General features: G+C 39.7%; 5 protein-coding genes and 1 long non-coding RNA gene across 10 annotated transcripts; 4 read left to right on the top strand and 2 right to left on the bottom strand.

The window, feature by feature from the left end:
- Positions 1-4,413: 4,413 nt before the first annotated feature.
- Positions 4,414-5,967, top strand: LOC143875938 (protein FAR1-RELATED SEQUENCE 5-like). Its single transcript, XM_077377520.1, has one exon. The coding sequence runs from the start codon at positions 4,414-4,416 to the stop codon at positions 5,965-5,967; it is 1,554 nt and encodes a 517-aa protein (XP_077233635.1).
- Positions 5,968-14,525: 8,558 nt separating this feature from the next.
- On the top strand, positions 14,526-18,460 carry LOC143875743 (exocyst complex component EXO70I-like). The gene is made up of 3 exons (XM_077377346.1): positions 14,526-15,337; positions 16,041-16,949; positions 17,839-18,460. Exons 1-3 carry the CDS (start codon positions 14,567-14,569, stop codon positions 18,199-18,201), a joined length of 2,043 nt encoding a protein of 680 aa, XP_077233461.1. The 5' UTR covers positions 14,526-14,566; the 3' UTR covers positions 18,202-18,460.
- A 5,021-nt stretch (positions 18,461-23,481) lies between these two features.
- MEE13 (myosin heavy chain-like protein) lies at positions 23,482-74,197 on the top strand. Of its 4 annotated transcripts, XM_077377719.1 has the most exons (19): positions 23,482-23,745; positions 24,973-25,137; positions 25,385-25,447; positions 26,751-26,844; positions 26,955-27,063; positions 27,153-27,191; positions 30,388-30,471; positions 30,582-30,643; positions 37,615-37,717; positions 44,283-44,432; positions 56,070-56,162; positions 56,271-56,327; positions 56,424-56,687; positions 61,659-61,742; positions 61,882-61,992; positions 64,219-64,289; positions 69,282-69,509; positions 70,870-70,963; positions 73,657-74,197. In XM_077377719.1, exons 3-19 carry the CDS (start codon positions 25,387-25,389, stop codon positions 73,966-73,968), a joined length of 2,016 nt encoding a protein of 671 aa, XP_077233834.1. In that variant the 5' UTR covers positions 23,482-23,745; positions 24,973-25,137; positions 25,385-25,386; the 3' UTR covers positions 73,969-74,197. The 4 variants fall into 4 exon arrangements, with proteins under 4 accessions (XP_077233834.1, XP_077233836.1, XP_077233835.1 ...); XM_077377721.1 differs by lacking the exon at positions 24,973-25,137 and having other exon boundaries at positions 23,483-23,745; positions 26,795-26,844; XM_077377720.1 differs by lacking the exon at positions 24,973-25,137 and having other exon boundaries at positions 23,483-23,745; positions 56,094-56,162.
- On the bottom strand, positions 31,417-35,324 carry LOC143875742 (uncharacterized). The gene is made up of 4 exons (XR_013250182.1): positions 35,031-35,324; positions 34,480-34,584; positions 34,220-34,276; positions 31,417-31,685 (listed from the first exon to the last, which is right to left on the bottom strand). It is a non-coding gene; the product is annotated as an uncharacterized LOC143875742 (long non-coding RNA).
- A 1,410-nt stretch (positions 74,198-75,607) lies between the features above and the next one.
- LOC143876091 (F-box family protein) lies at positions 75,608-80,599 on the top strand. Of its 2 annotated transcripts, XM_077377723.1 has the most exons (3): positions 75,608-76,637; positions 78,951-79,098; positions 79,987-80,130. In XM_077377723.1, the coding sequence occupies exons 1-3, from the start codon at positions 75,798-75,800 to the stop codon at positions 79,995-79,997; spliced, it is 999 nt and encodes a 332-aa protein (XP_077233838.1). In that variant the 5' UTR covers positions 75,608-75,797; the 3' UTR covers positions 79,998-80,130. The 2 variants fall into 2 exon arrangements, with proteins under 2 accessions (XP_077233838.1, XP_077233837.1); XM_077377722.1 differs by lacking the exon at positions 78,951-79,098 and having other exon boundaries at positions 75,620-76,637; positions 79,987-80,599.
- Positions 80,600-84,287: 3,688 nt separating this feature from the next.
- LOC143876089 (LIM domain-containing protein WLIM1-like) lies at positions 84,288-87,953 on the bottom strand. Its single transcript, XM_077377717.1, has 5 exons — positions 87,651-87,953; positions 85,647-85,743; positions 85,494-85,537; positions 84,962-85,051; positions 84,288-84,762 (listed from the first exon to the last, which is right to left on the bottom strand). The coding sequence occupies exons 1-5, from the start codon at positions 87,783-87,785 to the stop codon at positions 84,547-84,549; spliced, it is 582 nt and encodes a 193-aa protein (XP_077233832.1). The 5' UTR covers positions 87,786-87,953; the 3' UTR covers positions 84,288-84,546.
- Positions 87,954-103,172: the final 15,219 nt, after the last annotated feature.

Here is a 103,172-nt window from a genome sequence, read left to right as displayed (position 1 = left end):
TTGGGGCGGGGATTCCCCGATTTGATAGGGGAAGGGGAATTTAAAAATTCCCTGGTGCGGGGAGGGGAAGGGGAAGGGGATGTAGTTGTCCCCTCCCCTCCCCTCCCCGCCCCGCCCCGCTCGCCCCATTAATCAATACCGTTTTTTTGTATATTTTTAAGTGTTTTTTTTTTAGGAAAACTACTAGAAACTCTGTGGATCGGCTACAAGATTCCCCCAAACATAAACTTAGCTTGTCTTTTCCTTTTAATTAGCTTCTGAGAGCATTTTGGGAACTATAATAACCTTTTGACAGATGTTGAAATAATAAAGACAAGCTGAGTGTATGCCATTATCAAAAAATCGTAATGCCAACATCGGTGGCGAAAATAAAATAATAAAATAATAAATTGCATTTTTATTTTGGTTAGGGACTTAGGGTTTCCTTAATTCCTTCCCACGAAAGAAACATTGCTCAGGTTAGGGACACAGTTCACTTTTTGCATTTTGGTGATTCCCAAGCCTCTGAACATTGCTCAAGCATCTATTTGGGTTTATAACGCCTGTTGGTGCGACTGCTGCGAGGGCACTCAAGAGTCAAGTCAGTACTTCAAGGGATTTTGCTATCTTCTGAAGAGTAAGAAATATATCTCCTTCGTCTACAAGTATGTTAGTTTATAATATTTTTATATATTGAAATTGTATCAAGTTGATTAGGGACACCCATCATCAGTGTATCAATGACTAAAGAGGGGGTGATGTTGGAGCGGGGCGAGGCGGGGTGGGGATTTTGTCCCCGAAGGATGCGAGGAGGGGAAGGGGATTAGATATTCCCCGCGGGGAGGGGAGGGGGATTCCCCACCATCCCCGCAGAGGGGAGGGGAAGGGGAGGGGGGAAATTCCCCGCAAAGGGGAAGGGGTAGGGGACCCCAACATCCGGCCCCGACCCGCCCCGTTGCCAGCCCTATTCACAGGGCCAAACTTGCACCCGTAGTAGATATTATTAAAAATACGGGCCATCTATAGTAAGGTGGGACCAACTATGGCTATAATGTAATTCTTTCATTTGATATAGAAGACTAGTTGCATACCCGTGCGTTATAGGGAAACGAAAAACCAAGAATCAAATGAAGCAAACGAAAAATATATCTTCAAACCAAAAGCATTATAAATTTACTACATATAAAACCTTCCAAAAGCCAAAAATTAAGAAGGAAATACATCAAAGCAAGAATTTCTCACTTTGAGAGAGAGAGAGGCGAACGAATTATGATGAAGCCAAAAGGTTAAGGTGATTAAGATGAAATCCCTTTTTTATCCGCTGGGGAATCCATTGACCACCTTTTCATACACTGTAAGGTTGCTCGCCATATTTGAGGTCTTATTTTTTCTCGTTTTGGAATCAGTTGGGTCCCCTCCAACTCTATGGCTGAATTCATTCAGAGTTGGGCCTGGACTCCTTGAAAAAGGAAAGGCAGAACGCTGTGGAAGATGTGTCTCCTGGCCTCATGGTGGTTCTTGTGGAAAGAGAGGAATGCTCGTATCTTTGAAGGGAAGGCTAGATCTCCCTATTGGATTTATATTCAGTTGATAGCTGCGGTCATATCCTGGGCTCGAAGCCTTCCTCTGTTTCGTTTTGTTTCAGCTTTCGACCTCTGGGAAGGATGGTCAATCATATGCTTGGAATCGGCTACCAAAGTGAAAATCCTCCCCTCCTGGATTCCTCCTCCTCCGGGGTCCCTGAAACTTAACTTTGACGGATCGTCTATCGGCAATTTAGGAATGGCAGGAGTAGGGGGGTTATGTAGAAACCACAAAGGGGAAGTCCTCTGGGCCTACTCGGGGCCTATCGAAGTGGCAGACTCAAACGAGGCAGAGGTCCGAGCCGTTCATAGCGGGCTTCTCTCGATGCCTCGTCTAGAGTGCGACAAAATTATCGTCGAAGGGGATTCCTTAAATGTTATTCGCTGGCTTTCGGGTAACTCTTCTCCCCCTTGGCGATTTTTGCCTCTCTTAGAGGAAATAGAGGACAGAGCTAAGGGCTCCTCAATAGTTTTCGCCATGTCAGGAGATCAGCCAATACGGAAGCAGACACCCTTGCCAAGAAAGGAGTCTTTCGGGCCGCGTTTGAGTGCTTTGACTATCTACCTCCTTGAATTATTGTACTGCTATCTTTGTATTATCTTTGTTCCTTCAGGACCACCTCGGTTCTGTTTTTACATATATATATATATATATATATATATATAGAGGAAAAAGATTATACGCTTGAAGCGCATTTTGTTAGGTACGCTTGAGGAAAGAGAAGCCTTCTGATTGGTTGAAATGGTGGGCCAAATGCGCATTTTGAAAACAAATGCTGCGGCGTTACGGAGGGTGCGTCTTCGACGTACCCTCGAAAACCCAATTATCTTCTCGTTCTCTCTCACTCTCCCTGTGTTTTTTTTTAAACAAGAAAAACCCGAACCCATCGGCGATCTGTGAACAGATTCTCCATCTCCATCTCTCTCACTCGTTCTCTCTCTCTCTCTCACTGTGTTTTTAAAAAAAAGCAAAAACCCAAACCCACGAAAGACCCAAAACCCAAACCATCGGCGATTTGGGTTTTGGCTCTCCATCTTCATCTCTCTCACACGGTGATCTGTGAAAACAGATTCATCTCTCTCTCTTTCTCACGGTTTGGATGATCCAAAACCCCCAAATCGCTTACACAGGTACGCTCTCCTCTCTCTCTCTCTCTCTCTCTCTCTCTCTCTCTCTCTCTCACGGTTTGGATCACCCAAACCCAAACCCATCGGCTCTCCATCTTCATCTCTCTCACTCGTACTGTGTTTGGGTTTTAAACAAAAACCCAAACCCATCGGTGGAAAAAACAAGCAGATTTCAGCTGTGTTTTCTTTTTTCAAAAAAACCCAAACCGTGAGAGAGAGAGAGATCAATCTGTTTTCAGCTGTGTTTTCTTTTTTCAACAAAAACCCAAACCCCCATTAACGTACGTACGTTCTCTCTCTCTCTCTCTCTCTCTCTCTCTCTCTATGTGTGTTTTTTTTTTTTCAAAAAAACCCAAACCCATTGGTGGAAACAAGCAGATTTCAGCTGTGTTTGGGTTTGGGTTTGGGTGATCCAAACCGTTAATTTACGTTCTCTCTCTCTCTCTCTCTCTCTCTCTCTCTCTCTCACTGTGTTTGGGTTTTTTTCAAAAAAAACCCAAACCCATCGGTGGAAAATCTTCATCTCTCTCACTCGTACTGTGTTTGTATGAAATCTGGTTTTCCCATAACTATTGCAGGTTGATCAATCTGTGTATTGGGGGATGAATCTGTTTTTGTATGAAATTGGTTTTTTGGTGGGATGGGTTCCAGATCTGTGGCTATTTGGAATTGTGTAGATTTCTTTTTCTTTTTTAGATAATAAAATTAGACAATTGGGCATGATCTGGGAGTAACATTTGGTGAGAATACTCCCTTTTCTTTTAAATTACTTTTCTGGGATATTTTATATATTTTTATCTTGGAATATTGGCTGTTGGATTGTAGACTTCTCATGGCCATAGTTTCTGTCAGGTACATGTTTTACAGGATTACGCTGTCTTTAGACTTTTATCCATTTGTTCTCATGGGGATACATATTTTGAGTCTTATAACAATTGCCCTGTTCAGAGTTTCTTGAAAAATATGTAATCTTATTCTTTTGTGTCATGTCAATAGATGGATCCATTTTTTAGGTTCTATTGTTGGCAATGTGAAAAAAAAATGTCATTATCTTTATCATCTATTCTTGTCTCTGATTTTCTTAGCTGTAAATTTAACCATTTCTAATTATGATGATGGGCCATGTCTATGTTGTATTTTTTAGGTATAAAAAATGGATCCATCTATTGACGAAGTAGATGCAAATGGTTTAATTGAGTTTGGCGATGGATTTGATCTCTGTGATGATAATTTAGTGTGGGAAGGGACTACGGTTGAGGTTAATGATGGGGTGAATCTCAATGATGATGAGCTAGTATCGGAGGCTAATGATGGGAAAGACGGAGATGAGGGTTGTAGTCACGAAGTTAGTAGTCCCAACGAGGGTGGCAGTCAGAAAAGTGTTATGAATAAGCCGTTTGTGGATCAAGTTTTTGAAACTTGGGAAGCTGCATATGAGTTCTACAATAATTATGCGTACGCTACTGGTTTTGGAGTACGAATATCTAGTACAATGAAGTCAAATATAACGAAGGAGGTGATATCGAGACAATACGTATGTGACAAAGAGGGACAGAAAAGAATTAAGGAGAAGAGAGATGATGTGAAGGAGTTGAGGGAGCGTCGCCTTACCAGAATGAATTGTAAAGCGAAGATAACCATCAAGTTGAGAGATAATCAGTGAAAAATTACAACTTTCGACGACATTCATTCTCATGAGCTTACTTCTCCAGTTAAAAGGCAAATGCATCATTCACATAGTCAGTTCCGTAATAACAAAAGTTGTAAGAATTTGATTGAACAGCTCGGTGGAAGTAATTTCAAGCCTGCTCAGATAAAAAACGCCATTAACTCTACTTCCAATGCTCCCGTGGTCTCAACAAATCAAGTTATTGCCCATTTGAGAGCACTTAGGGAGAACAATATGAGTAAAGAAGCGGTGACAGTGGCAAACCATTTCCAAAAGAGAAAGTCTGAAGACCCGAACTTCTATTTCGAGTTGGAGTTAGACACGAATGGGACTTTGCGTTCGATGTTCTGGGCCGATTCAAGGGCAAGAGAAGCATACCTTACCTTTACTGACGTGATCATATTTGATGTCACTTACAAAACGAACAGGTTTAAAATGCCGTTCGCACCGTTCACTGGAGTTAACCATCATAGGCAGTCGACTCTATTTGGATGTGCACTTCTTGCAGACGAAAGAGAGGAGACTTTCACCTGGTTATTTGAGCAGTGGCTCACGTGTATGTTTGGTAAGGCTCCAGGTGCTATAATAACTGATATGGACGGAGCTATGCGAAATGCAATTAGGAAAGTGTTTCTACAGACCAGACATCGGTTTTGTTCATGGCACATAAAGAAGCATCTCCTTGAGCATGTTGCAGACATGAGAGATGCCGACAGTAATTTCTACAAGGATTACAATCATTGGTTTTTTAGGAGAAAAATAGAGGATTCTGAGACAGAATGGAAAACTATGGTTGATAAATATGGTATTGATGAAAGTCATTGGTTAGGGAAAATGTGGGATCTCCGTGAGCATTGGGTCCCCGCCTATTGGAGAGACACATTCACAGCAGGAATGACATCTAGTCAACGGAGTGAAAGTATAAATTCATTCTTTGATGGTTATGTTAACCAGAACACCTCTTTAGTTGAATTCTTGAGTCAATACGATAAGGCACTGGTTGAACGGCGTAAAGCTGAATCCGAAGAAGATTTTAAGTCTAAAAATACAATTGCCAAATTGAACACAACCAGCCCATTGGAACGAAAGGCTGGGGAATTCTATACGAAGAAGATGTTCAACATATTCCAAGATGAGACGATGGGTACTTTTGCCTTATGGAAAGATAAGTTGGGAAAGAACGGTAATGTTGTGGAATACAGTGTAGGAATTAGGACAGATGACAAGAAGAAATACGTCAGGGTTCTGTTTGACAGTTCTAACGATGCAACTGCGACATGTGAATGTGCTAAGTTTGAGAGGGAAGGAATATTATGCAGACATGTCATTCACGTTATGGATAGAAAGCAAGTACCTACTATCCCCAAACGCTATTTATTAAAGAGATGGTCAATTGATGCAAGGTATCGAGCTGGGGGTACAACATCTGTAACCCAAGAAGATACTAGTGGCGTGAATGGACTGAAGAGGTGGTGTCTAATGTCAACATGGCAGCAATTGATTGAAAAGGTTGGTAATGACGAGATTCTCTTCAAGAAGATGACTGATTTTTGTACAGAGCTTGCTGTAGAAGTTGAAAAGAAGGAGAAGGAGATTGTCGCTCCGTAGAGTGACTTGGTAACAGTTGGTAGCCAAGTGCAGTCAAACATTGGTCCAAGTCAAATACCTCAGTCAAACATTGGTCCCAGTCAAATACCTCTGTCAAACATTGATTCCAGTCAAATACTTGGGTTTACAATTCGTGACCCCGAAGTTGTAAGGACGAAGGGCAGGCCAAAGCGTGCAACGCGTCATGTATCTGGCATAGAGGCCACTCAAGCAAAAAAACAGCAACGCCAGTGCAAAAACTGTGGGGAATATGGACATTACAGAACAAGCTGTCAAAAGAGGGCTAAGGTGAAACAAAATATGGTTATTACTCGTCATTTTTATTATGCCCCGCATTTTTTTCTTTTTTGTTTAAATATCTACTATTGTGCTTGCTAATAGGTGGCTGCAAATGAGAAGAAAAAGGATGAAAAGGGAGAAGAAGCTGACGGGGACGAAAATGTTGAAAGCATTGCCATGTTTGTGCTCTCATATACTTTGATATTAAGTTCAAAAAATTGTTCTTGACCTTCTTTTCAGCCATCATAAGTATATTATGCGTTGTAAGTGTAAAAGAAGTGCCTTTATTTTTCAGGTGAAAAGGAGCATTTTCAATGGAGAAAATAAAGGTGGAGAAGCATCACATTTGAGGTAAGTGTTAATATTCTTCAAATTACTGTCAATTCTTTGGGTGACATATTTGATGATGTTGTGTTTACCAGAGATTTAAAGCTCAATTTTCCCTTTCTCATATATGTATAATTTCTTAAAGCATTTTATGAGCATTTCTGCACTTCGAGGTTATGAAACACAGCCCAAAAGTTCTTATTTGTGGTTTTTATATCCTCAAGGCCTTTGCAGAAAATTTTATGGTTTTAAGGGTAGTTAAGTTAAAATTTTGCTTGATCAAACGGGGGTATGGTATTTGGTACTTACTGGTTTGATGACCAACTCAACTCAACTAAGCCTTTGTCCCAAACTAGTTTGTGACCCAAGGTCAAAAATGTTCAGGGTAGTTTACACAGTCTGAAACTCTTGTCACCAGGGAAGTGTTTTTAACTCCAAAATCCCTTTATTTTTTGAAATCTAGGACCAGTTGCTGGTCTAAGTGTCACTTGAACTTGTAGGCTGTGCTTACCAAGGTTCAACATGGGTGTGTCATTTGTTAAATTATGTGTGGAACATAGAAGAAATTGCAATTTTCCCAAGTTCTGTTTTACTCCAATGAATTGTTGGACACAGTATTGAACTGATTTCCAGGTGGACATTGATATAATGCCCGGTTGGGGTCGATATTCTGCAATGGTATCAAGATACATATAGAAGAGGATTTAAGAAAAAAGTAAGCTTCACTGATGACACTGAATTCCTTATTGTGTAAGCTTTTTAGTACAGCAGCCACTGCATTCCAACATGGAAAAAATTTTCCATCCAATATAAGCAACTTTTTTTCATTGTTTGCCTATAGTTGCTCATATTTTTCGGAACTTTATTCTGAACCATCCATTTGCGTTCTGGTGATCTGATGGTTGAGATACTATTCTCATAGCTTTTGGGATATGGCCCCTCCACTAGATAGCTTGCCAGATCAATTGCCCTGATCATAATTCTGATTTTATTTTAATCAAAGTTGCAAACATCAAAATCAACCAATGATCATCCCACCATGTTTTGAATGCTGTCACATATGGTATCTTTAAAGCTTTGTTATTTAAGTTTATCGTAAATGTTATTATTTGTAGGTGGTGGGCATAGTTGCTTTAGAGACAGTGATGAAGCTAGGATAAGGATGAAAAGGAACAAATTCTGGGAGAAGGCAGTGGACATAGAGGAACTATGTGGGAAGGGGGAAGCATGGTGGGGGGTTAGAGGGGAGATGCGGGATGATTTCAACCACAGCAACAAAGTTATTTCTTATGCAGAACATTTTCAGAATAGCAGGTTTGTGGAGTCAGTGTTAGATGTCTATTGGGAGCTGAAAGCATTGGCAGGTCCTTCCCTTACTCATCAAACAAGATATGATCCTGCCCGTGCACCAAATCTTGAATGTCTATTTTTGTTAGCAGGGAACGAACGGTCTATTTTTGTTAAGACACATGGTTGACTGTCTAGTCTGGGTTCTGTGGTATTGAAATTTCTCCTAATCCTTGATCTAGACTCCATTTGAGCTATTTTTCTATTTTATTTCTATTTAATTGAATGACGATAGTTCGTTAAAATCATACACCAAATCTTGTTGTATAAATCATCTGTACCATCTGATCAGTACATACCAGGTCCTACAATACTACTTCCGATTGGTGAAGATTACGGGGCGAATCAGTGTATATAGGTCCAATGTGGCAGGTCTCCTTCAATACTACTTCCGATTAGTGTGATCAATGTGACCTGTAAAAAACAAAGGCGTGGCTCACAATGAACTATAATATCGGAAGGTGGTACACAAAATGAATTAGCCTCTCATGTAAACAAAGAGACTTGTGAGGACTACATAAATGAAGGGGACCTTTGTGATGTGCGGCAATTATTTTTAGACCATATCTCAAAGTTTATAATTTGCATGTACGGCTCTCGTGGGCATCAAGATTCGCTTTAGCACCTCGGTTTGTCTGTATTAGTGTGTCTGGCTTGGTGGGTATGCAAAGTTCTCTAATTCCAAAGAGCCAAGCCACCATTCAAGCATAGTATTGTTTCTTCCATGGAATAAGATCCAAAGCCGGGATCTTGTTTCTTGGAGTAGGTACCTAACTAAAAAGCCAAAAGCCCTAAAGTTGATGGAATGCGTTAGTTTAAGCCCTTTAAACCTATCCCATACCAGGCTGGGTCCCACCTTCCTATACCTCTCGGCAGGCCCCCATGTAGAAAGTAGCTCCTAAGCTTAAACTTTCTACATTCTGAACTACATTCTGAACTAATTAAGGAGTTTTTGTTTGCCCAGGCATGAGAGGTAGGTGCAAAACAGGGATAGGAAAGAGGGGGTGAAAAGCAGTTTTTTTTTTTTATTTCTCTTTTTCCTTATTGCATACTAGCCTTCATGATACAGAGACTGTTATGAACAGTTAATGGGAAGAACCTTTCATAGTGCCTTACAAGAAAAGACCCAAAACCAAAACAAACAGTAATAAAGAAAAAAAAGTCCAAACTCCCAAATAAGTACATGTAATAAGAGGCTCGAAAGCAACCACTTAGCAAGAAGAAATGGAGAATACATAGAGAAAATACCGTTAGAGTGGAGCTCCCCATGGCTATAGCAATGACAAAGTGGGCCCTTCACGAAGTAAGGACTACAATGCTTTGAGAAGAGTTTTAAAGAGCAGCAGAGGCACATGGTGCCAAAGAATAGAGCATAAGTTGGGAGGTGGGACCAATGGTGATGGATTATTCTGTGTTTGCTCCTAAGCGGCAAGACGGGTTTTACCAAGATGACTAGAACCAAAAACATGGAATTTTGAGGCACAAGATACTAATTTTGGAATTTCAAAGTATCTCCTTTTCACAATAGCTTCGGCCGACCCTACTTACTAATATTTGTCTTAGAAATGTCTCGGGAAGGGTGAATCTCAAGATATTATAGTTTATTTTTTGTTGGTGTCTGATTTAAATCGGAAACACTCAAAATTTGGGCATATGTTGAGCAAATCTACCGGGCGAATCCGATCCAATCGTGCACAAATTAAATTGAAAGTAGAAAATAATAAAACAAGCCACAATATGAACACCAAGATTTTTTCATTTGTCGTGAACCATAAGTAATACAATCAGAGTTCGATGTCACTTCATACAATTACTTAATACTACTACTACTTACCTAACGGTAGAACCATACAAAAGGATACTACTACTACTACCTAAAGGTAAAAAGACACACGAAAAACACAAACATAAACCCCATAATTACAAACATAAACCCCATAATTACAAACCCTTTAAACATGTTAAATTCATTCTTCCGCATGATATTCTCATTCTCGAGTGCTGTTATGCGGTCTTCGATCCCTTTATTTTCGCCAATACTTTCTCGTCGATTGTGAATCCTTGGGTAAGTGGGTGACTCAATACCGTCGAAATCAAGGTCAGCCCATTCAAAATACTCACACCTGTAGCCCTGCATGTCGTTTCCAACATTATAATTTATACATGTTAAGAATTAAATAGATAAAAACTACCAAATAAAATACTCACTTTGATTCCAGCGCATTTGTAATATGGCCGGCCTCTATTGTTGTTTGTGTTACTGCGAGTAATTTTGCGAACTGCCATCTCTTTACAATCACATTCGGGTGGTCGCATGCCCCGTGAATTAGCACTGTAGTTGCTTGAGGATGCCATTTAATATGCTTCTCTGAAGATTAAAAATCCCAGATTAAAAATCCCAGATTTCACCCTATTTTTTCATGAAGATGAAAAAAGAAAAAAAAAGATGGATAGCAGAAAGAGTAAGAAACGCACCTGGCAGAAGAGGTGAGAGCTTCAGCGACGAGAGCTTTTGGGGGTTTTTTTTCACCCAAAAAATCCAACAGAGAGAGAGAGAGAGAGAGAGAGAGAGAGAGAGAGAGGAGCGTACGAAGAGAGAGGGTTTGCTGGAAGAAGAAGCAAACCCAAATCTGGAAGAGTGCGATTTGGGTTTTTTTGAAAAAATAAAACACACCGCTGAAATCTGCTTGTTTCCACCGATGGGTTTCGGTATTTTTGAAAAAAAAAACACAGTGAGACAGAGAGAGAGAACGTACGTTAATGGGGGGTTTGGGTTTTTTTGAAAAAATTAAACACACAGCTGAAATCTGCTTGTTCCCACCGATGGGTTTCGGTTTTTCTGAAAAAAAATAAACACAGTGAGAGAGAGAGAGAGAGAGAGAGAGAGAGAGAGAGAGAGAGAGAGAGAGAGAGAGAGAGGGAATGTTACTCCCAGATCATGCCCAATTGTCTAATTTTATTATCTAAAACTACACAATTCCAAATAGCCACAGATCTGGAACCCATCCCATCAAAAAACCAATTTCATACAAAAACAGATTCATCCCCCAATACACAGATTGATCAACCTGCAATAGTTATGGGAAAAACAGATTTCATACAAACACAGTACGAGTGAGAGAGATGAAGATTTTCCACCGATGGGTTTGGGTTTTTTTTAAAAACCCAAACACAGTGAGAGAGAGAGAGAGAGAGAGAGAGAGAGAACGTAAATTAACGGTTTGGATCACCCAAACCCAAACCCAAACCCAAACACAGCTGAAATCTGCTTGTTTCCACCGATGGGTTTGGGTTTTTTTGAAAAAAAAAAAAACACACATAGAGAGAGAGAGAGAGAGAGAGAGAGAGAGAGCGTACGTACGTTAATGGGGGTTTGGGTTTTTGTTGAAAAAAGAAAACACAGCTGAAAACAGATTGATCTCTCTCTCTCTCACGGTTTGGGTTTTTTTGAAAAAAGAAAACACAGCTGAAATCTGCTTGTTTTTTCCACCGATGGGTTTGGGTTTTTGTTTAAAACCCAAACACAGTACGAGTGAGAGAGATGAAGATGGAGAGCCGATGGGTTTGGGTTTGGGTTTGGGTGATCCAAACCGTGAGAGAGAGAGAGAGAGAGAGAGGAGAGCGTACCTGTGCAAGCGATTTGGGGGTTTTGGATCATCCAAACCGTGAGAAAGAGAGAGAGATGAATCTGTTTTCACAGATCACCGTGTGAGAGAGATGAAGATGGAGAGCCAAAACCCAAATCGCCGATGGTTTGGGTTTTGGGTCTTTCGAGGGTTTGGGTTTTTGCTTTTTTTTAAAAACACAATGAGAGAGAGAGAGAGAGAGAGAGAGAACGAGTGAGAGAGATGGAGATGGAGAATCTGTTCACAGATCGCCGATGGGTTCGGGTTTTTCTTGTTTAAAAAAAACACAGGGAGAGTGAGAGAGAACGAGAAGATAATTGGGTTTTCGAGGGTACGTCGAAGACGCACCCTCCGTAACGCCGCAGGTTTTTGTTTTAATTTTTTTTTGAGGGTACGTCGAAGACGCACCCTCCGTAACGCCGCAGCATTTGTTTTCAAAATGCGCATTTGGCCCACCATTTCAACCAATCAGAAGGTTTCTCTTTCCTCAAGCGTACCTAACGAAATGCGCTTCAAGCGTATAATCTTTTTCCTCATATATATATATATATATATATATATATATATATATATATATATATATATATATATATATATATATATATATTCTGTTGCCCTTTTCAAAAAAAAAGATGAAATCGCTTTTTTGCAATTTGTTTTATTGACCTCAAACCCATAGAAGATTCATAACACTCAGCCAAAAGTTCTATCTTGTGGCAATTAATCAAAGGGAGAGGATGAGAAGGGAAGATGAGAAGGCAGGAGATGAACTGTATTGTCGTTTTAAAAGAAAGAATGTAAAAAGGGGAAGAAATGGGAAAAATATAAAAAGGGAATATAGAGGGGATTGCCACTTGGTGCAAATATTATATTATTGAAGTGCAAGAAATATAGTAGTTATTATGTTCTTTCCTGACAACCATTTTCTGAGCCCCACGACCCCCACCTATGCGTCGTTGATGCATTTGGGTTAGTTGATCCGGTCGGCAAACATAAATACAATCCATTTCTCTTTACCTTATCTTGATTAGATGATTCTAGCTTCTTGATCCATCATGCCTTGTTTACAATTCATCAAGAAAAAGCTAAACATTGTTAATTTTCGGCATGTGAGATCAGGATGACGTGAGTTGTCTTGCGATGGTCTACAAGATCAATGCTCTCAATTGATTCCACATATCTCTCTCTAGGACCCAAAATATTGATCAGTTTTTAAAAGCACATATGTGCTACGGAACACGACCAAAAAAATCCTTGCCAACCCGGACGGATGCGGCTGCGGTCATAACTAAAGAGAGTCAAAGCAATTTTCATTGAACGGGCAAAATGCGGATGTGATGCAACGCAAAACGCGGCTAAGAAAAATCATGGTCAACTCGGGCAAGTTCCTTGTCATGTCAACGAGTTCTGAAACGCTGATATTGACTGCTAGGATTGATCCTTACTGTCCACGTAGCCTCACGGTCATGACAGTGGGAAGGATGACGCCTTGGAACCAAGCTTAGAATCCGTCTTTGGTGGAAAAAGGCAACCGGCCTTGTGTTATTCGTATTTTCTTTCGTGCTTTTGCCAGCAAAGGACACCCCGCTTAGTTGTCATTCTTCCTCTCACTTGGGATTCATCGGCTTCGTGGTTTTGGAATATTTTCTCTTCTTATAGCCATTTGTCATCTTCTCTCTTATAGCTATTTGTCATCTATGCATTGGGTTTCATCGGCTTCTGATTTTGGAATCTTCTCTCTTATAGCCATTTGTCATCTATGCATTGGGTTTCTCGTCCCTCTCTATCTCCCTCTTCACAACGAGATGAAATCTAGAGAGGATTTGCTAGGGACTAGAGCAAAAGGCATCTCACGGAGTGTATGTTGCATGAGAGAGCAGCCACACAGGCTTAGATTTTTGTTTCATTCAATTCACCTAAGGTGGGCTGCTCTCTCACCCAACAGATTACCCGCGAAATGCCTTCTACGATGGTCTCTAGCAAATCCTATAATTTTTTTTCGGGTTTCAAAAAAAATAAAAAAATGCGCATGCTTCTTGAAGTCCAGTATTTTCACAAGTTGTGTTCATCCTATACAAATACAAATGATCACATGGTATAGCCTTTTTTATGCTAAGGCCCAACAAATGAACGGTTCAGATCATCCTCTGATGCGGGCCGATCTGTAGAGGTTTACATCATATGCAGTCCCTCTACAGATCGGAGGGTTAGGAGCCTTCGATTTGTATCTGAGAATACAAAACATTCCTTTTTTCCCCTTAGCGTCCATTTAAAAGACAGAAATTAGAGGCTTACAATTGTCGATAGGAATGGATTTTGATGGTTGGATCATCCATAGCAAGGCCTAAAAGATAAACGGTTTGGATTGTTTAGAAATGGATGCATCCATCATATAAGAACCCATATATTTTCTACCAAAATTATTAATAAATAAGACTGATAATTTAGGGAAATGTTATCAGCATTACTGGCTTTTGATGAGGGCACTCCTCACTTTATTAAAAGTACTGTATGGACCGCACCATAGGATGATCCAAACCGTCCATTAGTCCTCACTTTATTAAAAGTATTGTATGGACCGCACCATAGGATGATCCAAACCGTCCATTAGGTTGGCCACAGCCTAAATAGGTTGTGCCCCAAAAATCATTTCCATAGGTTGATCGTAACCCTCTGATCTGTAGAGGATTAGGATCAACCCTCTAGCATTCATTTAATTCATTGGCTGATCTCTCCTGCATAAGTGCGCCTCCAATTGGCTTTCCGCCAAACCGCCTCCATATTTTAAAAATAGCGGTAATCTAATCATCTCGGCTGCCGAATGTAATCTAATTCTATTGCCGTCTCTTTCCTTCATGTGTCTTCTTCAAGGGCAATTCCGTCATTTAAAAAACAAAACCACTGTCTTTGAAAAGTCTATTTGCTAATAATAAGCCAATGTGCAAAGCTCTCTCTCTCTCTCTCTCTACAAGGAAAAAAAAAAGATTGATTCAAACGAAGAAGAAACCGTAGGAAAAAAGATGGATTCAAATGAAGAAGAATCCATGCTTTCAAAGCTCCAACAAGCCTCATCAAATCTAAACAACCTCCTTCTAACCTCATTCAACATGGAAATTAGCCTAGACAACATGGACAAGAGATTTGACCTCATGTTAGAAACTCTCTCTACAACTTCAAAATCAGTAGCTCCATTACAAACTCTTTCCATGTCCACAAAAGCTCTCGACACCCGAATCAATAGAGCGGTTTCTCCTGCCCTCAAACTACTCGAAAGCTTCAAGCTCTCCGAATCTCTCCAACGCAAACTCCTCGATCTCTCCGAAAAATTACCCACTAAGAAAAACCCACAAAAAAGGCTCAAACACCTTCTCAAATATGTAGATTGTGTGGATAGGCTTAACGCGGCTATGGATCCGATTACACTTGAATGTGATCCTGTGTTTCAGAAGATCCAAGAAGCTGTGGAATTTTTGAGCAGGACTAAGGCAGCCGATCGGTATAAAACTAATCGTTTGAGGGAGATTTTGGTTACTTTGAAGAATATTTATGAGACTGAGGTGGATGCTATGAGGTATGAGGGATTGTTAGATGAAGCTTTGCTTACTTTGCAGGATGAGTATGATATTATATTGCAACAGTTGATGCATAAGAATATTACTCAAGATAAGGTGGAAGATATGGAGGCTTGTTTTAATCTTGGGTCTGATCTTGAGGTTGAAGTTTTGAGAAGAATTTCAGAGACTCTGGCTCGAAATGATTGTTTGGATATTTGTATTGACATCTTCGTAAAGGTAACATTTTTTTGCACAAAATTATGGTATTAATTTTGTTTGTTTGAAAACTCGTACTTTTTTTTGTTTTTTGTTGAGAAATGGTTTGAGAATTATAGTTAGGCTGGGAACTCTGACCTTATTGTTATATAAAAATGGAGTTTATGAGAATTTCATTAGTATTATCACGAAGAGTTTTTTTTATTGTCCAGTATTTCTCAAAAAGTATTGAACAGCCTTCACCAAAGGATGATTCAACCTGTCCATTTGATGGGCCACAAAGTAATAGGTTGTGCCAGGGCAATCATTTCCATAGGGTGATCCTAGCCCTCCGATCTATACATGAAATGCATATTATGGAAATCTTTATAGATTGGAGGGTTGATTCAATATAAATGATTTTTTGGGCACAACCTATTTACTTTGTGGCCCATCAAATAAACGGTTTGGATCATCCTATGGCGTAGGCGTACAATATTTTTTGAAAAATACTGAACTATATGGGCCATATAAAATCTCTTATCATGAATTGTTCAACTTCCATGTTTATGGAACTGAGATAATGAGTATGCTGTCGCTGCCCCTTGGCTGGTGCTGCCGGGTTCGAGCATGACAATTTTTCTGATATTAAAGGAATTAATCTGATCCACATGAACATTTGGATCCAATTGAAAAAAAGAAAGAAAAGAAGAAGCTAAAAGTTGTATTTTTTGTTTTCTTGTAGGTGAGGTATAAAAGAGCAGCGAAAGGGTTGATGAGATTGAATCCTGATTATCTGAAGACATTTGCGCCCGAAGAAATCGACGAAATGGAATGGGAGAGCTTGGAATCGTCCATATCACTATGGATCCAACACTTTGAATTGGCAATTAAAAGGGTTTTATCATCAGAAAAGAAGCTCTGCAACCAAGTTTTATCCGGATTTATGGATGGTTTGATCTGGGTTGAATGCTTTGTGAAGATTGCCGACAAAATCATGGCGGTTTTCTTTCGATTTGGCGAAGGGGTAGCTAGAAGCAGCAAAGAGCCCCAGAAGCTGTTCAAACTATTGGACATGTTTGATTTGACAGAGAAATTAAAGAGTGAAATCTCTGAGATCTTCGAAGGCGAAGCTGGGGCCGATGTCTGTTCGAGATTTAGAGAGCTGGAGAAGCTTCTTGTTCATGCTTCATCCAAAGTTTTTTGGGAATTTGGCCTACAAATTGAAGGTATCCAAGATGGACTTCCTCCCCCACAAGATGGGTCTGTTCCAAAGCTAGTGAGATATGCTATAAACTATCTCAAATACCTCGCAACGGATAATTACAATTCGTCTATGGCAGAAGTTCTAAGGATTGAACAGATTTGGAAAGCTGGGTTTCTTTCGAGACCCGAATCGGATGAGAATTTAATGAAAGAAGCTGTTACTAATGTCATGGAGGCTCTGCAAAGGAACATTGAAGCCAAGAAATCGCGTTATAGAGACAAAGTTCTTCCTCATGTCTTCTCCATGAATACTTACTGGTATATTTACATAAGAACGAGGAATTCAGAACTTGCAAAGCTTCTAGGCGATCAATGGCTGAAAAGTAGGTACAAGACGGTTGCAGAGGAATCAGCCTATCTATATCAAAAGCAAGCTTGGGTTCCACTGGTAATGTGAAACTAACCAATTACTCCAAAAGCTTAAGCTGTTAGAGTTGGTGTCATTTAATCATTTATACTTCAAACACTCCCCTCCGCATGTAGCCACTGTTTCTTAGTTTAGCTCTAGTGCTCTACAGTCTAGGGGTGCAACTCGGGTTGATTTTTGGGAATTCGGGTCGTGCTTTTACCTTAAAATCGGGTCGGGTTCGTGTTGATTCCTATTCATGTTTTAGCAAAAGCTCAACCCAACCCGACCCAAGTTGCACCCTAGTCTAGACATGGCACATGTGGCTCCTCTTTTGAGTTGGCCATACATGGGGATTTTTAATATGGAGGAGTTGTTGAGTTTTGAACGTAGAACATGCCATGAGGTCTTATACAAGTATATTGATTGTGGCCATATAGTCCGGTATTTTTTAAGTTTTGAACCTGGGACTTACCATGAGGCAATAGCTCTTATACAAGATTTTATATGCTGTGTGGCTGTACGTATAGTCCAGTATTTTTTAGAAGGTAGAGGGCACTCCAAATGATGATCCAAACCATCCATTTATTAGACAACAACGTAAACAGATTGTGCCCCAAAAATCATTTCCATACGATGCTCCTAACCCAATGATCTGTAGATCGAGGTTCCCATAATGTGCATTCCCTCTATAGATCAGAGGGTTAGGATCATCATATATAAATGATTTCTAAAGCACAACCTATTTACGTTGTGGATCAACAAATGGACGCTTTGGACCATTCCATGGGGGGCGTACCTTACTTTTTGAAAAATACTAGACTATCCACGCCATATAAATCTCGCTTTGATAATGTGAAACAACCAATTATATATTCCAAAAGCTTAAGCTATTAGGGTTGTTGTTATCTAATCATTTATACTTGAACAGGCAAGACTCTTGGAAAGGGAAGAGACTGAAAATCAAGAGATGGACGAGGAAGCTATGGGGGTTATGGTAAGAGGCAAGCTCGAAGCTTTCATGAAAGGCATTGATGAGAATTTACACAGGCATAGGAGCCGTTATAATATTCCTGATGACGATTTGAGGCAGCAGATTAAGGAAGCAACTGTGAAATTAGTGGTGCCGGCCTACGCGAGTTTTCTGCATTCGTATTCCTCCATATTGCAGGTCAAATCATTCCTTGCTCCGGATTCGATCCATGGCTTGTTGGGGCAGCTTTTTGATGACCAGGTTTCGAACGGAAAATCGACTGTTAAACGGAGGGATTTTAAAATCCGAGCAGCGGAGTGAGTGAGTTCCAAAGCATTGGTGGTTTATAATGAACAGGAGGATTTACAGCTGTTTAATACTGATGATCGGTAAAAGATGTCGAATTTAGCTTTATTTTTAGACAGTTGTTTTTATAGTTGTTCCCGTTTCTTGTTAGGGAAATGTTGGCACTCGTTTCTTTGTTTAGACTTCCCTAATTGGCTGTCAAGAGGCTGATTTAAAGTCCTAAAAAGCTATCATGATCGAGCTGATCAGAAAATTTCTAATAAAGTGAGGAGTTTAGTTATCAAAAGGATGGAGTGCGGATATATATAATGTTCATACCTCCAATCGTATACCACAATGCTGTTCAATTGGTCTCGAATGGACACGAGCTCTATGCCCGGATTCTTAAAATTCCACACCATGGATAAAGGTGAGGTCCTTTATCTCCATAGGTGGGGCCCATCATTTTACAACACATATGGTAGCTAGGGCTCACCATTTTCACCCGAACTCATTCATATGGTAGGGTCCACCATTTTACACCAATGAGTGGGCCCACCATCTCCGCCCAAATCCATGCATAAGGTGGGGCTCATCATTTTACACCAATGTTGTGATAGGTGGGTGCTGCCAAAACTCCACTCAAATCCCTGCATCGGGCGAGGCCTACGACTTTACCTCATGTCTTGATGGGTCTCCACCCGAGCTAAGCATAGGTTGGGGCCCACTATTTTACACCAGGGGTCTGGGCCCATTATTTAACACGCATGCATAGCGTGGGCCAAGAATGCTATTTTGAAATAATGTTTCTTCATCTTCGGATACCAACATGCCAAAAGCTCCAGAGCTGATGGCATGCGTTCGGCAAGGCCCTTTAAACCTGTCCCATATCAGGCGGCGTGGGGACCCAATCCCATACCCAGACGGGCCCCCTACTCAGGATTGTAACATACCACCACCTTCCGCATCCGTTGTCCTCGGCAGCCCACTCTGTGGCAACTTCACTCTGGCAGCTTTCACTCCGACTTTTTACCAGGCATCCCTTTTTAGGTAGTCCACTCCACAGGTCACCCCTTCCGTGACTTGACCACGGGACATGGTGGCTGCTTTGATACCAAATGTTAGGTAGCCAAAAGCTCCAAAGTTGATGACAAGGCCCTTTAAACCTGTCCCATACTAGGCAGCTGGGTCGTCCCACCCAGTACCATACCTAAGCGGGCCCCCACTTAGGACCGTTACATATTGAATACCCCCAAAAAAATCCAATATACAAAAAAGTAGATTCATAGGTTCAAATACATTTATCCTAACAGAAAACTTCTCTTATAAGAACCCAAATTTCTCTGTGGATGACATCTACAACTTTAGTTATTATATCGTAATTGAGTGGGTGAAGGAAGGCTTATTTTTTAATATTCATTAGGCAGAAAGGACATGCTTGCATTGTTCTTGACATTACAAAGGAACTTTTTGTCTTTCTAATATCAACTTTAGTTGTCTACTTCTTCGTCACTTTTTCTACATAGAGGAATGCTAAATTGAAGGCCGCCCTTGCTAAAATCAGCCCCCAAAGATGCTCCTATTGGATCCACACCATCAAGGTGCATTTATAATAGCATCGTAAACTGTAAAAGCAAAGGAATAATAAACACGGAAGATGTGGATTGAATTGGAGAGCCCTTGTTGCTAGTTTTTGTAAGGGCACCCTTCAATTTTTGTAAGAGTAATGAGAGGGGGTGACATTACCAATATATATATATATATATATATATATATATATATATATATATATAGAGAGAGAGAGAGAGAGAGAGTAAGAGTAATGAGAGGGGGTGACATTACCAATATATATATATATATATATATATATATATATATATATATATATATATATATATAGAGAGAGAGAGAGAGAGAGAGAGAGATTAGCAAAATTCTAAGTGACAAATTCTTCCTTTTTTGAGGAGGATGGCACAGAGAGTATAAGTAGGGAACATGGGTACCAAGTCACCAGACAAGAAATAATTACTTTTGAATCTTGTCTAGTAGTCTCTAGGGATTGTAATGCTAAATTGGCTACCAAACACCATAAAGTAACCCAAAAAACATTTTCTACTTGGGACATCCTTTAGATGCCAGGCATGTGTGGTTGCCACATACCTAGCATTGAAATACTAGTTGGGCAACCAAGAGGGGGGTGAATTGGTTGGATATTAAAAAATTTATCATTTTAAAAACTTGTGCAAGATTAGCTTTCAAAAGCTTAAATGAATATCGTCTCTTAGACCTCTTGATAAACACTTATTAGATGACTTTTGAAAACTCTAGTTGGTTATTTTCTTTAATCTTTTTATCAAAACACTTGGTGGATGATTTAAGATTAAAAATGAAACACAAGTCGCACAATAAGATAAGGAATAAGAGGAATGGTTTCTTTTAGGCCTTTTATCAAACACTTAGTGGAACTCTAGTTGATTTACTCTCTTTCGTTCTTTTAACTCACACTTTGTGGATGATCCATGTAAGTAAAAAGATAAAGAACAAACACCACAACAAGATAGAGTAAAGAGTGAGAGAGAGAGAGAGAGATGTACCAAGAGATAAATGCACACAAGGTTTATAGTGGTTCGGTCTAAAACAAGACCTACTCCACTCTTCTCAAGTTTTGCGCCTTGAGGGATTCCACTATATGAAGTTTGATTCTTGATACAACGAAGAAGGCTCCGCGTCTTTAACACTCGCCCACAAAGATGGCTCCGCGTCTCCGAGCACTCGCCAATTCCAAGGGATTTAATATTGGCGCCCTTTCCACCTTTACAATGTATACGAGGGGTTTAAATACGGTGCCCTCTCCACTAACTCTCCACCAAGAGTTTTTTGAAGAATATAAGTGTGTGTGCCTTCTTCAAAGGCTAATACACTTAAGTTTGAGTACAAAGCTTCTTCTTTACAAAAAGATATGCAAATAAGCTTGTGAATGCTTCTTGAAGATGATTGCATGATGAGACTTGATGAAGCTTGGCTTGTTGTTGATGTTTTGCAAGTTGAGCTTCAAGTTTGACCTTGTTGATGACTATGGCAAGTTGAGCTTCAAGCTTGACCTTGTTGATGACTATGGCAAGTTGATCTTGAGTGATTCCTGTTCAAATAGATTGCAAGTAAGCTTAAGAAGATCTTCTTCAAAGTAGATTGCAAGATTTAGAGCAAAGAGGAAGAGCTTTTATAAAAATGCTTGAAAAACTTAAATCATAGGTAGGGTTCTTTTTTCAAGCTTGCAAAAGTCATGAAATGATGAAAATAAACTCATATATATAGCCCTTTAGAAGATATAACCGTTGGAGGACATATTGGGCATTTTTGGGTTTTGAAAAATTAAAAAAGAACTAGTCGCAACTCCTAACGATCATATTTTCCCGACGCCAGACGTCTGGTTGCCTCCAGGGATCAACCAGATGATCGGGCAAACCTCTGCCGCAAGGCCTGGTTTGCAAGTTCACTTATCAAATGTATGAATTTTTCTCTAATTTTTTGTATACATATGAATTGATATTATGGAAGATTATGGACCAAAATTTAGCTCATTTTGAAAACGTTTGGGTCCCTTTTTTTATAGAAAAGCACATGATCTTAGTTATGGTTTTCAAAGTATATTTGGATTTTGTTTTAAAAACATTTTGAAAACTCTTTGAAAACACTTACAAACTTATTTTGAAGTTGATCTCCATTCAACCTAATCTTGAATAATCCTCTTGAGTCCTGTGATTGAATGAGCATGCTTAGCCTTCCTTGTTCATGCGTGTTCTTTGGTCTTTAACTTGACGTAGCTCTCAATAACTCCATCTTGATGTTGATTGCTCTTCTCTTAGGTTCAACATGGTCTCCAATCTAGGTTTGAAGCCTTGGTCTTGATCTTTGAGAGATTAACTTGAGTTGTCTTTGTCCTTCTTGGTTGATGGATCTTCACTCTGCCTTTAATTGCCATGTTTTATCTTGAACCGATCTTGGTACTCTAAATTTCCTGTGTAAGCTTATCATGGTAAAACCACTAGTACCAACCTACTTCGATCAATGTGGGTTTGTTGTCATCAAAACAATGAGTAGCAATTTTTGAATTGCCATGTTTTTTTTTTTTTTTTTGAATCCATGTATAAGATGGTCTCCATTTGTTTGACCCACTTTTTGAATCCATAGAGGGCTTTGTGCTATCGCTCAGGCAGAATCGCTCCGGTACAATCTCCTGGATGTCTTGCCGTTCGGAGGTACTATAATTTTAGCAATTTTTTATATAATCTTTTAGCCAGTCAGTTGTATCAACTGTATTAAAAGGAATTTCTTAATCACAAGGCACATTTCATTAACATCATATTAAGGTCAAATTCCAATATAATTATATGCAACAGATGGATGGTTTGATGAGTGATCTCAAGTTTGGTAAAATAATACGGTGCATGCAATTTATATGATGGAATTGGTAGCTTTTCTTCCAAAATTTATGTTTTGATGATATATTTGTAGTTTAGTTCTCTCCAATTTCACACGGCGCAATGAACACGATTGATGTTAATACCTTTGTCCACATATTGTATTGGTTATCTACAAGGATAATGAAAATAAAAAATGATCTACGAAAAACTATGTGAATACGACGATTCAAATTCCTATAAGTTTTCGTTTTAAGGGTATATGTTAAAAATCGTGAATAAAGTTTTAACTTAAGATCGTCTCTAAGCAGCACTATGACAAATCAATGACAATGACAGCAATGCCAATTTTCTCCTTTAATTTTTCTCATGTTCTCTATTACTTTTAATTTTTCTCATGTGTCTTGCATGAAAATTGAAGTTGGTAGCTGAGCTCCCATGCCTCTCCATTTCCCAGCTGTTTCGGAAAAGTAAATAACTAAGGTTTGGAATGGCGGTTTATCCATAAGCAAAGGTAAGCTCTTTTGTTTTTCTTTATTGATGTTCGTATGAGTTGCTTCATTAACTTTTCAACATGCTTCCCACATATTTTTATGAATCATTTTTTGTTTTGGCCGCCCCGTGCAACACACGGGTCTGCAACTAGTATACCACTAATCTACAAGGTATCTATCTGCATCCGTAGATCTTTAAGCTGGGTGATGAGAGCTTTGTAGGAATTGTAGTAGCTTTTGACAGTTGGTCTAATAATAAAAGATGGGAAGAGTTCGCCTCGCAATAAAAGACAAGGCGAGTTCGCATCGTTATTAAAGAGCAGGCACTTAGAAACTTAGAATATCAATTGCCGTTTTTTGTCCCTTCAATGCACGGCCTTTAAGAATATAAAAACTAAGAATGCCCCTTAACAGTGGCTAATAAAGAAATATCGGCACAAAGAAGCCCTCGTTTCGGGGTTGGGCTCTTTGACCTTCCCCGCAGGAATTGTAGGTGGCGCAACGAGGTGAGAGAGTGCGAAACCTTTGCGCCATGTCTCTTTCGCCTATAAAAACCTTCTTCCCTCTCGCTTTTACCAGACTTTCTCCCAACACCACCAAACATGGATTTCTCTCTTTCTTCTACTAAAACTTACGCCTTTCAAGGATCTTCATATCCATATCAGGTCTGATTTCTTTACTTTCTCGAATAATTTCCTTCTTGAAAATTCGACCTTTGGATATATCTGAGAATCACGAAACTCACTTTCCTTTCTTTAATTTAATCTGAATCATTGGATTTTTTTGCTAATTTGTGGTGAGTTCTTAGGGTTTCTATATTCAGATTAGCACAATTTTGTTGTGAATTCCTTTCAAAGCTGTTTTTTCCTCCTCCTTGGCATAAGAATTTGGCCTAATTTATTGTTGAATTCAGTTAATAATTGAAATCTGTTTTCGGTGAAATTATATATATATATATATATATATATATATATATATATATTTTTTTTTTTTTTTTTTTTAACTTTTTTTTCTTATGAACTTTTCTTTGTATTTGTGAATTATGTGTTATTTACTTCTTCATTCGTTCACGAATGCGAATTCTACTGATTTTGTGTACTCTCTTTATCCTTCTCAACTGGATGTATTGTGATACTTTTTTATATTTTCTGTTTAAACATTTTTTGTTGAGAGGGGAAGCGAAAGTGTTGGAACTCTTTTTGGATGTTCAGTTGTCACCTGTAAGACACAATGTATTACTTTGAACATTACATGGCTTAGATTTTCGGTTTTGATTTAACTGTCAATTGACTTAATAATTTCTTTCAGAAAGTATTTTGAGAATGGGTAGCATGAAGCAGCTTGAATTTATGTGTGTTAAGAACAAATGAGAAGATGAAAAAAAATTACAAATAAGAATGAGAAGTCCAAATCTTAGTAAAAGAAACTGAACTAGTGAAACCCATTTATTTCTAATTTATTATGACAATTCAAAGTGAACGAGTATTTGCATAGAGAGCGGTTATCTCTCTCAACTGGATGAATGTTCACATGGTTTTTTTACCAGGGAGATTGCTCTACCAAGTTACTAACTTTGAAATCAAGCTCATGGTTTCTTGGCAGAGAACATTCTTTTCACACTACATTTCATCTATCTCTTTTTGAACTAAACATGCTCAATTGTCATCCAAGAAATATATACAAGTAGAAATAAGTTTAAGGTGACTGCATCGGGTTACTGCTTTATGTGGCATATGCTTAGCTGCAAGTGCATTGAATTCTCAAACCTGATGATATTTAAGGCGAAATTTATTTAAATCAAATGTATTGCAAATCTGCAAGCCTTGGATTCACATTGGTGTCTATGCTTCTTAATCGGATGAACAAACTAAATCTTCGTTGTCATTATCTAGGTATTAGACGTAATTGTTAGTGTTTGGTGATGTGCCAACCCCGTGAACGAGGTTCAATTACTTGTTGAGGACAAAGACAGGGGTTTCTGGTTTAAAGAGGATTTATCATTTATCTGGACAGCGTAAAGCTTCTGTGTTTCTAGATTTATTGGTTCTCTTCATCAGGTTTATGAAAAAAAATTCATCTTCTTATTATGTTTGTTTATGCTGCTGTTTGAACTCCAAATGTGTAGCTCCGTATGCTTTCCTACTTGAGAGCACAATTTTACATTGCTACTTGGCGGTGTAAAGTTTTACATTGGGTGCAAGGATAAGTTCTGTTTAAGTATCATTACTATGTGTTGAAACTTTATACTTAGTATTTGTTGTAAAGGACTGGACTTTTAACCCAAAATTTTATATTCTCCTCCAGATATGGATGAAGGTGTAAACAATCGTGAATCCTCGATTGATCGTATTGAACAGCTTGAACGTGGTATGAACTCTTGTATCCTTCTCATGATCATACCTGGCTTGTATTTTTTTCCCCGTACTGTCGTTGTGGTGATTGATATGATTGGTTCTTGTTAATTTGCTATACCGTTTGCCATTTTTTTGGTTTTATGTATCGACTATTCGTGAATAAAAATGGGATAGGTGCTTAGGTCTTTCTTCTTGATAATGAATTTATAGCGTATTGATGTCATGTTGATATTATCGTTTATCATGTAAGGGATTGTTATAAAAAGACTGATTTACAATGATTGTACCAAATCCCATGTACCACAAATCTAATGAGCAATTGGCTCATAAATTTTAGGCTTATCTTTTGTAGAACATGTGTGATGCGACTGTCAAAATTTTATTCTCTGTGGTTTGATAAGTTGCTCCCTTTTTAACAAGTTGAATGCATTGGTTCCGTTGCCGATAATGTTAAAATGCAGAGCACATTGGCAGGCGTAGAACGATTTAACAAGTTAGATTCTTAGGACCAGCATCGGTGTCATGGAATCAGATCCATGATGAGAAGTTGCTTTTTTAAGCAACAGGTTATGTCTCCTTTGCCCGAAAAGAAAAGAAAAGTTCTGGAATATGGTAGAAGATGAGTCCCCTTGTGTGAACCAATCTTGTGAAATAAATAAGTAAATAGCTTAATTTTGATATAGAATGTGATAGGACCAACTTCTCATCACATTGCTTCTTGGAGGAGAGGCCCATTGGAAGTAGAGACACTCTCGTGAGGAATTTTTGGCTTGACCTCTTTTTTGCAACACATTTTCTTCTTGGAGACTTCAATTTTCAAGTATTCTTCTCTCCTGTATTCAGTTTCTAATTTTTTGTAGGAATGTGCTGTGTTTCTTCAAAAAGCATCTTCTTTCTTTTTCTTGGATGGTTCTTGGTAGTTGACTGCTTTCACCTCCTCTTTCTGGGACACTTGTACGATCATGAAAGGTCTATTTTCACCAACCTATTCAACGGCTCATTTTTTGGAGAAGGCAGGATATAAACATGGCTAGTTACATTTCAACCACATATTCGCATTTTATTGGCTCTTAGTAGAAGGTAGGAAAATATGGCTTAGTTAGCAAGAATAGCACATTTATATATATTGCATACATGCACATTTGATAGGTTGCATTTACATCTATTATTGTTTGGTTGCCTTTGCATCTACTTCACAGTTGCACATGTACGACTAATGCTTCCTAGGTTGTGCGCAATATATTTTGCCAATGTAACTCATTATTGGTATCTAAAATTACCATATTCATTCTTCATTATCCGCACTTGTTCTATAGAGCGTGACGAACTCCGAAAAGATATTGAACAATTGTGCATGCAGCAAGCAGGCCCGAGCTATCTTCTTGTGGCAACTCGAATGCATTTTCAGAGGTTTGTAATTGGTCTGTTCATCAGTTTTAATCTGCTACCCGTTTTCCTTATGCATTTTTTCCTATGCTACCAATAGAGTTTTCCTCATTGTTAAATTAAATCCCTACTAGGACGGCTAGTTTGGAGCAAGATATTGAGAATTTTAAAAAGAAGTTAGCTGGATGCATGAGGGATAATCAGAATCTTCAAGAGGAGCTTTCAGAGGTTTATCATATCAAAGTGAGGCCTTACTTTCTTTATTCACTTATCTCAGTGTTTGTTTCCCTTTTAGTTTTGAATTCTCATGTGTCGACTTTGATTGTCCGCAGAGCAAGCTGGCAGACTTACATAGTGCAGAGGTCTCAAAGGTAACATTTTTTTTTTGGGTTTTAATGTCTTTATATTGGTTAGTCATTGGGGACTTTCATTTAAGTCTTGGGGTTAAATCTTTGTCCTTGACTCGTTTTTAAGCAATGAAAGCAGCTCTAAAAACTATCTCCTCTTTTATCATTAATTCTTATTCTATTATTAGCTCTTCTTTTAACTCTTTAAATAATATTTGTTGTTATCCTTGCCTCCTCTAAACCTAAAACACTAAACAAACACCCTTTTCATATTATATTTAATCCTATTGGTCTCTCTTGCTGGATGCATGTTAGAGACTGAAGATAACTAGATTAGATTGATGAACTGTTGTTTGATTATCTGATGTTTCTTTGGGATTTATCGTTGCTTAACCCTAAGATTTAGTATTTTGTTTAATGAATATCATATTTATTTTGTAGTTAACCCAAGGATCAGCTCTAAGCCCTTATCTTTTTACTCTAGTTATGGATGAACTTACGGAGGGTATCCAGGATGAGGTGCCGTGATGTATGTTATTTGCAGATGACATAGTATTAATTGATGAAACCAAAGCAGGAGTGAATGCTAAGTTAGAGTTATGGAGAACTGCTTTGGAATCCAAAGGTTTTAGACTGAGCAGGGCTAAGACTGAGTATATGGAGTGCAACTTTAGTAATGTAAGGAGGTGGGGCAAGGATGTAGTAAATATGTCTGGACAAGAGGTACCTAAGAGGGATATCTTTCGATATTGTGGTTCAATCCTACATAAAGAAGGAGAGATTGAAAAGGATGTTAACCACAAAATAAGAGTAGGTTGGTTGAAGTGGAAGCATGCTTTAGGAGTTTTGTACGACCGTAAAATACCTACCAAGTTGGAGGGAAAGTTGTATAAGACAACTGTGAGGCCAACCATGCTCTACGGCTCAGAATGTTGGGCCACCAAGAAGCAACATGTGCATAAGATGAGTGTAGCGGAGATGCGAATGCCTAGATGGATGTGCGGCCACACAAGGTTAGATCGAATTAAAAATGAAGACACCCGTAAAATGGTGGGGGTGGCACCAATTGAGGAGAAGATGAGAGAGCACTGCTTAAGATGGTTTGGGCATATCCAACGTAGGTCTTTGGATGCTCCAGTGAGAAGAAGTGACTCTTGCCAAGTTGATGGAGTAAAAAGAGGTAGAGGCAGACCGAAAACAACTTGGGTACTTGGCTAGAGACAGTGAAGAAAGACCTAAGGGCTAGAAACATAACAAAAAAACATGACCATGGATAGGAGATAATGGAATAAAATGATCCATGTAGACGAACCCAACTAGTGTCGGGATTAGACTTAGTCAATTTGAGCCGGGTAGATCCTTTCACCTTCTTCATAAAATTTTTCTAAAGGGTTCATTAGCCGACCACAACTAGTTTGGGACAAAGGTTTAGTTGAGTTGAGTTGAGTAATGATTATTAATCAATAATTTTATATGTAACTACACGTATGGGCATGTCCTCATTTCTAGATTTTTAGGGGTTGCCATGTCGGACACCTCGTATCGGTGTCGACATTCGATACACGAATCTGTGTCCACAGATCATAACTAAAAAGTTTCTTACTACATTTCTTTATTTTGGTAATCATGATTCTTTATCTTTTGCTTGAGCATGGATTCATATTAATAGTTGACCATATAAAATAAATTAAAATAAGTGCCACAAAATAGAGGCAATCATATGTCTTATGCACAAGAAAAGATGTTTCACATGTTCGGTAAAAAACTCTATACAGGTCAACCAAATGACTCCATGTTGATCCAGGTATGAGCCTGCTGGAGAGAGTACAAGAAAGGTGTTCAAAGAGATGAGAAATGGTGAGGGAAGATCGAGTAGAGGAGCTTAAACAAAAAGAAGGATTAGATTTAGGGATTTAGGTTTGTGAGGTGGCAAAGTGGTGGAGTTGGCTTTACAAGGTAATGAAGGAAAGAAATGTATTTTTTTGGGATTTTAGGTTTTGAGATCTACGAAGGTAAGAAGTAGATTTGGAAACCAGTGAAGGAGATCTTTGAGTTTTGAGCCACTAGGGAATAGGGTTTGGGTTTTTGGATTGGCAAAGGTGAGGTTTAGTGTTTTGGGATTGGTGAAGAGTAGGTTTGAGGTACAGGATTCTTGTGGGATAGGAATGAAGCTTGGAGGGAGATACAATTAGGGTTGATTTGGAGAATAAGAAAAATGAGGAGTTTCAAAGGGAAGAAAGACAAGTATGATTTTGTGTAGAAAAGCTTACTTCCTGAATGAAGAGCAATAGAATCACTTGGAGACAAAACCTTGATTTGGTACCTTGTAGAGAAGATGACGTCAATGATGATGGATCAAGTTAAGAAGTAGAGAGAAGAGAAGAAGAGTGATTAAGAGAGAGACCCTACAGTGGGTGGTTTTCTTTTCATTGATAAGACATGTACATTACCACACATACATCAATTATATGTAAAATACTTATATGCTCTTGTGGGACCCGATCCCGCTAGGGGGGTTGGGCTCGCCTCCCTCTCTTGGTCTCTCGTACCCACGCGAATGGCGTGTGCCTTTTTATTATTAGTATAAGTCATTTTTCAACGAACTTGGGATCGCTAAAGCAATCCGAATTTCACGCAAAATAGAATAATCAGAGTCGCCACCTAGGTAAGAGACCTAGGACCCATAAGTGATACTGCAATGATCTGCGATCCCAGAAGTCTAGATTTGTTACCTGATTACGAGAATAGAAGGTATGGCGGAATACCACCATATGCACCATTCTTGCCCGATAATTCGGTCTTCAATTCCAAAGATTAACTTATTTAAATTTCTTTTAAAAGGCTCATTTAAACTCTCTTAATGTGATCTATGTGACATGCATCATAACATCTAATCTCGATGTGGTTCCTAGATGCGTCTTTTGATTCTCTTAAATTGGTTAGATTCGATCTATGTGAAAGTTCTCATAAAATCTAATTTCATGGAAAATCCTAAGTGATTTAATCAATTTAATTTAGAGTTTGAAAAAGTTCTCATAAAATCCTAAGGTATGGCTTCTTTCAGTTATCTCTTTGTATTTTAGTTGATTTCATGCAAGTTTGTAAATACTGGGGAAACAATTTTTTTAGTAGTTCTAAATTTTAATCAATGCTTGCTCTAGCCTCCAGCAGAATAGTCTATCATTAGTTTTTTGGGTTCTCACTTGTAGTGTTGTTGCAGAACATGGAAGCTGAAAAGCAGCTTAAATTCTTTCAAGGATGTGTAGCTTCTGCATTTGCTGAACGGGATCACTCGTTAATGGAGGTTAACATGAGTCCTAATAACTGAGTCACATTGTTCATGCATGAATCTTTATATTTACTTGTGTTCATTTGTTTGCTGAAAGGTTTTAGCTGCTGCATGGCTTGTAACAGGCAGAGAAGGCTAAGGAACAAGAGGAATGTATGTCAAACAAAGTAAATGATTTTCAAAATAGGTACTGTCAACTTTAAACTCTTTTATAATCATTATCTCTCTCCCTTATGTTGTTCAAAAAGCATAGATAGACTTACTAACTTTAAACTCTTTTAAATTTCGGTTTTGTTAGCCATGGAAACAGAAGCATTTCGGTTTGGGTAAGAAAACCTGTAAAATCATGGGCACCTATGATAACAAGCAAATGATAGAATCTTAAGATGAAACTTCAGGAAGCGCCAGAATAAGCACAAATACATAGAAACCATCACATAAGTCAGACAACCATCCGTAATGGTTTGACAACATCAAACACTTAGTGACATGCATGCGTTGTCGCACATTTCTGATAATTCTGTACATACCATATTTCACATGCAATTCATATAAATATTTACTAGTAAAAAACTCCGTGCGATGCACGGGCCGACAAAAACTGTACGGACTACGTCATAGGTTGATCCAAACCGTCCATGTGATGGGACACAACATAAATAGGTTGTGCCCCAAAAATCATTTCCATAGGCTGATCCTAGCCCTCCAATCTATAGCAATTTTCATACTTCCTCTTAAATCGGATGGTTAAGATCACCCTATAGATTTTTTATTAAAAAACCATAAAGCAGGAGGGTAAGATTGAAATTATGTGGCTTTAATGGGTGCCTTTGCTAAAAAGCATAAAGGAGAGGGTAGGATTGAAAATATGTGAGTTGAATGGGTGCATTTGTTAAAAGTGATGTGTAATTCTCATAGAATTTGTAGAAAGTGATATTTAATATGGGCCAATTGGGAATATCTTGTAAAACGAAAGAATATATCTCTGGGCACCATCTTTAGAATCTATATAAAGGCGGCATACAAAACATAAGCACTGAACAAGATGATACCGGTATGCAGCTGCATGCAGGAAGATACGGAGGGTAGCCCATAGTGTATCTTTCGACTGTGACAACATTTTTGTGCTACATTCACTGCCTAGAATGAATTCTCTTCTAGGATGATGTGCATCAGATACATCAAATCATTTGCTTTCTTCCCAAATTCAGTTAATCCCAAAACCCATTCTGCATAAGACAACAATATGCCATATGAGTTAGAGCAAACCACCAAATTTTCAGGGACAAAAAGAAACTCAGCATTAGTTTTCAATTACTACAGGGCTTACTTCATATGGTCCTTAAGGGGCTGTTTGGATAAGTGGTATGTAGAATCTACATTTTAGTTTGAAAGACGTGTAAAATTCTGGATTTTATCTATATGCCAAGATGAAAAATCCGGATTTTATGATAGCCCTCCCTAGGCCATAGCAAATGAATAATGTTACAATGTATCATAAAATTGTCCATTTGAGTTTTATGAAGTTACGAAGCTTAGTGAGCTAGATGGCGATTATTCATATCAACCAAAGTATTGATACAGTTGAGTGAGCATAAACCATACAACATATGAGGAAAATAGATAATTTGTGGGGTGCATTGTGAATAGAAAAAGTAGAAAAGTGGCCCGAGGGAAGGAAAATCACAATCCCGTAGACTAAATCCAAGAGAAAGAGCTCTCCAGAAACTTGTAACTTGCAAATATTGGTCTCTATTTTCTTGGTATCTTATGCTTTTTTTGATAGGTATGCTAGGATCGAACCTGTAACCTCGAGGTTGAGATACAAAGCTTCAACCATTGAGCTACAGGCCCACCCCCCTTGCTATCTTAAATGCTACGGTTGAAACAATTCAAAACCTCGATCCACTTACTTGGTAGTTAGCCTAGAGTTCCAAAAAACACATAATTCAAAATGTAAAATAAAACATATTGAATCAGGGAAAAAAAACAACAGCCTCCCTCTCTAAAACTGACTCAAAGAGATAAGACATGATGGCTATACAAAACAGATATCAGAAGGGGTTAGTGGGTTTATCTTCTCTTTGCCTAAGGAAGATGGAAGGTTACACAAAGATTACATGATAGTGTTTACATTAGTGAAGGGCAGACATAGACCTCAAACTTGATGGGTCAATTTCATCACATCCATGCCCCAATGTGCAGTTGCAAACAAAGTAGGTCTCGTGAAAGAAAAATCAAAAAGCTTTCTTGGAAGAAAGAAATTACAAAAGAAAAGCCTCGCAAATTTAAAGCCATACTCAACTCAACTCAACTCAACTTTAAAGCCATATTTATCTATAAAAAAGGAGGAATATTTTTTTTTTTAGCATTTCCAAGATGTTGACTACTTTTTGAAAAAGATCAAGGTATTGTAGAAAGAACTTGAAGAATATCTTAAAGCTAAAGTACATGTAATTTTCCAAGATAATGCCCAAGCAGCACTTTTAGTGGTTGGACTGCAGTACACGACTAAAACACCAATATTTCAATCCATATATACTAAGAAAATATAACTGGAAACCGTAATTCAGCAGGGTTACAAAAATGATGCAATTGGAACTTGTAATTTAGCAAGGATTGTGTTAAAGATAGTGATCTAATGGGAAGTACCTTCAATGTGAGAAGATGCCCATTGGCCTGTAACTCTGAGCAGAATATGCATCCCGTGCCAAACATCCCCATTAGGTTAAACATGGGATTGCTATCCTTGTGCCGAGCATCCCCATTAGGGTAAACATGGGATTGCTATCCTTGTGCCGAGCATCACCATTAGGGTGGTCCCCGCCATGTCTCCCGTATGATATTGAACCATGGCAAGATACCTGAAAATTGAGTACACCATGGAGAAACATAAGTTTCAGCCAACCAAAAAAAAACATAAGTTTCGATGTCAAGATAGTATAAACAGTTTGTTCAATCGATAAAATCCTTTCCCGCTCTAGAATTTGTCCTGATCAAGTGAGGCATCCAAATAACTAATTGCAGTCCATATAAGAGAAACCCAGTACTGTTACGTAGCATAAAAGCATTGAAAAAAGGCATCCAAATGAATGATGGAAAGATAAGAAGTTACAAATAAGAAGAGAATAGAAGCTTTGGCTCCATGGCATAGCTACTGTATAGCGAAAATGAGTTTTTTCCCAAGGTAAATAATGATACACAATAAAAATTTCCATAACAATAGTAATGTAATTTGGAATATAAGATTCTTTGCCCACAAAATAGGTGTATTTGAAGCCATTTGATTAACTAACATAGCAACCATGTAGCTCAAAAATTCCACACCAACAGTAATGTAATTTCGAATATAAGATTCTTTGCCCACAAAATAGGTGTATTTGAAGCCATTTGATTAACTAACATAGCAACCATGTAGCTCAAAAATTCCACACCAACAGTAATGTAATTTCGAATATAAGATTCTTTGCCCACAAAATAGGTGTATTTGAAGCCATTTGATTAACTAACATAGCAACCATGTAGCTCAAAAATTCCACACCAACAGTAATGTAATTTCGAATATAAGATTCTTTGCCCACAAAATAGGTGTATTTGAAGCCATTTGATTAAAAAACCTAGAAGCCCTTGACGAACATAAAACAGGAACTCCAAAAATTTGACATTGAAAGGTTTCATGAATACTGCTCTCAAGAGATGCAACCTGTGAAAAAGAAAGTATAAATTATAATGTTTTGGTATTGCTATCTGGTTTTGACCTTACTTGATTCCATGGATTGACAGCCTTGTCTCAGATGGTTATAAATAAGAGGCAGTGAACCTATGGAAAAGAAAAAGTAAGACATACTTCTTAGCACTTTAATTGACAACCAATTCTAAGCTAAATAGAGTAAAACCCACAATTCTCAACTCAATGGCATTTTTTCAACATTCACTAAAGCATGGACCATTTACCACTTTGTTGCATAGTGGAAGGAAATAAAGTTGCTTAAATTCAATGGGAATGGAAGTAGAGCCTCAAACCTGTGAGCAATGTCTTGCGGCCAGCAGAGCATGGAAAGGAAGGTGTTTAATTTTCTGCATCTCTTTTCTTGCAGGCCACTTTTACTAAGAGAAATTTGTTCACTTCTGTTGCATGTGAAGAAGCTGGATACATTAGTTTATTTTGTCTGACTGGAAAAAAGAACAGAGTAAAAAAAGAGATAATTCTCTTATAGACACGGTAAAAAAAACAAAGGAACAGATCCATACAGAGCTTAGAACATTGACGTAGACATAAAGAACTTATATTGGGAAACTTCAACTAAAAAAGGCTATGCTGATGTAGAACAAAATAAAAAATCAAAACCAAATAGCAGTCTAAAAAGATAGAAAGAATATAAATTGTTCTATCAAACATGAAACATGTAACAAAAATATAAGATAATTCTAACAGACACCGGAAAAAAAAAGGTAACTTGGATTCAACAAACTCCAGTGACATAAAAGTAATTGGATTTGCCATAGGCATTCACTAACAACAGATTATGATAAAATAAAAGGTACAAAAGGATGGGCAGAAGAAATTTCACTACCTGAAGATATTTTTTGATGTTTTTCCCCTTTGCCTAGAAAGGCAAGGAAATCAAGTAAATCAAGCAAAAGATTTGTAGGGGTAAGAGGCTTTGAGAGCCCTGAAGCAGATACGGGCTAATCTCCGTTCGGTAAATCCAACGAAAATCCTAAAACTAAATCACAGGAAAACCCTAAAACCTGCACTTACGGCCAGACCCAAGCGAGGGTTGACATCGACGATGATTATGAAGGCCTTGAACTGGCTTTAGAGAAAGAGAGAGGGAAACGTTAGATTCCGGAGAGAGAGAGAGGATAAGGATGCGATTTGGTAACTTCAACCTGGTGAAAATTTGGTCGACACAATGCCAAAAAAAAATCTCCAAAAAAATCTCTGACATAAGACACGCGACAGGGAGGGAGGGAGGGAGGGAGAGAGAGAGAGAGAGGGAGGGAGGAACGTATTGCCCTTTCATATTAGAAAGAGATAGTAACAGCGATGCATAAAAATATCTCTGACCATGCAGAGAGAGAGGACACGTATCAGCTGGATAGATAAGAGTAACAGGAATGCATTAAAATATCTGACCATGGAGAGACAGAGAGGGAGAGAGAGGATTAGACGATATTACCCTTGTATATCAAGAGAAACATGGATGAGATATGTATAACATTAAGGGGCTAAAAAGTAAAAAAATCAAACGTGGGCGTGTAAATCTGATAGATTTTACAAACAAATCAAAAAATTCTCTAATTTCTCTTCTGCTATAATATATATAGATACATAATATATGCATTATATTTCACATGCGATTCATATAGATATAATTATGCGTTACATATAGTATATCACTAAAACACTTACGATTTTGGTTTCAGTATGCGTTTCAGTGGGGATGGAAACAGAAATATTTCGGTCGTTTCATCTTGGTTTCGGTGGAAATTAAAACCATGGTAGAAATTATGGTTTCAAATTGGAGAACTTACTACTTCTAGATCTCAAGCAAAATCCAAAATGGCTCTGATACCATTTTAAACTTCATGATAGATCGCCTACACACTTAATTCACATGGGAATATAATTTATGGAGGACTTGTTACTCTAACCCTGCATCCTATATCTTTTTATATAAGTGAATTTTCAAAAGTACATAAAGTGTCACTATTTCCATCCTAAGGTGGCCCTATATCTTACTAATGTAAATAAACTTAAGAATTAACTAAAAGTGTTGCACCAAATTATTAATATGAATATACTACAGTAACTTAACTCTTTAAGAAGGGCCTAATGTATGAAATGGCTACTTCTGTGCATTCCAAAATCAACTTTAATACCCCGCTGAATGAAATATACAAATCAAACAAATAAGTGAAATTATAGCGGGAAATGACCTAAATATATTTACACACACATAGGCTTTGTATTCCTTTCCCTTCATTCTCGATGACCTTTTGTATCAGATGACTGTAATGGGATGGACTACACCAGATTGTCATTCTTATCTCTTTAATAAATCTGGTTGGGGTCCTACCAAACCCTAGCTTGCCCTCCTAAAAAAGTTAAATTACGTACCTGATTGTAGATTGCACCCACTGTACCTGATCTACACAAGTTTTGAGCAAAATATCTGAGTAATAAAATTTTGGATCTGTGAACCTATGGGCATAAACTTTGCACTAATTAACATATTAGCACCGACTTTGGACTATTGTGATTATTTCAAAGTTTGATGAAACTGTCTAGGCATGAACATGTATGTGTCATGGTAATCTTGAGTTACCCAAGCTTTAGGTCCCAGGACATGGTTTTGCGAATTCGCCTAATTCTGGTTCGAGATTAATGCCCATTTGGAGGAGTCTAATTTTATCTTGTTTGGAGAGATGTTTCTGTTTTTTCTGTTTGTTCGTTTAGTTTGTACTCAACTCAACTCAACTCAACTAAGCCTTTGTCCCAAACTAGTTGGAGTCGGCTAATGAATCCTTTTGGTTATATACCTGGTTTTAAATTTCGACCGAAATCCGAAATTTCGGATTTCGGTCAACACCGACACCGAAAAGTTCCGAAACCGAAATAGCACAAAATTTCGGTCGAAATTTTGTTAATTTAGGCAATTTCAGCGAAATTTGTTAAAAAATATTAATTTTTTATTCTTTTACAAAGTTTCGATCTAAACCACCCTCGAAATTTCGGTAATTTCGGTCGAAATTTCAACCCAAAAAAACGGTGTGTCGAGCGCGTGTACCAAATTTCGACAGAAATTTCTGGATTTCGGCTGAAATTTCGGTTTCGGATAAGTCCGAAATTTTAGCCGAAACCGAAATTTAAAACCATGGTTATATATTAGTTTTATTTCTTGTTGGATATTTTTCATATTTTTTGCCTGTTAAAAAGTTAAGCCAGTGATAAACAATCTTGTGAGTTTGGTTCAATGCACTGAATACTGATAGATATTCGTCTAAAAAAGTGTTTAACATCGTGGTCAACTTTCTGATTTGGTTAGTCATCTACCTTTGAATGACATACTGAATTTGTTTCATTTTATCATTAGACGATGCTGTTTTTTTTATTTTTTATTTTTGACATGCAATTGTCTTGGTTTATATCAGGGTAGCGGAGCTTACATCAGAGTGCCTTGAAGAAAAGGAGCTCAGGACAGCTCTGCAGATTGAAGTAATGAAATTAAAAGAACAACAGGAAATCTATGAGAAGGTAAATTCCTAAACCATTATTTTCATCATTTAGAATCCAAGGATTAGGGATCCCTTCCAATTTAGTTGCCATTATGCTCCTTCCTTCAGACTATTGGAGGTTCCGGCTTTTTTCTTCTTCCATTACTTCACCAATATTTAATTGTTTGATTGTTACAAACTTTTAGACTTCTGCTGGATCATAGTGCATTGTTGAAGAACAGTCTACTAAGAATACATTACCTGAATGTCTAGTCTAATAATAGTACGTTACCTGAATGAATAAGTAAATATTCCGATAACATACAAAATCTTGTTCAATTTTTTGATGCACTAAGAAACAAATTTGTTGCAAGTTGATTATGTCAATATATGAGCAAATAAGATTGCCCTTTGAGGGAAAGGTCTCATATAAAGCTGTCAATGGGCCAGGCTGCCTGTCGTCAGGGTTTCATCCCCAACCCTTTTCAGACAGGCTTTGTTTGTAAGAATAGATCTGATGTCTTACCCTGTTCTATTTTCACGCTCATCCAATTGAAGGGCTGGGCCTCAGCCTAAGTCTTTAAGCCCAATGGTTCATATTATTGTCAATGTGTAGAAGTTATGAAGATGGAAAGGAGAAGAGAAAAAAACTCACCACACCTGAGCTAGGGCTTGATGGTTGAATCTCCTATTCCTCACGAAGTGATATCTCATGAAGTGCCTTTTCCTCGTCACAAAGCATCAATAAGAATCCTTGTAACTGCTGAACCAAGCTCTGATTCCTTGCCAATTTGCAGAACTTATAAAATGTATAAGAGGGAAAAGAAAAGAAGAGAGGAAGAACAAAGTAAAACTCACAAACTTGGGGAGTATTTGGAGTACGGCCCCATGAAAAGTTAATGTAATATGAAGGGTTTTTTTGGTGTGTGTGTGCGTGCGCGTGTATCTGTGTCTGTGTCTTTTTGTGTGCCTGTCTGTGTCAGTTCAGTGTGTGTGTGTGTGTGTGTGTGTGTGTGTGTGTGTGAAATAAGTAATATGAACATACATATTGCGCTTTCGGTATATACATATTACAAGTATATTGAAAATATCACTCGAATGGATAGGAAAGTTTAAAGAATGGTTTTCTTGAACAAGTATCTAGTTGATTATGAGGGCTTAGTCTTGCAAAGCTATCATGGGACAGGCCGGGCTTAGGCTTGCAAAATGGTTCAAAGTAAGTTCTTTCCTAAGTATTTCTTACTCATCATTGAGCAGAGCTTGTGCCTAAGAAACCTCTTGTGGACCAAGTTCAATGAGACCATTACCTACCCTTTGACCATGGTATCTAACGTTGGTTGACGTATGTCTGTTTTAGCAACGTATGTCAACATCGGTCCTCGCTGACACGAAATCCTCAAGAAGTGATTTTGTTACAATATGTCGATTGATATGCTGGTCATGTCTGTAGCATGCCAGTGTTATTTCAGTCATGTTGACCAAAACAATATGATGGCAGTATATATTTTACAATTTACATGATTTCAGTTGACACATTGGCATTTTGGTTGAGGTACCTAAAAAACATGGTTCTTCAGACTTCAGATATTCATTTTGTTTCGGTTTTCTTTTATTCTTTCTACAATTAACATGCATTAATGTTACATTTCATGGATTTAATCCTTTAAAAATAGGGGAGATTATGTTTTAAAAAAAAATTACCATTTCAAAATAAAAAATTATGTTTTCAAAAAAAAAAAGTTATGAAATATGCAAGTTAGGACCTACTTTTTTTATATGCGAGTTATTCTTGCCCGATCTACCAATTGACGGAGTCATTTTTTTCGTTTCAAAAATTATTTATTTTATTTAAAAAATCTTTTAAAATAGACTGAATAATTATTTTTATGAAAATATTATAAAATAATAAATAATATTTAAAATAAAAAACAATGTATGAGGAAATTTTATAAATAGTGTAATTCATACTACTGTAATATTATTTACTATGTTTTATGATGTTATAACTGTTTTTTTTTATATTTTTTACTATTCCAGATACACGAGACAACACTTGTCACTTGATGTTTGATGTTGTTAAAGTGTTAAACCATTATGTATGGTTGTATTGCTTATGTGATGCTTTCTAAGTGCGTATTTGTGCTTATTCTAGCATTTTCTAAAGTTTCATCTTAAATTTCCATCATTTTCATATGTTTCTAATGCAGGAGCATCCCCTTAGAGTGTTTACATCGGTCTTTCATTGCTCTTTAGTTTAGGAATTTTCTTATTTGATTAGTGGTTAATATCTTTTTGTGCTCTTTCGTCCTTGTTAGTCCTTCACTAATAGCTCAGGGGTAGTTTAGGAAAGATGAATTTTAATGGCCTCTATAAAAGCCAATCGGCTCATTTGCAGCGGGACTTTTTTTTGGGAAAAATTGGAGAACAGTTAGATCTGAGTTTTTCTACCGGGAGTTCCTGCATCCTAGCTGAGGGAGAAGGAAGCTTCGACCAAGCAATTACAGTGTGTAGGAGTGTCCGATCCATTCATCTCCTTGCTTGTAGTTTGTTTGAATCCTTGTTGCAAACAAGGAATTTATGAATATTGCAGAAATTTGGTAAGCTCTTTTTGTCCCCACGAATGGAGCATAACTACTGGATTTCTACTCTACCTCTGAATGCTGTTGGAATTTCTTACATATAGTGATCAATAAAGCATGGCCTTATTAGGTTTTGTGATCGTTCTTCTTTTGACTGTAATTTCTTTGAGGTAAATGCATTAAAAAAGAAGTTAGGGCTTCTGATATGATTTCTTTAAAAAAAAAAAAAACATTTTCACATTTCTTTTGAAACTGATCCGGGTCAAGCTGAATATCGGCACCGAGAAAGAAGAGTGGGGTGGAGGAGTCTCCTAATAGCCCATCGTAGTCACTTCAGGGGCTGATTTTGGAGAATACCAAATGACCTTACTGTAGGATTAATGGAAGTTGCATGCTCAAGTGGACCCCATTTATAGTACTGGATCGTATTTGGTTAAGCAATTAAATCCCACATGAAAGAGAGACCAGTAGAAGCTTGTTTGAAAGGCCTTTGATCAAATTTCCTACTTGTCCTCTAGACCGAGTTTCAGCCCTCCATCTATTTGATGAATTTCCTCAATGAGCTAAGAGTCTATTAACAGACTCAACAGAGAACAAACTGTTCCCTATACCATTGTTGGGAAGTAGAGCTGATATAGCCTACATCAGTTTCCATATACTTTTGCAATTTTACAGGATTTCCACCAAAATATCCGATTGAAATTGACATGTTCCCATTTCCGTGGAAACCAACATCCATATTGGAACTGACGTTTAAAACCTTGAGAAGTGTTGTTTGCTGCTGTGTGATCATTTTACATCTTTGTTTTGGTAAAAGTTGCTCCTGTTTTGGGATTTTTATTTTTTTTTGGAATTTGTGCGTGTTTTCTTAGAGTTCCAACTTTCTAATTTCTTGCCTGATATTGGAGGATACTCCCCAACTAGTTTGGGACAAAGGATTAGTTGAGTTGAGTATATTGGAGGATACTCCCAAAAAAGGCTTTAGAGGTTTATTTTTGGACGATTGTAGTTGGGGGAACACAAGTCTGACTAGCTATGGGGAGTCTTTAATAAGAGTGATGGTTGACTAGCTTTGGAGATTGGTCTGCATTGTTTGGTTCTTCACTTCTTCTACAGTTACATATGATGATCGTTAGTGGTGATTCTCTCAATTTTAGCATTATGATTTAGATTTGTTTTGATGCTTCACAGCAGTTTCCAAAGCTTTTGCAATTTTTTTCTAACATCCGTTCGTATGTTTCTTGGATCTAAGGCTGTTCATGTTCATCGGGAAATAAGGGGAGGGAGGGATGAGTGGGATATTCGCAAGTTATGTTTGTGGCTCTGGAGCTTGGAAGTCCAACTTTCCCACCGTTGAGAGTTTTAACTAAGGCATTAGATTTAGGACAAGGGGGATGGTGGAGGGTGAGGTTTTGACATGATTGTTAGTTGGGTGCCTGCTTGTTGTCCATATCCTTCGTGAGCCTTTATTGGATTGGAAGTGACAAAAAAACAAGAATGTCTGGCCCCTATGAGGAGAGGGGGGGGGGGGGGGGGGGTGTAGTGTGTTAGTTTGGGACTTTGGGGTCAGTATTATTTATAAACCTCAAAGATTCAAAGTTTGATTGCTTGATTAACCTTCTTTGCTTTCTTGCAATTTGCTTTCCCTCAGCTTTTAGTGGACCCTGATTGTGGAGGAGTGTTCTCTGTTAGATCCTTCTTCAGGTGGTTTTTTGATTCCAGGCCTCTTTTCTCTTGAAGGAAGGTTTGGTTGGCCCCTGTACTAGCTAAAATTCAAGTTTTTTGTTTGACTGTCATGCTACCAAAATAAAAATAAAAATCAATTGTTGATAAGCTAAAGAGGTGTCACTTCCATATGGCAAACGGTTGCACCATGTGAAAGGAAGAGGAGTTGGTCGACCACTTTTTCATTCACTGCCCCGTCCATCATTTGGGACCAGGTATTTGGCTGGTTTGATGTCATCTGGATGAAACCGGTGATGGTTAGGGGCCTTATGGAGTGTTGTAGTATTGGCCACCCTGGGACCTTGGGTAATATTTTATGGGCTTTTTCCGTGATGTGGGAAATTTGGCTTTTTCCGTGATGTGGGAAATTTGGATGCAAAGGAATGCTGACACATTCGAGTACATGTTTGGAAGATCAAGTTTGTTGTGGCGAGTTGGGCCGTGAATAGGAAGGAATTTTGGGGCTATTCATTGGATATGGTCCTTAGGAATTGGCATGACATTTTGGTGGGGAGGGTGCATAAGATGAGACCAAGGCTAAAGGAGTTCCTTCTCCCTTTAACTTTACCAAGTTCAACTTTGATGATTTCTCTCTAGCGTACCTTGGACCAGCTACAATTGGTGGAGATTTGTTCAATGGCAAAAAGGCAACATTCTGTAATCATCCTCTGGTCTGATTGGTCATGCTGATTCCTCAGAGGTGGAGGATTGGACCCCTTCTGTATTTTTGTTGGATGGATGGATATTCGAGGTGGATGGAGATTCATCAAAGTGATCTCGTAGACCCAAGAGGGCAACCCAAGACCGTGAGGTTTGCCATATTCATTTGATGAGGTTTTTGACTTTTGTTGGGGGAGGGAGATTGTTTTTTCACATGTGGAGAAGTGGCAATGACATCTGTTCAAAAAACAAAAAAAGAGTGGCAATGACTCTTTTTTCCTCACTTTTCGAGCAGTGCTAATGACCTTGGTGACAAGCTTTCCACTTCTGGCTTGTCTAGGCTGCAATTATATACCGGGTATTTACTGCCCAATGATATTTCTTTGTAATCTGTTTTTGTCTGTTACCCTAAAAAAACATTCATTTGGAAGATAAATTTCTTTTGTGGTGTAGTTATGTTTCATAGGTTGATTTGGAGGTGTGCCCATTGTAATTAATGTGGTTCTAAGAAATTCTACATTGGGGTGAGAAAAAATATTGAAACTCTCACTATTAACAAGTGTTTCACTTCAAAGTTCTATGCATTTGGTAATTAAAGTTCTATCCTTTTTCTAATGCTTTGTCATGGATTCTTCCTAGACTCCACTGATTCCTAGGTTTTGTTAATTTTGGCTTCTTCCAATCGAGATATTGTTAGAACTTATAACTGATTCTTACTGGCATCGGGATTCTTCTCTTGGCTGTTTTGCATGCACGATTATTACAAGTCAATGTTAGGATTTTTATATTTATTAGAAAGACGTGGTTTCTTTGAGTAGTGGTGGTCAATTGAGGTTAAATTTTGATGGATCCATTATGGGAAATCCAGGCCCATTGCATTGGTGGGATACCTAGGGATGAATTTGGTGAAGTTATATGGGCGTTTACGAGTCTGATTGGAGTAGCGGATGCAAGTGAAGCAGAAGTACGCGCTGTTCAACAAGGAATCAAGTTATTATGGCATGAAGATCTAAATAGAGTAGCGGTGGAAGGGGACTCACTAAATGTAATAAGATGGCTTATCAGCTCCACTCTTATCCGTGGAGGTTTGCCCCATATTTTGACGAACAAGATAGGAGAATTGTCAATCTCCTTCCAACATGTTAGGCGATCGGCTAATGAGGTGGCTGACAAATTAGCAAGAGATGGGGTTTATAGGGCATCCATAGACTTATTTGACTTTCTTCCACCCTAAAGCTTCTTTTTTTGGCCTAGATGCAGGCTTCCTATTGTATTTTCTCTGTTGTTCTTCCTTCTTGTCTTCATAGATCTCCTCGGTCTCTTCTCTTTTAATAAAATTTCTTACCATTCAAAAAAAAAAAATCGTCTATTCTTTGAGTCATTTTTTTTGTCATTGAACTCAGTCTGATACTTGACTGTGCTTCTTATTTCTAATTTGGTAGTTACTTCAACTGTGTTTTCCCTTCCGTTCATATTATTTCCTCATCTCTGTCTCATATGTGCTGCAGTCATGCTAATATTTATGCCAAGTTGAATTGATTAGAACGGTTTTTATAATCTCTTAAAAACATGCACTATATTTTGTAGAAACTTCCGCTTATATGGTCTTTTTTTGTTTAATGCACTAATTTACATGTTCAGATTATTGATAAGTTCTATGAGATTAGACAAAGTGGTATTGGACGCTTGGACGATGGAAATAGGGAAGATAAATGCACGTGTCTTTTACAAGATCCTGCAGAAATGTGGAGTTTTGATGATCACAGTAAAACTTCCACCTCTAAATACATTGTAAGTATGAGAAACATAGTTTACACTTATTCGGTTATGATCCACTTAATTTTTATTAGTTTCATTTTATTTCGCTACAAGTAGGATCCAAAATGGTGTAGATAAATGCTTTTTCTGTTTTCCTGTTTTGAATTTGGATAGGATCCAGAATGGTGTAGATAAATGCTTTTTCTGTTTTCCTGTTTTGAATTTGGATTGGATCCAAAATGATGTAGATAAATGCTTTTTCTGATGTTTCAAAAGCTTATTTGTACTTATTCTTTTAGTTCTACAACCTTATTATCAACTTTTGTCATGAATGGTTTAAACCACCGTCTTTTTATATTTCATTCTAAGCAAACTTCTGCAGTAAAATAAACAAATTATCTGAGACTTGTCATTAACTTGCAAGCTACTAGACATTTTGTAAAAGTTTCTACAATATGACATATAAAGATATAAGAGGAGATGACAAAGAGAAGGGAAGAAAGAGGACCTCAAGCAGTTCGTTGGGTTTAGTATAATGTATACCTCAATAGATCAGACACAGTAAGATACAACCATAATTACTAGCCTTGTAAGAAACAAGTTACAAAATTTTCAAGACTGCCATTATTCAGGGAACAATTCACACGTCTTGTGTTTGCACGGTACTCAAAATGTGGATGTTACTTGTTATTTATAACACACCCCCTCAAGTTGTACTATGTCTATGAACATTTCCAGCTTGTCAGATAGATGAATATGAAGATCACTTGTGACCTTTTAGTGAAAATATCTGCTACCTGGTCTTTACTTGGAACAAAAAATGGATCTATCTTACTCCTTTTTATTCTCTCTTTGACAAAGTAGAAGTCAATTTTGCTTTGTTTTGTTCTGGTATGAATCACTGGATTTTGTGATAGTTTATTTGCACTTTGATCATTGCAGTGCAACTTTACATTTCCTCTTGAGCATGTTTTTAAATTTCTGTTGAAATATTTCGATTTCGGCTGCTATCGCAACAAAATCTACTTGGATTCGAAAAAATACCAGATTTCGCCCTAAATTTCGGAATTTTGTTACTGATTCGGTCGAAATATGCGAAACATGCAACTTTTCACATAAAAAAGCAAAGTTAGTGTCGAAATGCCAACATTTGACATTTCGACAGAAACCTTGACAAAAATCAAATCCACTCGCAGAAAAGAGAAGAATAATGGGATTCTTTTAAGATATTTCTATAAAAAAGATAAAAAATAAAAAAAACCAGTGGTGAAGAATCTTACCTAGATTTCGTACCAAAATCTGTCCATGGTTTTACAAGATTTCGACCGAAATTTAGAACCAAAATGTTTCCGTTTCGCTGATGACAGAAACCGAAACCGAAATTTAAAACCTTCCTCTTGCGAGCATACGTATCTCTTGATGTGCCTTAACCAGTTCATCTCTGCTGTAGTAGATGCGATGACTATAATATGTTTTTGCACAAGACCCTGCAAAAATGCGCTACTTCTTACTGCTCCATGAAACCAAGTGATCATTCAATATACCAGTCCCGAATAATTGAACTTCTAGTTTCATGATCTCTTGCCCAGTCTGCATATGAGGATCTAATCAATTTCACTTCTTTCTTTTTGACCTGGTCTATATAATAGAGCATGAGTCAAGGTTCATTTTGAGATACTGATGCAGTGCAAAAGATTAACTCTCAAAAGAGGGAAGGGGAATTCAGCTTCCTGCGAAATTGGGGCATGCTCTTTTGTTTCATTGGGTTTTATGTTAAGTTGTTTAGATAAGTGATAGGACCCACTTTCTTTTATATCATATAATTCTAAGTTAAGTTAGTTATATGATTGAGCCCATGTCTTTTGATTTTCTCTTAAGTAGGTGAGGTCCATTGGGTGTTAAGTTTAAATACCAATGTAAGCCCACTTCTGGGGCAGTTTATGAGCTGAATGAGAAGAAGAGTTACTATTTTTGAGTTTTTTGCTGTTTTCTTTTAGGGTTTTGGAGGACAGGCTTCTAGGATTGAAGATTCTTCTTACTTGATTGTTCCTAGGCTTTGGAGAACTAACCTATGACTGTAATCAAGCTAGGACGGGTCTTCGTTTATCTATTTTTGTACGTGAATTTACTATTATCTATACAAATGTTAGTGAATGTAATGGTTTTGTTGAAAATGTGGAGTTAGTTGTTCAAAAATTATTGGACAAACAATACTTTCTGACATTTTAGGACTCTTGGTATTGTATTTGTCCTTGGAAATACAAACCGGTCTTCAAATAAAAAAAATACAGCAGTAATTCAGTTCCAACAATATAAAAGTTACAGCTGTTATTGGTCCTCGATTTTGCGAGCTTTGGATCGGATTGTTCGTCTTCGATTAGTATCTGATTGTTTTACTCTTGACACCTGATGATTCTTTTAGTGACGTGTGCATAAACTGACATGATTCATTGCATACGTAATATTAGTCTGTGCACAAGTTGAGTTTTAGGATTTGCAAGTGGAGAACTGGTTTTTGGGTTGACAAAGATGAGGAATAGGATCTAGGGTTTCCAAATGAAAATACGGGATATTCAAATGGTGGTAGTGGGATTAGGTTTTTGAAATTTAGGATTTCTTTAAAGGATGAAATTAAGATTTGTTACCAAAATTCCAGGTGCAACAAATCCTACAGTGGAGAAACTAATAAATCAATGGTTAAGAGACGAGAGAATCAAAAGATTGTACTAATCCTATAGCGCCATAGCGGAGGGGAGGACCAAAACAACAACAATAATAATGGTGATGGTAACAATAATTTTGTGTAGGTTGAACCCAACCACACAACTTTGTGCTTTAAAAAAAATAATAAGTTGAATATTAAGCTGTAATAGTTACAACTAATACCATTCAAAAAAAAAAAAAGTTCCAACTAGTACCATTAGGCCATCCTAGATGAGCTCTATCTTATTAAGTCTGCTCATAAAACAATTACACCGAACTTCAATATAACTCAAATGGAAACTAACTATTAACATCATTACCCAAGTTCTTGGAGAGGAGGCAGTGATCATAGTACTTGGACTAAAACCATGATAAAATTGTACCCTGTATTGATGGAACTCGGCCCCTGGCCCCATATACTGGCCCATTGATGTCCCGTTGGAACCATAAATGGGTGTAGGGATGCGTATCAATTGAGATCAGTTTCATTGCATTGTAATCCATTAGAGTATTTTCTTTGATGTTGACGAAAGGTCAGGTCCTTCGTAATAACTACAACTAATGCCATTAGTGCCATCTTAGATAAAACAATTACACCGAACTTCAGCATAACTCAAATATAAACTATCTGTGAAACAACCAATGACTACAAAAGCTTAAGCTGTTAGAATTGGTGTCATTTAATCATTTATACTTCAACACTCCCCCTCACGTGTGGCCCTCTTATTTGGGGGGTTGGCCTTACACATGGACTTTTTAATATAAGGAGTTGTGAGTCTTTGTAACGACCCAGATTTTTGGACACATTTTTTTTTTTTTGGTATCCAAAAGTCTGAATCGCTACCACAAGATAAAAGACAAAAATAACTAACATATATTCAAAAACTCAAATAAAATTGATTTCGAATCAAGTCCATTCCTTTAAAATTAAAACTTTAACTAATTTTTTTAATGTCATCAAATAATTTGGCCAACAACTGAAATAAAACAACTGAAATAAAATAAAATAAAATAAAGGTTGATTGCCCAAAGTTCTTGAAACAAAGAAATCAACTACTACTTTGGGGTACGACGAACTCGTCATTCCTCAAAACTCTACGAACTTTTCCCATCCTTTGCTGCTTTATTATGTTTCTTCATTTGCGAAAGCTCATTCTTCCTCTCCTACAAAATCTGTAGGGGAAACAGAGTTAGAGCAAGCTCATCTAGCAGCTCACAAAATTAGAGTAAACAATAAGAGATTGAATTTACAATAGAAATTCTTATGAATCATGAACTAGCATTTCAAGACAGTAATATATAGAAAGATGAGAACAGTAATATGACTGAACAATGTAAAAGAGAATGCCTCATCTAGGGGTGCAACTCGGGCGGGCTCAACCCGAACCCGGTGGGTTCAACCGGGAAAAAACTCGGGTTGGGTTGAGTTCAAGTCGGGTTCGGGTTGGATTTTCTCAACCCGGGTTGAGTTCTGGTTCGGGTTCGGGTTCGGGTTGAGGGCTTGGGCAACCCGACTCGAGTTCAACCCGAAATTTTTAATAATTTTTTAAGTTTTTAGCTTAAAATCTCGGGTTGGGTCGGGTTCGGGTTGGCAAAAAGGGTTGTTTGGGTCGGGTTCGGGTTCGGGTTGAGGGTCGGGTTGGCCTCAACCCGAACCCGACCCGCCCGAGTTGCATCCCTAGCCTCATCCACGTGCATATATGTGTGTGCAACAAATGTCGTGAGGCGGCTACCCCCAAGGTCATACGTCATTTCACACCCCTTTTCTTTTTCTCAATTTCTTTTCCAGTTCATTATACCGGCTGTCAACTTTTACCACAAGGGAGCCCCTACGACTTGCCTATGGGTAGGGCTCTCTTTAGGATTTTTCATCAGGATCACAGTTATCTGCCCATCTGCTTCGGGATTTTTCCTTGGCAATATGTATTGCCAACCCAATGTCACGCTCTTCTCGGGCTTGGCTTTTGACATCTCGTCCAAGGTTGGCCCCTTTGCCTCCCCCCGTTCCTAAGTGCTATGCACACAACATGTAATGTAAATCATACCTACCTCTTCTCTTTTTGTCATGAGAGGAATTAATTTGCACCGGTCAATGGTTAGCCATACATTTTCCACATGGTATTTTCAACAGTTATTTGAGATAGAATACTACAAATCAACTCAACCAAGCCTTTGTCTCAAACTAGTTGGGGTCGGCTAATGAATCCTCTAGAAAATTTCATGAAGAAGGTGAAAGGATCTACCTGGCTCAAATTGACTAAGTCTAATCCTGACACTAGTTGGGTTCGTCTACATGGATCATTTTCTTCCACTCTCTCCTATCCAAGGTCATGTTCTCTGCTATGTGTTCCTAGCCCTCAAGTCTTTCCTCACTGTTTCTACTTGACACAAGTCACTTCTTCTCACTGGAGCATCCAAAGGCCTACATTTGGATATGCCCAAACCATCTTAAGTGGTGCTCTCTCATCTTCTCCTCAATTGGTGCCACCCCCACCTTTTTACGGATGTGATTTTTAATTCGATCTAAACTTGTGTGGTAACACATCCATCTAAGCATTCGCATCTCTGCTACACTCATCTTATGCACATGGTGCTTCTTGGTGGCCCAACATTCTTAGCCGTACTATAAGAATATTCTTGGTTTTGAGATAGAATATCAATCAATATATTTAACGGTTCTATAAGAATATGTCTAAACAGGAGGCACAAACATCATTATTATAATGAAACCATGCTGTAATATCAAAACTTTTATTCAAACTGACAAATTTTAGATTTCACTAATTCTTGGATGATTTTCATTAACAAGAGGATGTGCTTATATAGAGCAGCTACATGATAAACATAGAAATAAATCAAGGCAACTGGAAAGAGATAAGTGTAGAATATTCTAATCTAACCTAATTACTAATCCAATCCAGTTGCCTAATCTTGCTAAGTTACCCCTTCTAACCAAATTGCCCAATCTATCTCCAAGATGATCCAACAGTGAGATCCTAACCCAATCCAACCGTTGGATGCCACATATTAACAGAAACCATTATTGTAAGAGTAAGCTATCACTTGCCTTGGTGTTTTGAATGCGAAAAGAGATGAAAGTCTCTAAATATCAATCATGGGAATCAACCTTTAATTATTACATAGCCATGGTGTTATTTAGGCTACCTCAACACCATCGTTCCATCTAAGTTATTTAGGATTTATTATTATCTTCAAGTTTCTATTCGTTCTCTTTTCGTTATATACTTTTAGGATTACATAAGGATTACTTCTAAGATGACTCCTCATTCATACATATAACTAAAATGCAAAGAGTCTTTCTGCATAATCCGACTTGATTAAAACATCATCTCACACTATCCAAGACGCACCAAATGTTATTGTTGGAAGAAATAGCAAATCTAATCTTTATCTATCTTTCTAAAGGCTAGATTTTCTAGAAAACAAATTGCCTAGTCCATCCATGTTACACGCATGGACTGATTTCTACAAAACAGTTGTTTTATGGCTTAAATTTCACACATATAAACTGATTTATCTTCAACCATATTATTAATAGGGCTGCAACAGGTTCGGGTTGGGTCGGGTTTTTCAAAACCCTAGCCCAACCCTGGATCCCATTATCTTGGCCCTGACCCGCCCTGACCTTGAGTCAAGGCCGGAAAACCTCAACCCATTACCCACCCTACAGGGTATTGTGCTGGCCCTGATTGGCCCTGATTGGGCAGGACCGGGCCGGGCCGGCCCTAATTGACCCTAGTGCAAATACCTGTTAAGAGTGCCAAAAAATAAAGCAACAACTTATCATATGGAACAAAATGATCATTAAACAGAGAAAGGGAACAAAATAAGACAATATGCATTCAACAACATGACGGGCAACAGAGACAATTAATAATAATAATCTAAAGAAACATCAATCCAAGATAATAGAAAACATTAGCAAAAGAAACATGCACAGATGGTTCAATTCTATAATAGAAAACTCAGGGTCGGGCCGGGTCACGGTACCCAAGGCATTAACCCAAAACCTGCCCGACCTGAGTCAGGGTCTAAAAAAATGAACCCTGACCCGCCCTCAGGGTTAGAAAATCCAGCCCTGACCCTGTTCGGGCTCAGGGCGGGTCAGGGCGGACAGGGCCAAACTTGCACCCCTAATATTATATATATCATAAAGATTACATCTAAGGTACTGATTTTCGGAAAAACACATTCATTGGTGGCCAAAAGATCACATGCATGGGCTGTTTTTGTTTAAAACAGTGGCTTATCATTTATATTTCACATATATGAATGGATTTCGCAAGAAACATCATCCTAGTTCCTATAATTCACACGAATAGTGCTGATTTTGTGAAAACAGTTGGTCTATAGCATATATATTATATGTACACAAATCTGATTTTCGAAAACAGATTTTATTCATGAAATAGATCATCAGTATGTGCTGATTTCCATGAAAAACAGCCGCCTAGGGCTAATAAACTACATGAATACACAACTCTTTTCAAGAAAACAATCATCTAGTGATTGATTATATAGCATGTGCATGATGTAAATCTTGGAAAAACAGTACATATAATACCTTTATTAAATACATATAGAATCTGGTTTCAAGAAACAGATTTTCTTTATGATAAAACTCATATACTCATGCTTAGTGAAAAATATCCACTTATGTCTTGATTAAACTACATGCATGGATGATTTCGCAAAAACAGTCCTTTAAGATTCAAATGACCACACGCATGGTTGATTTTACACAAGAAAAATATTTTGTACATATTTTACATAACATAGCATAGATGGCTTTTGAGAAAAGAAATCTTTTTCACATAGAAACTCAAGAACATGAATCTTTATTTGTACAAGAACATCGATTGAAACCCAAATTCGAAAGAAAGCAACCTAAAACCCTAATTCGAAAGAGCTTTAGGCAAACAAGATCAATCGCACATCGATCACAAGTAAAAACACAAAGTTGAAAATTTTAGGCACTTACTCGAATGCGATTTTAGGGTTGGAGATCAATCCTTCTTCTTTTCCTTTTCTTTCTTTCTTTTCTTTTCTTTTCTCTTCTCTTATCTTTTTCTTCTCTTATCTGCCTCTCTCTCTCTCTCTCTCCATTTTTGGGCGTGCACATGAAAAAAAGGAAGGAGGCACGGCCGCGAATATAAACCAACACTTGGCAGAATTACACTAGTTCTTGGCTTAGAAGAAGGAATCATGCCTCATGGGTGCTGCTTCCGCCCCGAACCGCGATTTAGTGCTCCTAAGGAACAACCAAGGAGCTTGTCAAACCCTATTGATGATGCCGTTCCCTCTACACCACATGCTTCTATTACTCCATCAGTCCCATAATCACCAACTTCCTTGTATCAACCTCCTCCAACTCTTCAAAGTACTTCATTGGAGCAAGCACAAAGTCGTATTCAGAAGGCACTCGGAAAGAGGGCATGGAAATGAAGATGGTTAGAAATTACAACTTTTTGATGTACTTAAATTTTTGGTATACACCCTATCCATGGAAGGGCCTTCCAAATGAATGTGGGGCCACATGTGTTTGCTATAGCTCAGATAAGCTTATCTGAGCTATGGCTCAGGAACACGTTCCTCTCTCTCTCTCTCTCTCTATATATATATATATATATATATATATATATATATATATATATATATAATGGTTAGAAATTACTATTTTTGATGTACTTTAATTTTGAAAGACAGAAAATATTACATAAATGCTCCCATGGAGCTCCCAACCATACTCCTCTAGACCCCATGCTTCCCTGCCGCTGCCGCTGCCCCCACACCCGAACCCACATCTGCTTCGTGCTTCTAAGGTTCTTGGAGAGGGCCATTCTACTTAAACATAAGGGCCATCGTGATGGGCCTTATATTAATAATTACATCCAATGCCATTAGGGCCATCCTAGATGAAGGAATTACACAGAACTTCACTATAACTGAAATATACTATCTAATTCTTGGCAGCATTACACTAGTTCTTGGAGAGGGCCTTTCTACTTAAACATAAATATAAGGTATCTAACTCTTATCAGCATTACCCAAGTTCTTGAAGAGGAGTCGATCATCATAATGTGGTCTAAAACCCTGATAGATATTTCTCTGGACTGTTGGACCTGGGCGCCCATTGTATTGTTTGGGCCATTGAAGCCCCACCGAAGCTGTAAATAGGTGTAAGTATGCCCACCCACCAATCCACACCAGTTTCATTGCTTGCTGAGCCATTACAGTATTCATCTTTGATGTCGCCGAAAGGTCGCGTGCTTAGTAGCTTTTAATCTAGACCTGATGCATGCCTTTTTTCTAATTTTTAGTTATAAAAAACTGGAAAGATTGCCATTCAAAAAAAAAAAAAACTGGAAAGATCCCTGGTTCTTTACAAAAAACTGGAAAGCCTGACTGTAATAGCAGCTATTGGTGGGCTTTTAAATTTTAATATTCAGCTGCATTAACAAGAGAGGTAAAGACACCTTTGTTATATTTCTTGTGGTCAATGGATCAACAGATTACCTTCGACACACCTCTGTCATGTTTGCTCCAGCAAACTCCTTGATTTTCGACCTCATGCATAGATTTCTTGCTAGAAAATCTTTATTCTTAGGAGAGATGACAGTGAAATAACTCTCTGGGAGAGCTCATCGTGGAGCTTTCATTCCCCTATATTAGATCCAGGAATGTAATGTCACGCCCCAAATCGAGTTCCGGTCTAGGCACATAACAGCGCCACATATTCATCAATCACGAATATGTAAGGCATTCACACTGGAACCATGCAAATAAACAGAGCCACTAAAACAAATAACTAATTACTAACTATCATTGACTGTCAGATTAATCAATGCGGAAACTAAAATCTCTTGTCCATCGGACTACATCAATTAAAACCAAAATTAAATAACTAATTGTTCATTCCGACTAAAGCTACTGTCTGAATAATAAAAAATAATAAATCCTAAGCTGTCACCCTAGCTCACTCCCAAGCCCGCGAAATCAAGCATTTTTTGTTCTCCACCTGTAACATAGAATGCGTGGAATGAGCTAATGCCCAGTGAAATAAACATGTCTACACTAAAATTATAATACCAATTAATAAAAACAGAATCATTGGCAATATATGTAAATCTGTAACTGGCATAGCAATCTAGCTAGCAAACTGTATAACTGGCATAAACATGCATAACTGTAACTAGAAGTCTGGAACTGTATCTTGTAACTGTGCTTGAATGCCTAGTGTAGTGAGACTAGTATTGCTAGACTACGTAGCCAAAGGAATCTGCCTACTAACTCGTAGGAAGCTGAATCCCAACGATCTCGTACGGGTTTTCACCCTCGAAAATACCGCGAAAGGTGATACTGCGGCTTGATCAGTGACTTTACTTCGACGGTCTAGAAAAAGTCTCGTACACTAGTAACCAAGCCTAACACTTTGTCTCAACAGACATTACTGTTGCATCCTCACTTGGACAACACCCTGATGCAAAAACTGTGACTATCAAGTCTAACTGGCACATACGTGCATATGGTAGATCCGAACTAGGAGTCAACACCATACTATGACGATTGACTCTCGTGTACACTAACACAGTCAATATCAATCAAAACATGCATAAACTTTGCATAATGAATCATATTCAATAAGTAGAATAACTGTGGTAGAACAAGTCTACTCACGTGTGGTACTTGTTTGATTTGTCTCCCACGAATAAGGTCTTTAAATTAGTGCGTAGGGTCACCTCTTTAGGAGATGGATTTCCAAGCTTTTCTTCGTTCTCCTCTCCCAAAGCTCCACACAATTTCTCTTTAGGGTTTAAAGTTCCAAAATACCCTTAGGGGTTTATTATAGACTCTTGCTTTTAAGATTCCTAATTGAATAGGCTTTTGGAAACCCTAACTCATTCTAATTAGGAAACTAACTATTTCTAATTTTTATTTAATTATTTTATAATTTAATATTCGAGGACAAAAATATCCTCTCGCCCAAAACGTTCCCACGTTTGGGACGTTCGGGGTATTTCATATAATATTCTGAATCTTTGGCATGGTTCCATCAGAGGCCTTTGGCGCTGATTGCTTCTATACCACACTCTGCACGTCAGATGGGGCTTTGACTCAATTACTGCCTTCTCGGTAGGGTTAGGCATCCACACATACTTTGATGACTCTTGCAACATTGGAGCTCCGGTGAGCACTGAAACAAGTTGATGCCTTTCTCCAATGCAGATAATTGTAATGGGCCTCATAGTAATCCCTTACTCCAGTCTGCCAAGAATACGAATCCAGGTCAGTAAAATAGTAATGAATCTTTGGCAAATAGGTTAGCTGAGGGACAAATTGTCTTTTTCTATTTTTAAGGAAGGTGAAGAAGCATTAGAGGTTGTTCTAGAACCCTCTTCCATCTCTATGGAGGAGATTTCACTAACAACTCACCTGGTGGAGGACCAAATGTGCACTTGAGCCTCATACATGTCATCTAGTGTGTAAAGATTCATAGCAAGTCTACCATTCAAAAAAAAAGAAAGATTCATAGCAAGTCTATTTTCAGTCATGGTAAGTGCTTATCCACTATAGGACAGAGGATCCTTAGAAAATGATTCCGTCATGCTGGAGAGAAGGGAGCCAATCATATTAGAGAAGGCCAGAGACTTAGAGGAGGAAGAAAATTACAGGTTAAAATTGACAATGTCTACATCTTTTAGGTGTACAGTGGATAATGTTCGCTTGATTGAATTTCGTCAATTTCCTTGTCTGGAACAACCTTGTTATTTGCAAGAAATGAAGTTACTTTTTTAAATGAGATTCATGTGTTACTAAATGCATTTAGGGGGTTGAATTGTACTACTGCCTAGGCTATCTTCCCATGTAAAATTATGGTTGATTCTTTCATTGCATACTCCATGTTCTTGAAACATTTGCTTGGAACCTTCTATATTTAATTGACAGCTTGGAGGATGTTTTCTCCCACAGGCCTCTTTAGAAAAAGAACTGGAAACATCCAGATACTCCATTGACAATCTTCAGAAAAAATTACGGGTGGTATGAATTTAATCATGTGTGAATATAAGCTCTAAATTTATTTGAATTGCAAAGCTGCTTCCTCTTAGTCAAATTAAGTAACGCATAAGGTTTCATTTCACTGTATAGGGATTGGAAATTGAAGAACATTTAAGGAAAAGAGTTCGGTTATTGGAAGAAAAGCGTGTAAGAATTTCAATTCCTTAAAGGAGTTAGCAATGGGTATTTGTTTTGGATTTGCAAAATTTTCATTGTTTTATGTCTTATTTATTTCAAATGCAGGTTCTTTCAGATGACCTGATGAAGAACAAGTTATCAAATTTACATAATTTTCATACTCAGCACAGATGTGAAGTCATGAATTTACTGGAGGGAGAAAAAGCTGAAATCAAATCTTCGCTTGATGAATTGCATGAAAAAATGAGACAATTTCGCGTGGGCAGAGAAAATAACTTAGATTTTCTTCAGAGAGATGCCCAATGTGATGACATTGAATGCAGAGATGTACATATAACTAGCGATGTTGATTCCGGAGAGATGTCTCGGGTTTGTTTACTATTGCTCATATCGAATGTCACTAGCATTTCTGTTGCATTTTTTGGATGCATCGTTCGTTCTTTCTTATGATATATATACATTTATATTATTAATCAATTCTGTTTAAATTACCTTTCCAAAAAAAAATAAAATCAATTCTGTTAAAATCTATGTATTGTAGTATGTGAAATAGAAATCGAACATGTATGTATTGCTGCTCGCTACATGCGGATAATATTTGTTGATACAAACAGATGAAACACTATTTGATGATACCTAGTGAGATGCAGATATGTTCAAATGAGAGGTTGCTATTATAAACTTGTGTGTTTCACCTTTTTAGTACCTCACAAAAGGTATAGTATTTCTTTTCTACATTTTAATCAGACTTAGTGGCATCGATTTCTGTACTCTAATTAAACTTAAGGCAACTGGCAGCTGTTGGGATCTCTGTTTTCCTTACTGCCTTTGTTTTATTTGTAAATTATGGACATCATGGTAGAAAATATTTGAGGGCCTGGTCTTGGATGAGATGCCTTCCCAGGTGGGTGGAAATGGATGGTAATAAGATGGCCACCTTCTTGTGTGTTTTTGTGGTCTGGTTACCAGTTGAGGCTTCTGCTCTGCTCTCTTCCTTTTTTCTGTCTGTAGATAATGGACACCATGGTAGCGAAATATTTGGGGGCAGGTCTTGGATGAGATGCCTTCCTAAGTGGGTGGTGATGGATGGTAATAAGAGAGCCTCCTTGTGTGTGTGTGTGTGTGTGTTTTCTGGTCAACGTACCAGTTGAAGTCTCTATTCTCCTTTGTTCGTTAGAGGGCCACCCTCCTGTGCATTTTCATGGTTGCTACCTGTGGGTAGGTGGTAGTGCGTGGAGGCAACAATTGCAAAAAAATGATGCTCTCAAAAAAACTTGATAGTCACAAGCTGAGGTCTAACCTTCAAGTACCATAAACCTCTTAACCATCTTAGAGCACTTTCATACTGCCTCGCCCTGAGACGAATGAGTACAACCATTTTTATCAAAACCTAGAAGCACCACATGCTCCAACCCCTGCAAATCTAAGGAAATTGTTCGGTTCTACCTTGTTTATCTTCATCTCTATATTCTTCTTGATCTGCAACATTATGAGGAACTTACCTATTCCTAGCTATCTTGAAACTTTGAAACTACCAAAATCACTACTTTCGTGAAAACCATGGATTATTACTTGCTCTGATACCAAAATCAGATTGTCGGATTTTGGGCTAGATTACATCATGATGGAGATTGTCAAACGACCAATTACTCCAAAAGCTTAAGCTGTTGGAGATGGGGTTATTTAATCTTTTATACTTTAACACTCCCCCTCATGTATGGCCCCTCTTTTTTAGGGTTGACTTACACGTGGCACATGAGGCCCCTCTTTTTGGGTTAGCCATTACATGTGGATTTTAATATCAAGGAGGTTTGAAACAGGGACCTTTACTCTGATACCATGTCAAACAACCAATTACTCCAAAAGCTTAAGCTGTTGGAGATGGTGTTATTAATCTTTTATACTTTTTACAGGGATTTTTGAAGAAATCAACTAGAAATGGAATGGGATGATCAACCGGACAACCAATTATCAAAAGAAGACCAAGTTCTAAAATCTTCGATTTCATGTACTGTATCAACAGAAATCAACTAGAAATGGGATGAAATGATCAATTAAATACCATAACGAAGAGTTCAAGTTCTCAAATCTTCAATTTCTTAAAATCTATCACGAGAAAACATAAAATCTTCTTTAACATTGACTCAACTAGAAATGGGATGAAATGATCAATCAAATACCAGAACGAAGAGCTCAAGTTCTCAAATCTTCAATTTCATAAAATGTATCAAAAGAAACATAAAATCTCCTTTAACATTGACTCTTAAACAACTAACCATACTTCCATTTCATATATATATATAAAAATCTAACCATACTTTAATCTCAGCGCTTCATTATTTTCTAATACTAACCTGTTCTTTTTTTTTGAATGGTTCCAAATTCATGCAATTAGAAAAAGGAAGACTGGGATGGTCCGCGAGAGAGAACATCAAGAAGCAAAAATGAAAAAGTACAATAAAGAAAAGAGGAAAATCTCAAGGGGGTAGAATATCAAACATCTCCAACTTTCCAACGCAATTCCTAGCAAGCCAGTCTACCACACCGTTAGCAAATCTTCTAATGTGTTTGAATAGAATAGACGACCCATGCACCCGGTCTACAATCTCGTCAAAGAAGTGGGCGAATCTCCATGGAGGGACTATCAATCTGCAAAGCCATCGAATGACATTCTTGGAGTCTTCCTCCCCAATTACCTTGTCCAATATCCAAACATTTTATACCCTGAAACACGGCTCTAACCTCCGCCTCATTGGCGTCGACAAACCGCATAGGACCTGAAAAAGCCCACATAATGTTGCCACTAGAGTCTCTAAGAATACCACGAATACCTGTAGGACCGGGATTACCCAAGCAGAGCCGTCCAAGTTAAGCTTAAACAACCCACACAGAGGAGCCACCCATTCTTGAACGATCCGAGGGTGCCTTTCCGCACTAAAGCATACCTCCTTACACCCCTCTCAAAGATCGAAAGCCAGCACGAACCAAAAGGGGGGAAGGACTCTCGCCCAGGATATAATAACCCTTTCTTATAAAATGTTTGGATAATCTAATACTAGCCTGTTCTATAATCTAATAACCCTTTCTTACAGACCGAAGGGATTTTAAAATTGAAACTAATAATAAAAGATCTTTTCACGTGTTCTAGATGTGGCCATGCTCAAACAACCTAAACTCACAACTCAACTCATTCAACTAAGCCTTTGTCCCAAACTAGTTGGGGTCGGCTAATGAATCCTTTAGAAAATTTTCATGAAGAAGGTGAAACGATCCACCTGGCTCAAATTGACCAAGTCTAATCCTGACTAGTTGGGTGTCTACATGGATCATTTTCTTCCATTCTTTCCTATCCAAGGTCATGTTCTCTGTTATGTTCCTAGCCCTCAAGTCTTTCCTCACTGTGTCTACACAAGTTGTTTTCGGTCTGCCCGACCTCCTTTTACTCTATCAACTTGGCACAAGTCACTTCTTCTCATTGGAGCATCCAAAGGTCTACATTGGATATGCCCAAACCATCTTAAGCGGTGCTCTCTCATCTTCTCCTCAATTGGTGCCACCCCCACCTTTTTACGGATGTCTTCATTTTTAATTCGATCTAACCTTGTGTGGCCACACATCCATCTAAGCATTCGCATCTCCACTACACTCATCGTATGCACATGCTGCTTCTTGGTGGCCCAACAGTTTGAGCCGTTCAACATGGCTGGCCTCACAGCTGTCTTATAAAACTTTCCCTTCAACTTGGTAGGTATTTTACGGTCGCACAGAACTCCCGAAGCATGCTTCCACTTCAACCAACCTGCTCTTATTCTGTGGTTAACATCCTCTTCAATCTCACCTTCCTTATGTAGGATTGAACCAAGGTAGCGAAAGATATCTCTCATAGGTACCTCTTGTCCAGTCATATTTACTACAACCTCGTCCCGCCTTCTTACATTACTAAAGTTGCACTCCATATACTCTGCCTTAGTCCTGCTCAGTCTAAAACCTTTGGATTCCAAAGTAGAACTCTCTATAACTCTAACGTAGCATTAACTCCTGCTTTGGTTTCATCAAATAATACTATGTCATCTGCAAATAATATACATCACGGCACCTCGTCCTGGATTCCCTCCGTAAGTTCATCCATAACTAGAGTAAAAAGATAAGGACTTAGAGCTTGGTGCAGTCCTATTGTAATTGGAAACTCACTAGACGTGCCATCCGTAGTTCAGACACTAGTTACTGTTCCATCATACTTATCCTTAATCATATCAACATATTTAGTAGGCACTTTTTTCCTTCCAAGGACCCACCACATAACATTCCTGAGAACCCTATCATATGCTTTCTCCAAATCAATGAAAACCATATGAAGATCCTTTTTATTTTCTCTAAATCTCTCATTTAACTGCCTAATCAAGAAGATAGCTTCTACAGTCGATCGTTCGGGCATGAAGCCAAACTGATTCTCTGACACCTTAGTCTTTTTTCTTAGTCTATGCTCAATTACCCTCTCCCAAAGCTTCATGGTGTGACTCATTAGCTTATTTCCCCGGTAATTGGTGCAACTTTGAATATCCTCTTTATTCTTATAAATAGGTACTAATGTACTGTTCCTCCACTTATCAGTTATCTCCTTAGTATGAAAAATATTGTTAAATAATCTAGTTAACCAAACCAAATCCACATCACCCAAGCATCTCAAAGTCTCAATAGGAATACCGTCAGGCCCCATAGCCTTACCTAATTTCATCTTCTTCATAGCTATTCTTACATTTGATGTTCGGATTCTACCAATAAACCTCCGGTTTGTATCATCAAAAGCGTTTTCAAGTTCTCCCAAATTCGCTACGGGTTCTCTCTTAAGCAACTTATCAAAGTAACATCTCCACCTCTCTTTAACCTCGTTTTCTTTTACTAACAATCTTTGATTCTCATCTTTGATGCATTGTTTATGATTCAAGTCCCTGCTCTTCCTTTCTCAAAACACTGACTCCACTCATTTTCATGGCAGATAGAGACCTATAGATCTGATTTTGTATCCTTTGCCTGCATCACTTACGAAATACTTCGATATCTGGTTGTCATTTCTGGAAATGTTAAAGAATAAAAAAGGAGGAGATGCGTCTCTGTCTTGTGCATCGCTTCTTGTCGAGCTAAGATATATTCATGATTTATTAGGACACCATCATGCTCTCTTTCTCTCTCCTTATATATATGTATATGTATGTATGTATAGGTGTGTGTGTGCGCGTGTGTCTATATATAATAGTGGAATCAACGCTACGTAAAATTTTCAGTTTCTAAGCGTTTTTTCTTTAAGTTGCTTATTTAATCCTCTCAGTTTTTTTGGTGCAGCGGAATGCTCTTGCCTCATCAAATGTTTCTGTTGACGAAGCGGCTGATACCTCGGATGCCCTTGCTCAGGCATTGCAAGAGAAGGTTCCTTTCATACATTTCACCGTGCCCTTCCATTTCCATATGAATGTTTCTTGATTCACTGCGGCTTTATTCAGAATTCTGTGTAGTGCAGAATACAGACATGCTGGTTTGAATTTCATTTATTTCACATATTTTTCAGGTTTCTGCACTATTGCTTCTCTCACAACAGGAAGAAAGACATTTACTAGAGAGAGATGTAAATGCCGCTCTGCAAAAAAAGATGGCTGAACTTCAAAAGGGCTTATTTCAAGTAAGTACCCTGAATCAATTATTTCTTGCATCTCCATTCGTATTATTTCTTAGCAGATCTGGACCTTTTATCGTGATAGTTTTTTTTATGTACTTCATGTAATATATAATTAGTTCTGAGCTCAGATAAAATGTTGTTGTTAAAATGCCTGTAGAAAGTATGGGACATAAATGGTACATTATTTGGTCTACTTATAATGCCATTTGGATCATAAGTTCCAAATCATTTTGTGGATGCCTCTAATGATGTATCTTTTAAGCATTTCTATTTTATTGTATAATTATGCAATCTTTAACATTTCATTAAGAATATATCTGAACTTATGCCGTATCTCATATGAAATTAGAAGTTTTACTTTTTTTTTGTGCGTGCGCGCTCTCATTTCCTTTTTTTTTTAATTTTTACAACTGTTTATTCTCTACTATCTTGAATGTGAGTAATCAATTGGATATTACATACTGCGAATATGTCTGTCTTCATTTGTTCCATGCGTAGCTCGATATTTGTGAGTCCTGCATACTGCAATTGAGATATCTGCAGCATTGCATCTGTTTAAATTTATCACTGTTCATATATTTCTGGCTTGAATGTTTATTTTGATATAAAAATGGTTGATTATAGGTGAACAATCACATGGTCTATTATTGACAGGAACATGCAACAATGTTTTGATGCCAATAGGATTAGGTTACATGGATTCACTTGTCGATCGTGGCTATGATACCATGTCAAGTAAGAGAAATTATATGGTGTAAGGCCTTACAACAATAAGGCCTTTGTACTGTGGAAATACCACCCTTGACATTTGATCCAACAGCAGCTCCTCAAAAAGTTCAAAAAGTGAGCTGCTGTTGGATCAAATATCAAGAGCGGTACCCCTACCGTATTGTTGTAAGGCCTTACACTATATAAAATCTCGTCAAGTAAAAGGAAAGATGTCTAAATCTTAGGAGCAAGCAATCAAGACGTGGGAAGGAGAGAAGAATAAGAGGAGAGAAAGAGAAGTGTAGATTATGACTGCGATGGGATTGAATATACCTGGATGCAATTTTTCATTTTGTCTCAATAAATCTAGTTGGGATCCCCACCTAACCCCAGCTTACTTAAAAACAAAAATATTAGAGAAAGCAAAGTAGAGAACAATAGAAGAATTACATCTCAACATTGTTGGCTTCAAACATTCCAATCATAATGAGTTGAGGGCCCTTTGGCATGGGTTCTAGTTTTTGTTGGAGTCTCATTCCAGACTATTAGGCTCTAGTGGTTACTTGCTGAATTGATTATGCGTTCTTCTTGTTGTCTTTTTGCTTTTTTTGTTGCTATATTTTCTTTTCTTGGGTACTAAATCCTTGTTATCACTAACAAAAAATAAAATAAAATGGCGTTTCTCGTATAGAACCTACTGTGGGAGTACTATACCAGTATTGTCCATTCAATTCTTCATGGGTCACCAAATGGATGAATGCTAAATCTGCAGCCATGTACCTCCAAATGGTAAAAAAAATTAAAATGGCACTTCTCCTATAAAATGAATTGTCGGAGTACTGTACTAGTATTGTCCATGCAATGCTAAATCTGCAGCCAAGTACCACCAAATGGTAAAAAAAATTAAAATGGCATTTCTCCTATAAAACGTATTGTCGGAGTACTGTACCAGTATTGTCCATGCAAATTCTGCATGGGGTCACCAAATGGATGAATTCTAAATCTGCAGCCAAGTAACACCAAATGATACTTTTCACCTGTCAAACAAGTTATGGCATTCATGTTTTATGAAAATCTCTTGTTTATTTTGTATTGTAAATTGTAATATATTCCAAGTTTCAGTAAGGCACATCCCTCCCTCTATGTTGTTTATGTATTGCTATATCTGATATTACAAAGCAAATTTATAAATTTTTTAACATATTCCTTCAATTGTCACTGATAAAATATTCATTTCACTTAATGTTGCATAGTTTTCTGATGATTCACTTCCATTTTCTTTCTCATCAGCTTACAATGTAGCATCTATTGTGCTTTTTGATGCATCATGCATCTATTCCTCTGTGTTATGCCGATTTACTCTTGGATATTTTTACGAATTAACGAATGGTGAAATCACTTCTCTTTTACCTTGAAAATGCTAAGATGTACTGCAACGAACCATCTCTTCCTAAATTGTTTTGCTAGTTGAATTTGATTATTTACTATGTACCAATATTGTTTCTTCATGTTGTGGTTTAGGTCACCAATGAAAAAGTGAAGGTTCTTATGGAGTTGGCTCAGTTACGACAGGAATATCTATTATTGCAAGAGTACGAACCATTGTTCTATTTAAGGAAATGAATAAGTATTGTATCTGCTGAGACATTCTTTTATCCCTTTAAATTCCTTATTTACTTCTATAGTAATGAAATAATTTCTTGTTTGGGCATAATGGGGATGTTATTATTGGAATTTTCTAACATACTCAAGAATGACGGTGGAAAATAAACTCATTGTTGTTTTTGAAGGTAGGCAATTTATTCGGTGCTGATGATCGAAAATATCCGTATTGGTAAATTGTTAGCCAAGAAATATGGAATAGTTATTCTACTCTGCTTGAATATTTGGTGAAATGTCCAAAATCTCCTTTCTTGTGTTTCAAATTGTGTACAAGTAAAAATTAAGAATTTTTTTATCCACCAGAACTGATGTTTAACACAAGCTTAAAAATTCGATTGCACTTACAGAACCTACTTTACCAATTCGAGTTATATGTACAACAACAATTTCTGAAGAACTTGAGCCATAAAAAATGATCAAGTAATTTGAGAAACTCATTTATTCGTGACTGTGTCGAGTTAATGCGACGTGGTTGTATCTTTGAATTTTTTGTGGAAAACTTGGTGGAACCTGAGGTCACTTTTTAGGTTCCTCTGATGGCCCTTTTCTAGCTTTTTTCTTGGGTATAAAACCATTCCACAGCATATTATCAGTTCTGATAAATTTCTCTATTGTTTTATCTGAAAATGTACCATGTTTAGAGATACACCATATGTCTCTGCTCTTCTTAAGCATTGAGCTTTGGATGAAGGATTTTAGTGAGATCTACTGTTTGTTCTCAATGGCTTTTGTCATGTTTAATAACCTTCATCCATGCAAGCTGAAAAAAAAAGAGAAGTACAAAGGAAGACGGGCAAGAAAAAGGAAGACGAGAATCCGTGTGGGTTATAGCTCCAACCCCATGATTCGATTGTATTTATAGTACAGAACTTAAAAGATTTATAAGAATTTCCAATGGTGGGCCCTATCAGTTTAAACAAAAAGAACTAACTCTAAGTGAAATAAAATGATCTTGAGTGGGTAGTGGGCCCTATCTCACTCAAGTTCTTCAATACTTCTCCTCAAGCTGATTCATAGATATCATCCATGCCCAACTTAGAACAATTTTTTCCAAATTAGTTGCGTGCAAGAGTTTTTGTAAATATGTCTGACAGTAAAGTTGCTCCATTGTGACCTGGTGGTCACGAGTTCGAGTCACAAAAACAGCCTCTCTGTGAAGCAGGGGTAAGGCTGCGTACATCTAGCCCTACCCAGACCCCGCAATGGCGGGAGCCTCATGCACTGGGCTGCCCTTTTCTGACAGTTGATGTTTTGACTTCATTTATGGTGTAGATATCACTTTACTGATGACCTTTCCATGGACAAAATGACAATTAGCTTCAATGTGTTTGTTCCTTTTATGAGACAGATTGGTGGCAATATTTATGCCACTTATTCGTCCCTATACATCTTCATAGCTTGACGAACTTTGAATCCCAGTTCTTCGATCAATGTGGGACAATTGTGGTGGTTCCTTTGGCTTGTGGGAGATGCGTATCATAGTGGAGAGACTCATGGCCTTAAAGGATGTGGGGCCATTTTGGTGGTTCCTTTCGCTTGTCCTGTAGGGTAAGCAAAGCATAATCGAGTATTAGGTAATAAGAGCCAAAGGAGAGGTGATCAACACCAAGCAGAATGTGCAGAGATTGTGTGGATTAGAGCTGAATCCGGAGTGCGATTTTGGAATACCGCTCTCAGCTTGGAGAAGTTGAAGAGAAATCAAAGGATTGCTTGAAGGAGTTCAAGTCGGGTCTCTCTACCTTCTTACTTTGGTTGAGGTCAGAAGAAACTACTGCTAGTGAGTTGCATAGAGATGAACTTGAGTAGGGGATCTAGTGTCGATGCGAAGTCAGTGGATTGGAGGGCATTCAAGAAAGTTGAAGACAAGACAACGATTTACGGAGTTTGGGGGCAGTGTGGTGTCAGAGGGACAAGGTTGGTCGGGAGGGGCCAGATTCATGGTTTTAAATTTCGGCTGAAACGTTTTGTTTCGGCTGAAATATTTCGGTTTCGGCCCAAACCGAAACGAAATTCACATGAAGTCATTTCTTTACAAGATTTCGCACATAAATTTCGGTTGAAATTTCAGTTTTGGACGTTTTTTACAAAATTTGCACTGAAATTTAAAAAACGTAGACCGAAATGTTATAATTTCCACCGAAATAGCTGAAATTTCAACTGAAATCGCTGAAATTGACACCGAAATTTTAGACATTTCGGTTGAAATAATAAAAAAAAAAATGAAATCATAATCATATTTTTAAATGATTTCGGCCGAAATTTTGGCCCGAAACTGAAAGATTTCGGTTTCGGTTACCACCGAAACCAACACCAAAACCGAAATTTAAAACCTTGGCCAGATTGTCGAAGTGCCAAGGACAGATGGGTCTGTTCTCAACGAAGCCAGTTGTTTGTTATTGTGGACCTGAGTGATGGAGATTTCTCAGCATTGAAGAGGGCGTCAACATTATTAGGTGGAGTGTCACGAGGAGACCTATTGTCCTCTGTTGTGGGCCCGCATACGTGCCTTGGTGGCTTGGTGCCATGGTGAGCCTTGCCAGGCCTGAGGATGGTGTTGCCTTGCCAGTCCTGAGGATGGTGTTGGCTTGGTTGGGTTCCAACCTTCACTATGCACGGACCATTAGCTTCGTTGGTAGGTCAAGCTGGATTTTCAGAGGTTCTTTCCAGGTTAGTTTCGACCACCCTCGCAAGATGAAGATCTTGCTTAACACTACATGGGACGTGCTCGCTCTATCGATGATCCAGCCAGAGGGTTGAGTGGATTGGGGTGTGGCACAAGCTGTGTCTCATACCTTGGTGGTCTTTAGCTATCCAAGTAGGACATGTGGACATGTGCTAGAGTCTTGCTCATTGGTTGTTGGTGCGTCAATGTACCTTGAACACTTGAGTTAGAGGACTTAGCGGAGTGGAGCATGGATAGACCTGGCCTGTCCTCCAGTTGGCTTTCGCTACTATGTGGAACCTTCAGTCATATGTATTGGTTTACGGCATGGTTTGATGCCTTGGACAGTGAGACTTGGCAGATTAGTCTGTGGCATGAACCTGCCTCGGACTTGGATGGATTTGCACAGGGCTAGAGGGCCTTGTGTTCGAATGGCTTGTGATGCAGGTCATCACGAGAAATGGGCTGAAAGTAGTGCACGGCGAGGCAAGCTAGTTACACGGGGGGGGGTACGAGTAGCTTATAGTTCGTGAGCTTTTGGGGAATCACAATAGGTGTTAGATGTATAGGGCCTTCATGGCTTGTGGATTGGCTGGCCTTTGCAGACGGTATGCTAGGGTGCCCATAGGTTTGTCTCCAAGGAAAAAATGAAGGCCCATGTCACTATTCATAGGGTTTTATAGGGAGCGTTAAGTGAGGGCATTTTTTTTTATCAAAAAGTGCGGAGTTTTTAGTTTATGGTTTTAAAGCTGTCTACGTTGTTTTCTTTTCTCCCTATATATATGCAATTGAGTGGAGTTTTTTGGACAGTTTTTCGACGTGGAATAGAGAAGTTTGGATTTTTGTTTTCTGAGCATAAATATCTATGGGTTTTGTACATGAATCTACAGTGAATCCTTTCATGGGAATTTCTAGGCAGAATCATGAAGTTTTCTCGTGAGCCTTGCTGCAAATTTCTATTAGGTTTTCTAAAGAATTGATCTACGGTTGTAATCAACCTAGATCTGATTTCTTTTGGATATAATTTTCATATATTTGGTTTATTATTCAGGGAAATGTTGAGGTGTTTTGATCTTTTGTTATAATTTACTTTTAAATTGATCCCACATTTGAATTATCTTATTGATTACTATTACCAAGAGCTACCCATCTATTCTTGGATTTTATTTCTGTGAAAATTTTGTCATAAATTGGTATTAGAGTGGCGATCGTAGGTTTGTTATACATTATTTGATATCAGAGCGTCAATTATAAATTTGTTTTGCATCAAGAACTTGTTATAGAGTTGAATAATCATTATGTCAATACAATAGATCTTCACAAACCATGCTAGAGGAGATGAAACAACAATATATTTGATCAAAACAAGATCAGAGTAGGTAAAATCCAAAGCCCAAAAGGGAAAACAACTCACCAACTATTAAACTCTTGAAAAGTATATCGGAACTTCATAATTCATATATGTAGACTCAAAAAACCTTAAAATCCTATTTTAATCCAAAGCTTGAGTAAAGGATCAATTTTAGTCCTTAGATCAATTTAAATAAAGCCCAATTTCTATTTTTTGATCATCCCAAGATATAAATGATGTGTTACATGTTTCTGTTTAAGAGATCCACAAAACCAACTTCTACAACACTAGAAGTTCAGAACGTACTTTATGATTGAAACACGGATTTTTCATAGGACCCACGATAAACTACTACAACTTTGGCCTAAAATTGGATAGAATGACTAAAAAAATCCTCATAACTCATATTTTTGTGAGGAACATAGCCTTGCAGATCCCACTAGAGACCTTAGCTTGGTGTTTTTGTCTTCTGCCTACTTTTATATCTCAATCGATTCTCTTCTCTTGAATCATCTTTGCATAATTATAGGCTTGTTATGAACTTTGCTTGCATACATTTTATCTTCTACATTTGTTTGTGGTTTTCATTTTGTATCTTATTTCTGCTATTAACATTTTATTTTATGATTCATAGAACATTTCATGATCTCCGCTTAATACTGCATGAGTGAGATCATTTTTCTGTTATCATGATCATTAATTCTGCCCACAGTTGATGCATGCCTAAGCTTTTTTGTGAATACATATTCCACCATAAGTAATCAATTATGAATCTGTCAAATACAAGTTTTCAATTTCCTTCACAGTGACCTGAAATCTTTTGCCAGAAGTATGTTTTACGCCCTAAAAAATTCTTTCCTTTTTCTTCTATAAATTACCTAAGGTAATTACGCGTGTACATTTATGCAGAAACATAAGTCATGCAATGAAACATGGAAATTTTTTGGCCATTGATGGTGACAAAAGCACTGCTGTTCATGAAAGAGATGGGAAATTGAAAAACCTGCTGAAGAGAACATACCTCAGGCGCTGGATGGGCAGATTAGATCCTAGTGGAAATGAATCTGATCTTCATGTGAATAATGATGAGAGTAGTTTCACAAGCAAAAAGTCTAACTCTTCTGTGGATTTTGCAAGGTTTGTAGAAGTATTTCACATGCATGTTATAAATTACATGCTGAATGTTTGTGTGGAGTGATTAGCTTTTCAATTCTCTTTGAAAAAATCATAGTTTATTGGTGCTTTTATTATTGTCGGTCTATATTTTTAATGTTTTATTATGTATGTCATCAAAGTCTTGGGTCTGTTAAAAGTATAAAAGATTAAATAACACCATCTCCAATAGCTTAAGCTTTTGCTTTTGTTTTATTATATATTTTTAATGTTTTATTATGTATGTCATCAAAGTCTTGGGTCTGTTAAAAGTATAAAAGATTAAATAACACCATCTCCAATAGCTTAAGCTTTTGGAGTAATTGGTTGTTTCACATGGTATCAGAGCAAATTGTCTGGGTTCAAAACTCCTTGATATTAAAAAACCACATGTAATGGCCAACCCAAAAGACAGGCTACATGTGCCATGTGTAGGCCAACCCTAAAAACAGGGGCCACATGTGAGGGGGAGTGTTAAACTATAAAAGATTAAATAACACCATCTCCAACAGCTTAAGCTTTTGGAGTAATTGGTTGTTCCAAAGGGTCAATAGTTATGGCTTCCTGTCAATTTCTTTTCATTTCATGAGTTCTTTCCTTCATTGAATAATTATTCAGTAATGAGTACATAACAGAGAACATGACGTTGGATATGATAGAATGGAAGAAAATGATCCATGTAGACGAACCCAACTAGTGTCGGGATTAGACTTAAGTCAATTTGATCTGGGTAGATCCTTTCACCTTCTTCATGAAAATTTTCTAACGGATTCATTAGCCGACCTCAACTAGTTTGGGACAAAGGCTTAGTTGAGTTGAGTAATGAGTAAGTTATTCCTAAAAGTTGCAGTATTTTGGCATAAGGTTTTAAATTTCAGTATCAGAATGCGTTTCGGTCCTCACCGAAACTGAAATTTCAGCCGGACGAAATCTATCGAAATCAAATAAACTAATATTTTATCCCCTACAAAATTTCCGCAACATTATCGAAATTTCGGGAAAATATTAAATAATGAATTAAATCCAGATTTTTTGGTGATATTCCTTAAATTTCGGGCCGAAATTTCAGGGAAAATGAAATTTCAAAATTTCGGTCGAAATTTTGTAAGGTTTCGAGTTACCCAATTTCGGTTTCGGTCTTGACCGAAATTTCGGATTTCGGTCGAAATTTAAAACCTTGCTTTGGCAAACTAAGTCTCCTATTCGCTGTTTTTTCATATAATTTCTATATTGCTGCTCTTTCTTATTTTGTGCTTAAAATCGAAATTGATGGGCATGGATTGCCCAAAATGTTTTATTTCATTGTAGCAGATGCTCACATTCATCTCTTTTGTCTCTGTTGCAGGTTGAAGGTTGAAAATGCAACCCTCCAAGAAAGCATGTCAAGTATGGAGCATCTGACTTCTTCAATTCACAAACTTCGCCTCGCACTTTTAAAGGTTATTTCTCTCCACCCTCCTGTACAAGATTTGTTCTTCTGCGTACTGTGAATGTCCAGTTGTTTTCTCAGGAAGATTAACCAGATTTTCTGAATAGAAAATTAATCCATGTGGCACCAACACATGTTCATGATACTCACTAGACTAAAAACAAAAAAGAATCTGCCCACATCAAAAAGTAGAACTAGAGGCATGGGCGGTAAAACTAGGTTGAGGCTTTTGATTAAAATAATGCAAACCTCTACAGATCTTAGCAAATCATAACAAATTAAAGGAAATATGAATCTCAACATGTTAGAAGTAGAACCATTATTGTAAATTATAAGCAGGAAACAAAGTGATAGTCTATAAGCAAGAAAAGATGGAATGAAAATGGAGAGTAAGATAATAATGAAAATTCAAGAAAAATAATGTGTTTTGTCGTCTGGATTATTCAAAAACCCTGTTTATGCTTGTGGCCCCTTCCCTTGAAATTATTCTCGTTTGAAAACAATCATTCAGCAGCTTTGTAGGGGAGAAGGAATTGTTGAAGTCAACAAAAGTTTGAGAACTGGGGACTTCTGGAATTATTTTCCAGGCATGGAATCAATACCATTGGGGCAAAGGCTTAGTTGAGTTGAGTTGAGTTGAGTAGAATGGAATCAATACCATTCCGATTCTGTAGATACACTAAAGTTGAAGACAGATGTTTTTCTGGGGTTTAAAGGTTGATACACGCATTTCCCCGACACAAAAATGTTTTATATGAATTCCTGTGTCGGGTTTCCTTTAAAGTAATAAAAAAGGATAAATTAAAACGTAAATAAAAACGTACTAATATTACTCAATTAAAACTCTAACGACTTGAGAAGTTTCATTTATCACTTAATTCCAGTGGAATTTTAGTGAACATCAGGTATATTGGGTAATACACAGTTACAATGGAAAGTGCATGCCGCACTATTTGTATTTCTTGAACAACTTCATGCCGTATAAAAAACCTAGGAAATGAATCAATATAAAAGATGTAATGTGAGGGGACAAGGCACCTTATAAGGAACTAGGATGTTGTGTTCCCTACATCTGTAGCTCTCTTGCTGAGACAAAAATATATGCCTTGCTAGTCGCAGCCGGTTTGTGAAGAAAGGAAGAAAGTGTGGCGTAATTATAATTGACTTCCAACAAGTCATTGTCCAGTTGATGAACAAAAACAAACTCTATTGCGTAGTTTTTTGGATTTGGGAAGTGCAATTTGGTTCTCAGTCCTCTCCTATATAGAAGCCTAGTATCCCGTAACCTTAGTTGTAAATTTCATTTCGGTGGCCTTTTTGTTTTGGCCACCGAAACCAATTTGGTCATTTCGGTAAATTTTGTTCGGAACTTTTCGGTCCGAGAAAAAAAGAAGTAAAAAATATGGTAAAAATCCCAAAAATTCAGAAATTGATAGAAAAGGATAAAAAACAAGTAAATAAACCAAAATATGTAAACAAAAGGCAACTTTAATTACTTAAACACCAAATTGTCTTGCACGAGTGCAAGTGATACATAGAAAAACTTTTAAAAGGAAATTCATGATATCATCTCTCATACATAGATAGTAGCTCTCAAGAGCAACTGTCATTCATAGCTCTCATTTTGTAATTTAAAATGAAGTAGAAGAAGGGGAGAAATGAAGTTTGAAATGAAAGAAAGGAAATGGAAATAAATAAGGCTTTAACTTTCCTAGACTTGAAGCCTTTAGAGGAGAATCGAAGCCCTTGAACTTGAGTTGAAGAAGGGGAGTAGCCTTCACTTGAAGTTTGATTCCTTTGGAAATTTGTAGAGTGGTGTTGTAGTTGTAAGTTGAAGGTAAGCCTTCCCTTTGCTCCAAAATAGACTTAGATTAAAGATTGTAGAAGTTGAAGAAGAGTGTAGCAGACTTAATAGAAGAGTATAAGTGAAAGTAGAAAAGAGAAGGAATGAAAGATGAATGTGAAGGTGGAGGAGAAGTTGGGGGGGAAAGGGGTATTTATAGAGGTTTAATGGCTTGTGCAAATAAAAATGATGAAAATACCCTTCTCAACATCTACAAAACAGCTATAAACTGTCACATTTTGGGGCTAAAACGGTAAAAGCACAAAAATAGCCATTACAGGGGCATTTCGGTAATTTCTGGGCACTAAAATGCAAAACTAGCCGTTATGGTGGATTACGAAATCTAGAATTTCGTCCATTTCGGACGAAATCTGGAATTTCGTCCGATTTTGGATGAAATTTCCGGAATGTACCGAAATCTGGAACGAAACGAAATTTTCGTCGTTTCGTTCGGGTTTCCGGCCGAAACCGAAGCGTTTCATCCATTTCGGACGAAATGAAACGAAATTTACAACAAAGCCCGTAACCGATTGCGGTCCTTGTTTCGCAACCTCCTTTGACATTTGCATTTTCTGCTTTTCATTTCGAAATTCCACCAAGTTGATTGAATCTTTTTATATATTGTTCCCAAGCACAAGCTTTCAATTGAGATTCACCCAAAAAACATCACAGGGGGAAACTGATACCACCCAGTGATACTTTTTTCAAAATATTTGGATGCTTGCATTTTTGTGTAAATTTGTGCAAATGAGGGAAACCCTTCATGGATTTTGAGTAAAAATCTGGCATCACTTAGCAGTTTTCTTCGCTTTCCTGATCATGGAACTAATAAACATTCTAATTCTGAACGCATTTTGTAGGCTAATGACAACAAAACATCGGCCGGCCCAATGAATAGTATAATAGAAGCATTGGATAGTATCATTTTTGAGGCAAAACTTTTGAAGACAGCCCTGGGTAGCTCCCTTCCTGTTAGTTGGTCAGCCTCAGCTGACCCTGGCTCTTGTGATAGAAATCTCGATGAGACAGATGACTATTCTGGGGATTCTAACAGCGAGAAATTAGATTGCGTTTCTGCCGCTGGATTTGAGATGGTGGAGCTTCTGATAATGGCTGCTCGGTTTCAGAAGGAGATCATAATTAAAAAGAAAACCGAACCAGGGGGAAGCTGATTGAGACCTGGTTCTGTTGGTATGGATTCAAAGAATTTTGATCTTTCCTTCTGCTTGTTGATAAAAAAAAGGGTTTTGTGGCATGATGGTTTTCATGGTGGTCTTATTATTCCTTTTTTTAATTGTTTTGCATCTGTAAATTTCTCAATTTGTGAATAGAGTGCATGTAATCATATATAATTAACATTTAATATTATTAAAGATGGATATTTCACCTTAAAAGAGAAAATCCGGAAGATTATGTGAGTTTTTATTTCTCCTGATTTAAACTTCCCTACTTGCCATACCCAACAAAGCCCAAATGAGTTTGGATGTTTACCCATTTTGATTCCCCAAAGGCAATAAGAGGAAAGCTGTGGTGGTTCATGGTACATCCTTATGTGTTGGATGGTGCAAACTTTTGATTGATAGCTAAATACTTGACTTAGGTGGGCTTCTGTTTTTGCAAAGTTGGTGTCAAAAGAAAATCCCATGAGCGACCATGTAAGAATAAAATAATATGGAGTTGAAAGGCAAACCTACATTCACACTCCATCTTTTCCCGATTCCTATTTCTTCTTACAGAAAATTAAAAAAAGAAAAACTAGAATGATTTGAAACTTTATGCAAAACTAGAATGCCATCCAAGATTTGTCTTCCCTTAAGAAAAGCCCCTTCCCCATGATCGAGTGCAACAATTATGCAGACACTAGCAAGGAAGTAACTGTTGTTTTGAAATCTTTAATATCTCTATACCTTACTCCTTGAGATGGTTTGAAATCTTTAACCTTTCCAGACCTCACTAATTGGGATTTGAAGGATAAAAGTTGCTTTGCCTTTGCTGAGGATACTCCTGTCAAAACTGCCTAGAGAGAGAGAGAGAGAGAGAGAGAGAGAGAGATGATTCTTATTTGTGAAAGGGAGATTATTCTTATTACTGAAAGGGAGATTTATCATCTCCATCTGTTTCCAAAGGGACCGTTTGGATACGTGGATTTAGAATCTTGGATTTCCTCAAAATCATAGTTGGGAGATGAGAGAAGGAGACCAGCTATGGTTTTCTGATTGCTCGCCCTTCTCTCCCTCAGCAAGAGAGTAGGAGATCAACCCATGTTTCCAGGTCTTAGAAATCTTTTCCAAAACTGAATTTCTTACTTAAAATTCAAGATTCTAAAGAGAGGTGAAACGGACGGTCTCCTTCTTCTCTCGTCTCCCATCCATGATTTTAAGGAAATCCAAAATTCTAAAATCTACTTATTCAAACTGTCCTAAGGGCTTCTTATTAATGAAAGCATCTTATCATTTAGCATTTTGAGGTCTTTGTAAAAGCTTTTTGAGAACCGTAATATTCTTCTTACGACAGCCCTTTAAATACTACAAGACAAGATGTGTCATTCATCTTATAAAAGCATATGAGCCTTAATATCATTTCCCTTTTTATTAATGGCATCACAGACTCACAGTTTACCCGAGGTTGAACCATAACTGGACTGCTCTGGGACCAAACCGGAACAACATTTTTTAAAATACAATGACAGAGGCCCATGAACAAACTTCGGGCCCAAGGAAAGGCCCGGTAGCAAGTTCTTCCCAACCCTAAAGACCAGAGAAAAATTTCTCTAAATTGATTGGTCCTCACGTAATCAATACAAATGCAATCCATTGAGCCTACAAAAATAAAAATGCAATCGAATTATTCCACCCCTCCTATTAATATAATAAATCTATAAAAATGGCATCTTCAATCGAATTATTCCACGCCTCCTCTCCTAAATCTCTCTCTCTCTCTCTCTCTCTCTCTCTCTCTCTCTCTGTCTCTGAAATAACTAAGAGAAAGCATAGAAAGAAAAATGGCGGACATTGATATGTCCTTCTTAGATTTTCCTGAAGACGTTCAGCTCTGCATCCTCTCCTTCCTCACCCCTTCAGAAATCTCCTCATTCTCTCTCACCTCTAAACGTTCTCTTTCCCTCTGTCAAAACGATTCCAAGCTCTGGTTCTCCCTCTGCCACCGACGTTGGGGCTCCAAAACCCTAATCCACAAATGGGCTAATTCCCAAATCCCCTTCAAATCCCTCTACAAAACCCTATCCAAATGGGACACTTTAATCGGATTCTGGCGCTGCTCTGGCCACAAAAACCCTAATTCCCCTCCTCTTCTCTTCTTCGAATGGGGTCCCTCTTTCATCACTGGTTCCATACTCGCCCCTTCTACTGGATTTAGGGTTACAAAAATCCCTTTTCTTTTTATGGGTCTTTCTTCTCGCGGAGAACCCATCATTTTCCTTGATCCTGATCGGCGATTCGAATCTTCGGGTGATTTTATTGAGGCGGTCAGAACCCAGTTAGGGTTTTCTGATGCGGATTTAATTAGGGTTGTTGTTAATTTTATTGGGGGTTATCATTTTGCTATTGAGGAGAGCAAAGTTTATGCTAATTTTCGATGGGGCGATTTGGAGGATGTTATTGGGGCTGAGAATGGATCGTTGGGGAGTCCGCCGGAGTGTGTGAAGTCTGAGATTTATCGGTATTTTGCTAACAGGACTAGTCCTTGTGGGGATAGAGCTTCTAGGAGGCAGAGGAAGAGGGAGAAACAACTTCAGGGTAGGAGGAAATGGGAGAAAGTGCATTATGTGAAAATAGTTAATTACAGTCCTACGCCATCTAGACCTTTGCAGGGCCTATGGAAGGTACTGGCCCTCTGTTTTTTTCTCTTGCATTTACTGAAAATTTTGGGTTTTTTGTCTTCTGCAAACATTTCATTTTCTCATGAATGAACATTTGCGATGCACAGCCAATGTGAATGAGAAAACCTGAGAAAAATCCAATTTTTTTGTGATGTCGATATTTATATGATTCCGGCATATGCTATTGGTAATTGAATCCTTATTGAAAATCATAGAAATTATTGCGGCGTAAACAATCAGCTCTCCTATATAGCTATCCCACTTTCCAAGTGACATTACTGAGTTTTTTGAATTTTTCTTCGATATTGTGAGATATAAGAAACGCAATCGTGCAAAGGGTGAAGAAACCTCAATACACCAGGATGATCTATACCTTAGGTGGGGAGTGAACTGATGCATTGGTCTCTGATAAAGTATGACAAAATGGAAATATCTAAATCCCCCACAATAAAACCTCGTCAAGGATGAAAGTGAACCTCCATGCCTCTTCCTTGGACTATTTTTTTTCCTGAATGGCAAAGAGATTTCATTAGAGCAAAAAGAGACCAAGAAGGTCGCAACAATACAAGAAGCAATACAAGCGCAAGTGACAGAAAAATAAAAACCAAGAACAAAGCTCAAAACTTTTTTAAGGAGGAAGAAAATCAAAGAGTTCCAAGGTCTCCCTGAACACCCCATCCCTCGCTAGTCTGTCTGCCTTTCCATTAGCTGATTGTTGAATGTGATGGAAGGATATAGAGGCAGCCCCGATCCTATCTTGGATCTCATAAAAAAAGGCGGCGAATCTCCACGGTAAGGAATGTGAGCCCCCGAGCCACCTTATTACATTGAGTGAATCTCCTTCAATCACCACCTTGTTCAACTCTTGATTCTCAAGCAATCTTATGCCTTGATGGAATGGCCCGAACTGCCGCTTCGTTTGCATTTGTCACACCAATGGGGCACGCAAAGGCCCATATCACCGCTCCATGTTCCTCCCCTAAGACACCTCCAATACCAAATGGGCCGTGGTTACCCATACTAGAACCGTCGAAATTCAGTTTCAGAAACCCATGAGTGGCAGGCACAACCACTCTTGTACTACCTTGGGTTCGAAACTTGAGTCTTGCAAACTTGAAGGCTCGCGACTTCTACAAGAACTTTAAGAGCTCAATGGATGATGTGTATTGTAGGCCCAATAAATGGCATATTTGCCAATTAGAACTTTAAGGATTTTTATTTCCATATCATTTTAGCAGACTTGGAGAATAATAAGTCATGTTCATCACATTTGTCACTACTCGTCTGCCTACACCAACTTTCGCCAAGATTCGACCGCTAGCGTATGAAGCATGTTTTGTCCGTCCCTACATCCTCTGCACCCGGACATGGGGAGGCTCTTCCAACTCAAGCTCAACCCTTTCAATCATCATGGCGGTCGGCGCCTACCATACCGAATGAATGGAATGGTTTATGCTAGCGCAAGTAAGGACCGAGGTGGACCAGAAGAAGCTCTTGAGATCTTGTTTCATCTGGCGTTATGAGTTGGGTGGAACAGATTCATTCTAGTGGTTTCACTAGCCCGTGCAGGTAATCAAACCTTCCTTCTTTCTCTGGTGCCTGCACCTTAGATCTCTCTTCCATCGGGGCTTTATCTATTACGAGGCGCAGCGAAGCTGGTGTATATCTAAATAAATAGGTAAAGAAAGATTGATTGATCTTATACCGAGAAATACCTGAAAGATCAAATTGACAACACGACCATCTGGCCCCTTACGAGACTTCGAAGACTCGCTGACGATCATCTTTCCTGGGGTATTCATGTGATTCTTATGAGTCATGTCATAGGGGCATTCACCCCTTTTCCCTTTTCACATTACTAATGGGGGATATGGGAGTTGAACCCAACTCTTCCCCTATCTGTTCAAATATACTCTGGATGCAGTGGCACATTACCTCTCCAACGGGAGCTACGAGTCCGAGATTTGATTTATTTTAACTATCACGGATCTTCCACGTAGTGTCCTTACTGATTCATTGGGGGTTCTTTCTTTTTTAGTGGAACAAGCATTGATCACCATGTGTCCATGTGCCACATATTCTGAATATGGAAATATTACTCAATGCCATATTCCGGTACTGTAGTTTATTTTTGAGAGCTTTTCAATCCTTGCAATGCACACCCAGGATCTGCCTTCTCGTATCTATGGTTTGAAATTTCGGTGGAAATTTCAGTGGCAATCTTATAACTTCGGCCGAATTTGTAAATTTTGGTTTCGGTTTAAAACCATGCTCGTATCTTCTCTTTGAAATCAGCACAATCAAATTTCTATTCAGGAAATTGTGCTCCAGTTTGAGAAAACTTCTCAAACACAAACGTCCGATGAGGCACAACTTTACATAGATGGCAACTGTGCCAAAAGCAGAACAAATCAATCCACAGAAGAAAATGATGGAAATAAAGGGGACAATACACACATAACAGGTTATTCTTTGTTTCTCTCTTATGCAGTTTTCTCCACATCCTATATTGCTACCTTTTGCCAAATGGCCCTAACTGTTGACAACCATTTGCTAATTTTTGCTACCTAGATACAGGGGGAATCTTCTAGAAACTTGTCACATATGCAACTTCACACTTCTCTGCATCCCTCATGAAACTTTAGTTTTCTAAATATTTCTACTCTTTTCCAGAGAAATTATGGCAAATATTTAGGATTTAACAAACATTAGACCCAAATGAATGAGCGTTTGTGTTTTGGGTGTCAAACGTTAGACCCCAAAAAAAATAAAATTGTGAAGAGTTTGGAGGTGTGTAGCGTTACTTTTTTGCGTTCTTCTCAAAAAAAAAATTAGACCATACGAATGACCATTGAGCACAAAAGCCACTCTAAGAGCTGTTTTTACCAAGGCTTTGCAACGTTGGGTCTTTCATATCCAGTTCCAAAACTAGCGCATGTTCTACAATCTCACCTTGCACTTGTAGTTTCTGTAAGTCTTTCCTACTGTTTCAAAAGAGTATTGAAATTGAAAGGATTTTTTTGTTGTTTATTCACTGATTTATACCAATAAAATAATATTTTGCTGCGGACTTGTCTAAAAGAAGAAAAGATGCGCGGGCCACTCTTTATCTTATATACACTATTTGAATATTCTGGCTAATCTTAAGATTCATACGTGTACAACGATGTTTTACTGTCAGTCCTTTCATTACAAGCATTTCTAATCTGATGTGTTTCTCTAAGCTCATGCAACACATGTTGGTCTCTAAACTCCTTTGGGGAGGGGTGTGGGAACATGATATTTGCCCATTTTGCTATTTAATAATGGCTTATGTATTGCTATCTAAGCTCCTCTGATTTTCTTCATTCAGGGGGTCTCTGACGATATGAACTTGGATTTTTATCTTGTGTCATATGATCAACTTGGAGGGATAGATTGCCGACGTCTTGGAGATTCATCAGGGCCTTTCTCTGGTTACTTCCCAATCTTCTGGACTTCAAACACTACCTTTATTGAGCCCCCATTCTCTAATGAAGAAGAAGATTTGTATTATAGCCGTATACATGCCCGGCCTCGTGCTACAGATGATAGTCCCAGGTACACTCCTTGTGTACAGAACAAAACAATCTCACGACTTCTTTCAATTAGTTCGAGTTACGATCTGGTAATCCCAAACCTGACGAGCTCTTCTGCCAATCCTCGAGATGGCGAGGGCAGGATTTGGCTATACGAAGATGGAACTTTTGGATTTGGGTTTCTCCGGGACAATTTCATCGTAGACTTGAAGCTTGTTGCTTTAAATGAACAACTTCTTGACGCGATGGAATATTTTCTGTAATTGATAGAGGTAATTGTACAATTAGATGTTGTTTGTACAACTAGATGTTGTATGTAAATTGTTGTTTTTATTCAGTGTAGCAATTTAACTTAACAGGTCATATCTGCTGGAATAAATGATAACATTAACCATGTCTTTTAGTTTCGATTTTCGAATTCATTTATCATTTGCATGTTCTGAGATCATAGTATCTATGCACGAAGTAGCATGTTAGCTACTTTAAGGGACAGTTAATGGTGAATGAAAAATACCCATTTACATTTGGATAATTTGATTGATTTCCATCTTTTCTCAAATATCTGGCTACCCTTCCAAAGATAGGCTGTGTGAATAGCCAAAAAAAATGAAGTTCCTAGTGATCAAGTAATGAAAACATAAGAAATTTGAAACATTTCTGTAAACATTTAGCATGACCCAGATGAGAATTCTGATTTTTTGGTCTTGTTTGCTACTGATTATCTTTAACTTTGCTGTCTTAAACTATGTATAATATTTGCATAATCACATTATAAGATAGCATATGAAAATCTATAAATTCCTTCAATATATTGGTTTGTTAAAAATTTTAACGTTTATAAAAGAAGTTAATATTTATATACTATTTAATGGCTATAGAAGATTTTTTTTTTGAAATGGAATAATTACCAATATCTATAGAAGAATTTACACATCCGTCGCTGCTCAGGAGAGTTTTTTCTCCCCTAGATAACCACGCCTACCCATAGAGTCTAATCTACCAAGGTGGGTGAAAAAATGCTTTAGGTTCTTGATGTATTTCAAGGCATATAAATTCATTGGGTTCTTTGTTAGAATGCTTGTTGCGGGGACTACATGGTGTTTCGGTTGATGGATGTTTCTGAGAGCATAGTGTAGGGTCGCTGGTAGAATTGATATGCAAGGAAGTTCAGATGTTGAAGGAGTTTTGTGAATTGTTTGGAGGAAGTTCATATGCAGTCTTTTATGTTTATTCTTTTGGGAATCAGGAGTATGCTCCTAGATCATCATACTATGTCATTTCTAGTGGGACTACTGGTCCTGTGTATATTTCATGGTATGAATATAAAGAAGTCACTTTTTTAAAAAGATAAAAAATAATAGAAGAATTTACATATCAATACTACAAAAAATAGGGGTGTCAATGGATCCATGGGCATATTTAATGAACATGATCTAAACATAGGAATAGGATCCATGAGCATATTTTGGATCATCAAATCTGGGATCCGAAAAAATTTGGATTATGTATGGGCAAGCCACAGATGCCCATTGGATAGTCACGATCCAAAATGGTTTACAAAAATACCCTCCAAATTTTGTTAATGCTAACCATTCTATGAGGGGTATTTTGGTCAAAACCTCTCTTCTCACTTAATGAATCGGATGGGAATGTGATTTCACTCATTTCGGTCGTTTCATTTCATACTTTCACGAAGGAAAAGAGAGAGGGGTTTTGTTCTTTATGCATCATATTCTTTGATAAGAGTTATACATTATATTTGTGTATGTAATTTTGATTAGTTTTATTGTTTACAAGCATTATTATACACATAGATTAAACATAGATAAATTTTTAATTTAGTTGAAGAAAATACATAGAGGCACACTAATAGCGGACTGCCATTCTATCTCTTTTTTTTAAAAAAATAATTGTTTACTTAGCTTAGTGGGACATAATAGGACACTCCGATGGCCGGTCCGAATTAAAATGGATCACAATCATGACGTGGAAAGTAGGATCCGAAAAACAATCCGACTCCTACCCGACCGATAAGGAATTTGAATGGATCGTGACTCTGACACAGGTGGATCCGACCACAGTGAATCCGTTGACACTCCTAACAAAAAACGAAGCCCCTCTACTTTTAAGGGGGCCAAAATCAAATCGATTTCCAAAATTTGAGGTAGAAGAGTAGCCTAACCAACCCTTTTTTATACCAAGTAAATGATGTCCACACTCCCTTATTTTCATAATGACATTCACTTTATTAAACACGTACAGGAGTGGTTGGTGATAATTTATCTGGAGTTATAATGTCTTTTAACAGCTAAGAAAGGAGTGTCAACCTCTCTACAACATATGGCCTCAACTGGGCCCATCTTGTCTGTCAGTTGAAATTCTAAAACTTGCAATGATGTAAACAACTAAGCTGGTAATTATAAGGGAAATGCTTTATTCGCCCCCTTTTCATCCCCAGGCCACACCCATGTAGCGTACAAAGAGTAGTCCTAAATACACTAGAGGGATGGCCCTGGGAAGAAGTGGCACCCAAAGTCATTCAGCTTGTGGTGACTGATGTAAGTCTTTAATCTTAACCGTTCATAAAAAGTGAAGGGCTGATTTTGATGCGATCACCCGATCGAGCTCCAATCGGACGGAGATTAGGCCACACCGATTATAAACTTTCTATATAATCCATCCTTGTACAGTTGCCAACCATGTGACCTTTAATCATCCCATGTTCTCATTGAGATCCTTCATGAGTTCTCACTCAAACTCATTCCAAATCACCTCCTACTCTTTTTTTATGGACCTCTTTTCATACCTCAGAATTATCTTTTGGGAAATGATATTTTCAACGTGTATAATCTTGTAGGAATGATCAAACTAGAATGAAATCTTTGAATCTTTGAATCTCAGTTAATATGTTGCTTGTGGAACTGTTTTTTAAGAATGAAACAGAGTCGCTCCGCACGGAGAAAGATGAATGAGAAGCACTGAAGAACGAAATCGGAGTTATTTTTAGGAAAAGACAAACAAAAAGTGTGAAAATATCATTTCCCTAATACTAGTTGCATTCAATTGAACATTTCTATGGTTCTCTTTCATTACTGTTGGGGCTCCACGCAAAAGCAAATAGTTCCACATCGGTAAAGTGAAATAGATGGAGATGGGTTACAGGGGAATGGGCACCCTCCCTCTGATCGCTAGCTTTTAGGCGTGAGTTCTACCTAGTTAAATTCCCAACAATTACATTTAAACATTTATTCGCACATAATTATTTGTATAAAATTTTATTTTTTGTGAATAATCTGGCACATAAATAATGATTATAATAGTTTTGCATGTATCTTAATATTATACAGTTGATGGCTTCCAAAGATGCCCCAATCTCCCCCATTTGTAGATAAGAATAACTTAAAATAGCCTTTGTTTGCAAATGAGATTGATTTTGGTATTAAAAAAACAGGCCCTGTATTATCATCACAAACTGAAGTATATCCAAGACCTCAAAGATACAAATGAAATTTAGAGACAGAGCGGGCATCATCCTTATCCTTATTTGAGTAAACAAGTCATTTTACTCTCACAGCACCTGCGGGCAATTCCTATCCAATTGTGCATGAGTAAATGGAAAGGTAACAATAAAACAAGCCACAAGATGAACACCAAGATTTTATGTGGTTCATGCCTAGCCCACAGGCGATAACACGATCTTCCACGAAAAAAATACAAGGATTGCGACGGGATTAATCTACAAACCCGCAGACCACAACCCTTTCCCTTGTCGTCCACACAAGAACAAACCAAGAAAAAACTCTAGAGAAACCCCAAGAAGAAGCAAGAAAAAACCTAAGAGAAGTCTCTACCTCCCTCTCTCACTATCTCCCTCTCCCTCTCTCCCTCCCACAGAATCAGAATAAGATGAATAGAAAATTTTCTTGATTTGAATAATATGCATGCCTTAATTTGAAGAATGAGCCTAAACTACACAGACAAGCCTTCAAAATCAAAGCAAAAAGTATTATAAGATTCATAAACAAAGGAGAGACCGAAAAGACATTCATTTCCTTCACAACAACAGAGACTGAACAGACATGGAAGAAAACTGAAATCACGAAATCAATAGTGACCCAATACGAATCAACTTAAAGGGCCACTATGGTTTATTCAAATACCAATAGGAACCCAATAAGAATTGTCAGAAAAATCACAAAATAGAGTGCTCATAATTCCACAACAGGCCCACGAATTTGATAGCAATAGCTGCTATGCTTCAATTCAACAACACAAATACCATTCTTTAATATAGAAACACCCTGTAAGAGACTGCAAAAAACAAAGAGAAGCCAAAACCATCTCAAGAGTCATGACTAAGCAATTTCTGTGCTAGTTTCTGTCTTGTTTGCTCCCTTGTCTTGGTCACCCTCAAGTTGGCTGTAGTTCCCTTTCTCCTTGAAGAGTTGGGAATGGTGGTGCTTACAGTAGAGCTTTCCCTCGTGTGCTATATAGTTGGATGGGCTGATAACACATCCTCCATGTGTGCATTTGAAACAGCTCTTGTGGTATGCAGTTCCATTCACCGTAACCTGTAAAAGAGGATAAGATACTGTCAATAATGCTGAAAAATAGAACTTAGATGTATGTGTGAATGGTGACTGAAGATGAAAATAAAATTAGTGATAACGATGAATGTCAGTGAATGCATGGAGGCAGGATTAATGGTGGAAAATAAAAAAGATGGTGTCAAAGATGATTCTAGTATCGGGAACGGTAATGATTGGTTACCTTTTCGATCGGGTACACAGTCTTCTTACATCCAACACATTTGTCTCTTGTGCCCGCAAACATATTTGAGACTCGGTTGGTCGAAGCATTCTGTTCAAGTACAGCCATGTTCAAGATTACAAGAATCAAGAGAGTGATAGAAACTATGTTCTAAAGCCAATTGTGATAAGAATATAGCCACAGGGTATACTCCTTTTTCTCGAACAAAATATAGGCATTTCCCTTTTTTTTTAAAATAAATATATGTGGAGTGTGTAGTTTCGGGAGAATTTTGCAAGTTGAATCATAAAAATATGTGAGAAGAAAAACAGAACCACGTGGGCATATTCTGGTCATTGCAATGAATAAAGTTAAAAACTCTCATGGAGTTGGATAATAACTTGACCAGTGATTTGTCAGTAAACTTTCATTGACAGATAGCTTTTCAAGTAGACAAATTCAATCTGCCTATCTGGCATGCAGTAACCCTCCCCAATATTACAAATGTGGTAAACATGATAGAGATCCAATCACATAAATTCAAGGACATTACCTCATTATCAACAGGTTTTTCTGGTTTGACAATTTTTGGGGTCCCTGCATGAAGATAAGCAAAGACAGATTGTTGAGTGTTGATGATAAGAAGTTGGATTTTGGTCATAACATGACTACTTAATTCTGTTGAATGGTTATATTGATTCATTACCTTCGAAACTTTTGTCTAGACTGCCAGTCCTCTTGAAGATTTGATCAAAATGAGGCCTGCAGTACAGAACCCCCTCAAAAGAGTTGTAGTTGCCGAGCTGTGAAGAGAAACTGTCAGTAGAATATATGATAAATAGAATAAAGAAACATCATTTCTATTAAATTTAAGGTCTTGAGACTAATCCTCCAGACTCTACAGAGACTGAATTTACATGGAAATGAAAAACAGAAGAGATAGATACCAGATGCTCTTTAGAATGGGTGAAAATTGGTTTAGACACAGAGTAGTGTCCATCAAACAGTTCCAATGGTGGATAGTTCTGAAGGTGGCAAACATAGAAAAGACTAGTGAAACCTTGATGAGTAGGGGAAGGTATCAAAGGTGAATGTCCTAACTAAAAGATGCATAACCCATATAATTTTTCAAGCTAATAAGAATATTAGCACATGTACCACATAGTATCATGCCTTTTGCATGCACTAAAAGCATCCTACATGAGCCCATGTAATTCCTAACCACAAGCTCCATATCGCAATGCTGGAATCAAGTTGAGATTGTTATGTTGAACCTAAAACATGGAACTTAAGAATTCAAAATATGTTTGGCAAAAGTGGCCTACTGGGAAGGATTTCTTCAAGATCATTATCACAAGATTGATGAATTATAGAATCAGGGTCATGTTGTAGTTGAATATTCTCCTGATTAAATCATGCAACTCTTCTCTCCCTAAGTCTCTCAGAGGTATATAATAACTTGAGCAAATACCATTATCACCATTGACACGTCTTATTCTGAAGCCTCTACTATACGGTACAGACATTCAGTTTACCTAAATTCTGGTAAATCAATTGATATATGCCCACTTGGTTGAATTATCTATTTTCGTCTCTTCCAATTGACTCCAACATATCCTGTAAATAGTTTAAGATGATTTGGCTACATGGAAATCATCTGTAGTCATTAATCGATTTCCTCCGAAATCGATCAATTTACCATCTGGATGACAACCCAGGAAACGAAAAATCTTCACCTGAAACAGCAATTTTTTCTCAGAGATGATCATAAAAAAAATCCCTTGAGGGAGAGAAAGAATACGGATGACAAAGGGTGGAGACAACCTGAATTGGTACCTAGTAGTATCAGTTCCATTTACAACAGGCTTGTAACATGTCTTACGGTTTTGCAATAAAGCTCTTGGGTTGCAGATAAATTCCATTTGTTTGAATTTCACCCACAATTTTTTCTCTGACTGTCAATCCTGATATGAATGTTAAAATTGAAGATCAAACAGCAACAGAAGAATGGGTCATAAATTGAACAATCCCAGATCAAATTAGACCAAAAGAACCATGAACGCGGAGGGAAAATGAAGCTCAGAGCAAAGCGCATAACCTCATAAATCAGGAGAAATGGTATCACAGATCTCAAAATGTAATGATGAGGAACTATGAATGGAAAGCTACTAACAGAAAAGATTGAGCAGCCCATTAACATGCCTGTGAATTCTTTCTAGATAATATAAAGGTGAAAAATAAGCTGGAAATGACATTTGAGACTAAAACCCATAATCATGTCATTTCCCTCTAAATCTTGGAAAAATATTTCTGATATTTCTTAGTATTTTACACCAAAAAAAAAAAAAAACTTGAACCAACCCTACTCAATTTTCACTTAGAGGGATCTTCAATTTATGATAATATCCTTCTAAATTACCCATAATCATGTCATTGCCATCTAAATCTTGGAAAGAGAAAAAATTACAACAGGAATGTTTTTCTTTCAATCCAAACAGGGCATTAATACCAAACCCTAATAATCACCTAGTATTAAACAGAATCAAACAAAAACCATCAAAATTCCATAGATCATCAAAATTCAATCGATTAGATCCAAATTTAGACCATTGAAGTAAAAAAAAAAAAAAAAAACCCTGTAATAGATCCAGACACCCAGAAGAAAAACCAAAAAAAAAAACACACAAAACCAAATAAGAAAAAATTAGACCTTGAGGGTTCCTCTGCAGTGATGGCATCGGAAACAGGCCTTGTGGTAGATCCGATTATCAGCTGTGAGCTGATCAACTAAGTAAACAGTCTTCTCACAAGCCTTACATTTCTGGGTTGTTCCTGCAAAGGCCATGGCTTCCACAAAAAACACCAACCCAGATCACCTGTCTCTGTCTCTCTCTCTCTCTCTCTCTCTCTCTCTCTCACTCTTATTTCTCACCCAACTCAAAAGAAAATTAGAATGAGAGAAGATAATGGCTGAGAGAGGAATGAGCAAAAAGTAGTTGTAGAAAATTGCGGAATGCAAAAGTAAAAGACAAGAAATAAAAAGAAGAAGAAAAAAGCAGTGGCTTTGCAATGATTGTTGCACGAATTTACAGCAGAGATCGGCCGTTGTAAATTGGAGATTTTTATTATCTTTTTATCTTTTTGGGTAGGTGTGGTCCAAATAAAATCTAGTTTAAGTTTTGAAATGAATTTTCAAGAAATTGACCGTTGGGTGGACCTGAACCTGTCTTTTCATTTTCTGTGTTGATCTGAACCGGTCATCAGGCGGACCCCACTATGAGCCGATTATTTTTTTTAATCGGCCATCTTCAGGGCTGATGTGGTTTTTCCACATATTGTGGGTGGGCCTCACTTTGAAGACACTTACATAGGAGACGATCTCAACCGTCTGACTGAAGGACTTGTTTTTTTTTCTTCTTCTTCTATTATTTATCAAAATGTTGTGTTCAAAGTCCGGTGTTTATCTTCATCTTTTCTAATATTTAATTTTATGGGTTTTATTTTCCAAACATGTGGGCTCGAGTGAGAGGGTTTCCATGGACACCAGGCTGGTTCCTCTCTCCGGAAGGTTTTTTTAATCAAGTTATTTTTCTTAGTTGGGTTTTGTTAGGTCTAAAATTGGTAACAGGTTATGGTAGGGCCGGAAGGGCTGATCTGGCAAGCCACAGCTGAAGGGCCAATGGAGTCCTGTGCTGCACAAGGGCACAGACAAGGATACAAAGGGTCAGAAGACCAACCCGGAGTGGTGCTCCGGACGGGCGCTTCGACACTCAAGTCAGTATGAGCAGGAGTGCAGAGCAATGTCAGAGCAAAAAGCTTAGGGTTTTTAATCTCAGATCCCTCACCTTAGCACAAGTGAAGGCTATTTATAGTGATCCTGAGCCACCTGTCCAGGACAGGTGGTAGCTCCTGTATGGACCAGGTTTCATACCTAGGAGGGGCAGGTGGAAGTCCCCGATTGGTCCAGGCTTCATACCTAGCAGGGACAGGTGTTGGCTTTGCAGTGGTCCCTGTAAGGGCCACGTGTCAACAGCCGATTGGCTGCAGATTTTGGACCCCATCAGTTGCCCCCTGGTTCTCCGAGTCTTGACAGTGGCTAGGGGAAGCAAAAAGAGGGTTAAAACAGCATCCGGCCGGCCTTAAGGCCTCTGGGCAGCTGGGGCCGGCCTCAGACTGGGCCAGAAGAAACCGCGGCCGGACAGGGGCCTCCGGGCGGCCTGGTCCGGCCTTGAAGCTTGGCCTGAAGGAGCACGGCCGGACAGGAGCCTCTGGGCTATCCAGTCCGGCCAAAATTTGGACCAGAAGTCTGGCCGGCAGAACCTCCTGGGCGTCATGGCCGGGCAGATCTCCTGGGCGTCACGGCTAGGCCGGGCAGATCCTTTGTCGCCTAGCGATTGCGCCATATCCTGTCCGGCTTAGGCTGTGGACGGCCAGGCCGGGCAGGTCTTTTGACGCCTAGCGATTGCGCCATATCCTGTCCGGCTTAGGCGCTGGACGGCCAGGCCGGGCAGGTCTTTTGTCGTCTAGCGATTGCGCCATATCCTGTCCGGCTTAGGCGCTGGACGGCCAGGCCGGGCAGGTCTTTTGTTGTCTAGCGATTGCGCCATATCCTGTCCGGCTTAGGCTGTGGACGGCCAGGCCGGGCAGGTTTTTTGTCGCCTAGCGATTGCGCCATATCCTGTCCGGCTTAGGCTGTGGACGGCCAGGCCGGGCAGGTCTTTTGGCGTCTAGCGATTGCGCCATATCCTGTCCGGCTTAGGCTGTGGACGGCCAGGCCGGGCAGGTCTTTTGGCGTCTAGCGATTGCACCATATCCTGTCCGGCTTAGATTGCGCCATATCCTGTCCGGCTTAGGCGCTGGACGGCCAGGCCGGGTAGGTCTTTTGTCGTCTAATCACTTTGGAACTTGTGCCTCGCATTTAATGGGGACGGCGCATTTAATGCGGTAGGTGACGTGGCGCACTCCGGCTGGTGGGAAAAGGGCGGGATTTTTCCCGCTCTTCCCAGCCTATATATATAGGAGTTTTACTCCTCATTTTTCACTTTTCACATTTTACTCTCCTCCTCTTCTGCTCGGCTATTCAAATTTCTGCCCGCTTCGGATCAGTGAGCCTGGAGATCTTCGGTCAACACTTCAGTTCGGTAATTTCTTTTAGCTTTTCTTTTCACCCCTTTTAATGTCTAGCACTAGTTCGGAGTCGGACTCTGGCTCAAAGGAGCCCGGTTTGACCAGTAGTACGGGGTCCGAGACGTCGGAGAGGACGAGGCCGGCCTCTCCTACGGAGGCCGGTGTTGAGGACCAAGAGATAATAATTGTAGACGAGGAGAGCGGGGAGGAAGTGATTGTGGACTTAGACACAATCCCGGTCCGGGGGACGGACCGCACTTGGTAGAAACCAGCGGCGACGAAGAAGACGTTGAGGCGGTAGTTCCTCGCTCGCCGCGCGCTCGTCGAGGTGATAGCGGAGGCACGGATGGAGGCCAATCCGCAGTACAACATCGGGGCCCTGCGCGAGGTGAACCGTCTGGAGCCGGGCAAACTTCAGGCCGTCAGGGACAAATACTGTATCCCTAATCGGTACACTTTGAGGGCGGCCGTTGAAGGGGACCGGGCCAGCAACGATAGTGCAGATCTCTGCCTATACGAAGAAGCCTTGCGGGCCGGGCTCAGGCTTCTTTTGCATCCGTTTTTTGTCCATGTGCTGAGGTACTACGGGCTGGCGGTTACACAGGTCGTGCCGAACTCTTGGAGGACGCTGGTCGGCTTCCTTTACCTTTTGGGAGTTCGTCTCCGTAGGAACCCCACCATGCCCGTCTTCAGGATGTGTGCGCACCTGAAGAGGCACAAGGACGGCGGCTGGATCTACATCAGCCAATGGCCCGAAGTGAAAATGATCACTGGCATACCTACTTCCATTCACACATGGAAGAACAGGTTTTTCTACGCTAGGGACACTGAGCCGGGGCTCCCACTGGCCGTTCTCGTTGGAATGGAGAACGCCGGACACCCAGAACCTTAGTCAGAAGCCAGCCCTTGAGGGTTACGACCACATGACCTTCGCTCTGATCAAAGAAGAGCTGAAGCGTGGTCAAATAAACTGCCCGGAGTTCTCCGGGGAGGCCGACCTGGTAGCGCTCGGGATCAGTCGTGCGACGCCGGCACGTACGTAGACTCTTTAGGCCAGCTTTTATTTTTTGAACTGTTCCCTTTTTTTTCTTTTTTCTTTTTTTTTTGTATAGTTCTAACTGTGTTCTGTTCTCACGTTCAGAAATGATGAAGCAGATGTCCATGCTGGACAAGATCAGGCAGACCTCCCAAGTGTCCCCAACGCAGGAGCAGCCCCAAACCAAGGGCAAGAAAAGGAAGGTGTCAGAGTCAACTCCGGCAATGGCCGCACTGGCCGAGCCTCTTAAAAGCAGCCGGGCGACGCATAAGCTTTCCGTCAAGTCGAGCCGGGCAAATCTCGCCGGACAGAGCTCCGGGTCTGCAGGGGTGACAGAGCCCCAACACAGCAGGCCGGTTCTGGGCATCCCTGCCGCCACGGCGGCGAGAGGCGACAACGTCTTCCGTCCGAACTGGGCGGTGCAGAAAACGGACACCGGTCTGGGGGATAGCCGGGTGGCCGCGGAAGTGGTGTACCAGGGCGTCCTCCCACGCGACCGGCGGGACGTCGAGAATGAGGCACCGGAGACCTGCGAAGCGGCAATCACCTCCGCCCTCTATCAACTCCAGGTGTACTCAAGGGACATGGCCAAGAAGCGTTATCTCTTCTCTGAGACGCTCACACAGATAGAGTCCGAGAAGAGCCAGCTCCAGAAGGACAAGGACGGGCTTACCGAAGCCGTCCAGATCAAAGAGGCCGAATTCAACAGCTTGAAGGACGAGCTGCAGAGGGTCAAAAACCAGGCCGTGCAGGATCTCCTAAATGCGAAGGAGAGAGCCGGTCAGAGGGAGAAGGCGGCTATCAAGGCGGCCGTGAAAGCGGCAGTGAGGGAGGCCGTGAAGGAAACTGAGAAGAGGAAGGACACACAGTTCTTCCACCTGGGCCTCCAGGCCTATAAGGCAGGGTTTCTTTTCTGCTCCGATCAGGTGAAGAAGACTTACCCCGACATTTCCCTGGACGGACTGGCCGTCCCGTATGCACCTCCGGAGGAGGAGGAGGACGAGGAGGAAGAAGACGAACCGGACTCCTCCCAACCCATTGAGGTGGAACAGGAAGTCATTCTGGCTTCCGAGGTCACTGCCCCAACCACTGAGGCCGGCCAGGTTGCAGTCCCTACTTCAGAGGCAGTCACCGAGGAGGTGGTCGACGAGGAGGCCTGAGTGGCAGCCCTCTTGCTCCTATCTTTCTTTTTGGTTGTGTACTTTTTGTAATGGCCCATGAGGCTCATTCTTTGTAAGCCAGCTCGGCGGAAAGGGCACTTTTGTAATATGAATACAAATTCAATTTTGTCCAACTGTCTGTACGGCTGCCTTGCTTTTTGTACTTATGACTTCTGTGCTGCTTCCTTGTCTTTCTGCCGAGCCGGAGTGGTTGTCCGGATGTCATTGGCCGAACTGGTCTGTAAGCCAATTAGGACGAGCCGGAGTGAACCACTCCTGCCCTCTAAGTCTGCAAACACTTAGAGTCTTTGAGGTGGTTTTCCACTAGGGCGGGTCCATGGTTGGAACTGATCTCCACACCAAATTGGACGCGCCGGAGTGTACCACTGCCATTCTCTAAGTCTGCAAACACTTAGGCTGAGAGCTAAGTCTACAAACACTTAGAGTCTTTGAGGTGGTTTTCCACTAGGGCGGGTCCATGGTTGGAACTGATCTCCACACCAAATTGGACGCGCCGGAGTGCACCACTGCCGCTCTCTAAGTCTGCAAACACTTAGGCTGAGAGCTAAGTCTGCAAACACTTAGAGTCTTTGATTGTAGGAGCTGGCATATATTAGTGACTCAAAAATTAGGGGCACTGTTTAGTGACAACTCCACTTTATTTCTCTTTAAAATTTAATTACAGAGATTCTTTACAGGCCTTCAAAGGCAAGAGAAAAGACTATTGATAATATATTCGGAGATTTCTGGAATTCCAGGCGTGCGGCAGCAGCTGCTCGTCAAGTGTCTCTAGCCGGTAACTTCCTGGACGGATGACCTCTTTGACTCGGTACGGCCCTTCCCAAGTCGAAGAGAGTTTGCCCACCCTTTTTGGCTGGGAGACGGCCGCTTTCCTCAAAACTAGGTCGCCTGTGCGGAACTCCCTTGGTCGGATCTTCGCATCATGGTATCTAGACACCTTCTGCTTATATACTGCGGCTCTGATCTGTGACTCCTCACGGACTTCCTCAAGCAAGTCGAGGTTGACACGGAGCCCGTCCCCATTGAGCTGTTCATTGAAGTCAACAATTCTTGGGGAGGGAATGCCGATGTCAACCGGAATTACAGCCTCTGTTCCGAAGGAGAGATTGAAAGGCGACTCACCCGTTGCAGTGCGTGGGGTAGTCCGATACGCCCAGAGCACATGGTACAGCTCGTCCGCCCAGCGTCCGGCCTTATCATCCAGTCTTTTCTTTATCCCCTGCAGCAGAGTCCTGTTCGTCACTTCGGTCTGTCCATTTGTCTGATGATGTGCCACGGAAGTGAACCTTTGCTCAATCTTCAGATCTGAACAAAACTTTCTGAAGTTCCTTGAGTCGAACTGTTTGCCATTGTCTGTTATGAGGACCCGGGGTATCCCGAATCTGCACACCACTGATTTCCAGAAAAAGTTCTGGACGCTCTGCTCGGTGATCTTGGCCAGAGGTTCAGCTTCTACCCACTTAGTAAAGTAGTCGATGGCGACAACGACGAACTCGCGGCCTCCGGAGGCCGGCGGAAAAGGACCTAAAATGTCCATTCCCCAGACAGCAAAAGGGAGATGGCTGATGATCAGGGCCATTGGCACGGCAGGCTGGTGAACGGCTGGGGAGAATTTCTGACACTTCTCACACTTCTTCACAAGGCTTAGAGCATCTTGTCTTAGTGTAGGCCAGTACAGGCCTCTTAGAAGGACTTTGATGGCAAGGGCCTTGCCCCCAAGATGCTCTCCACAAATCCCTTCATGGGTCTCTCGCAGGGCATACAGGGCATCAGTTGGCCGGAGACACTTTAAGTACGGGAGGGTGTAGGATCTCTTATACAGAGCTTCGCCGTCAAGTGAAAACCTTGATGCCCGCTGTACGACTTTACGGGCCTCTTTTTTCTCTCCGGGGAGCTCTCCGCTGCGCAAATATTTGATGATCTCATCCATCCAGCATGGCTCATCGTCGATCTGCATTACTACGACGGGCTGGCCATCAATACTGGAGGTTTTTAGGAACTCCATACGAATTTCTCTGAGAGCGGTGTAGCCCGATGCCGCTAGCTTTGAGAGCACATCAGCCTTTGCATTTTCAGTCCGGGGGACTCTGATGACCTCAAAACTTCCGAACTTACTGGCCAGGCTACGCACCCTTTGCAGATACTTGATCATTCGCTCTTCACGGGCCTCATATACTCCTTGGATCTGGCATACAACTAACTGTGAATCGCAGTACGCCTTCAGTCTCTGAGCGCGGGCCTGAATGGCGAGGTTCATTCCGGCGATGAGCGCTTCGTACTCTGCCTCATTGTTTGACGCACGGAAACCAAACCTCAGGGCATAATTCAGGACAAAGTCCTCTGGTCCTGTGAGAACTAGTCCGGCACCGCTGCCACTTTTGTTTGAAGATCCGTCGACATATACCTCCCAGAGCGGCTCTTCAGAACACGGAAGCGGGCTGGTTGGTGGAGCTGCACTCTCAAGCCCGGGAAGCGGAACCGCTTCGACTTCGATCTGCTGCTCGGGTATAACCGGTTCTGCTTCTAAAGGAGGCGCTGCTTCCGACCCGGGGTCTGAATCTGGCATTGTACATTCAGCTATGAAGTCTGCAAGAACCTGAGCTTTGATCGCTGGCCTGGACAGATATTTGATGTCAAACTCGCTGAGCTCCACGACCCACTTCACAAGTCGGCCTGAAGTATCTGGCCGGTGGAGGATCTGCCTGAGGGGCTGTCCCATCAAGACCTTGATCGTATGCGCCTGGAAATACGGCCTTAACTTTCTGGCCGCCATAACGAGGGCGTATACGAGCTTCTCGACTCGCTGATATCTAGTCTCTGCATCATGGAGGACCTTACTGACATAGTAGATCGGCTTTTGCTGGTGGTACTCCTCTCTGATCAGTACTGCTGCAACTGCTAAAGGTCTCGCTGAGAGATACAGAATCAGCTATTCTCCTGGCTCTGGCTTGGACAGCAACGGCGGTGAGGACAAGTACTGCTTCAGCTCTTCAAATGCCGCTTGACACTCCGAAGTCCAGGGCGCGGTTTTTATACCTTTGACTGCGTTGAAGAACGGAAGGCATCTTTCCGCGGACTTAGAGATGAACCGCCCCAGGGCAGCCACTAACCCGGTCAGTCGCTGTACTTCTCTGATAGTTCTGGGCGGAGTCAGCTCCATCACCGCCTTGATTTTCTCAGGATTTGCCTCTATCCCTCTCTGGCTCACCATGAAGCCCAGAAACTTGCCTGCTCCGACGCCGAACGTACACTTGGTCGGATTGAGCTTCATGTTGTGCTCCCTCAAGACTTGAAACGCTTCTTTGAGGTCGGCAACATGATTGCAGGCAGCTCTGCTCTTGACCAGCATATCGTCCACATATACTTCCATATTGCGGCCGATCTGCTCTTTGAACAGCCTGTTGACGAGCCGCTGGTAGGTGGCCCCTGCATTCTTCAGTCCAAAAGGCATAACCTGATAGCAATAAGTCCTCTAATCGGTTACAAAGGATGTCTTCGGAATGTCAGACTCATGCATTCTGATCTGATTATATCCTGAGAAGGCGTCCATGAAACTTAGTAGCTCGTGACCTGCAGTAGCGTCGATGAGCTGATCGATCTTTGGGAGCGGGTAGCTGTCCTTCGGGCAGGCCTTATTCAGGTCTGTAAAATCTATGCAGGTCCTCCACTTCCCATTAGACTTCTTCACCATCACCACATTCGCGAGCCAGTCCGGGTACTGGATCTCGCGGATGAAGTCGGCCTTCAGAAGCCTTTCCACCTCTTCTCTGATGGCCCTTCGCCTCTCTGGTGCAAAGTGCCTCCTCTTCTGTTTTACCAGCTTGCAGGTCTGATCAACCCCGAGCTCATGGGTGCTAATTGCAGGGTCGATGCCGGGCATGTCTGAAGGAGCCCAGGCAAAGACATCTGCATTGGCTCTGAGGAACTGAGCAAGATCCTGCTGCGCGGCCTCTGACAGGGCAGAGCCGATCTGGACAACCCTCTGGTCGTCATCGCTGTACAAAGGGATAGATATAAGGTCCTCGGCCGGTTCGTTTACTATGATCTGGGCTTCATCCCTTAGATCAAACAGCTCGATTGGCAGAGACTCGGACGCATTCTTCCCTTTCAGTGCCGCTGCATAGCACTGCCTCGACTGGGGTTGATCCCCTCTGATTTCCCCTATACCTCCTGGTGTAGTGAACTTCATCTTCTGATGATAGGCGGAGGGAACAGCTCGGAGGAGATTCTGGCCGGGGCGTCCCAGGATAGCATTGTAGGCCGACTTGGCCCTTACCACTAAGAAGTTCACCATGGCGAAGGACTGGCAGGGCGGCTCCCCGATAAGAACTGGAAGCTCGATCTGCCCTTCAACTTTGACAACTTCTCCGGAGAACCCGAACAGATCAGAGTTGGCCGGCTTCAGACGGTCAGTTCCGATCAGCATCTGCTCGAAGGCGTGATAATAGAGGATGTCTGCGGAGCTCCCGTTGTCGACCAAGATCTTCTTCATTTCCCAGTTCGCCACCAGCATGGTGATGACCAGGGCATCATCATGCGGGAGGATCAGGCCGTCGAGATCTGCATCTGAAAATGATATCTCGTTCTCTAGCCTGGCCTTCTTGCTGCAGGTATGGACGACGTTGACCTGCCGGGCATAAGTCCTGCGGGCTGATGAAGAGGTTCCTCCTGCGGTCGGCCCTCCTGAAATGATACCAATAACACCATGAGGTTGAGGTTGAGGTACCTGAGGAGGGGGGCTGGCCGGGGCAGGAGCTTGGATGCGGTCGCCCAGAGGTTGAGCGCCCCGGGGGCTTCTGCCTCTGTTCCTCGGCTTGTCCTTGCGCTCTCTTCTGTTGTCATTATTTTTTAAGTACCTTCCGAGGTACCCTCTGCTGATCAGCTGCTCGATCTCCTCCTTCAAATGAATGCACGCATTGGTGTCATGGCCGTGGTCCTTGTGGAACCTGCAATACTGGGACATGTTTCTTTTCCCCGTCGAGGTTTGCCTCTCCGGCCACCGGATGAAATCCTCTTCCCGAATGGCTGCCAGGATATGTGCTCTGGACGCGGTCAGCCGCGTGTAATGCTCTCTCGGGTGGGGGCTTCTCCCCTTTCGGGAAGGGCTTCTCTCCTTGCGGGAAGGGCTTCTCTTCTTCTTCTGAGATTTATCATCCCTACGCTGCTTGGTAGGGTTCTTCTCCTCAGGCCTTCTCTTGCTAGCAGAGTCCAGGGCGGCGAGAGTTTCCTCCACCGAGATGTACTCCTCCGCCCCGGCCATCAGGTCTGCGAGGGACTGCGGATTACGCCAGGCCACTGCTCGTCTGAAGTCAGTTGATCGGGCGCCGGCCAGAAGGGCATTCGTGGCCGCGGAGGGATCTAGGTTGGGAACCTGAAGGGCTTCCCTATTAAAGCGACCAACGAACACTTTCAAGGCCTCATCATCTCCCTGCCTGAGGGCCATCAGCGAAGCCGTCGTCTTCCTAGGTCTTCTGCTGCTCATAAAGTGACGGGCCAGGTCGTCCCCAAAGTCATCGAAATTGTCCACGGACCTGGGTTTGAGCCGCGAGTACCAGTCCCTCGCGGCTCCAGTCAATGTGGTGGGGAATGCCCGGCAAAGGAATCCATCCGACGCCCCGTGGAGGAGCATTGTAATCCTGAAAGTCTCCAAGTGGTCCACGGGGTCGGTGGTCTCGTCATACTGCGAAATCTGCGGCATCTTCCAGCCCGCGGGGGCTGCCGCGCTGAGCACTCTGTCCAAAAATGGGGGAGCGCTTGTGAAGATTCGGGAGGCAGGCCGGCCCTGCTCTCTGGCGAGTTCTTCAATCCGGTGGTCGATCTGCTGGATTCTTAGTAACATCGGGTCGTCTCTCTTCTCTGCCCGGTGGACGGGCCTCTCTCTTCTTGCCGGCGGGCTCATAGCAGAGCCGGACTGACTGGCCGGACTCCCTCGCCGGTGCCGCGATCCTTCTCCGTGTGTGGGGTCTCTCCTGCTACCATGCTTTTGTACGGAAGGAGATCGTGACCGGTGATGTAGGCGAGGCTCGGGGCGCACATGCTTGTCCCGGGAGAGGTGATCTCGTCTTGTGGAGTGACGAGTCTGATCCCGGGGCAGGGGCGTGTGCTCTCTGCGGGAGCTTCCCCTCCTCTGGGTGGGCTGAGAAGTCTCGACTGGGTGCTGCTGGAGTGCGGAGGCCGGATTCCTAAACTGCGCAATCACAGCGGTCATTTCTTGGAAAAGGGCCCGCATCTCCCTTGGGGTCGGGGTAGGGTCTGAGCGGTCCGAGCGAGTCGGACTTTGCTCCCCTACTGCCCCGACCTCTATCTGCGAGGCCAGTCCCTCGCTTCTTCCTTCGCGGGGGGCCGTAGCCCGGGTCGTCCGGGAGGTTGGCACATGCTTTCCGGTCTTCCCTACCATTGCTTGAGTGAGGTTCCGAACAGCTTTTTGTTCCGGAGTCCCACGGATGGCGCCAAATCTGTTAGGTCTAAAATTGGTAACAGGTTATGGTAGGGCTGATCTGGCAAGCCACAGCTGAAGGGCCAATGGAGTCCTGTGCTGCACAAGGGCACATACAAGGATACAAAGGGTCAGAAGACCAACCCGGAGTGGTGCTCCGGACGGGCGCTTCGACACTCAAGTCAGTATGAGCAGGAGTGCAGAGCAATGTCAGAGCAAAAAGCTTAGGGTTTTTAATCTCAGATCCCTCACCTTAGCACAAGTGAAGGCTATTTATAGTGATCCTGAGCCACCTGTCCAGGACAGGTGGTAGCCCCTATATGGACCAGGTTTCATACCTATGAGGGGCAGGTGGAAGTCCCCGATTGGTCCAGGCGTCATACCTAGCAGGGACAGGTGTTGGCTTTGCAGTGGTCCCTGTAAGGTCCACGTGTCAACAGCCGATTGGCTGCAGATTTTGGACCCTATCAAGTTTACAGTTCCAATTCCTACTCATTTTCCAAACATGCATTTTGTATTATGTATTCAAAACATGGAACATGGTAGGATGAGCATCTTCTATTTTGTTCTATTACCAAATAATCTAAAGCTTAATTGAACTCCCTGTTGGGATCCGGGTAGAACTCATCCCTAAAAGCTAGCCATTAAGGGAGGGGGGCCGAATCCTTCTTATAAGCCCATCCACATCTATCCACTTTACCAATTTGGGATCTTTGCTTTAACGTGGAACCCCCAACAATCTCCCCCACCAAGTGGAAGCAATGTGGACGATGGGAAGTACGAGATCTTCCACGAGGGATTTTTTTCGTCCTCAGAGGCTATACCGGGGTTACTATGCGCCTGGCTCTGATACTACTTGTTGAGACCCAGGTAAAACTCACCCCTAAAAGCTAGGCATTAGGCGGAGGGTACCCGAACCCTTATAAGCCCATCCACATCTATCCACCCATCCACATCTATCCACTTTACCGATGCAGGATCTTTGCTTTCACCTTGGAACCCCCAACACGCCCAAGCAAAAAAATTTCCATGCTTGTAGATATTTTAGTTTGTTAGGAAGTCTCTTCATCTCCCACCCTCTCTCACCATTTGCTAAACTAATATTCCATTGATCCAAGTGGATATATGGGGCCCATGTAGGGGTTCAATAAGAAGCCAAGCTAGTTTCCTAGCCTCTTGAAATATTATCATCTATGACAAGGAGAATTTTTTAAGGAAGTATATTTCTCTTCTTGAAATTCAAAATAAATAGGCATTAGACCCCACAATCAGTGAGTCTTTATTTGGTTTCCAATTTTGTTTCTGATGAGTTTTTCCCAACTTAGAAACTTCCTAAGATATTACAGATGAAGTTGTTAGCTTATCCTATCCAAGGTGACGAGGAAGAAGAGTTTCATTGGTGGTAGGAGTTAGAAGAAAGTCGCACGAGGACTTTGTTTTTTATTAATGCCTTGTAATTTATGGAGTGTGGAAGAAGTCCACATCCTTGAATCTGATAAGTGTCTTTTATTCTTTAGGACATCCACTTGTCTTGTATTTTTCTTGAAGCTTAGTGGAGAATAGTAAGAGATCATGTGTGTGTCTGTGTTTGTTGTTAAAGACGACACGCTAGCTGTGGCTGTGATATGATCAGGATCAATGTATCCAACAATCTATGGTCAAATCATAGACGAATTGAATGATTCATGATCAATACATAAAAGAAACTTCGATTAGTTCCCAAGGAGATCTTGTAGCTTCTTCTTTGGGGCACAACCTATGGAAATAATTTTTGGGGCACAACCTATTTAGGCTGTGGCCCATCTAATGGACGGTTTGGATCATCCTATGGTGTGGGCCATACCGTAATTTTAATAAAGTGAGAGCGCCCTCATCAAAATACAGTAGTGCTGATAACATTTCCCTAAAACAAATGTCCGACACCAATAAAATGATGTATGCCAATTGTAAACGCAGGTTGGTATTATTACGAAAGGTACACAAGAAGACAAAGAAGAGGGACTGTGGGGGTCATTTCCAGTTTCCATTGAATGACTCCCTGCACAATAAGACAAAGAAGAGAGACTGTGGGGGTCATTTCCAGTTTCCATTGAATGACTCCCTGCACAATAAGACAAAGATGGGGGACTGTGGGGAGTCTTTTCCAGTTTCCATTAAATGACAAAAATACCCTTACCAGAGGGCTAAATTTTCATAGTGGTACCAAGCAATTTCCAGTGATCAGGTGTGACCACACACAGACGGGAAGGCCTTGCTTCCCGACAAGTGCTACTATAGCGAAGATTTTTAAGGGAATTTATTTTATTTGAAGACTAAGAAGATGACTGATGAGTGGAGGAAGAGTACATTAGGACCAGTTTATAAGAATAAAGAGGATATTCAGAGTTGTACCAATTATCGAGGAATTAAACTAATGAGTAGACCATGAAGCTTTGGGAGAGGGTGATTGAGCATATACTAAGAAAATAGACTAAGGTGATAAAGAATCAATTTGGCTTCATGCCTGTACGATCGACTATGGAACTTTTTTTCTTGATTAGGCGGTTAATGGAGAGATTTAGAGAAAATAAAATGGTCCTTCATATGGTTTTCATTGATTTGGAGAAAGCGTATGATAGGGTTCTCAGGAGTGTTATGTGATGGGTCCTTGAAAGGAAAAAATGCCTACTAAATATGTTGATATGATTAAGGATATGTACGATAGAGCAGTAACTAGTGTCAGGACTACGGATGACATGTCTAGTGAGTTTCCAATTACAGTAGGGCTACACCAAGGATCAACTCTAAGCCCTTATCTTTTTACTCTAGTTATGGATGAACTTACGAAGGGTATCCAGGACGACGTGGGTGTGTGTTATTTGTAGATGACATAGTATTAATTGATGAAACCAAAGCAGGAGTTAATGCTAAGTTAGAGTTATGGAAAACTACTTTGGAATCCAAAGGTTTTAGGCTGAGCAAAACTATGACAGAGTATATGAAGTGCAACCTTAGTAATGTAAGGAGGCGGGGTGATGATGTAGTAAATATGACTGGACAAAAGGTACCTAAAAGGGATATCTTCCGCTATCTTGGTTCAATCCTACATAAGGAAGGGGAGATTGAAGATGATGTTAACCACAGAATGAGAGCAGGTTGGTTGAAGTGGAAGCATGCTTCAGGAGTTTTGTGCGATCGTAAAATACCTACCAAGTTGAAGGGAAAGTTTTATAGACAGCTGTGAGGCGAGCCATGCTCTATAGCTCAGGGTGTTGGGCCACCTAGAAGCAACATGTGCATAAGATGAGTGGAGCGGAAATGCGGATTCTTAGATGAATGTGCGCCCACACAAAGTTAAATCGGATTAAAAATGAAGACATCCATAAAAATGTGGGGGTGGCACCAATTGAGGAGAAGATGAGAGAGCACCGCTTAAGATGGTTTGGGCATATCCAACGTAGGCCTTTAGATGCTCCAGTGAGAAGAAGTGACTCGTGCCAAGTTGATGTAGTAAAAAGAAGTAGGGGCAGACCGAAAACAAGTTGGGTAGACATAGTGAGGAAGGACTTGAGGGCTAGTAACATAACAGATAACATGACCTTGAATCAGAGAGAACGGTAGAAAATGATCCACGGAGATGAATCCAACTAGTGCTAGGATTAGACTTAGTCAATTTGAGCCGGATAGATCATTTCACCTTCTTCATGAAAATTTTCTAAAGGATTCATTAGCCGACCCCAACTAGTTTGGGACCGAGCTTAGTTGAGCTGAGTTGAGATGTGTCGTGTGAATTAAAATGGAGCTGAGAACTATAAATGGAAATGTTGGTTGGAATGCAGAGAACATGATGCTTTGAAAAGCAAAGAAGCACTACATGAATCTTGGCTTTTTATATTTACCGGTAGATAAAGGCGGTCAAATATACATTGGTATCGCTATGAAAAGATTTTTGAAGCGGGTTTCCTTTTTAAGGAGAACACATTTCTAGATAGGGGTGCAACTTGGGTCGGGCCCAACTCGAATCCGACCGGTTGGTCCGAATCCGATGTTTTTACCCTGAATGGGTTGGGAAAAGCCAACCCGGTTTAATTTCGGGTTGGGAAAATTAGGGACGAGGCTTCTTTAGGAAACCCAACACACCCGAACCGGTCACATCCTTCCAATTTTATCGTGATTTTATTGTAATCCGAACCGAACCCGATCACTATTTTTTCTCCTTTTGTCCTATCCCAATCTGAACCCAATCCAACCTGATTTGAAAAACTGGGGTTAGATGGGTTGAGAGATTTAAAGGCAGGTTGGGTTAGGGTTGGCCTCAACCCCAACCCGGCCCAAGTTGCACCCGTATTCCTAGCCTCTCTCAATGAAGAAAGAGTGTCATTATTAAAAGGAAAACATTTACATAAGGGAGTTGGGACTCCATCTACTTGGTTGGGAAATGCATGTGGTGTGGGTGGGTCCCATCTCCCATGC

The sequence above is a fragment of the Tasmannia lanceolata genome, unplaced genomic scaffold, assembly GCF_043159265.1.
Source record: "Tasmannia lanceolata isolate RefF3 unplaced genomic scaffold, GAP_Taslan_0.1 ptg000004l, whole genome shotgun sequence".
NCBI lineage: Eukaryota > Viridiplantae > Streptophyta > Magnoliopsida > Canellales > Winteraceae > Tasmannia > Tasmannia lanceolata.
This window is presented reverse-complemented; position numbering and strand designations above follow the sequence as displayed.

What these genes read in the sequence shown, in the direction of transcription:
- LOC143875938 (XM_077377520.1), top strand. Translation starts at nt 4,414, where the DNA reads ATGCATCATTCACATAGTCAGTTCCGTAATAACAAAAGTTGTAAGAAT.
- LOC143875743 (XM_077377346.1), top strand. Translation starts at nt 14,567, where the DNA reads ATGGATTCAAATGAAGAAGAATCCATGCTTTCAAAGCTCCAACAAGCC. An exon ending in GTATTGACATCTTCGTAAAG is followed by an intron (nt 15,338 to 16,040) that starts GTAACATTTTTT and finishes GTTTTCTTGTAG; the next exon opens with GTGAGGTATAAAAGAGCAGC. An exon ending in AGCAAGCTTGGGTTCCACTG is followed by an intron (nt 16,950 to 17,838) that starts GTAATGTGAAAC and finishes ATACTTGAACAG; the next exon opens with GCAAGACTCTTGGAAAGGGA.
- MEE13 (XM_077377719.1), top strand. Translation starts at nt 25,387, where the DNA reads ATGGATGAAGGTGTAAACAATCGTGAATCCTCGATTGATCGTATTGAA. An exon ending in CTTCCACCTCTAAATACATT is followed by an intron (nt 44,433 to 56,069) that starts GTAAGTATGAGA and finishes TTTAATTGACAG; the next exon opens with CTTGGAGGATGTTTTCTCCC. An exon ending in TCTTCTGTGGATTTTGCAAG is followed by an intron (nt 69,510 to 70,869) that starts GTTTGTAGAAGT and finishes TCTCTGTTGCAG; the next exon opens with GTTGAAGGTTGAAAATGCAA.
- LOC143876091 (XM_077377722.1), top strand. Translation starts at nt 75,798, where the DNA reads ATGGCGGACATTGATATGTCCTTCTTAGATTTTCCTGAAGACGTTCAG. An exon ending in CTTTGCAGGGCCTATGGAAG is followed by an intron (nt 76,638 to 79,986) that starts GTACTGGCCCTC and finishes TTCTTCATTCAG; the next exon opens with GGGGTCTCTGACGATATGAA.
- LOC143876089 (XM_077377717.1), bottom strand. Translation starts at nt 87,785, where the DNA reads ATGGCCTTTGCAGGAACAACCCAGAAATGTAAGGCTTGTGAGAAGACT. An exon ending in TCTAGACAAAAGTTTCGAAG is followed by an intron (nt 85,538 to 85,646) that starts GTAATGAATCAA and finishes ATCTTCATGCAG; the next exon opens with GGACCCCAAAAATTGTCAAA. An exon ending in CTGTGTACCCGATCGAAAAG is followed by an intron (nt 84,763 to 84,961) that starts GTAACCAATCAT and finishes CCTCTTTTACAG; the next exon opens with GTTACGGTGAATGGAACTGC.